The sequence below is a fragment of the Cygnus atratus genome, chromosome 3 (genome assembly GCF_013377495.2).
Source record: "Cygnus atratus isolate AKBS03 ecotype Queensland, Australia chromosome 3, CAtr_DNAZoo_HiC_assembly, whole genome shotgun sequence".
NCBI classification, from domain to species: Eukaryota; Metazoa; Chordata; class Aves; order Anseriformes; family Anatidae; genus Cygnus; species Cygnus atratus.
Window position 1 is genome coordinate 34,191,979 of NC_066364.1, and position 121,896 is coordinate 34,313,874.

Here is a 121,896-nt window from a genome sequence, read left to right on the forward strand (position 1 = left end):
CACAACTCTAAATGCAAAAGACAGTTTGAAGCAGATAGTGAAAGCCCATGGTACGATACACATGTATGTTTGTATAGAAAACATATACACTGCAAAACTTGCCTTTGGTTTATTCCACACAATCTGGTCAAAAGCAAAACGAACAAACAAACAAACAACAACAGCAACAATAAAACAACAACCAATTGGAAGTATAAATAAAGGTCTATGTTAGCAGACATTTTCTAGAATATAAAATTACACTTATAGCCAGATATCCTGGTGATGTGTTCAAGATAAGAACAGATGTCATTGTCTACTTACAACCTTTACACAAGCACCAGCAAAGCATGCTGCAAAAGTTAGATAAAATGGGCAACCTTACACAGGATCATAGGAAAAATCAGATTGGAAGAAACCTCAGGTGTCCAGTCCAACCTCCCCCTCAAAGCAGGGGCAGGTCTGAGAGCAGACCAGGTTGCTTGTTGCTTTATCCAGTTAAGTCTTGAAAACATCCCAGGATGGAAACTGCACATTCTTTCTGTGTGATTTGTTCCAGTGCAGGGACCTACAAGGAAGAAAAAATCAAAAGTGTTGCTGAATTTTGAATAGCAAATAGGAAAAATCTATATTGGTAACTCTGTGCTAAGCTCAGCCCAGGGTGCTATAGCTACATGCTGTGTTTTTTAGAAATAGGTGCTTACACTGAGATTATTGTAATTTATAAAATGTCAAGTGCTCCAGGCAAGATCAACAGATACATTCACCCACTAAATCGTACCCACCTTATAAGAAACTCCACTTTCTCTAGAAAACTTATGAAGGGCTAAAATCCTAGAATCATAGAATATCCCGATTTGGAAGGGACCCACAAGGATCATCGAGTCCAACTCCTGGCTCTGCACAGGTCTACCCAAAAATTCAGACCATATGACTGAGAAAACAGTCCAAATGCTTCTTAAACTCTGACAGGCTTAGTGCCCTGATTATGTCCCTGGGGAGCCTGTTCCAGTGCGCGACAACCCTCTCAGTGAAGAATCTCTTCCTGATATCCAGCCTGAACCTGCCCTGTTGCAGCTTGACACCATTCCCACGGGTCTTATCACTGGTCACTAAAGAGAATAGATCGGCACCTGCCCCTCCACTCCCACTCGTGAGGAAGCTGTTGACCATGATGAGGTCTCGCGTCAGCCTCCTCTTCTCCAGGCTGAACAGGCCAAGTGATCTCAGCCACTCCTCATACGTCTTCCCCTCTAGGCCCTTCACCATCTTTGTAGCCCTTCTCTGGACACTCTCCAACACTTTAATGTCCTTTTTGTACTGTGGTGCCCAGAACTGCACACAGTACTCGAGGTGAGGCCGCACCAGCGCAGAGTAGGGTGGGACAATCCCTTCCCTTGACCGACTAGCAATGCCGTGCTTGATGCACCCCAGGATACAGTTTGCCCTCCTGGCTTGCAGGCACACTGCTGGCTCATATTCAGCCTGCTATCAACCATAACCCCCAGATCCCTCTCTGCGGGGCTGCTCTCCAGTGTCTCGTCACCCAGTCTGTAAGTACAGCCAGGGTGCAGGACCCAGCACTTGCTTTTGTTAAACTTCATGTGGTTGGTGATCGCCCAGCTCTCCAATCTGTCCAGATCTCTCTGCAAGGTCTTTCCACCCTCAACAGAGTCAACAACTCCTCCAAGTTTAGTATCATCAACAAATTTGCTCAAAACACCTTCTAGTCCTACATCCAAATTTTAAGTAAGAAATATAAGATTTAAAAGCAGGAAGTAAAATCACCAAGAATATAATCCTGTCATGCAGGACATTTCTCTTGGAGGGAAGTAAGTGTAATTCCAACCACTGTTTCCAATACTGTTTTTTTTTGTTTGTTTTTTGTTTTTCAGATTTTTTTCAATATTGTTCAGTTAAATTGCTTAGCAGCAAGGGATGAGACTAGAACCTGTTGTGTCTCTATGAAACTGAGAGAAAATACATCCTTTTTTGTCCCCTAACTTTTGAGGTTAAATGATGTTCAGCCTCAACTGTAATGATGGCAAGTAGTCCCCATGGAAATAGCAGAACTGTGCAGTAAAGTTGCAGTACTCTTCTGATCTACAAAGTAGTGATTTTCACCCAACAAATAAATAAATCGCCATTTTCCCTGAAAGTAGGTTAGGGTTTAGTGTAGGTTTATGAGTTGTATTTCTGGAGTCAGGCCTAAATATTAGGCATAATGTTGAAGAACATCCCCTTACCTATAAAGCCTACAGAATGCAGAAGAGGTTAGAAGTGACCTCTGGAGGTCATCTGGACCAACCCTTCTGCTGAAGGCTCAAGCACAGCTACCTAGAGCAGGTTGTCCAGGGCTACTTTCAGAAGTCTTTTGAATATCTCCAAGGAGGGAGACCCCATAAGCTCTCTGGGAAACCTATGCCAGTGGTTGGTTACCCTCACAGTGAAGAAGTGTTTCTTGATGTTCAGAGGGAACCTCCTGTGTCTGAGATAGTGCCTGCTGTCTCTTGTCCTGTCACTGGGCACCACTGAAAACACCCTGCTTCTGTCATCCTTGTTGCACCTTCCCTTCACATAATTTAAGACATTGATATGACCCCCCCCTCCCCCCGCCTCTTGTTTTCTAGGCTAAACAGTTCCAGCTCTCTCAGCCTTTCCTTGCAGGAGAGGTGCTCCAGTCCCTTCCTCATCTTGGTAGCCCTTTGTTGGGCTTTCTCCAGTCTGTCCATGTCTCTTATGTATGAGGGAGCCCAGAACCAGACACAGCACTCCAGATGTGTCTCACCAGTTCTGAGAGGAAGGATCACCACCCCAAAACTGCTGCTGGCGCCACTCCTCTTAATATGGCCCAGACAAGTGATTCACGTTCTTCAATGGTCAATCTTTGTTCTGTTGTTTTTCAAATTTGGTTGATCTTACATTAGAAGGTTAAGATCGTGATGTGGAAGCAGATGTTTCTAGCATGTTTTTTAACGCAATAAATTCTCCAAATATTTTATTGGGAGGGGACTTGTTGGGGAAAATACAAATCCAAAATAATCTGCTCCTCTGTCCTGTTTGGAATTTGCTTTAGTGATATTTAGTGCAGTTGGATTCAAAGAGCATATTTCACAGTGACTGCCTTGCTGTTTGAATACTTCTGTGGTGTCTCTTCAAGTGCAAATGAAATTCGAAAAATATTAGTGTGACTAATGTTCCTTGAATTACTTCAGAGATAGATGTTTTAGATCCCAGTACTGCAAATATTTAATCATGACTGTAACCTGATGTTTCCAAGGACTGACCATTTCAATGGCTGTTCTGTACAAAGGCTTTTCTTTGTAGGTAATTTGGCCCACGCATGAAGCAGTCTCTGATTTAAGTTTCTGTTTTTTCTTTTTTGAAGATTTACATAAGGATATAGACCAGCTCCGTCTTTTATTATTCCTATGGTTGTCTTTTTAATCTTTTGTAGAAAAGCTATAATAATTAATTTTAAGACAGTTTTCTGCATCTATCTAATGGTTCCAGTCCTTTAGTCCTCCTGGGACTAAAGTGGGAGTCTTAAGTGCTTGATGATATAACAAATGTTAAAAATGGAGAAGAGGAGGAAAACTCATATAAGTCGCTCTTTGATTTTCCATGACTTTGAATCTAGGTCAAATTCTCAGATTACAACTGAACAACAAGAAGATGGGGAAAAACCATTTGCATTAGTTGTGAATCTAATTGTCAGTTCTCTGTTTTCATTCAAGTTAATTGAATTAGTTAATTAAATTGGAAATTGATTGAGAGAACATGATTTGATTAGGACACTAAGAAACTGGGAGGATAGCACTTTATTGCAAAAGTCTTACTCTTGCTAGTTTTGTTGTTGTTTGCTGTTTTGTGTGTGTGGGGGGGGTTGGTTGTTTTGGTTTTGGTTTTGGTTTTAGTTTGGTTCACTTTCCATCTAGCTGAACTTGTTCCAGAAGTTCTTGGTTGACAGCTGTTTGCAAGGCTCAGGATGGAGTGGTTTATCTGTAAATATAAAATGGGCAGGGTTCTGATGCTGAAGAATAACTGGAAAGTAGTATTTCACTTTGTATTAAGGTATTTGTGAAAACATACTTGCAGAGAAAAATGTTCTGGAGAAATGCAACTTAGATTTCCAGAGTCCTCATGATTTCCTTTTCCTTAACAAAATGACACTTCTTCAAATCAACTTCCTTATGAAATCAGATTGTAACAACAGACCATATTTCTGTGCATAGTTTATGGACAATCCAATTCAAAAAAAAAAAAGCAAACAGGCTCAGCTTCCTCTCAGTGCTCCTACAGTACAATGATTTGTAGGCTCTGACTTTCCGTAGAACCCTCTGAGTAGTGGCTGCCAAAATACTGTCAGTTTAAGAATGTGCAGCAATTTATGTGGTAGTACTTAAACCCCCTGGGATTCAGCTAATTGTACTCATTCCTTGCCTACACAGTAGAATGGATTTATAATCATTGTAACCTGAGAAAACACTAATTTATTGGTGTTGAGCATGGGTTGTTTCACATTATGTTAAAGTAACTAAAACTAAAGTCAGCGAGAGACTTTTCTCTAAAGGCCCAGTGAATTGAGAACCCCTTGATAAATGTATGTATTACAGGCACTTTGAACTATCTTTAAATGCTGTAAATTCTCTTGTGATTTGTTTAGGAACACATACCGCTCCTGTAGAACTCCACCTATTTAATTCCCTCTCTATTAGGACTTTTATCTGAAAAGAGGGAGTATGATTTTTGTGATTTATTTATCTATTGGAACTTTCCATGAGTTTGAATATATATGCATTATTGAATCTGTTTTTAAATTTGGGTCTGGCTCTACTGATCAGGTAATTGTTAGCTGAAAACAGGTAGTTGCTGTCTTAGTAGAGAAGCTCCAAACACATCCTTCACACCCACACAGAAGCGACTCACAGGATGTGCACAAATGTTCTGTTCTATTCTTACAGATATTTTTGTTTTCTAGACCACACTAGAATAATATCTCCCCTTCCCTCGGGGCTTTCCTCTGTTAAGAAACAAAAGGCACACAATCTCAGCTTGTAGCAGTTTTTTAGCCCGTGTCAGCAATTAGCTCAAGCAAGCTGTGCTATTTGTTCAATAACTCCTTCATGTACCTTGTGATGTAGACCTTCCTTTACTTTATAGCCAGGTTACAATTTACAGAGTTTAAAATTCTAATACCAAGTTAAGTGCAGGGGCACTTTCATCCATCAACAGTTAGGTGACATTTTAGAGCTACTGCGGTTTGCAAATGACCTTTGGGGTGGTAAAAATATCTGTGCAGACACCAATATGCTGTCAGCTCTGCTGCAGCCCCAAAATCCCATTGCCTTAAAAATATATCCCAAAAGACATTACCCTTTCCAGGAAATAAATTGCTTGAGTTTTGTATTCATTTTCTTTCTGTTTTCCTTGCAGTTCTCCATTGAAAATGGCTACGTTGGTGAAACTTTCAAAAGAGAAAAGTTTGACCCTGAATTACACTTCTGCCCAAATGAAATAACTTAGCAATGAATGTCAGTAAAAGTAAAATAAATATCTGGATATCCTTTTAGAAAAGTTTAGTGCTTAAGGCATTTGTAATGCATTTCCACAGCTAAAGTGTCCCAGGTACTTCTCAGAAAGCACAACAAATTTTAAGAGTCTGGTCTCAACCAAGCAACTTTCCTGCAACAGAAAAAAGAGTACTGTTCCTAAAGCATCAAACCCACCAGACGATTACTGCATAGAAAGTATACAGAAAATTTTTTTCACATGATGTGATAAAAAGGCAAAAAGTTGAATCTGCCTACAAAGACAAAACATCTACTGGGTGGTGAGCGTGTCTTTCTTTCTCTCTCTTTTTTTTTTTTTTCCCTTCTCCTTTTGATAGTTTAATGATTGATAGAAAACATAACTTTATTAGAATTTCATGAACAATCTAGAGAGACTGAGCACCCATGTCAGCTTTACTAAATAGGGGTGGTGGTGTCTTCTCTTTTCCTCTTCTTTTCTCAGAGACACTAGTAGGAAAGAGTGCTACACGGGAGGTAGGAAGGACATCTTCAAGTCTCAACTCTAAAGCCATATCTTCTCTAACACAGACTGGGAAAGTTCTTAGATAAGCCTTATTTTTAGGCTTTCCCAATGAAGCGGAACTGCCCAGTTTCCTTTAATACACAATGCATGTATGCATAAGTATAATAAAATGTAAAAATGCTTAGCATTTTATTGTGATTCAGAGTATTTGCAGAGTTTTCCCGTCAGGACAGAATTGTGAATTGAAAATTTAAGTGGAATGAAACTCTAATGTGGAAGTATTTTACAGTAAAACAAACTGCCAACAGTAAGGTTAAGATGGTGCCTTAGTACTCCAAGAGGCTGGGGGCTCTCCTGTAGGACCCCACCCTAATGATTCAGGAACATTAGTTTCATGTCTAGTTGGAGAAAGGAGAAAAAGTGCAAGTCTTTCCCCACACTCTCTTCTGTATGTCTTGTTGCCAGCTTGCCACACTTCTATACTTTAGTCTTCACAGCCCTGTTCCCAACTTTAATCTCACAGGTCTGACATCCTGATTCTCTCAGGATGTGGCTGAGAGACACAGGCAAACAAGCACAGGACAGTGTGACCACATAGTCTTGGTGATTTTAGGCAAGGTTAAAATCAGAGCAATCACTTTATTTTGGATGGTGAAAAATATTGCAGCTACTAAGAGCAACTAGTGAGTAGAACTACGGAAATGATGTATTTTTGTAATTTGTCTTTTCCTTCTTTCAGCAGCTCATGAAATTTACAGAAATGTACTTAAGCTGTTTTATTATTATTATTACTATTATTTATAAATGTCATGCATGGTTGTGCTGGCATGCGGGTAGGCACTATAAGTACTCTCATCTATCTGTCTAGCAATTGGCTAAACTGCTCTCATTTTTAATTGCTTGAAAGCATCCTTAATTGCTGCTTGATTAGTTTTAGAGAAATGCCAAAAATCACTTCTGGGGTTGAATCTCTATCTGGCCAAAGAACTCAAAAGCTAGTCTTTAACAATACCTCAGATTTATGCAAATTTTGAAAAATAAAGATACATTATTCTCTTCTGGAAATACAGCTGTCCTATAATTTCCCTATAATTTTTAAATTTGAGATCTTTTTTTTAACAAAAGCAAATTTTGAGAGATGAAATCAATCCATGACAGAGGATTTCATGTTAAGATACATATTTCAGTAGCTGCAATCTAAGTATGTCTCTATGAAGAAAAATTTAGAAATTAAAAGTATACTTTTTCCAAAATTAGTAGGTAGAAATTAACCATTATATAGCTGCAATAATAAACTGCATTGAATTGGCATATTTATGGAGTTTTAGGGCAGATACTTTGGCATTCACTTTTTATGTATACTCTATCCATTGTAAAATAATGAATATGTATCGTAAACGTAATATTTTGTGGCAACAGAAGGCTGATTTTGTTACATTTATTGTATTTAAACCATTTAACTTGTTTAAAAAAGATTAAGTGTTGATATGCAAAGGACATATTTAAGATGCTCTGGGGACTTGCAGACCTTGAGACTGTGACTTATTTGCAAGGCCTGCCTGAGGTTTTACAAAGTTTTTTGGGTAAGATTGTGTAAGAACACATATTATCATTTTGTTATTTGAAGGCATTTAAGTATTTTTTTTTCCTGATAGAAATACTGTTAAGTAATGATATGCAAAAGCTTGTATTCATATGGTTTCATGATTTTTTTTTTTTCAGAGCAAATCACCAGAATCTACAAGTTGAAAAGGGAAGATTGTAACCGTAACACTGATTCAGCTTCACTGCTTGGATGTAATATTTTTATTTTGTTTAGCTATGGTATGCAAATCAGGTAACCCGATGCCAAAATATTAGTTTTCTATTTGATTCATGTTAAGGTTGCAGCCTTGATAATGCGATATGGGGTTTTATTTGAATACAGTGCATGTTCTGTAAATGACTTTAATGGTTTTACAAGGTCAGAGTGATTCAATTAGCTACATGGTCATATTTGTAATCACATTATTATACCTCAGATAATATGAGGCACAGATGAATAAAAGGTCATATAATCTAATATGCTCTTACACCAGTTGAAAACATCCTCTCTAAACTATGCTACCCTAGGTCTCTTATTCTGGCTTTATTTTAGTAATACCTGTAATGTGATGTACTGAAAGAAGAAATCATATTTTTTTCCTCTTGTAGTGGATAGCTGGTTAGTGATAGCTAAACTGAATTTACATTGAAGAATAGTATGCTTGCTTTGATTTATAATCTCCTATCTATGTAAAATAGATTTTGTCATTGGTGCTAAATGTCACTTATGTACATAGTAGCAAATCTCTGCTGCAGCAAGGTGGGAGTGTAAAGTAGTCCTTGATTCATGTGCAAAAGAAAGAATGTTATAGGTACACAGTGAGACCTAAAATGTACATTTATGCTGAAATGTACAAATTGCCTCTTTGAATACAACTAAAACTATCTAATGTATGACACAAGAAGGTCTAGATTTCTTACAGCAGTTTCCACTGCAGTGTCCAAAAACATCTTTTGTATTTTTTTTAAAGTATGAAAACTTAAATAAAAAATAAATAAACTTGCATGAGTTACTCACAGAAATACTAGGTGTACGTCAGTACCTTACCACCTGTATTCGTTTTCCACTTCAGCAATGACAAATCAATTGCAATTTAACTTAAATATATGACATTGTTCACGGATGTTTTCTCTTTATGCTGTTCACTGTTTGGTACACATCTGTCACGTTAAGCTGTATACAAATTTGTTTGATTGAAAAAATCTAAGTGGATCTTTAGCAGAATATTAAGGAGGTTAATGTAATAAAACTCATTGTAAGACATTATGGAAAGGGAGATGAAAATTAATTAACACTGATTTCTGTCATTCATGCTCATTTCCTCATGGGTTTCATTCCATATTGCATACATTATTCTCACAGACACGAGGATGTGTATGTCCAAGTAGTCCATCCAGGACAACTTATGAGATGCAGAAATATCAGGAGTGTCTGCTTGCTTGAGATCTCTCACATGATAACAAGGAACAAACGTTTTTTGGAAAGCCTTTTATACCCTTTAGGAGTCAAAAGATACAATGATCAAAGGATCGTGATCAGTAGTACGAAGTCCAGCTGGAGGTCAGTCTTGAGTGGTGTATGCCAGGGTTCAGTCCTGGCACCAATACTATTCAATATCTTAACATGATGGGACAAAGTGGTCTTTCAGCAAAACTGTAGATGATGAAACTAAGAGGACGAGGACCAGCAAATACACTAGATGTTTGCACTGCTATTCAGAAGGATCTCAACAGGCTGAAGAAGTGGGCTGACATGAATCTCATGAAGTTCAACAATGGGAAGTGTAGAGTCCTGACCCTGGGGAGGAGCAACCCCATGCACCAGTATATACTGGAGGGAAACTTTTTGGGCTGCGTAAAGGGCGTGTTGCCAGCAGATTGAGGGAGGTGATCCCTTCCCTCTACATGGCACTGGTGAGACCATACTTGGAATACTCTGTCCAGTTCTGGGTTCCCCAATACAAGAGAGAAATGGACATACTGGAACGAGTCTAGGGAAGGGCCATTAAGACTATTATAGGAATGGAGTATCTTAATATTAGGAAAGGCTGAGACATCTGGGGCTGTTCAGAAGGGACAGTGTGGAGGGTGATCACATCAACGTTTATAAATTACTGATGGGGGGGAGTAAAGAAAACAGAACCAGATTCTTCTTAGTAGAATCCATAGAATTTTAGAATCACAGAATGTTTTGGGTTGAATGGGACCTTAAAGGTCATCTAGTTCCAACTCCCCAGTCCTGGGCAGAGATAACTTTCAGTAGACCAGGTTGCCCAAAGCTGCATCCAACATGGCTTTAGGCCATCTAGCTACAGGACAAGAGGCATCAGGCACAAACTGAATTTCAGGAAATTCCATTTAAACATAGACCAATCACTGGCACAGGTTGCCCAAAGATGTAGTGGAGTCTCCATCCCTGGAGACATACAAAAGTCAAATGGACATAATTCTGGGCACCCTGCTCTAGCTCACCCTGCTTTGAGCAGGACAGGTGAACTAAATGAGCTCTTGATATGCCATCCAACCAAAATGATTCTGTCCAATGATGTGATCTTGTGCTCAAAATCTTGCTTACTCAGCCTCATAAATCTGAAACAATGTTGCTCCTCAGAATTTTATTTTATTTTTTCCTCTTCTTTTGGTTATCTTTCCAGGTAGTCTGTCTTTATGGCAGATAGCAGGAGGAGAAATGGCACATGCAACATGCTGCAACTAATTTGTCTTCCTCTTGTTACCAGAGCACAAGATGTAAAGAACTAACTACTCAGTGTGAACTAGTTTTATTTCAGTCACATCCCTTGTTATCTGTACTGGCTGTTCTTCTAACCTCATGTTTCTACATATAGACTATTCCTTTCAGACTTTATCTATACCAAACTTAATGTTTCTGTCTGTACATATTTAGCCCTGAGGAGGTACAGTTCATATGTCTCTGCTCCTAAAACTGTCTCATTTTACCAAGACACCAACATGTACTTGAACGGCCCATGCTACCAGTCTCGCCTTTAATGGTCTTGTTGTCATTTACCTTCCTTGTATGGAAAGGACTTGGGTCCTTGGGTCTCTCTCTTCTGATGGGGAACTCTGTGTGCACTGGTGTAAAGCACTTGTCCATGCATTTCCAGTGCCTGCTCTTTCTTTCTTCCTTTTTCTGCAGACTTACGTATAAGGAATTTTTTTTTTTTTTTTTTTTTTAAGTAGGAAGAAGTGAAGGGAAACCAACCAGCTATCACTCTTCTAATTCCCAAACCCTGCAAACAGGACCTTGTCCTTTGTTGTCCCTCTCCTGTTTTATGAGAGAAAGCACTACTACATGACAAGGAGTCTATCTTCCTCTATTCCAAGCACTCCTGTATATACCTGGAATTTGATGGGTTATCTTACCTGTTTGCTTGATCAGAGTAACAGGATGAAAGGGAGATTTCAGGTTAACATCATGAAACCTAAAAGCAGTTATTTCCACTGCAGCTGATGTACAAAATGTTCTGTTCATCCATTTGCAGCTTTCTGGACCATCCTACATAATCTTCCATTTCTGTGTAAGTGCCCAAAATATAAGTTCAGCAAGTTTATGCTGTTTTCCCCCAGATGATGAATGAAGTTAAAATAGAAGTTGAAATACAAGTACGCAGGCTGTCAAAAAGCAAACCTTAAAAATGTGACTTTAGAAAGGAGAAAATGATACGTGCAGAAACAACTTTTTCCTGGCATTGGTACTATTCTGCTTCTACCACTTCTTGCAACTGTATTCACTGTGATGTTGGGGAAGACCCCTTGATACAGATTTGAGAAGAAATTGTGGTATTATCTGCAGCTGATACTGTCTGCAAGATCATTAGTGATAGAAGTTTAGACTGCTGAGAGGAAAATGGCAAGACCCTAAAGAAATGCAAAATGATGCTACCACTGGTTGCACAGTGACTTAACCTTTGTAATGCTAGGGGCTTGCCGCTCACAAATGTGCAGCCTTTCAGTGGCATCACCGCAGTTTGCTTGTCACTTGGTACCCTTCCTGCTCATGTCCCAAGGCATGAAGCAGTATTGCTGAAGCAGTATTTCTTTCTTCATGTGTTTGGAACTGCTCACAGCTTTGTGTTGGCAGACTATTAAAATGTGTTATGTTATCTTGGGTTCTGCTGGAAGCAATTGCCACAGACAGTGTAGATTGTCCTTCTTTCCTCCTTTTCCACAACTTCATAACTTTTAGTTTCTAACCTCATGCTAGGGAACAAATACAGTTTATCAGATAACAGTAGATAGCACTCTTCAGGTCAACTGTAAGCATTTTCCAATAATGCACATACATCAGGATGATCAGCCAAGTAATCAAAGCATGTCCCAATCACTACTGAAAGCATAATGTGCAAAAGCAACCAATAGAGAAATTGGGTAGGTCTTGGATCTCTATAGTTACAGTTGAAAATGTATTGGAGGAAAACAACTGCTGCAGTGGAGAATATACCCAGAAGAGGATGCTTACCTGTGGAAACTTTTCCCAGCTACCTACTGGGGAAAGTTTTCCTTCTTTTCTCTTCCCTCCCCACTCTCCAGTCCCCAAAACAACCTGAAAACTTTTGTTTTAGTAGTGCTCTTTGCAACTGTCTTTATTAGCAGGCGGAATTCCATCTGCCTGTTCTGATAGAAACCTAACTTTGCAGAACTGCCTCATCAATCACAATGTGAGTTTTGCGCTTATAATTTTTTGCTTAATTTCAAAAGGTTTCCTAAATGATATTAAAAAAACAGTGTTCAAAGCCAAATGGTGATCACAACTATAGCGTTTTTCCCAAACATACAATATAGAATTATACCTCGCCCAGTTCTTCAAGAAGTACTTTAGGATTTGTAGAGAATTTTTGATGCCATAACAGATATACCATTATTGGCAAGTTATTCTCAATATTCACTTGACTGTCTAAAGTTTAAAATCTTCCCACACTGTGACAAGGTCTGAAGATGAAATAAGAAGGAGTAAGCAGAAAATTCCTAAGACCAAATTCCTTCAGCACATGCTGATATAGGGATGTAGAAAAAGGAAAATACTAATACAAGGTATTCTTATTCTTACTAGGTATAAAAAGGTCTAGGTTAGACCTTTAGGTTTCCAAATTTAAAAAAAAATCCTGAGTGAGGGAGAGTAACAGACAAAAGTGTAATCAAGCAGGCTGATTGCAGTAGAACAAAGTCATTAAAGAATGAACTTTAGTACTTAGACTAGAATGTTTAGTGAATGTCTTCCAAACTATGTCATTAATATAGATGTAGATCTTACCTTTGAAACTGAAATGTTGTGAAGTCCTGAAACAGAAGATGGCCAAAACCTCTCAAAAAATAGTATTTTCATGAACTGGATGGAAAAGAATAAAATATTTGTATTTTACTTGTAAAAAAATAAACTTATGAGGGGTGTGTCTATGTGGGTTTAGCCTGTGCATTATCATAGAATCATAGAATAGTTTGTGTCGGAAGGCATCTTAACAACCATCTAGCCCAACACCTGGCCATAGGCAGGGACATATTTCAGTAGATCAGGTTGCCCAAAGTCCTATCCGGCCTGGCCTTGAATACTTCCAGGGAGGGGCTATCCACAATTTCTCTGGGCAACCTGTTCCACCACCCCCATCATGAAGAATTTTTTCATTATATCTAACCTAAATCTACACTCTTTCAGTTGAAAACCACTACCCCTTGCCCTGTCTCTTTGAAAGATTTTGACTGAAAGATATTAGAAGAGATTGTGTTGCCCTTCTATTACATGGTAGCTCCTGTGTCATAGAGTCTGTGGGGCACAGAGTCTGTTGCAGAGGCAGTTTCCCAGGAGAAAGGCTTTATATGCCCCTGCCATGCTCTGTTATCATTTTGTAACAAATGAAGTAGGTGTTGAGCATGTGAGACTTCTTTAGGACATAAATGTCACTTGTTTCCATAATATGAATCCTGTGGGACAGTGAGTGAGGCAGTATCTTTTAAAAAATAGTATGTGGCTGCAGTGTTGGAAGAGGCTGAATGAAAACACTATATATATATAAATGGCTGGTGGGTTCTCATCCATGAGTATTTATTTCTGCAGTCTTTTAAAAATACATAATTTACTACTGCAAAAGCTATGCCAGGCTTTTGAAAGACAAGTTGTAGAAAAGTTGAATAGAATTAAAACCAGTTGGAAGCCAGACATAAGTGGTGTCCCACATGGCTCAGTATTGCAGACAGTTCTCTTCAACATCTTTATCAATGATCTGGATGTGGGGATTGAGTGCACCCTCTGTAAGACGACAACAAGTTAGGTAGGAGTGTTGATCTGCTTGAAGGTAGGAAGGATCTACAGAAGGATTTGGATAGGCTGGGCTGACGGACCAAGGCCAACTGTATGAGGTTCAACAAGGCTAAGTACTGGGTCCTGCACTTGGAGCACAACAACACTATGCAATGCTACAAGCTGAGGGAAGAGTGGCTGTAAAGCTTTGCAGCAGAAAAGAGCCTGGGGGTATTGGTCAACAGCCAGGTGTGCATGAGCCAGCATTGTGCTCAGGAGGCCAAGCAGGCCAACAGCATCCTGGCCTGTATCAGAAATAGTGTGGCCAGCAAGACTAGGGAAGTGATTGTCCCTCTGTACACGGCTCTGGTGAGGCTTCACCTCGAATACTGTGTTCAGTTTGGGGCCCCTCACTACAAGAAAGTTGTTGAGGTGCTTCAGTGTGTCCAAAGAAAAGCACTGAAGCTGATGAAGAGTCTAGAGAACAAGTCTTATGAGGAACAGATGTAGGAACTGGGGTTATTTAGCCTAGAGAAAAGGAGGCTCAGGGGAGACCTTATTGCTCTCTACAACTACAAGTCTCTATTGGGGTGGGTGTCAGTCTCTTCTCCCAAATAGCAAACAATAGGACAAGAGTAAATGGCCTCAAGTAGCACCAGGGGAGGTTTAGGTAGGATATTAGGAGAAAAGTCTTCACTGAAATGATTGTGAAGCACTGGAACAGGCTGCCCGGAAAGTTGAGTCACCATCCTTGGAGGTATTTAAAAGATACGTAGATGTGGTCCTTAGGGACATGGTTTAGTGGTTGATTTGGTAGTGCCATGTTAACGGTTGGATTTGATGATCTTAGAGGTCTTTTCAAACATAAATGATTCTATGATTCTGTAAACAACTACTCAGCTAATTAGAACATATGGCTTTGTTTTGACACCTTCTGGGTTCACTAGTAGAGCTGGACACTTCACATTTGAAGATACTTTTCCCACTTGAATCAACAGAGTTGCTAATGGAATATAACAAACTGTCATCACCTTGCAGACCTGCTCTAGGGGGCAGGATGCTGTGTTCCTGGATGGTATTGTATTGTATTACAAAGTCTTTAGGCATTGTTTCCTCATGGGCTTACTTGCCAGGGTCTTTGCTTTTTCCATAACCCATCTTTCTTTCTCATTTCCCAGTGTCTCATCTCTGTTCCCAGTCTTTTTCTTAAGTTATTTCTGTTCTTATTTCTCCAGGCTTGGAAGCCCCATTTTTTTTTCTCCAGACATTCCTAGATTCCCACTTGCCTTTTATTCTTCTGTGATAGACTTTTTCCCCAGTCCTGATTTCTCCCTTTCACTGTCTCAGTCTTACCAAGAGGTCTTGTTCCCTCTCTCACCTCATCAGCTTAGGTTTCACTACATCCTCTCCACATTCAGCACAAATGTCTTTTCCTTCTTGGTTCCACCTTCATCTTGGTTTTCAGGCTTCCTCCTTCTTCCTAAGCCTGCTGCAAAAGTTTCCTTTCCTTCTGTGGTGGTTTTACTCGGGTGGACGGCTGAGCTCCACCAAAACCGCTCTCTCACTCCCCCTCCTCAAAGAGGAACAGGGAGAAAATATGATGAAAAGGGGTCAAGGGTTGAGATAAGGATGAGGAGATCGCACAGGAATTATCGTGACAGGCAAAACAGACTCAGCGTAGGGAGACAGTAAGATTTATTGCCTATTACTAACAAGCTAGAGAAGTGAGAAACAAAGGAAAGAAACCAAAAGCACCTTCCCCCCCATCCACCCTCTTCCACCTCCTCCCCCCGAGTGGCACAGGGGAACAGCGTAATGGGGGTTATGGTCAGTCTATAGCGCTTCTTTGCCGCCGCTCCTTCTCAGTCACTCTCATCCCCTGTGCTGTGGGGTCCCTCCCACGGGATGCAGTCCTTGGTGAACTGATCCAGCGTGGGCTACCCACAGGCAGCAGCTCTTCAAGAACTGCTCCAGATATGGGTCTGTACCATCGGGTCCATCCCTCAGGAGTGAACTGCTCCAACCTGGATCCCCCACTGGCAGCAGCTCCTGCCAGGTCACCTCTTCCTGCGTGGTCTCCTCTCCATGGGCTACAGGTCTGGCCCGGAATCTGCTCCGGCAGGGGTCTTCCACAGGCCGCAGCCTCCGTCGGTGCAGGTCCACCTGCTCCACCGTGGTCTCCTCCACAGGCTGCAGCGTGGAACCCTGCTCCACCGTGGTACTCCATGGGCTGCAGGGGGACAGCCTGCTTCACCACGGTCCTCACCACAGGCTGCAGGGGACTTCTGCTCCGGCGCCTGGAGCACCTCTCCCCCTCCTTCTTCACTGACCTTGGCGCCTGCAAGGCTGTTTCTCACTCCTCTCACTCTCCCAGCTGCTGTGTGGCGCAGCGTTTTTTTTCCCCTGTCTTAAATATGCTCTCACAGAGGTGCAAAACAACATTGCTTATTGGCTCAGCTCTGGTCAGCAGTGAGGCCCTTACCAAACATGGGGCAGCTTCTAGATCCTTCTCACAGAAGCCACCCCCTATGGCCCCCTGCTACCAAAACCTTGCCACGTAAACCCACTACACCTCCTTTCAGTTTTTCTCTCTCTTGTATTTCCAATTTGTTTGCATCATCTGAAATGCCAGTTTAAGAGAGAGGGTGCAGTAAGTTGGGGTTAGACTGGAGATATGAGGAAATGAACAACTTCTGTTCAAACAAATATTCATGTGCTCAAAGTTCTGATCTAGCAAATCTTGCATAAAAACAGAGTTGCAGTGAGAGAAGGTCTCAAGACATCATAGTTTGCAGAATGCCAAATTTACCTAGTGCCTTCACTGACAGCTGACACTTATAAGGAGGAAAATGAAGATATGAACTGTGAATTTATAACTTGTGTGATCTACTGAAGCATTAAAAAATCATCTTAAGCTGTCTAGAAATGGCAGGTGAAATTTTGTCCCAGTTGAAGTCTGGCTCAGTTTTAAGCAGCTAAAAATAAGGTCTTGGAAACAGGGGTCAAAATGAATACCACTGCTTTAAAATCTTACCACCTTATAGTTTGAATTTGTCAGAAAAAATGCTGTGTATTAAGCTTATACAGTTTTGAGAGAGATGGGGCTCTAATTCAAGGGCTTGTAAGCAATAGCAAAATACAGACAATCAGAAGGAGAATAGGAATTGACACACATTAAGTGATTACAATTCTTAGTAAAATAAGTTTATTCAAGCTGTAAAAAAAATACCAAAGCTATTAACCTGGAGGGAGATGAACAATTGATCCTGACTTGCAGAACTGTACATCTATGGAATTTTCTTCAGTCTTTATGAAGACATATCCTATACTTTTAGACAACATATAAAACATATAGGGGTAAGCTAAAGTAGATGAAGAGAAAACACAGGTGAAATAAATGCATGCAAATTGAGCTATAAGAGCAAGCATTGAAAGTGGAATGGAGAACAGGAGGTTAGTTCATTATTGAACAGAGAACATGGAGTGCATGTGTGTGGAGTATTTTTATAATATATACCATTTCTACTCTATTCAAAAAAATGAAATCTTTTCAAATATCTATAATTTTCTCAAAGGCAATAAAATAAAACAAAAATTAAAATACACACATTTCCTGTTTAATTTGTTTACTTAAAGCATGAAAAAAAAACAACAACAACAACAACAAAAATACTTTCACTGACTTTTCAAGGCTAGATTCATTAAACATTCTTTTCTTTCCATATATGCATACATGTGTCCCTGTGGATATTTTGAAGTAACACAGCCAGTTAATGATGCACTTTCTTGTAGGCACACCATCTTTTCAAGTTGTTTTATTTTGTATTCATTGAGGTCATCCTCTGTCTCATTTTTGCAAGCAGCTCTCACTCATGTCATAGGCAGTTTAGCATGCTTAAGCTCCATAGCATCTTTTGGTCCCAAATGTCTCCTCAGAGAGCACAGTAACCACAAAGCTACTGAGCTCTGCTGCATATGAAATTAGTAATACATAACACAGTAGATAGCTCTATAGAAAGAGATAATAAATACAGACGTACAGTCACAGAAGAAACGTGACAAAGGAATTTAGAGTTTGTACTCATGCAGTACTATTTCCTTTATATCTCCTTAAAGGTTCTGTTTCTCTTATGGGCAGTCTTGCTTTTCTCAAAACACCAGGGTGAAAGCAACTGAATCACAGATGCTCTTGCATGTTTCTTTGCAGGCAGAAGATATCACCCATTGGGATTATTGTGTATTTGTTACATGTGGTGTTTCCTCCACTGCCAAGTACACAAGAAAGGAAACAATAATCGTTCTGTGAAGCTCCTTTCCTGTACATTCTACATGATCAATGCATCCATTAACTTTAATTATAGTCTTTAGTATGTAATCATAGAGTCATGGAATAGTTTGGGTTGTAATGGACCTTAACCTTAAAAATTATCTAGTCCACCCACCCTGCCAAGGGAAGGGACACCTTCCACTAGATCAGGTTGCCCAAAGCCCATCCAATCTGGCCTGGAATACATGCAGTATCCCCATCTTTCTGGGCAACCTGTTCCAGTGCCTCACCACCCTCATAGTGAAGAATTTCTTCCTTATACCTAATTTAATTCTATCATTTTTCAGTTTAAAACCATTGCTCTTTGTCCTATCACTACATGCCCTTGTAAAAAGTACCTCCTTGTCTTTTCTGTAAGTCCTCTTTAGGTACTGGCAGACTACAATAAGTTCTCCCTGGAGCCTTCTCTTCCCTGGACTAAAAACCCAAGCTTTCTCAGCCTCTCTTCACAGTAGAGGTGCTCCTCTCCTTGTGGTCATCTTCACAGTCCTCCGCTGGTCTTGCTCCAATAAGTCCATGATCTTCTTATGTTGGGGGACCCAGATCTGAACACAGTACTCCAGGTGGAGTCTTACAAGAGCAGAGTAGAGGGGGAGAATCTTGCCCTACTAGCCAAAGGTCAGGTAAAGGTTTGATTCCAGGGTGAAGAATATTACAGATTCTGATGATTTTTAGTTAGAGATGGATGGAAAGATCCTGCAGAGAAGACTGCCAGTTGAATATTTTGAAGTTTTGGGATATGGCATTTTTCAAGATTTTTTTCAAATTGCTAAAATTTTCTAAACGTGCTTGCTGTCCATGCGTCCCAAACCATTTATATGAAAAACTATGGTTAGCTGCAAAATGAAGTGCCTGTGAATGAGGAGGTGCCTGGATGTTTTTTTGCACAACCTAAATGTTTTTCACCCTTGCTCCTACCTGGCCTCACTTCTGGAAATCTCATTTCTTTCTGGATCTCATTTCAGCTCCTATGGGAGCTGTCCTGGACCTCTGCTTTGGAGTCAGTACTTTCAGTCACTTCTTTCAACTGTAGAAGTAGCCTGGGGGATGCAGGCAGGTAAGTCAGTCTGTGGGGACAGGAGATTCTCACAGATTAGATCAGCTGGAATGAAAAATGGAAGGTTAGTGAGAGATGTTAAGGAAGCTCACCTAAACCTCTCCCCAGTCTTTCCTTTTCATGTATTTTTTTTTCTTTACTTCACTGATATATCACTCTCATGATATATTCTAGCCCTTTGTTTTCACACAGACCTCCTTATTACTCAAAAAAAGAAAAAAGGAAAAAAAAGGCAAACATCCAAATCTCACTAATACTTTTTGGCTTCCCTATAATATCCCTGGAATTGCTTTGTCCCTTGGCCTCCCCCTCTCCTCCCTTCCACTCATGCCAATTCACAGACACTCCTGTGACAAGTGTTGTGGAAGTCGACAGAATTTGCTTTTGTTTTAGGGCAATAAGGGTCTAACTTTATATTTCTGAAAAGCCCTGAGCTGACTACAGAGACTGTATTTAACCTTGTAATTATAAGCTACTTTATTTATTTATTTATTTATTTATATTCTGCTTGGGATCATGTTAACTGTCTACAAGATAAACCATGCTTTAAAAATGAATCAGGTTTGTGTACTGCATGATGTTCCTATCTACTTCTTTTTAAAAGCATAGCAAATTCAAACAGAACCAAAAAACAAAAACAAAACAAAACAAAAAAAAAACACAAAGAAACAAACAAAACAAAATAAAAAGCCCAGCTTTTTCACAGTTAGGCACTAACTGAGTTAGTTTTTTATTCTGTGTGCTCAGCATGATATTTCCAAGAGCAGATCTGTGGAAGCACACACCTGCAGGTGATATCACCTAAAATTGTGCTTTGAAAATGCAAAGTCCTATGAAATGCTAAGTGTTCAGAAGGATCATGAATGCGTGCTCTTAAATAGTGCTCTTAAATAGCTCGTGCTCTTAAATTAGGTGCCTCACATTAGTGGTTACTTTTGACAGTTTTAGCTTCTACATCTTCCTTATTTTCTTATTTTCTAGGGGGTAAAACAAAGATCAGACCAAGTAATTATCAATGCTGTCAAACTCAAATAATTAAGGTCTTTGAAACACTAGGTTTATATTGGAGAAGACTAAGAAAACCCATGCCGAGGGCAACATTTTAGTGTTCAAACACTAACTGGATTTTTTATTTTTTTTTTTCTTCAGAAGGGTTAACTATTATTTCTCAGTTCTAAGGCTCATCCTTTTTAAGAAATGCATGATGTTTTCCTCCCTGAGATCTGTGAATGCTTTCTAAACCTTCTTTGTTGAGATCTTCTTGGTGCAAACACCTGATATAGGAAATCAAAGCTCAGTCCATTTAAGTTTGGAAAAAATGATAAGAAATGGGAAACAAGGTTGGACAGGCAACTGTCAGCTGTTCTTGTGCCAGATGCTGCTGCTCTATCTTTTCTACCTGTGTACTAATGGTATTATTAAGGATTATAAAATGTGTGCCTGTGAGCCTATAAACACACTATCCCTATTCCTTCTTTATACTTTGGCTGGAATCTTAGCAGAGGTGGAATATAGACTCTCACAAATGGCTTCATATGGGTGAAATCTACTCTAATGCAGAAGCATGGACTTTGAATCTTTGCTTCTGCCAAACTGCTCAGCTGACTCCAGTGACCTTGTGTTAGATTAAGTCCCAGGTTACATGCAGTACAAGTTCTCAACAGATGGAGAGATGAACTCTTCATCCTCTAATTAGCACAACACATTTACTTGCTATGGTCTACTGACACCCCCAGCCCTGATATTCTCATATTAAGACAATCAACTTCCAGTCATTTGATCACAATCAGTATATATGAAAGTGGCTCTGGAATTTTTATTTATCTAATTTTCAAACTCACTTAATTGTGAGTTTTGTTTCTCAGAAACCGGCCATTTGATAACCAAGGTACGATATATAAGATTTACCTGATAGTAGAGAGACTTTAAAAGGGAGGATCGACACTGCTATGTTCTATTTCTGGAAGAGATTTCTTTTCATGGATTAGAGTTGCCAGAAGTACATTAGGGACCACTAAAATTTTATGGTTTCGAAATTAAGTGTTACTCAGCAGTTTTTCTAATCTTAACATCCATTCACAACCAGATAATAAAACACAATGTACTCAGAAAAACTATGAAAAAACATGCCAACTCAAGGAACAAATTTTGGGTAAATCTTAGCACCTGAACTTCAACATTTTCAAGTAGAATATATTGCTCATTTTCTGTTGATATGTGGAAGCTTGCAGAATTATTCCCAGTATTGTGAAATTGTTCCTGTCAACACTTAATTCTCAGTAAATCCATTGATACTGACAAAAGGGATGACATGTATGGCTGTGATAAAATAAAAAACTTGCTAGCTGTACGTGAAAAACATTGCTGATGTTTAGCACTATAAAGCTGTAAATGTAGCTAGAGTTAATTAACAAAATGGTCAGTTACAGTCATATCACTTAGATCTTTCATTTGAAACAGCAACATTTTCAGTTGTTGTGTTCTTCAATCAAAATATGTATACATACATATATATTCATCCAAATCTGGTTCTGAATGTTGAACAAACTGTCTAACTAATTATTTCATAAAACAACATCTGACCATCTACTTATTTTAAAAAGCATGTGATACTAGATGAATTGCAATAAATCAGAAATTATTTTGAAAAGTGCACAATTAGGCCAGAAATCCTATAACTCACATAATGCTAATTGCACATGCTCCCCTGAGTAGCAACTGCTAGCACTTAAACAGTTGTCTGAAATAAAGAACAGCAGCTGATGGAAAACTACTTTTCTCATGCACTCTTCTTTAATTTTATCCATTGTTCCATGTGGCTTAGATTGTAAACAGGATTTTAAATAAAGGAAGGGTTCTATGACTATAGCCTGATAATCTTTTTTTTTTTTTTTTGTTACTCACAGGCAACTCCACCATGGTTTAATGCACTGCAGCTTTGTAAAAGAGCTTCTGAATTAATTTATAAACCCTTAGGGTAGCTGTGCTGTACTACTTTAAAAATATTTTTAAAGGGTAGTGTGGCTGCACTGTGGGTAGGAGTAAAGTATTATGGGAAAATTCCATTGGACTTTAGTGGAAATTACTAGGTTTCCTACACGTACCTTTGTCACCCAGGAAAATGAGTAGCTCAGATACTCCAGGTAAAGGAAGAGAAATAAGGCAGTGCTATCCTTTTTGCTTAGATTTAACCTCTCTTGTGCACCATTCCCTCTGAGCTCAAGACAAATCTGTAAACAAAATAATCACATTCATGGGGCATTGTGTTCGAACTAAGTGAGTTTAAACCAGAATTCCTTGTTGACCTGTACTCACCTGACTTAAACACATGTAGTTTATCCACATGCCATAGATACTGCCTTTACATGATATGAACCTGATCATGTTTTTGGAGTTCTATCTCCCTTTATTTTAGAAATAAAACAATGCTGTTTTCATCTTGGGGAAATTGTAAAGATTGCTTTCTAGTGCTTCTATTATGCTTCTATTGCATATGTTTATAGCAAACAATGTTGGCAGACAGTTGGAACCTAAGATTTCAAGGCAGCCTCATCACTGTCTGTCTTAGTAAGTAGAAATTCTTTGTCTTGTTCCAAAGATAAATATGTCCCCCAGCTGTTGCTGCTCTTCCATCTTGGTAAAAACTGATTTTTTTTTCCAGAAATTACCAAATTTGAAGAAAAAAAAGCTTACCTCAAAGAGGACTTTGAGCTGTCCTGTGAAGCTGAATATTCTGAAGCATCTCTTTTAAAAGCAGTTTGAATGTTTTATAATAAAAGCTTTATTTGAGATCACTTCCAGTTTGAAATATTAGCTAAAGAGCATGTGTGACTGACCCCCTTTTTAAAAATCTTTCAACATAAATATATTATGCTAACAGAACAAGGACAATATGTAGGAAATCTGAGAAAATTGAGTCTGTCTTTTATGATCAAAAAAGCGCAGTTTCAATATAAGGAAAAAAAAAAAGACAGTTCTGTAAAAACTGGGTTCTCTAATACTTTTCTGTATTTTTGTAATTTTTCCAAACAGTGTACAGAACTTTCTCTTCAAGAAAAATTCTAAAAGCCTCTTTGCAACCTGGTGAAATGTTAAATATTAGTCTTGTTAAAACTGCATTTTATTGTCTTTTTAGTGTCAATATATTAGCAATTTTAGTTTGTAGACATTGATGATTGGATAGGAATTTATACCTGTGCTTTGATGGCAGTTTAGTATGGGTGGAAGGGTACATGACTCTCTTACTGATTTCTAGAGTTGTTGTAAAATGTGACCTTTCCTTTGGCTGAGAAAATGCCCTCCAGCAAATTAAATATTTAAAACTGAACTTATCTTGAAATTCAGTACAGTTTACGTGAAATGTTTTGGCATAGTTATACAGAAAAATTAGTTACATTTGCATTTGAACATTTTTTTTCTTATTGTGAAAAAAAATACCATTTTTTTCCTCTTCATTCTCCCTCTCTCTTATATTGTTATAATTTCTATTTTCCTTGTTCTTTTCTTGTTTCAGAATTCCATGATTCATTAAAAAACAAAAAAACAAAACAAAACAAAACAAAAAAAAACACAAAAGCTGTTTGTTTTGACTGACAGTGGCCTTTTGTTTTACAGTTGTGTATATTTTTGGACAGAGATGAATATGGCAGATGTATTGTTTTACAATATGTTTGTTTTCACTTTTTATAAAGATCTGCTGTGGGCTCAGAATATGCTACCACAATCAGCATGAGCCTTTTTTTTTTCTTTTAACAGAAACATAAGTAACGTGTTAATAATGTCAAAAGATCTTTTTTTTTTTCTCATCATATCCAGTCATCCTATCCTATGTCCTCCAGTGCAGGAAAAAAAAAAAAAAAAGTGAGCCACCGTTCCAGGAAGCAGATATCAACTGGATTCTGCATGATCGCATTGCCAGTGATTGCTCCAAGCAACTGACAGATTAGTGATAGGCTTTGTAAGAGCCATAGTGACTCTTCTCCAACACATGCATCATTTCCTCATTATAATCTTTAACTTTCCTTCCTTCCTTCCTTCCTTCCTTCCTTCCTTCCTTCCTTCCTTCCTTCCTTCCTTCCTTCCTTCTCTCCCTCACTTCCCCTTCCCTTTCCTTTTCCTTCTCTCTCTGTCTTTTGTCTCTGGAACAGTGATAAGAAGTTAACAGACTTCAAGAACTCATTCGTGCACAGTGCTTACCATGGGGGCGACTGGATGCATCAGGAAGTAAAGCTCATGTTAATGTGGTGTTATCCTTGAATTTTTTGTTCAAACTTGTTAAAATGGGGATTACTTTTAGTCAAATATGTATATATGAGAGATAAATATGAAGCAGAATCTTAGACTGGGAGAAGTAATTGGTGTCTTTCTACAACTCTTATTTACTGATTTATGATCTTTACACAGAAAACTGTGCTAATTATTTTTGCTGATGATGCATGGTTATGAAATATTGTCTGTTCTGAGAAGCCTAGGATTTTATGCAAGAAGCATCAAATAACTGAAGAATGAAGCAAGGGAAGTAGGCTGAAACGTAATAGCATTAATTGTTAGCTTACACGCTTACAAATAAGAAGCCTCTGTTTTATAGCAGGAGGTGTTATTAATTGAAAATGAGAAAGAAGCTGTGAGTGTACTAGTCAGAATGATGACAACTCACTGATGTTATGTGGGCATGGAAGAAGGCAAATTTTAAGATGTATCAGAAGCACTAAAACATGTTGAGGGCGAATACTGTTTGTGTCTGTATATTGCCCAAACTGCAAAGATCAAAATTTACTCAATTCTTATAGGCATTAAAACAGTGAATCTACTTTCTTGTTTTCTATCACATCACTACATATGACTTATTTGGAAAGCCTGTGCAAATTTGCAACACCACATTCAAGGAAGATGACTCGGTTTAGGACAAATTCAAAAAAGAGCTTGTAAATTGACCATATCACCAATTGATCATCCTCCGTTAAAAATATGATATGGTATATGCTTTTTAGCAAACAATCAAGTCACTGTGGTATATAAGTTTAAATACATCATATGATCTATTGAGTAGATTATGAGAGTGCATCCTAAGAAAAAGCTGAATGCTCAGCAGAGAAAAATAAAGCTTTTCTTGAGTTTTATAACTGAAATGATGTTGAATACAAGAGGAAGGATGAATTCAGATTTTGGTTTCCATTATATTATGAAAAAGTATCAAGATTTTAGATCTAAGTGGCTTTTGTCTTCATAGGAATAAGTTCTTAAGATTAATTTTAGTTAAATTTGTCAATGAAACAGCATTTAATATGGAAAAATATACCTATTGCTTCAGGATTCAAATTATATATGCATTATATAATGATGAGAAGAGCAGCAAAGCTGGTGAAGGGACTAGGAAACAAGACATATGAGGAGCTTCTGAGGGTACTGGGGATGTTTGGTCTGGAGAAAAGGAGGCTCAGGGAAGACCTCATTGCTCTCTATGTCTACGTGAAAGGAGGTTGCAGCAAAAAGGATGACGGTCTTTTTTCTCAGGTGACAGCTGATAGAACGTGAAGCAATGGCCTCAAGTTGCACCGGGGGAAGTTTAGATTGGATGTCAGGAAGAATTTTGTCATGGAAAAGGTGATCACGCATTGGAACAGGCTGTCCAGGGAAGTGGTGGAGTCCCCATCCCTGGAGGTTTTTAAGAGACTTGTGGAAGTGGTGCTTAGGGACATGGTTTAGCAGCAGACTTGTAATGTTAAGTGAATGGTTGAACTTGATGATCTTGATGGTCTTTTCCAACCCAAATGATTCTATGATTCTACAACTCTTTGTATATAATTTCATATGCCTATATGCATATAGATTTATATGTACATATATATGTATATGCAGATATGTATATCTGTATAATATAAACATATATATAATTTAAATCCTGAAGCAATACATATTTTGTACATATTATAGATATATACAGGCTAAATTATTTGTGATTGGCACTTGCTTTTCTTTGGCTCAAATGAAGGCACAATTTTTCAGACAGTTTGGGGATGTGTCTCCTCTTAAATGGAATGACAGTTTTTGCAATATTGTATTAGTATTTCAGCAGCACGTTAGTAGCTGATTTTTTATTTTTTATTTTTAAATTCACTTATGAGTCTCATTGTCTTACAACAGCTGCAGGAACACCGGCTAAAGATGCAGTCTCTGGAAAGCACCATTCATTTCACTGCCATGGATGAAAAACTGAAGCAGCAGGAATAAGGGATGAAGCAACATTGTCTGTACTATACATCATATTATAGTTAGCCATAGTTTCCTCTGGTGAACTCATGGTTTCTAACACCAGTTGTGGGATTTTGATTAAAACAGTTTTTTCCTTTTTTTTACACTTAAAGAAGCTTGTGTGGCTGTAGAATAAAATAAAATAAAATAAAATAAAATAAAATAAAATAGACACAGACAGACACAGACACAGATTTCTAGGTTGGAAGAGACCTCAAGATCATCGAGTCCAACCTCCGACCTAACACTAAGTACTCCACTAAACCATATCACTAAGCTCTACATCTAAACGTCTTTTAAAGACCTCCAGGGATGGCGACTCCACCACCTCCCTGGGCAGCCCGTTCCAATGCTTAATAACCCTTTCGGTAAAGAAGTACTTCCTAACATCCAACCTAAAACTCCCCTGTCGCAACTTTCGCCCATTCCCCCTCGTCCTGTCACCAGGCACGTGGGAGAACAGACCAACCCCCACCTCACTACAGCTTCCTTTAAGGTAACTGTAGAGAGCGATAAGGTCGCCCCTGAGCCTCCTCTTCTCCAGGCTGAACAAGCCCAGCTCCCTCAGCCGCTCCTCGTAAGACTTGTTCTCCAGACCCCTCACCTGGTCGCCCTTCTCTGGACTCGCTCGAGCACGTCCATGTCCTTCCTGTAGCGAGGGGCCCAAAACTGAACACAGTACTCAAGGTGCGGCCTCACCAGAGCCGAGTACAGGGGGACAATCACCTCCCTAGACCTGCTGGCCACACTGCTTCTTAAATAAAATAAAATAAAATAAAGTAAAGTAAAATAAAATATTATTACTGATGGGAAATATTCAGGATTTTGAGAACTATTCAGGATCTGATTTTCATCATGCTGCTTTTATGATAATTGCAACTCAATTACATTAATCACTACCGAAGGCACAGTTCTTATCAAAGACTGAGATTTCTAGTTGTTATGTTTGTCCTCGCACTCTGGATATGATGTGATCAGTTGCTTTGATTCATAATATATTTGAATATATTTTCAGTATTTTTGAAAGAAACAAATTCAGAGGAAACATCCAAGATATCTCCCCCCCCCCCCCCCGTTAAAATCTATATGAAAACCTGTAATAAAAACCTTCATTTTACTACAATAATTGTCATTGATTTACTGACAGACTCAGCATTTTCTCATCTCTTAGTCAATATTTAAGGTCTTAAATAAATAGGCCTATTGATCTTAAGAACTGACAAAGCTCTGAAAATGATAGAGGTTTCTGTTGAGAATCACAAGAGGCCTGGATAGCTGTTGCTGGAAACTGCATTTTGAGAACTGTGGCTAGTGCTTTTACAAATGGGGCTTCAGTCAAAATCAGTTTCATTTACCTGAACAAGCGTGAGAACAAGCTTGAACATTTACTTGAACAAGCCTTAGACTTTCTTTCTGACCTTTAATATTTGGGATGTGACATACAGATGCAAAGTTGACAATAGATGGGTGAGGGCTAATGCTAGTTTTATCCCTCAGTCTTGTGCTGCAGTCACTCACTGCCTACCTTGTTGTCTCAGTTCTCCAGCTGCAGAAGCGTCAGTAGTACATCCTTTTCTGATTTTTGGCATTTTTTTTTTCTGTGTATCACCTGTAAGGCACAGATATCAGCTGAGAATTGTAAGCATGACTGGAGAAAAAACATTAGTACAGTTTTTATGGCAAATTCAGGGCTCGGTTCTCAAACATCTCTTGCTTGAATCTGAGAAGACAGGATATTTGAGGGAACTGAAAAGCCATCCACCAAAGGTAGTCATGTAAATAACATTCATGTGATGGTCATGTGATAGCCAAAGGCAGAATCTAGTTTAAGAGGTGGTTTACTCCACTCCTACAAAGTCTACACATGGATCTTGCATTCAGATCTGCCAGCAGCCTGCAGCAGGCAAGCTCTTCCATTTAAAATATGAATTCTTTTAAAGTCCAAAATAGCTCTTTAAGGTTCTGTTTTGGTTTTTGTTTTTAAATGGGATGAAGAGCAGTGCTTGATGATTCAGTAGTCAGTTTTTCCTTGTCTTATGCCTCTGTTTTGAATAAGTGTTGGAAAGAAAGGGGGCAACATGTAGGTGGGGACTGGGAATGCAGGTTTAGGGGCGCTGGTGTACATCAAAGGAAAGCAGGAGTGGATAACTTTCACTTGTTCTATGATCCCCTCCCTGCTTAAGCGCAAACTCAGTAGCAGATTTTGGGGATAGGGTCAGTGGGCAGCTGTCATGTCTTAACAGGGGAAGAAACCGATGTAGAGGGCAGGTTAGAGGTTGGGGAAAGAAGAGAGCACCGCATGCAGACTGCCTTAAGAGAGGCTGCTGGCTTTGGGGCCAGCTGCGAGGGCATGGGGCAACCCCAGAATGCCTGCACCCCATAGCTGCAGGAAGGAGGCCAGTCAGGCATGGAGCACATGGGCTGGAGACGACGTATCTGTAGATTATATCCTATGTTGGCTCAGCAGCAAACTGGGGGCATTTTTTTAATCACTTAATGACTGTGCTTTATCCAGGAGGTGCAGTGAAAGTAAGGGGAAAAGTGGGGTGGGACAGCATTTTTAGCAAGGGCAAGCAACTGAGAGAGATGCAGACAGTTGCTCCTCAACACCTGAGTGATTAGCATGAGCACAGAAGAGTTAATGATTCCTTTGTGAAAACTTTAATTTTTAGCATAGCATCTTCTGAAGCAGAGATAATACCATATGAACAAACCCCATAGGAAATCTTCATTAATAATCTATCAAACTTGTAAGATTTTCCTCTGTGTATGTGCATGCCTCTGTGTGTATTTTCAGAGCTTACTGCCTCTGGAAATTATCAGTGAGTGTAATTAAACATCACAGTACTATCATTGGAACCCACAGACTCCCTGGTACCATTTTTTTCATGACTCTTCTTCTTCCCCCCAGCCTTTTGTTCATTTAGAACACATTGACAGGGTAGTGGAGGAAAAATATCTGTGTCTCCTGGCTATCTCTGGAATTTATGACATCCCCCCACAGCAGTTCTGAAGGAGCTTTGTGTCAAGTGCTTGACTTTTGAATATCATGCAGTGTAATGCTGTGTGTAGCATTAGGAAGGCAAAGACTGTGCCGTGACACTGGACCTTCTCAGGAAATGCCAGCATTGAGGGTTAGCATCCTAAGTGCTCCAGATGTATAACAACTAGAATAAGTCCATCATTGAGAAAGGTGATTATAAAAGTAACGCTGACTCACTCACATTTTCTGTAGAAAATTTTGGCTTGTATTGTGAACAAGCCTGACCATCATTAACCTCCTTCAGAGAGTGAGTACTAAAGCCAGAGGCTGCATTTCTTAGAAACATGAGGTGGATTGTTTGCATGCTTTTTTTTTTTTTATTTTATTTGTTTCTTAGGTTACTTTAAAATTCAACTATTAACATTTATTGATGAATATCACCTAGTAACAGTTACAGAAGAAAAACTAGGACATCACTCAGGTATTGCATAGCATATTAATAATCTTAAATACTTCAAAGAGGAGCATTGCCAAATAATCTTTCTGTTGCCATGTGTGAGAAAGGGCATTTTCTGATTGGGAAAGCACTTCACTGCAGATCTGAACCCTTCCCTGCAAACTCCAGCTGCAAAATGTAGTATCTGTCTTTCTCTGGGGCACAGCCAGTTCTGCTAATGGTGGATGAGAAAGAAGGTACCCCTGCGGGTAGCTTATGCTATTATAGTAGTCCACTTCAGAGTCCATTACAACAGATACTTCAGAGAATGTTGCTAATTGTATTCAGAGACAGGACAGAGAAAAGAAAGCCTGAGTGTGACCTGTACCTATTGTGGCAATTCCAGTTAGTGGGTCACTACTCTGCACTGTAAGTAAAGGGACTGTGTAGTCTCTCTACAGAACATGAGGTGAAGCAAGCAGTATTGTTTCTAGGATATTGTATTTGGCAGATGACATGGATGTAAAACAGAGATGATAGAAGACCTGAGTACAGGCATAGATATAAAGCTCAGTGTGATTCATTCTGGTTATTTTTGGGGGGTTATGAAACATACTATGGCTGTCTACAACACTGAATACTGAGCTGAGGGTAAGCAGGTCATCTGTTACTCTGAGGGAACATTTTTATCTCTTCAAACTCCCATCTTTTTACTGTGGCATTTCCTGCACACTGTTTTTGTTGCATTCCTCCTTTATTGTCCCCACTTTCCATGCTCCTTAGGGACACGTTGTGTGTGGAACTAGTTATGATGGTTGTAATCTCTAAAGTCTTTGAGTTTTGCAATAGACTCTGGTATCATTAAAGACATCCTTTCACTGGCCTCCTGCCATGCCTTGCAAGGAAGCACAAAGGTGAGAAAGGTTAGTACTTCAGTATGGATAATAGCTAAATGTGTCTGAAAGGAATTGAAGGTTTTGTGCCTCAGCACAATGGTTATGTCCTTACTGTGCTAGAGTGGCAGTGTTTGTGCATTCTAATGTCCCAAGAGCCTGCAGCAGGCTAGCTTCTCTATTTTATTTATAAATCCTTTCTGAATCCAAGATAGCTGAAATCACAGGATTTGCTTCCTGGAGTTTGAATAATTTGAGGTTGCCCCACAATCACATTTGTCAGTGTCCTCATTTGCTTGCTGCTTTATCTTTACAGCACAATCTATTTCTTTATCTGTTTGAAGAATGAGATATTATCCCTGACATTACCTAGCTTTATTCAGGAGTTCTAATTATGCTGGTTTCTTCAGTCGAGTCAGCCAAAAAGCTGAGACCTTGCCAGAATGCATATGGGCAGACCGCCTTTTTCATAATGTGCATTTCCTGAGGTATCCTTGGATTCCTTGAGTCAAGATAATTAGTGCTTTTTATCAACCGAATCCCCATTCTGTTTTGTGGTTCAGAAAAAGAACTAAAAATACTCTGTTTGTTTTACTGTTTACAAAGCTGATATTTAACTGTTTCTATTTGGCTGCATTTTATTGTCACATTTGTGACATGCAGTTAGTTGTGCCTTTAATAGAACTTTGAATATGGGAATGTTATTGAAGCGTTCATTAAAACGTTTGTTTCTAGGGACAGAAGCTGCCAATTCTACACGACTATGAATCTCTGTAATTCTTCTTTCTTTGGCAATCCCAATCCTACTCTCTTAAAGTAAGCAGAGGTAATATCTCAGAATGAGGCCAAAAGTTGCTAAAAATGATCAGTGATAAGCTCTTGACCTTTTCTTTCAGCTTCTGGGATAATCTTTGCCATCCACAACCATGAAACCTTGATTTTTGAGTCCCTTCACATGCCAGTCTTTAACTTTGTTGTTTCCTTTTCCTTTTCTTTTCTTTTTTTTTTTTTTTTCTTCACTAGGAAGAATCCATATGAAGGAAAGAGTTTTGAATTAATAAAATACTTCAGTTAAGCGTACCTCCATTGAGAGCTAAATTCTCTACACCAAAGATAAAAGGTCAGGTCTTTGTACAGCAAGGGTTGGGTGAGCCTATATCCTCTACCCACATCATATTACAGGTATTAATACTTTCTTGAATGTTCATGCTCTCTGTAGGTGTCCTCAATTTACAGTGGTCAGTTGACTCACTTGAAGACTAATTCCAATGCCTTTGTCAGATTTCTTACATTGCTGAAATTCAAGGGGAAAGCATCTCCCATCTGAAATTCAAAGGGTGAAAAAATTCTCCAGTTTTCCGTTTTGGAAGAAAACCTTCTTGAAAACTGTTTTTCCGAGGGCCTTTATTGCAGTGATTCCTGATCTAAGAGAGGAAAGGGAAGAATCAAAGAAGTTGAATGTTATCTCAAGACTTAGAGAAGTGGAAACTACTGCACAGTGGCAGACTCCTTGTCCTATCTCTACTGAGGTCTGTAATTCTTTCTCTCAGCCAACACTCCTCTCTTGAAGGAGCTCTGCCTGATTAGCCCAAGATCTTGTGGTTCTTAGAGGAATTGTTTTCATATTTCCTTCCTATGTTGGATGTTTTCCAGGAAGTGTTAGCCCTTCTGTATCCTGACCATGTTGTCATCTCTCCAGTTTCTTTTTCCAATTTATTTCCAAGTTAGCATGGAATGGTTGTATCAGTATCTGTCTGTGGTGGCTGACCTGTATTTCTGACAGAATTCATTACAAGTGTGACGCCACCTACAGTGTCATGTTTTAACAGTGGTACTGATTGCTTGTGCACTCTAGCAGGCAGTTTGCCTCAAAAGCCGAAGGTTTTCAAGGAAACGTTTTGTTGTTGTTGTGTTTTTGTTTGTTTGTTTGTTTGTTTTTTTCTTGTATCATGTTTGGATAAAGTGTTGTAGTTGTGGGAGAACACCTAAAGGAAATCCCTTCATGGCATGTATGTTTGCTTAGTGGAAATATAAAGTGAGATGACTTCAGCTTTACAGTTTTTCATCTTACAAAAGATGCCATCCAAAAATCATGTTTATTTAGCATTGTGTTACTTACATTGTTACATATGGATCACTGTTACGTCTAATAATGATTCTTAAATTCCTGTACCCTCACAGCAGAACTATTATTGAAAAAAGAAAACACAAATTCTTCCTGTAATCATCTCTCTGTTCTGCTCTTAAAAGTAGATCTTATCTTCTCTAATTTACTTTGTACTCCTAAAAACAACTAACAAAAAGAATTTTAGCTTCGGTTGAGCTTCCAAAGTTCCATCTTTTTACATGTTAAGTCCAATATTTCCCATGCAGATAATGAAATGACAGGAGTATTTTCACTTAGATTTTTAGTGTCATTAAAATGACTTTTTCTTTGTCTGTACCTTCTGGAATTTGAGGAAAGACAATAAGTCTTTTTATAAAGACCTTCTTTGAAGGTTCAGAACCTGAGAAAGTACAGCCTTATTTTTTAAGGTTATTGTCAGTGTCTGTTTAGGAAGGCAAGACGGAGGACTTGTTCGACTATATGCTTAAGCTGTGAAAGACTTTTTTTCCCATTCTACTAGGTTACCCTCTCCTTCTGCCTATATACAATGCATATCTTATCAAACCTTTTTATTTATTTATTATTTATTTATTTATTTAGTAAACTTAAAGTCTCCTAAAAATTTGGAATTGGAAGACTGATTCAGTCAACCTTTTAACATATTACTTCCAGAGGTGCCAGGCAGTAGGCCTTTCCCAGGGTTGTGACACATTAGCCTTCTCTGCTGTTATCCATTCTTTCTGTTTCCATCAACAATTCTGCATCAATTCCTTGTGTCTACTGTTGTCCAGCTTTGTTCTTCTTTTGCACTTTCTGTGGCAGCAGTGACAGGTCAGCTATTGCTGGTAGGAAGCCCTCTTTGAGTTTCAGGGCCAGATATAGATAATCAGTCAGCTATCTGAAAAGGACTGTCATGGCTTTTCACATGTTGTGAGTCCTTACACTCTCTTCCCAACATATATGCTCTAGTCTCACAGCTGAGGGTGATGATGCATCCACTCATGGAGTGTATGTCATCTACCTTCACCAGATACTCTACTGCAGATCTCACCATGGACCTGCAGTGCTCAGGACCTGCAGTGCTCATGGACCTGCAGCACTCCAGTATGGTCTTCCATTTCAGTGGAAAGGAGAAACCCATGGAGCACCTTTCTTTAATGAAAGGTTGAGAAAAATCGTCAGTCAGTCCAACATGGTTGCTATCCTGTTCACAGAGTATCTGGAAGATTGTTCCAAGGTGCTATGTGGTGTCTTTGAAAAACTTTCTTCGCTAGCTGCTATCCTGCTGATTTACCAGCCTCCTGTCCTGAAAGTACAATGGCTAAACCATGTAATTAATAATCCAGCGTTGTCGTTCTCATAAGAATGATATTTAAAAATAATTATTTGCCCTTTGGAGATTCTTTATTTTCTACATTTTTGTTGTTCTATGTTAATGAAATCAAGCAGTTCCATCTCCATGAAAAAAAAAATCATCTTTGGCTCAGACTATTTGTTACTTGAAAAGTTGATTCTCCACACATCCGGTTGCCATGCAGTTATTTTCTTACTGCTAAACTCTTTTTGGCAAATGGTTAAAGATTTAACTAAAAATAGTGAAGAAATACAGGGATTCTATATTGACCAAGATAACTTTGTGTTTTTTCCTTGAAGAGGTCACACAAAAGTAGAAAACTGACACTGAAACTCAGGAGAATCTCATATTTTATGTGAATATGAATTATAGAATCATAGAATCATAGAATATCCCGAGTTGGAAGGGACCCATAAGGATCATCAAGTCCAACTCCTGGCACCGCACAGGTCTGCCCAAAAGTTTAGACCATGTGACTAAGTGCACAGTCCAATCTCTTCTAAAATTCAGACAGGCTTGGTGCAGTGACTACTTCACTGGGGAGCCTGTTCCAGTGTGCAACCACCCTCTCGGTGAAGAACCTCTTCCTGATGTCTAGCCTAAACTTCCCCTGCCTCAGCTTAACACCATTCCCACGGGTCCTGTCACTGGTGATAACGGAGAATAGGTCACCTGCCTCTCCACTCCCCCTCGCAAGGAAATTGTAGACTGCGATGAGGTCCCCCCTCAGCCTCCTCTTCTCCAGGCTGAACAGGCCAAGTGACCTCAGCCGCTCCTCATATGTCTTCCCTTCTAGGCCCTTCACCATCTTCGTCGCCCTCCTCTGGACACTCTCCAACAATTTAATGTCCTTTTTGTACTGTGGTGCCCGGAACTGCACACAGTATTCGAGGTGAGGCCACACCAGCGCAGAGTAGGGTGGGACAATCCCTTCCCTCGACCAACTAGCAATGCCGTGCTTGATGCACCCCAGGATATAGTTTGCCCTCCTGGCTTGCAGGCACACTGCTGGCTCATATTCAACTTGCTGTCAACCACAACCCCCAGATCCCTCTCTGCGGGGCTGCTCTCCAGCATCTCGTTGCCCAGTCTGTACGTACAGCCAGGGTTGCCCCAGCAAGTGCAGGACCCAGCACTTGCTTTTGTTAAACTTCATGTGGTTGGTGATCGCCCAGCTCTCCAATCTGTCCAGATCTCTCTGCAAGGCCTTTCCACCCTCATCCGAGTCCACAACTCCTCCAAGTTTGGTGTCGTTGGCAAATTTGCTCAAAACACCTTCTAGTCCTACATCCAAATCATTTATGAAAACATTGAAGAGGACTGGCCCTAAAATGGAGCCTTGAGGGACCCCACTAGTGACCATCCGCCAGCCAGATGTGGCCCCATTTACCACAACCCTTTGAGCCCTGCCCGTCAGCCAATTGCTCACCCACCGTATGATGTTTTTGTTTAGCTGTATGCTGGACATTTTGTCCAGTAGGATCCTATGGGAAACCGTGTCAAAAGCTTTGCTGAAGTCCAAAAAGATCACATCAGCTGGTGATCTTATCATAAAAAGAAATCAAATTTGTTAGGCAGGACCTACCCCTCATGAACCCATGTTGGCTGGGACCAATGACTGCATTGTCCCCCGGATGCGCTTCAATAACTTCAAGGATCATCCTCTCCATAATTTTACCAGGCACTGACATGAGACTGACAGGCCTGTAATTGCTGGGGTCTTCTTTCTTACCCTTCCTGAAAACTGGCACAACATTTGCCAGCTTCCAGTCTACTGGGACCTCTCCAGATTCCCAAGATCGTTGAAAAATAATTGAGAGAGGTACCACGATGACGTCAGCCAGTTCTTTAAGCACCCTGGGATGAATCCCATCTGGACCCATGGACTTGTATGGATCCAGGTGGAGCAGCAATTCCCGCACACGTTCAGGGTCGGTTGGGAGTTTGTCATTCCCACCGTCATGGTCCTCCAGCTCAGGGTACCCTGGGTCCCAAAGCCCATCATCAGTGTTGAAGACAGAGGCGAAGAAGGCATTAAACATCTCTGCTTTGCCTATGTCATTGTCTGTGAGGAGACCCTCCCCATCTAGTAGTGGACCTATGTTTTCTTTGGTTCTCCTTTTTCTGTTTACATATCCAAAAAAACCTTTTTTATTGTCTCCCACAGACATGGCCAGCTTCAACTCTAGTTGGGCTTTGGCCACACAAATTTTCTCGCTACAAACACAAACAGCATCCCTGTATTCCTTCCTTGTTGCCTGACCCTCCTTCCAGCAGCCGTACACTTTCTTTTTTCGCCTAAGCTCCAGTAGAAGATCCCTGGTCAGCCAAGCCGGCCTTCTGCCCCGCTTGCCTGACTTCCGATATTTTGGAATCGCCTGATCTTGTGCTTTTAGGAGGCAGTGCTTAAAGATTGACCAGAACTGATGGATGCCAATGCCTTCAAAAGCAGTTTCCCAGGGGACCTTGCTGACTAGTTCCCTGAGCAGCCTGAAGTCTGCTTTCCCCATATCCAGGGCTGAAGTTTTGGTGACAGTTTTCCTTCTGTCACCATAAATTCTAAACTCAACCACTTCACGGTCACTATGACCGAGACAGCTGCCAATTGCCACGTCTCCCACAAGACCCTCTCTGTTCTCCAGCAACAGATCTAGGAGAGCACCTTTCCTAGTTGGCTCTCTTAGCACCTGCACCAAGAAGGTGCAGGCCATGCTTCAGCCCATGCTTCACATCCAGCCCCTGCTTCACGTACATTGCCACTCCGCCACCTCGCCTACCCTGCCTGTCCCTCTTGAAGAGCCTGTAACCATCTATTGCAACACACCAGCCACAGGACTCATCCCACCAGGTTTTGCTTATGCCGATGATGTCGTAGCTGTGGGACTGGGCCAAGACTTCTAGCTCATCCATTCTGTTCCTCATACTGTGTGCGTTTGTGTAGAAGCACTTCAAATGTGCCTCCCTACACATAGCACCTTGTGTAGCCGGCCAAAGGGCCTCACTAGCACACAGTCTGTCTGATTCCAACGCACTATCCCTTAGCTCATCACCGGCGTGCCTGGTTTTATCCCCTTCTCCCTTCGACTCTAGTTTAAAGCCCTATCTATCAGCCCTGCCAACTCCTGAGCGAAAATCCTCACCCCTCTCTGAGAGAGGCGCATCCCATCTGGTGCCAGCAGGCCTGGTGTCGCGTAGACCTTCCCGTGATTGAAAAACCCGAAATTCTGCTGGTTGCACCAGTCCCAAAGCCACGTGTTAATGTGATGAGTCTGTTTGTCAGCATCGATCCCCCCCTATTGGAAGGACAGAGGCAAACACAACCTGTGCCCCTGATCCTTTAAGTAGTTGCCCCAAAGCCCTAAAGTCCCTTTTGATCGCTCTCGGACTTCTCGTTGCTACCTCATCATTACCAGCCTGAAAGACCAGTAGCGGGTAGTAGTTGGTGGGCCGTACCAGGAGCTTGACTTTCTTAACGAAGTCTCTCACCCGAGCCCTAGGGAGGCAACAAACTTCCCTATGGGTTGGGTCCGGTCGGCATATTGGGCCCTCTGTCCCTTTCAAAAGGGAGTCCCCCATGACAATAACCCTTCTTTCTTTTTTGACAGTTGACGTAGCAATGCGGGGGATAGGTTGCCTTGCCGTAGGCATCCTCTCCAACTGGGACGGGCTTTCGTCTACTTCGTTGTTCTGACTGTCGTGTTCTAGACCCTCATACCTGTTATATAAGGGTAGATGGGAAGGTGAGGTGGGCAGGGACAGGGCTCACCTACCACCCTGAACAGGAACCTGCCTCCATTCTCCCCCTTGGCCTAGGTCTCCTCCTACTGCCTGGAGGGATGAGGGAACTTTTGTCTTCTGCATAGCAGGAGACATTTATGCTATGGCAGGCTCGTGAGTCTGTCTCAGAGAGGGTAGAGTACACCTCCACCAGTCAATTTCCCTCTCTGAATCCCTGATGCTCCTGAGCCTGCCCACCTCCTCCCAAAGCTCTGCTACCTGGCTGAGCAGCTCTTCAATCTCGGCACACCTCCCACAGGCATACCCCTCGCTGCTGCTGTCGGATACCGACAGAAGATTCGGGCACACCCTTCAACCCAAGACCTGGATGGCGGTGTGTTTCCACGAGCCCTCCGTCTGAGTGGCCACATCGGTGACTGAGGCTGGAGAGGCCACAAGAGATGCAGAGGCCATGTTTTTCTGCCTGGTTGATACCATGGCCAGGTTCCTCGCAGGCAGGTTACAAGTACTGAAGGGAAAGACCACTGCAAAAGAGCGGCGAGGGGCCCTGCCTGCTTGCCCTGCCCGTGCAAACTGCCGCGCCCCGCCTTTCTGACGTGCCACGCCCTGTTTACCCGCCCTGGTTGCCTCGCTCCTGGTTGCTTGCGCTCCCTAGGAGCTGCTTTTGAACGGCGGGGGAGGGGGCGCTGCTGGCTTCGCCTAGGCCTTGTCAGCCTCCCTTGCGAGGGCTGCTGGGTCTTGGCGGCTCCCTTGGGTGCTTTGAGTGGCCTCGATGCCGAAAAAAAAGCCCTGCCTGTCTTGATCCCCCACTCCGCTGCGGAATGCGCCTGCCCTGGAGCCAATCACCTCGGCAAGAATTATGTCAGTGAAGAACTAATTAGAACTGAGAGAACACGGGGCAGTGAGTAAAGCAAAGATAAATTTGTACATCGTTTATTGTTAGATGAGTTCTTTCTCTTTAAGGTTGTTCTTAACTTCCAAGGGTTTCCCACATGCAGCAAAATGCACAGATGCTTGTGAATGTTTTGTATGAGTCCTTATTTTCATCATTTCTAGCTGTGGGTTTTCTCTGCCAGCAGCCTCTGGCTCTCTGTTTCCTTGGCTCTCTTTTGGCTGCCTGTCTGTCCCTGGGAAGTTGTTTGCTCTTGGCATGCTCTGTTTCAGGATAGGCAAACTCTTATACTTTGTCCATGAGAATTGACCTGTTTCAAAGCACAGCTGCCAGCACAGGCTTCCTCCTTGCTGTGCACAGCTGCCAGCACAGGCTTCCTCCTTGCTGTACAGTTTGAGCCTTGAAGAAGACAGAATACAGGACAAAGCAAATGATGAACAAATTAACTAAATGCCATCCATGACAAATCCTGAAGACTCAATCAACTTGATTTACATGGGTTAAAAAAAAATAAAAAAATAAAAAAAATTATGAGTTGCATTATGTGGCAGATGGAGACATACCTTATTTTGAAGTCTGGAGAAATGTAACATGCATTCCTACCTGCACTGAATGATTGTAGAGAAAAAAGAACAAAACAACCCCCCTGCAAAAAGTAAAATAACAAGCAATTTTCCGCTGTGTTGTTACAGCAACTTAAAAACACGTGTTTTTATCTATTTGTTTTTATCTATTTGTTTTTATCTATGTGTTACTTATTAAGTAGATAATTTGCTTCTTGAGCTATCAAATATGAATTAATTTTAAGGATTTTTAAAGCTGCAGTCCTCAAGCCATTTAGGTTATACTGCACTGTTCTCGGGCTAACCTTGTTCTGAAAAAAAAAAAAAAAAAAAAGTAGAAGATTCTTCTGCTGCTCACCCATTCAGAGTAATTGGCATCTAAGACGTTGCTGATAAATCTGAAAGCATGTGTTCGTTATAAGATCTTTCTAGCTGACACCATCCAACATAAAACGGGTTTCTATTCTAAAGCGAAATGCAGGGTAGATTGAGTGATGTTATTTTTCTCTGTTTTTCAATGTTTGTTATTGATTTGAATGTGAAAAGAAGCTGTGAATATTTTGAAAATAGTAAATCCTCATCAAAATAGCTATTGACAAAATTCTTGAGAAAGCAAACAACTAAAATTCAGAAGATTCAGGCTAGTGTGGTGTCAAAGGTTTAGAGCAAACTAGCTAATGATTTTTCCAAGCCATTGAATATTTATTAGATTTTTATTTTTATTATTTATTTATTTATTTTTATTAAGTTATAGCTTGTTAGAGATGCACTAAAGCACTGAAACTTTGGGCAACTGATCATACTGACTGCTGAGTTGTATGTGCTTGACAACTACCATTCAGTAAATACAGCTTGAAGTTAAATTATATGTTTTGAAAAAGAGTGTTTCCTTTCAGGATTTTTTAATCCATGAAACCCTCTGTCAGAAAATATCACTCATGCTAAGAATTTACTAGATATCAAAAATGATGAAGCATTTATGTAGATAGAGAGAACATCCATATTCTCCTTACTCTGGACTAAGATGATGATGATGATGATGATGATGATTATTATTATTATTATTATTATTATTAGGGACTTGATATTTGATCTTCTAGTTAAATCACTGAGAATGATAAATTCTCAGGATTATATATGTTCATGTTTAAGAGAATAAACTAGCCACCAAATTTATGGACCAGAGGACAAAAAATCTAGCTATTCTGCAGATGTTTACTGTAGGATTTCTTGTGACTTCCTGAAAATCATCTACCACTAGTCAAGTTTAAGAGGGAGGCAATGAATTACTACCAAGTCCTGCCAGTGAGTATAAAGCTGTAAGTATTGTACCTTGACTTTCATCCCTCTCTTGACATATTCTATTATTAAGATTTGTAACATTATTTTCCTCTTCTGTTTCCATCCCCCACTTTTCCGTCATTAATTTCTCTTAGCATTATCTATGAAGTTACTTTGAATATATTCAGGTTTTTCTTACTTGTAGTATGTGAACTTCCTTTTATTTTTTTTTCATTATTATTTGCTCAAATATTGTGTTTTCGTAATTCCAAGTATTCCTGCTGGTATTGCTTAATTTTACATTTTACGTAGACATTTACAAAATGTCTGAAACATTTGCTAATTATATCTCTTCTGATTTTAGACTCATTCTCCCTTTTACTCAGACAATTCATGGTTTTTGTTTTGTTTTGTTCTGTTTTTCTTTCACTGCTGTAGGCAAACATTCAGTCATTAGATTTGAAAGGATTGAAATCATTTAACAGAAGAGGAGAAATGAAACTGAACATCCTTATTTTTTCCCCCAAAATAATAATATATCTTCTTCTTTTCTCATTGTTGTTCTCATGCAGCATCCTTGCATTGACAATGGTAACAACACTTGTTAGTACACCATGTTCCTGTAAGCTTATTATGGTTAATAAGCTGCAGTTTTATGTTTAACACAGAGTGTTTGTATATCTCCTATGGATTATTTGAGCCTCTTCTTTCACATGCAGAAAGAATGGAGGACATCTGCCTATTTCTCTGATAGATAAAATTTATTTTGCACTTATCTCTCACAGAATCTCTTCAAAACTGCTGTTTATAAGGCTAGATTTTTTTATACAGTAGAAAAATGGAAACTTGGAAACTGCAGTGATTCTAGTCCAATTTCCCCAAAACAGTGAGTTTGAATACTGGGCTTTGGTGCTGAAAATGGAGAGGAGAAGAATCCAAAGCAAAACAGATCTCTTGTATTGGCTTTTTAGCTTGTCTTTTCAAACTGAGTCATTTTGCCTTGTCTTCTGTGTTTAAGGTTCACTTTGTAGAACATAAGTGAGGCTTTTCTGCCATGGATACCATGGAGAAGAGGTTATTAATGCTTTTCTCCCACTACAAGAATGAGGAGGTGCCTAATGGCATTCTGGAAACAAGCTTATAAACTTTTAAAAAAGAATGTGTTTAGACACACACGTAATTGCAGTATCACAGGATGCTGCAGATGGAAAAAAAAAAAAAAAAGAATTGTCAGTATTAGACATGTTTTTAATAATACAGTTACTGATGAACATTTAAAGGTGTGCCTGAATAGACCTTTTGGTTCAGGAAGTCCCTAAGCTACTGAAGTATTTATCATTATGAGGATAGCTGTATACTTATGTCTGTTTTTTGGTTCATCTCTGTCTGCTACCAGCTACACTCAAAAGCAGGAGACTTGATGTATGGGCCTTTGGATTAACAGTTGTTAGACCATGTTTTGAAACTTTCATGTTGACCTCTTTTTGGCCTTCTTTATCAATACTTATCCTCTGTTCCTGGTTATTCTTTCTCTAAATGCAGACAAAATGACTATCATTGTAAGTGGAGAATAGTACCTTTCAAAGAGATGTATTTTCACAGAACAGAAATTTTGTGTTTGGTATCAGTAATCAGGTGTTTCTAAATTGGAAAACCCCACATACTTAGGTGGGAGTATATCATCACTATTTGCCTTCATTAAAGGACTTTGTGTTGCTTTCATGTACCTACAAATCTATATTGCATCAGACTGTTCAAGCAGCTTCTGAATCTGCTAGTGAAAAAATGCTGTCTATTAAAAATGAATGTATTCTCCCTTTTGCAAAAATTGTGCTCCTTCCATTTTTATGCCTTTGTAATATTACTACTGCTGATCTTCCATATTTAGAGTATTTTGAGGTATGTGGAATTATTTATTTCCATTTATTACCATGTATCAAATAATCATAAAGAATTTTTTTTTTCAGAAGGCTAAGTATCCCCTACGTTGACTACAGGTTACTCTCTTATTAAAATAGTAAAATAATGATACTGACACATAAAATGCTGATCAAGGCCTAGGGTGAGACTAAGATCTTCTGAGTGAGAATAAGATCTTCAAATATGGAATGCAGCCACTGAATGTATATTCAATACCTACAGTGCATAATACCATGGTTTTTTTATTAATATTTTTTAAAAGGAATCAAATTTTAAAATAATGCAAGGAATGTACCAGAGTGATATTGTTATTTAAACTGCATAACTGCATGTTCCATAAAGAAGCTGTGATGGAAAGACTAGGAAAACAGAATGGTTCTGGAAAGTAGTTGAAAAATATAGTTTGGCCAACTAATCATATACCTATACCATATGCTTCCCAGGGTAGTGGTCATGGAACCAAGACTGCTGGAGTTCAAGAAGCATTTTGAAAAATGCCTTAGACATGTGGTTTAACTTTTAAGTAATCCTGTTTGGAGCCAAGAGTTAGACCCAATGATCCTTGCAGGTCCCTTCCAACTTGAGATATTCTCTTCTGTTCTAGTCTGTTCTGCGGTGTCATGACTATTCCACATGAAGTAGAAATCTAAAGCAGTAATTTGTGTGCTTCGTAATGTGCTGATGGACAATGTTGACCCACATTTCAAGCAGCATTTAATCATTGTGGACTTATAAGATGAATAGTTGAACAATTGAAGTGAGGCTCTGAAAAGCCACCAAATAAATCTGTTGTAAGCCCCCATGAAAATTAGGTTTCTTTACTAAAGCTACCACAGAAATAAAGTGATTGCACAACAGGATCAACATGGATTTGATGGTCTGACTTAAAATTAGGTATTTAAATTCAGATTCTTTTTCCAATTGAGTGAAATCACTACATAATCAGTCTGTAGTGAAACATTTGTCCTAATTGTACTTCTTGAGAGGTTTCCCACCAAATATCCTTTCTACCTTGATCTCAACAGGTCCATAAATTTGCTGACACATGCAGAGCACCCTGCAAAAAATGCATGTCCCAGGTAGTTATCACACAAGGAATTTTTTCCACACAGTTTGATTACAGCTTGACCTAGCAACAGCTCTGAGACAATGTGGTATATGCGGACCCATTCCATTATACTTGGTCTTGAAATGGCTGAAGTGCTGCCCCGAGGAAAAGCTCTAATGCTTTGTATGAAGGGAGTTCACTCAGAGGGGGTGGCCAATGGGATATGGGATGGTGGAGGCCTCCACTTCCCTGTCTGCTGCCCATCTTTCAGAGACCACTTGTATTACTGGGCTGACCTGCACAAACAAAGCTGCTGAACAGGAAACACTTGACATGCGTCCTTGGCCTACCTTCCCTAGCTGTGTGAACTGGGATCCTGCAAAGTAAGGTGCCCCAAAAGAGCCTGCTGTACCTCTCAGATGGAGACTGGAGGGTGAGTTCTCTCTTTTTGTCATAGGAAGAAAGCATCTCTAGCACAACCTGGCACTGTGTTTTGCTCTACAAAGATTGAAAGAGGCATAAATATGGGCACTTCCTCATCAGCTCACAACAGGGCATGGCCAAAGTCAGTGCTCAATGGAAGCTAATTTCATGCCAGATGGAGAGGTGAAGGTGTTGGATTTAGCTTCCCAGGCAAGCTCTTGACTTCATTATCACAGCTGCTTAGCAAAGCATCCTACCAGACAAGATATATGAATCTAGCATCATTCCTTGGCCTCTCTTGAGCCATATGGCAACACCTGTGTATAAAAGGAATATCAACGTAGGAGGAAAAGACATAGTCTGATTTTAATAATATCTCCAACTTTTAGTTGAAATGCAAATCAAAGGGAGTCAGAAATATGGGATCTGAATGAGCAGAAAGCGATCAGTGATGCATGTAAATGTCAGCTTGTCTTTGTCTGAAGCTGCATGAAGTTGCGTTTGTGCAGTGTGAGAACGAAAAAAGGATCTACATAGGGCTGGAGGAAGAATGAATTTCCACATACAGTAGAGTTGTAAACCAGATTTTTCTTAAATATCCCTAGGTGATTTTCATAGGGTTCAAGAAGATGAATTGAGCCAAGAGCAGAGTCTCTCACCTGTTATGTATACATCTGGTATTCAGTAAATTGGCAATATCTGCTTAAGAGAGATGAAGGAAAAAATTGAAGAAACTTTGTCTTCCTCACTTTTCATATGCACTGCACTGCTGAGATCAGGATATACATTGGAAAAGGCCCAGTCAAAACCATGCTTGCAGGATCTCCTGCAGTAAGTGACTTAAAAATGAGTCAGTCCTGCAGCTGCAGGAGATGTGGTTTCTAAATGACTTGAGTGTATGCTCTTGTTTTGTATTAAAAAAGTGTTGTCTCCTCATTATTGAGATAACCTGCTTTTTAGGCCTGTTGGTATCTTTCCTAAGATAAAACTGTTTTTAAAATGTCACTTAAGATTGACCTCTCATTAAACTCACAGTTTACTTGGAGATGTAGTGCAATACAGGCAGATTACTGCCTCTGCAGTAGTAAATACTGCAGAACATTTGTATGCATCTCAAATCTTTATTTCCTAGGTTCCACTCCTCTGTACAACAATTTGATTCATTTCTGCAATGCATCAGATTAAATTCTGACAGGAATTATCTGAAGATATTCCCAATACTGTCTTTCCCTCAATGCTCAATGGAAGACTGTATTTTTCTTCTGAAAATTCTCAGCTCTGTAGTCCCTGAAACAGTCCCCCTACAGATACAGTTTTAAGTATGATTTGATAATCTGACTAATGAAAAAAAAAAAAAAGATACCAAAAGTTAGCTCCAACAACAAATGAAAGCTTTCTCTATGAGTGTTTGTAAGTGAACTTCCATTCAAGGTTACGTTCAGTGTAAGGTCACCATTGTCTGATTTTTTTTCCTGAGCACTGGGGAAAAGGAAAAAATGTATTTTTTCTTCAAATTTGTTTTGAAGTTGACCTAAAGAGTGAAAGGGCAGTCTCAAGGGACCTGTGGCAGCAGCTTCTCGAAGTACTCAGATGAAAGATAATATCAGTGCTGAACTTGGAACCGGAAAGGTAAAGTTTGAAGTTGAAATCTTGTATAAGAGGAAGCCAAAGTTAAACTCGCATGAGTTTAACTTTGGAGGAGGACTGTTCTGAGCCCTAGCAAGTGTATGAACAATGTTTGTTAATATTTGAGGGTAAGCACAGAAGACTGAAAACATAATGACTTTAGGGATTTTTAATCCAGCTTTATGAGTTTTTTTTCATGAAAGAAATTTAAAAATAGCACCCACTAGCCTTTCTAAATACAAAATTTACTGAGATCTATTCTGTGTGAAGAAAAAAATCCTAATGTTCACTTTGTATTTATGTCTGTCTGTCTATGCATGCATAGCTCTCATTTGAAAAATGAGAAAATATTAATACATCTAGAGTGCAATTTGTCAGTCAAAGCATTAGGTACAATTTTAATTATATAATCACTTACTGGATATTTATGGAATGAAAAGATCAGAGGTGGAAAACCTAGAGCAGAAAAAAGTATTTTACATTAGTAACAACACCTTTTGTTACTAGTGTTACATCTTGTGTTCTCATCTTCCATTTTACTTCATATATTACCTGTCTCATTTCTGCTGTAATGTTTTTCTACTTGCCATTTTTACTGTGTTTTTGTGCAGTTGCTTTCACTGATGACATAAAAGCTATAAGGAATTTGAAGTGTTAGATGCTTTGTGTGCATAACATGAATACCACCATAATCAAAATCTATGAAGAAACCAGAGACTGACATGATCATACTAGTCCTATCATATTGACATTTAAATCTTCCTATTGATGTGGAGCATTTTTTGCCTAGAATTGATTTACATATGAAAACAAGACTATTTCTTATTGAGTGGAAGTAAATGTGTTTTGGAAGTTGAGTTACCAAGACTGATTCCAGTACAGATTCAAAGGTTCAAGGCAGCTCTAAGTGAACTGGTGAATCCACACATTTGGTCACCTCTAGTGAATTTCTTGAGAGGTTATTATAAATAGAGTAGGTAAATTGGAAGTTTGGGACCCATCTTCATAGCCCTTGACATTATTTATTTAATTTCAAGAAATAAAGCCAGATTTTTCTCCTTGAAGAAACCTGGAAGAATGCCCATGTAGGAAGGTTAGTGGTAGGAGGAAGACCATTGTCACAGGGGAACCTCTGGAAGAAAGGCAGTTAGAAAAAGCCACTTGCTACCATGGCATTGATAAACCTTTTCTGTTGGTAAGGAAATCTCCCCTTCCTTGTGTGAAGTTATTGAATGTACATTAGTAGCATGCTATATAGACAAATTATTAACAGTTGTTAAGCATCTTATGAGTATAATTTTGATGAACTTCAGTTTTATAAACATTGATTAGCCACTTACCAAAACCCTTCCTTGAATTTATTTGTACAAATATGTCAATCTGAATAAAATTTTATCCTTGTCTGAGAAAAGCACAAATTAATCCATCGCTCACCTCTGTCTTCTTTAATTTCATATGCCTGGAAAATATGTGGGAAATGTTATTAAGATTTTATTTAAAATCAACTTCAGTTTTCATCTACTGTAGGAACCCTTTCTCAGGGGCCATACTAACCCTAAACTATAAGTTTTTCAAAAACAGTCTCTAATTGACAATCCACCATTATTCTCAAACAGGACATGTCATGGAACTGTTTCTTATTTCTCTTTTTTATGGAACTTTTCTCACCATATGATTTTCATTGCTTGATTGACTAAATGTATTCATTTTCTTCAAATATATGTATATATATTCAGCAAAAAATAAATTCTGAAAGTCAGAGATTAGTTGCAATTTTGCCACAAATTCATTAGATATTTTTTGTTGTGTGGATTTTTTTAATTACAAAATAAAGACTGAAGTATCCTGTATTCCCTCAATTCTGGCTGTTCACAAACTCCAACTTTTTATTTCAGCTTCACTTCATCAGTTCATACATTTGAAGGCCAACAGGGATCATTAGATCACTTAGTCTGAGCTAAAAATAACACAAGCAGTACAATTTCACTTAGTTAAGCTCTGTAGTAAGCCAAATAACTTGTAATGGGCTCAAGCTTATGTCCCAGCACAGCCGTCATTCTTGATTTGAGGATTTGAGGAACTGGAAAAGTATCATCACTTTCCTTGATAGTTCTGATAGTTAATCACCACTGCAGTTAAAAAAATTGCCTCATTACTATTTTGAATATGTCTAGCTGTAAGGTCCAGCCATTGATTCTTGTTATACCTTTCTCTGCTAGTTGAAAAAGCCCACTGGTGTCCAAGAGTTCTCTCAGTTCTGCACCTTTATGGCAATCTATGCTGCAATAATACAGTAAGCCTCAAAAGATGTCACATTTGAGAACAGTTAGGCATTGACATTTGGATGCTCTCTTTACCATCTATATTCTGCAAAGACTGCTGAAAACAGACTACTTGGAAGTAGTAACATCTAGTTAACTGTCTAGTTAACTAATTTAACTACTTGGCATCTAGTTAGAAACATCATTGCTGGGAACATAAGAATTGATTACATTATCCTTGTTTTGCGAGGAAATGAGGCTTTTTAATCATACTGTTTTTCTGTCTCTCTCATCTTCTCTCACCTCCCAGGGAACTTGGGAACATACTTAATATTTTTGTTTGATAGGTCAGTAGAAATCATAAAGCGTTTGTTTTCCTTTATCTTCTTATAGAAGACAGGGGAGCATAGAGGCCTCTGTTCAGTTCAGTTTCCTCTCTGCCCATTCCTCACCCACTGAAAGAATAGCTGTTCTTGCCTATTTAATTTGTGCCAGTACCAACAAGCTGATCAGTATTTGAATGGTTCAGAACCAAACACATTAAATGCATCTTCACCATCCAGCAAGAAGGAGCTGTGGGAGCAGTTTAAAGGGTGGTTACGAGAAGAGAAAGGGTGGTTATGGGACGGTGGGTGGGATTCCCGCAAGAAGCAGGAATCAGAAGGGTAAATGAAAGAATGCAGAACCGGGGTAGGCTAGAAGAACTTATAGGGTAATATGATATTCCCTGGAGAAAACTGCATTTCTTTAGTTTAGTTACTGACTCAAATCGTGTCAACAAGTTTTTTTTTCTGCAAGCACTCAATATTCTAGCTCTGAATATAACAACAATCCCTGCAATATATGTATCAGAATCACAGTAAACAGTCTTTACATTATATTCTGCAGCTTCTTGTTCTAAAAGGAGTATCAGAAAATTTATATGCATAGCTTATAGCCAGAAGACAAGTTTCAGTGTCCACTTGATATGCAATAAGGTTGTAATACATTGTTTAAAAACAATTCTCTCAGCTTTAATCCTGGTTTTGTGGCAGAAGAAAATATCATTTGTCTTGTGCTGTCATCTTCAGAAACTACCTTTTAGGACCAAAATATAACTTCATAAAGCCAAAAATCAGGTTTCTTGCTACTTTTCACCTTTTCTTTAAAAGTCTTTTATCTACTGTCAGACTTATTTTACAGGCGATAATTCCCTTTCACATCTAAAACATGTGAAAGGAAAAATAACCTTTCAGAACTAATTAATGAAGATTATAACTCAGTAGGTTAAAATATGTTTAAAATAATTAACCTTGCCATTTACTGGTTGGAATTCTCAAAGCTTTTTATTAAGGGTTTTCAGTAAAGGGTTAGCCCACAAGATATGCTAGAGTATAAATAAGTGTCTGCTGTGTTTCTGACAGAAACCTATAATGACCTTATTTTACTTCCAATTCAAAGCAAAGTTTTCTTTCTAAAAGTCTGTCTCATGCTGGAACTCTGACTGGAAAAATGAATGAAAACTTTAAACGTATAAAAAGTTTCTTTACTGAGGGAGTCCTCTTTTGTGGGAAGAGGATGCTACACAGCATTATCTGGTGTGTGCAAGGAAAAAAAAAAAGACAAGTATGGGAACAGAGAACTGGATTTCTGGCAGAATTGCTACATGGACTTTGAGAGCAAATCTCTTAACTTCAGAGTAGTGTTCTGGGGGAACCTGAAGAGAGATAATTTCTCAAGAAGATTTTTTTTTTTCTTTAGGAGTCTCATCATTCATATCAAAGATTTTTCTTCAGCCTGATCCCTCAGAAAACGGTGAACCTTTTAAAACATTTTTTTTTCAAGAGATTTCAAAATAAACTTGAAAGGAAAATTCATATTTGAACTCTACTGCTGAAATTATACATTTCTCAATGGTCAAAACCTGTAGAGGATGACTAAATTTTAAGGAAACTAAGGGGAAAGGCAAACCTCTATCCTTAATATTGTGCATAACTCTATTGAGACATGCATGTGCATAAAAACACTAAACTGAACCGATTAGCTGAGATGTGCTTTATTTTCCCTTTATTCCCCTTTCTCAGTATTCATAGCAAAAGTAAATTCACTGACAGCTATATCAAACTCTAGAGTCTGGCTACTATGGACCAAAATAATTTTTTTTTGGAAATCAATAGAATCTTTTTTGTTTACTTTATTGGTGATTGGCCCAGTCCTTAATTCAAGTACCTCCTAAATACAGAATACCATTGGCTCAGATAATATGGAATAATGTGTCCCATGTTAAGCCTCATTATGCAGCTTTCTCACCCTGTGCAATAAAGAATAAATAAACAAAACTTTAGTATTCTATTTGTGAAACAGTCTCTTTCTATCTTGAGAAAAGTCAATTTCACAATTTTAAATAGTTGCTAAAATTCACCCTTCACTTTTCTAAGCCACTCTGTCATCTTTTTGCAGTGTGTTTAGCTTAACATTGGTTAAGCTTTGTATTTCAAATTTGTATTTCAAGAACTCTTTTTTTCAAGTTTCTTATTTCAAGTTTCTATTTATATTTACTTCTCTGCATCAGTTGTTTCTGATTGCAGCCATAGGACTACTGGAGCCAGACTAAACGATGGCTGATCATGGAGCTTAGTTTAAAAGGGACATAAAACCACCACCAAAACAAAGAGTAATTTAAATGTGACACTGGATAAAGTTATGTCATTAAACAGAAAATAAGAGATCAATGAGGAAGACAGAACTATCACTTAAAAATGACTGGGCTGCAATGCAATTAGTGCCTAATCAAAGATAGGCACTATCTGACAGGCAGTGGTCAGTTGAACACACCAGTGTATAAAGTATTTGTAAAGTAATGGCAAGACTACAGGCAACAGAATGGAAAAAGTAATAGGAGGGGCACACAAGGTGAAATTCAATACAGGGTGGGCTAAAAGAAATGCAACTGGACAAAAATGACTGAAACAACTATAAAATGTATGTTGCTCATGAAGAATGAAATGGTGAGCTACATATTCTCTTTTGCTGATTTTAATTGGCGGTACAAAACTGGACATTTCCATTGTTAAATTGAACCTCTATAAAGTAGAATAACAAGAAAAATAAAGAAAATTCTCTTGCAGTAGCCATAGGAGCCTGCTACTGAACAAAACAGGTATGGCTATAGTACAGGCAAATTTTTCAGCAGAGAGAAATGCTATTAGAAATTTACTAGAAAAGTCGCTAGCCTCGTATGGCCATCTGATTATTATCCATTATTATGGATTATTATCCATTATTGTTTTTTCACATTGCCAGAGATGAAGTAACAAAGAGTGTCACTAGGGCTCTTACAAAAGCTGTCACTAATCTGTCAGTTGTTTGGAGCGATCAACGTGAAAAAGCAGAATTCAGTTGATATCTCCTTCTCTGAGTAGTGACTCAAAAAGATGCTTAAAGAAAATGGATATGATAGAGAATGTCACTGCATAGATAAATAACTGAGAACTGGAATTGATGGTCAGCTTTTTCAATAAAGCACAATGTACAGATGCCTGAAGTTATTCAGAGAATGAAAAATGAAAACCTGTTGCAGAGTTGTAGAAGGGCTTTGCAATGCTGACTGACTGAAAGAAATAGAATGGCTGGTGGAACTCAGCAAAGATACAGGCAAGATATGGAGGGAAAAAAAATCTTACCTTTTACATAGATAATGCTGGGATCTGATCTGTCTGTTACCATTCGGGAAAGAGACATTGAAATTAAAATAAACTGTTCTTAAGGATCTCACCCAGTTTCAGCTGGGATAGAGTTAGTTTTCTTTCTAGTAGCTGGTGTGATATTGTGTTTTGGATTTAGGATGAGAATAATGTTGATAACAGACCAATATCTTTATTGTTGCAGAGCTGTGTTTACACTAAGTCAAGGACTTTTCAGCTTCTCATGCTACCTTGCCAGTGAGGAGGTTGGGGGTCCACAAGGAGCTGGGAGGGGACAGAACCAGGACAGCTGACCCAAACTAACCAAAGGGATATTCCACACCATGTGACATCATGCTGAATAATAAAAATGGGGGGAGTTGGCCAGGGAGGTGGTCACTGCCTGGGGACAGCCTGAGTATCAGTTGGCAGGTGGTGAGCAATTGCATTGTTCATCACTCATTTTGTATATACATTTCTTCATTATTATTATTATGTATAAATATCTGAGGGGAGGGCATCAAGAGTGTGGAGACAGTTTCTTTTCAGTTTTGCCCAGTGACAGGACGAGAGGCAACAGGCACAAACTGAAGCACAGGAGGTTCTGTCTGAATATGAGAGGGCACTTCTTTACTGTGAGGGTGGCAGAGCACTGGGACAGCTTTCCCAGAGAGGTTGTGGAGTCTCCTTCTCTGAAAATATTCAAAACCCGCCCGGATGCCATCCTGCGCACCGTGCTCTAGGTGATCCTGCTTGGAAGGGGTTTGGACTAGATAATCTTCAGAGGCCCCTTCCAACCTCGGCCGTTCTGTGATTCTTGATTATTACTATTATTATTATTTCACCTTCCTTTTCTGCCCTATTAAACTGTCTTTTTCTCAACCCATGTGTTTTACTTTTTTTTCCCCAGTTATTTCCCCCGTCCCACTGTAGGGGAGTTAGCGAAAGGCTGTGTAGTGCTTAGCTGCCTGTTGGGTTAAACTACAAGAGGATCTTGTGTAACTATTGAATGCAGTGGAATCTGGGACCCAAACATCCTCTTTCTCAGCCAGTGAAGCCCCTGACTGCACTCCAGACCCAGGAGGCTTCTCAGTCCCCACAGCAAATTTTACATAATCCCACAAGTTCCCTATGGAAGTCCATTAGAAATTTCACACAAGTCCCTTGAAAAATTCTGTAGTGTTCATGATAATCGTGTCTCTCTCCTTATCAGTTACACAGTTCAGGGTGATTAACCTCAAGGCTGTGCCTGAGCAGTTCCCTTAACGGCCATCAACCACTGGCCAAACAACTTTGTTCTTTGCTATTGCTCACCTTTTTCTATATATATATTTGTCTGTTTAATTTATTACTTTCCTTGTTATGTGTTATTTTATACTGAACAGATAATAAAACAGATGTGAACTCACAAACTACCCATGCACTGAACAATGTTTCTGGTTGTTGAAAGGATAAAGATACATAGAAAATCTATATGGATGAGATGAGTCTGTGGAGTGGTATGAGAAGAAAGCCAGGACTCAGTATCCTGTAAAAGAGCTGATGATGAAGTTCTACAAAATCACAGAGAAATTGAACAGGGAGATTGTTCATACTTAATGTGGGGCTGAAGTGAATTACTGGGTGAAAGTTTTTAATGAGCAGATGGAGGTACTATTTCAAACCACACATTCTTAAAGTCTTTGCTTCAACATACTATGAATGCAAAGACTTTGCATAGATCCAAAATGCAATTAGAGAAAGTAGTAGAATAAAAAGCTGAGAGGAACAGCCTTCCATCTTGCTACATTGTACAAGGAAAATTATCACGATATGCTTACATTAATCTTATACCTTCTCTCTACATCTGATGATGTTTATTTGGGGAGTCACCATACCGGGTTAGGGTAACAGCTTGTTGAACCTATTACAGCTATTTTATGTAATTCTGTGAAAAATTATGGCTTACTTCGCTAAACTGACACTGGAAAAGATCTCTTATTAGCAACCTCCAAACCAAACCATGAATCAGTTTAGTGTCTTAGTTATCAAGCCACTAGGTCTCCGTAGGTTGCTCTAAGTCTCTTCCAGAGTCATCCAAATATTTTAATATTCAAGACTACCCCAGTGGAATAATTTTTTATTTATTACTCATCTGGAAAGTACCCATAACTCAGGCCTGGATAAAGTAGAAGAAAATAAAAATACTCATTTCCAAAATCCAAAATAGGAAATGAAGTTAAAAAGTCATGCAAAGACCACCTGAAAAAGAGAGGAAAGAATCGTGATGAATTTTCTGATTAAGTAACCAAGATGAAATCCAGAATAACTCCCTCTTATAAATCCCTCTTGCTACCCCTCCTGCTATGTATTCAGTTATTCTGTTGTTTGGCATGCCATATAGTCAAGAACCGCATCTTTGCACACTCCATAACTCTCTGGCTTCCCTCACAGAGATGAATATAGAATATGGGGACTACACTTGTTTCTTATTTTCCGGTGGTTAATTTAATGGTAAAAGAGTTGTTAACCCAGTGTAAAGAAAATGTTATTTGTCTTCTAAGTTATGCATTTTCATACCCTAGACTTTAAACTTCATTTGAAACTTTTATCTTGCTGCTGAAATATATTTGGAAAACTTCAATAATATTTAATAGCCTGTCTTTTCCATGTAAATTGTTTCAGCAGTTCAGTTCTGAACTGGATTTGCTTTCATTCAATTGTTCTCTAAAATTCAACAAAATAATGTACATTAGTAGAATCTGGGGATGCTGACCTACAGTTTAGAAGGAAAAACAGATAATTTGCCATATGTAATGAAGAATGCCTCATTTGTGATAATATAAAATGTCTGTTTTATGGAAACTGTTGACAATCATTCTGAATTGCTTGTGAACTGGCCCTTATTACAATTATGCTTCAGAAAATCTGCCGCCGTAAATGAATAATGGCATCCAAACTTTGACATTGCCCTGGAAGTGCCTTCAAGCTTACACTTAAATCAGTAGCAAATTGGACCTCTTCCTGAAACAAATTTTTTTTTTTCCTATCAAGCTTGGTCAATATGAACAAAACAGAAGCAGCAATAACATGATCAGTATAATGATGTGAGGCATAATTCACTGAAAGCAACAAATGCTGATTGCATGCTTTAGGAACTAGTAATTATACGGTGAACAAAAAAAAAAAAAAAAAAGCAATAAGGGGAACTCAAAAGGATTTCAAATCAAGCTTTTCCATTGTACCTCAGGAGGTTTATAGTAATTTGCAGATGTTATTTTTCATCATGAAATATTTCATGTTTAGAAGATATCTACCCCTTTTTTTTTTTTTTTTTACTGATTTTGTGTTTTAAAAGATATATATCAGAATCAAAGTGGAATGCAGACAATGAATATAAAGGGAGAGAACTGCATGTGGATGTTTGTGCCTACTTTAGTATCTACTGCTCACTAAGATCTTTTCATTCAGAGGCACCTCAGATATCTGTACTTAGTCAGCATAAGACTTGTATGTTGCACAGTACTGTGAGGACCTGTGTCTGTGTTCTTGGGTGCTGTCTGCCTGCATGGAATAGGGAAAATCAACTAATTGCACATATGAAGCTTGTAGAAAAGCACCCAGACAACAAATTAAGATATAAAAACATTAAATAAATAATATTAATCCTCTCTTGTAGTTGAAGGATTAACTTTCTGGACATGTCATTAGAACTCTAGGTGGAGTTTGCTTAAAACATGGTAATATTCTGAAATAACATACTACAGCCAGAGTGCAGAGCATCTTTCAGAAATATGGTATGGTTTTTATGCATTACTCAGTTTTTGCCTGTTTTAGAACCATGGTATGCTCTCCTAGAAGCTAAAGGCACTTATGAGAGAAAGGATTTTCCTAATATGTGGAATATCTTGTAATGAATTGGTGCCTCTCAAAAATTAACTGTGTAGACCATGTTCTGGCCCTGAACAATGTGATCTAACTTCAAAGTTGGATCTAACTTTGAAGATAATCCTGCTTTGAGTGGTATGGTAGAGCAGATGATCTACAACCAATTAGGTTTCCAGCTTGATTATTTTGTGGTCTTATGTTTTAATTGTTAATATAAATACTCATTATTGTGGCTTACTGCATTATGACTTGGGACAAAGTAAAATTTTCAGTACAAAGATTTCTGTTTTCAATGTTAACTGTCTCACAGTAGGCACAGGAATATGTTTTCAGGGTCAGCCATTCTCTTCTCATTATATTAAACCAGTTGAAAGTTATCTGTATACTTAAGAACTTTGTTATATTTTATATATTTTGCTAGCTAAAAGGAGAAGATTCCCAAGATCTGTTACAATAAGGTTGTTCCAGACTCAGTTAGGGACTCTGTCTCTTGCACTTTGGTTCTTAGAATTTTTTTCTTGCAAGGAAAAAAAGATAGTTAAATCACAGATTCAGCCTAGGACTTTCAGACAAAAGTTATTATTTATATTCATTTACTCTTGAATCTCAGCATGATCAGGACTTCTCAGAAAAATACTTCTAAATCATTCCCTTGAAGGCAGATGGGGGTATCTTTGTCTAGACTTTCCTAGATTTCTCTGAGACAAAGGTCAGAGTGGGAAGTGGCTCCTTTTGTGAACTCTAACATGTTTTCATGGGCTTACCTAAGCTATTTATTTATGTCAAGAGCTAAACTGGAAGGAGAGACCACTGTTCATTTCACACAACACGTTTATAGTCTTAAAAAGCTCTGTGAGGTAAAGCAATTCTATACTTTATTTCATTAATTTCTGTTTAAAAATAATTGCTGTAAGAGAGTAAGAAGATTTTTTGAATGATGAAAGGATCTTGGAAGAAAGAACAGACAATATTACCATCTGAATCACAACTAAAAAGGCTATTGGTAGCGGGGTTTATGATTATTAGGAGAGATTTTAATGTGTATTGATGCCAGTTACGAAACTAATCACAAAGTTGGGTTGCACAGAAAAAAATGAGACTTAGACCTCCATGTAATTTGAGCTTTTGTTTTATGTCACAGCAGATCATACTCTTCTCCCACTGTTCCAGTTATAGCACTTTTCCCCATGCTGGTATACTTTTCTCATATTGAATGAGTTTTTTCTTCCTATATTCACAATAACCATTTGTATAAAACCCACTATGCATTCTTTCTTTTTTCTTTACACCACAATAATAGCCTTTTCTCTCTGTTTTAGTTTACAACTTAGCGTGTTGGTATTATCCATTACGTTTAAGAATGAGTTCATTATTAATGATTCCAGTGAAAAGCCTTTAATGGACTTGTGAAGCTTCCTCCAAACCCTCCCAGAAGTTTTGCTCATGTGTTGTTGTGCTGTTACTTTGTTATATTCTGGGAAGAAAAGAAGAGAGTTTGGCGCATACAATACATTTGTGATTGGTCTTATTACAAAAACATAAAAATAAAAAATCTCTTAAAGAGAGAGAATTACATTAACAGCAGTAGTTATAATGACTGATCATTAACAATAGAATATTTACAGTTATGCCATTATTTATCTCCTCACTTTAGAACACATTCAATTTAATAGTTTGATTAATGTTGTTATAAATAAAATCCGAATTTTAGCCAAATATCATTATTTTCCCCAAATCTGACATACAGATATACAGCAATCACATCAATCACATCTCAATAAACTGCTGCTTAATAATCTGCTCAAAAGTAATAACTTCAAAGTTAATTGGTTGCCTTGATGTGATAGGTTTATTCTTTTAGACATTACTCAGCTAAAAATCCTAAAATTAACATATTGTTCACCTATGTTTTCCTATTTATTTTATGATTGGCAAAGCTAACAAGAATGTTAACTGCACAATGACTGAATACTTGGAACAGAAGTGCTACATCTTAGAAGCAGAAATACTTAATCCAGCAATTAATATGTATTCTCTGCACAAATGTCTTCCTGTCATCCTGTTCTATTAAACTCAAAGGACTGAAGAAAACAAATTATTAGGGCTAGCTCATGATAATCACCTTATATTGTACTTCCCACTGGAGTTCCTTAGGACACCAGAAATTGAACTCAATGGGGTTTTTGGAGGTGTAAGGAACTACTCAGAAGAAACAGATTTCCAAGGTTAGACATCAGGTTCTCTGAAATTGCTCCCTTTCCTGGTAGTCCATCTGAATCATTAATTTTCTTAAAGACTTTCTGCTTCTGAAAATGTGAAGTCTGTCTTGTATTCTCTCTCGATGTTCTCAGTTACTGTCTTTCAAATTACTATTAATCTTCTAGCTTGGATCTGTTCCTGTCACACTCCTTAATGTCATCTTTTTTGTTTTATAAAAGTTGGTGTCTATTTTCTGAAGTTTCCTGTCTGACTCTCTAACAACTTGAAAATCACCCTTTATTGTGATTTTTATTTTCCATTGAATTTTCACCTTCCCATTTCATTTCTTTCTGTTTCTCTCTTATGTGTTATGTTTTGGTGGGATTCTTCAAGACAACTGTTGTATTCAGTGTTCATTGTTATAGCAGTCCTTGAACCAATTGCGGTGTTCTATTAGGCCTAATATAAATAAAGAAACTGCTTCATGAAATACTTGAGTTGAACTTTTTCACCTTGCAAAGGGGAAGTATGTTTTTCATGCAAAGGACTGGCCTTTTATTTTTTTTTTTTTTACTTTGAAATATCAATACCTGTTGCAGCAGCTGTTGCACTGAATTTCTGCTCATTTTAAATTTATACTTAGTTCTTCCACCACACATATGGTTCTCATGTGAATAATATGTAAGGAAAGAGAATTGGTTACATAGCTTAAGTATCACAAAGAGCACAAAGGGTATGATACATGAGTATTCATGAAACACAACATTTAGAGTTGGAACCTGAGTCTGAAGGCTGGGAACTCCAGGAAACTCAGATCTGAATATTTACCCTTGTCCCATCTCACATCAGGATCTGGGTGGGGGAAGTAACAGCTAGTCATGGAAGGGTCTCAGGTTCTCTGAAGAAGCTGGGAGGAGAGCTGTAAATAAGACTGCAAAACTAAAGAAGTAATCCCACAACCACAGAAAACCACATGGATAATAAAGCTAGAACCTTGCAAAAAGGTACAAGCAGCATGAAATGGCATGTGCATCCCTAAGGCCATATTTTTCCTCTGGGAGAGGATGAGCAACTTGTGCCCTGAGAGACACTTGTGCCCTGTGATAGAGAACAGTGTCCCAAGAGCCCTAATTTGACTTAAGCTGTGAAGATGAATAGATACCTGATGAAAGGGATGATTCAGTATGGTTTTTATTAACATGCTAATTTTGGCAGAAATCATCTGCCAATTTTTGTATAGCTGTCACAGGCTGCAGAAATGTCTCTAGTTTTAGTATCTTGACATTGAAAATGTTTTTCTTGCTGCACTCTTCTGATGATTTCCTTAAACCACCTGGGCTTTGTCGACAGTTAACAATTTTAGTTTTCCATATATAATCATTCAATGACTAGTTCTATCCCTCTTTTCAAGACACTATAAAAATAAAATAAAAATTAACAAAGTCTTTCATACAGAAAATGGGTGCAGAAAGAGCACTCTCTGATCACTCTGCCAAGACATAGCTGTTTCATAACTCAAAGTGTTGTACAGCCCATACTCTGCTCGGTACCAGAGATGTAGGTAATCTCATGGTAACAGCTGCTTTGTCGTCTCTCACCGTTTAATTAAGATTTTTTTCCCCATCCTGTTTATTTTTCATCATATTGTTCATTGTTTCCATGGTTGGTCCATTTTTTTTCTTGTCCTTGGTGCCTAATTTTTTCATGTATTTATTTTTTTTCTAAAGGGTTTCATTAAACTTCTTCTTTAAAGAAAACGTTTATTCAGGTGATGCCTCTGCCTTCTTTGGACTGTGAACTGTCAGCACCAGCAAGCTCACTAGAAGTTCACCTGATTATTGAAGAACACTTGGTTTTATTGTGATAATGCCTCTCTAATTGCCCTTATCAGGACAGGGCATAGAGAATTCCCAATCCACTTGTAACTCACAGATCTTATTATCCTCTGCTCATTCAAATGTAATTTTGTTTTCACTGCCTTTCTCAGGTCACATAAATGAGACAGCAGGTTCTTCTTTTCATTACATTTGATGTTTTGACCTCTGTTGCTTGAGGCAGATCATATGCTAAAACCAATTAAAGCCTCATTAGGCTTGTGAGGGAGCTTCAGCAGAGGATACAGGGACCTTTTTTTTTTTTCTTTTTTTTTTTTTTGTGGCAGGTAGACACAGACACAGATTTCTAGGTTGGAAGAGACCTCAAGATCACCTAGTCCAACCTCCGACCTAACACTAAGTACTCCACTAAACCATATCGCTAAGCTCTACATCTAAACGTCTTTTAAAGACCTCCAGGGATGGTGACTCCACCACCTCCCTGGGCAGCCCGTTCCAATGCTTAATAACCCTTTCGGTAAAGAAGTACTTCCTAACATCCAACCTAAAACTCCCCTGTCGCAACTTTCGCCCATTCCCCCTCGTCCTGTCACCAGGCACGTGGGAGAACAGACCAACCCCCACCTCACTACAGCCTCCTTTAAGGTAACTGTAGAGAGCGATAAGGTCGCCCCTGAGCCTCCTCTTCTCCAGGCTGAACAAGCCCAGCTCCCTCAGCCGCTCCTCGTAAGACTTGTTCTCCAGACCCCTCACCAGCTTGGTCGCCCTTCTCTGGACTCGCTCGAGCACGTCCATGTCCTTCCTGTAGCGAGGGGCCCAAAACTGAACACAGTACTCAAGGTGCGGCCTCACCAGAGCCGAGTACAGGGGGACAATCACTTCCCTAGACCTGCTGGCCACACTGCTTCTTATACAGGCCAGGATGCTGTTGGCCTTCTTGGCCACCTGAGCACACTGCTGGCTCATATTCAGCCGACTATCAACCAATACTCCCAGGTCCTTCTCGGCCAGGCAGCTTTCCAGCCACTCATCTCCCAGCCTGTAGCTCTGCTTGGGGTTGTTGCGCCCCAGGTGCGGGACCCGGCACTTGGCCTTGTTGAACTTCATACAGTTGACCTCAGCCCATCGGTCCAGCCTATCCAGATCCTCCTGCAGAGCCTTCCTGCCCTCGAGCAGATCAACACACGCACTTAGCTTGGTGTCATCTGCAAACTTACTGAGGGTGCACTGGACGCCCTCATCCAGATCATCGATAAAGATATTAAAGAGGACTGGCCCAGCACTGAGCCCTGGGGGACACCACTAGTGACCAGCCTCCAACCAGATTTGACTCCATTCACCACAACTCTCTGGGCCTGGCTATCCAGCCAGTTTCTAACCCAGCGAAGCGTACGCCAGTCCAAGCCCCGAGCAGCCAGTTTCTTGAGGAGAATGTTGTGGGGAACGGTGTCAAAAGCCTTACTGAGGTCAAGGTAAACCACATCCACAGCCCTTCCCTCATCCACCAAGCGCGTCACTTTGTCATAGAAGGAGATCAGGTTCGTCAAGCAGGACCTGCCTTTCATAAACCCATGCTGACTGGGCCTGATCGCCTGCTTGCCCTGCAAGTGCCGCGTGATGACCCTCAAGATAATCTGCTCCATGAGCTTTCCTGGCACTGAGGTCAAACTGACAGGCCTATAGTTCCCCGGGTCTGCCCTCCGGCCCTTCTTATAGATGGGCGTCACATTGGCTAGCCGCCAGTCAACTGGGACCTCCCCCGATAGCCAGGACTGCCGATAAATGATGGAAAGCGGCTCGGCCAGCTCCTCCGCCAGTTCTTTCAGTACCCTCGGGTGCATCCCATCCGGCCCCATCGACTTGTGCACATCCAAGCTCCTTAGCAGGTCGCCAACCATTTCCTCATGAATAGCGAAGGCCACATCCTGCTCCCCATCCCCTTCCACCAGCTCAGGGCACTGGGTATCCAGAGAACAACCGGTATTGCCGCTAAAGACTGAGGCAAAGGCGGCATTAAGCACCTCAGCCTTTTCCTCATCCTTAGTAACTAGGTTTCCCCTCGCATCCAGTAAAGGATGGAGATTCTCCTTAGTCCTCCGTTTCGCGTTGATATATTTGTAAAAGGATTTTTTGTTGTCTTTAACTGCAGTAGCCAGGTTGAGCTCCAGACGAGCTTTGGCCTTTCTAATTTTCTCCCTGCACAGCCTCGCTACATCCTTGTAGTCCTCCTCAGTGGCCCGCCCTTTTTTCCAAAGATTATAAACCCTCTTTTTTCTGCTAAGCACAAGCCGCAACTCTCTGTTGAGCCAGGCCGGTCTTCTTCCACGCCGGCTCGTCTTTGGGCACGTGGGGACGGACCGCTCCTGTGCCGTTAAGATTTCCTTCTTGAGGAGCGCCCAGCCTTCCTGGACTCCTCTGCCCTTCAGAACCGCCTCCCAAGGGACTCGGGCCAACCAGCGTCCTGAGCAGCTCAAAGTCAGCCCTCCAGAAGTCCAATACAGCAGTTTTACTGGTCCCCTTCCTGGCCTCGCCAAGAATAGAGAACTCTACCATTTCGTGGTCACTCTGTCCAAGACAGCTTCCGACCACCACATCTCCCACCAGTCCTTCTCTGTTTGTGAAGAGAAGGTCTAGCGGGGCACCACCCCTGGTAGGTTCACTGACCAGCTGCGTCAGGAAGCTATCTCCCACGCTCTCCAGAAACCTCCTAGACTGCTTTCTCTGTGCCGTGTTGTGTTTCCAGGATATATCCGGGAAGTTGAAGTCCCCCACGAGGACAAGCACCGACGATTTTGCAACTTCTGTCAGTTGCCTATAAAACTCCTCATCCGTCTCCTCATCCTGGTTCAGCGGTCTATAACAGACCCCGACCAGGACGCTAGCCTTGCCGGCCTTCCCGCGGATCCTAACCCACAGGGATTCAACCTTATCATTCCCAGCCTGGAGTTCCACAACATCAAAAGATTCTCTAAAGTAGAGAGCCACGCCACCACCCCCTCTGTGCTGCCTGTCCCTCCTGAAGAGCCGATAGCCAGGCATTGCAGCACTCCAGTCGTGGGAGCGGTCCCACCACGTCTCCGTGATGGCAACCAAGTCGTAGCCTGCCTGCTGCACGATGGCTTCCAGCTCCTCCTGTTTGTTACCCATGCTGCGTGCATTAGTGTAGATGCACTTCAGCTGGGCCATCACCTTCTTCCCCAGCCTAGCCATTGTTTCCCCCGGCACAGCTCCAACAAGCCTTGTTTGAGCCCCGTCCCCCTTCTTGCCTAGTTTAAAGCTCTCTCTATGAGCCCCGCCAGCTCCTGGCCTAGGATCCGTTTTCCCCTTGGAGACAGGGACCCGTCTGGGGCCATCAGGCCGGGTGCCGAGTAAAGCTCCCCATGGCGAAAAAACCCAAAATTTCTGTGCTGGCACCAGCCTCTGAGCCACCTATTAACCACGTGAGCTTTCCATGTCCTCTCCGTGCCTCTCCCTTCCCCCGTAGGGATAGACGAAAACACCACCTGCACTCCCGCTCCCTCCACCAATCGTCCCAGCCCCCTATAGTCCTGTTTGATAGCCTTGAGGCTTCTCTTTTCAAGATCATCACTGCCAGCCTGGACTATCAAAAGCGGGTAATAGTCAGAGGGGCGAACCAGGTTTGGAAGCTTCCTGGTAACGTCTCTGACCCTGGCCCCAGGGAGGCAGCAGACTTCCCTATGTGTGGGGTCAGGCCGACAAATAGGGCCCTCCGTTCCCCTGAGGAGGGAGTCGCCCACAACAATCACCCTTCTTTCTTTCTTGGTGGAGGCAGTCCTGAGGCGTGGAGTCAACTTCCTCACCTCAGGCATCCTCCTGGGCAGGCTTCCTACCTCGTCCTCACCCACCGGTCTCTCAAGCTCCAAGGCCTCAAACCTATTGTTCAAGGGCACCTGGGAAGGCAGCGCCGGAAGGGGAGGGCATCTCCTGCGAGGTCGAGAAGGGACCTGTCTCCATTCCTCCTCAACTCGCAGGTCCCCTCCCTCTGCCCGATGGCAACAGGGCAGGGGGTCCACCCCCCTTTGGGGCGTCTCACCCTGGTCCCTCTCCCTCCGGTCCTGCAGGGAGTCGCTCCACCAGTCTATCTCCCGCTCGCACTCCCTGATATCCCTCAACCTCTGCACCTCCTCCTTGAGTTCCGCCACCATGCGGACCAGGTCGTCCACCTGCTCGCACCTCACGCAAGCAGTCCCTCTGCCTCCCGCCGATGGCAGCAAGAGGCTCAGACACTCCCCGCATCCGGAGACCTGAACTGCCGCATGTTTAGACGGGCAGTCGGTCTGGGTGTGTACTGACTTCCTAGAGAAAGCACCGTGCCTGGTGGAGACCGTTGCAGCCCAGCTGACGGGAGAGTGCCGTTAGAGGAGGTGTCCCTATGGGCGGGTGTGAGCGCTCCGCCCTTCCTGCCCGCCCTTCCTGCCCGCCCTGCCTGCGCTAACTGCCTCGCTAACTGCCGCGTCACTCCCTGTTTGCCTCGCTAACTGCCGCGTCACTCCCTGTTTGCCTCGCTAACTGCCGCGTCACTCCCTGTTTGCCGGCCCTGTTAGCCGCGCTCCTGGTCGCTCGCGCTCCCTAAGGGCTGCCTTTGAACGGCCGGGGGGAGGAGCTGTCGCTGACGCTGCTGGCTCCGCCTACGCCTCGTCAGCCTCCCTCACGAGGGCTGCCGGTGCCTGGCGGCTCCCTCACGTAGGCTCGATGCTCGAAAAATAGCCCTGCCTGTCCCGATCCCGCGCTCCGCTGCAGCACCCGTCTGCCCCGGAGCCGGTCTCCTCGGCAAGTGGAGAGGTTGCTCTGTTCCCTGCTTTGGCTAGCTGGAGCCCAGAGAGCTGCCACGAATGCCTCCTCCTTAAAAGTGCTCATGCCAGTTTCTCTTGCAGCAAGGCAGCAAGCCCACAAGGCTGGCTGCTGTAGAGCAGAGATGGGACATCCTGCTGCTAAGGTGGCTGGAAAAGGGCAGGCTCCCAGCTGCTCACCTTCCTCTAAGAATCGGGATCAGGGCTGATGGGAGGGTGTCTTTTGGCTAATAGCATTTCATGCCTGTTGCTGGAGGTGGCACTGATTATTCACAAACAGCACTTTAGCCTTTTAAGTCGGTGCTGACAACACGTTCCAGCATGAAGCTAGAGTGCATGGGGAGGTCCTTTGAAAGAGAAAGAAAGCTGAAGCCTAACTCAGTGGGAGCATTAAATACCTTTTGATAGACTTTATTATAGCATCGTCAAAAAGAAAGATTGTTTTCCACAGCAGTTTTGAACGGACTGGGGAAGGAAGTTCCTGCAGAAAACAAAAACAAAATAACTTTTCTGTTTAATTTTCAAATGTTATATATTTTAGCTAGTTTCATGTATTCAAAGCCACTTTAAAACTTTGTGATGTTTTAAAAAGATATAGAAGGTTCTTTAGAGCAAAAGGAAATAATATGAGATTAATGTGGAGAAAACTAATTTGCATCTTTTACTGTTCTGCTTTTCATGAGGTGGAAAATTGTGAGGAAATTTTTTTTTTCTTCTGCCTCCTGAGACATAGCTTTATCCTACTATATCAAACTTCCTCACGTGTGAGCTGAAAATTGGATTGAAGAATAGTAATTGAAAACTATTATGTGAATTTTGGAAATATTCTGGAATGTTATTCTGAAACTTTTAAATACTAGCAATTTAGGAGTCATCAAGTGCTGTTCCTTTGGCTTTATGCTTTCTGTGATTGCACCTCTAACATTTTAAAAGAAAGGTTCACCCAGCGTGATTGAACTTGGAAGTATATGAAAAATAATGTGGCACCAGATTTCTAAATGTCAGCGGAATGAGGAGAGTAAATTTCTTTTCACTATAATTGGAAACTATGTTAGAGAGAACAAAACAGACTAAGGAATGGTGACCCACTGCTATGTGTTCTGTGTTTCTACAGATTGAGGAAGTTCAGCACTTGAGAGGAGCACTGTGTTGTACCATAATCTAGAAACAGGAAAGAAACCTGTATGGTGTGGCAGTAAATGCAATTTGTAAAAGTGAACATCAGAGGTGGAATGTGCCTTTAATCCACTGTGTTAGTTCATACAGCATTTTATCAAGCATGTTTTAAAAACCTGCTGACTGAAAAATTTGATTCCAAAATTAAATAAGATCTAATGGATCAGCTCATATAGCTATGTGGGCTTTTGTCTTTATGTGGGAAAAGATCTGCACCTTATAGGTGTATGCAGTATTGTGAAAACATCATTCAAGAGGATAAGACCACTTTGGCATGTCAAAAATAAGCTGACTGTTTTCAGATCTCTTTTGATACTTTCTCCCTAGTGAAGTTACTGCAGGCAGTACCTCCATCTCCTCCTCTCCACCCTTTTCTCCCCAAGGCACCTGTCAGTCATCCCCCAAATTCCAGAAAACACAAGGATTTCTTCCAACGTCCTTATTAATACATACATGGGGCATGGAAAAGTTCCACTCTAGAAGATTCTTCAGTTTAGCAGACAGACAGAAGACACCAGTGGCTACAAACTGAAGCTGAAAAAATTTGGACTAGAAACAGGAAACATGGTTTTAGCAGTTGTGACAGTAACTTCTTGGAAACACTATGTGTGCAAAACTTTTTGTTATAATGAATGCCTTTTTTTTTTCTTCCCCTGAAAGTCAAGTACATCATTGATCAAACAACAGTTAAATCAAGGATGTCTTTTTTGTGTGGAGATTAAGTTTCAGTATGCCAATGATTTTATAATATATGGAATCCTGACTGTGGTATTGGAACTTATTTTCTGCTTCTCTGCAAATAATTTTTTATTTATTTATTTTTTATTTTATTTATTTTTTTAACCAGCAACTATGTAAATTATGATGACAGGTGTTAACACACTACTCCCTTGTCAGACTTTGTACACTTCAATTTCTGTTTGCTGAACCAAAGTGATTTTGAAACTTACCTTGGGCTCCCTTGGGCTCCTGAGTTGTCTCCTTCTTTGATCTTTCTGTTGGGACTTCTCATCTCAGACCCCATGTTGTAGTTTTCCACAAGCGGGTCGTCTTTGTCTTGTGGCAGGGATATTTGTTTATCTTCCAAAATAATCCAGTTGCTTAAATACATCCTTTCCCAGAGCTCTGTCTCACAGTTTAATTACTGAAATATATAACAGAAAATGTACAGAGAGATTCCCCAAAATTAGGCTTTACTTTAGCTACCTTTCCAAACCGATTTGTTTCTTCTCTCCTCTTTGTGTTTGGAGGCAGACTTTCTGTCTTTCAAAAATTAAAGAAAGGAAGGTCTTTTATGATACAATCTCTTCTGTCATCTAACCATGTAAAATCTCCATTGTGTCAGCCAACCTTTTATCTGTTACTTAGTTGGCAGTGCCTTCAAGTAGGTTAATTTCCTTCATCTGTCCACCTTCTTTGTACTTAGAAAACTAAAGACCTTCTAAAATCAGCCCTGTGTCACTGCCATTCCACAGCAGAGCAATACAAGCAAAATTACATTTGTCTTGTGATGATGTATGTGAAAGAGCACAGAATCTTACACTGGGATTCTGTTAACTGTACATAGGCTCTTCAAATAGTCATGTCTTTGTAACAGTCATCTTAATTATTTTGAATTAATTATTTCAAGTGAATTAGAATTGAACATTTGGGAAGGGCTGAAATATGTACAACATCAAACTTTTCTATAGGGGGTATTTTTTCAAAGTAGTGTTTATTATTCAGAAAAAATCAAAGATATAGGATCAAAGTAGCTGTACTTCAGAATGACACAGAAGGAGAGCACTAGGAAGAGAATCAAGTATTCTGACCTACTTGAAGGCTCCTGGGCTCTCTTTAAGTTTTGGTTGAATGCATCAGCAATGCAATATTACATCTCTAAAAACCAACATCTTTGGGGGGAGCTTATATCAATGTTAATGTTCTTTAAGGTTGTAATTTCCAGAAAACATGTTTTTATGTAGAGCAGTTAGAATCATAGAACCACAGAATAATTTAGGATGTCAGAAGGTCATCTTGCTGGCATCCTGCTCAAAGCAAGGCTTTGATGTTTTCTTGGGTTGTTGTTAGGTTAGGGATCTGTAAGGGAGGATCTTAACTCCAAAAGACAAAATTTTGTCCTGTTAAGGCAGAAATCTCATCAACATTAATTTATGTCTATTTCAAATAACTATGTGTATTCTAAATTGCTATGAAAATATTTTCTTTTGCACTCTTTATTACAAGCATTATTCTTGATGAATTAATTACTGTCAATATCAGCCAATATTTAAGATCCAGTAAATAAAAGAAAAATTCATGCTGTGATCTCTTGTAGATAAGACTGCTATTACAATTTGCTAACTGATATTTTCATTTTTTGGCCCTATTATATCTGTATTACGTGTAAGAATAATGTTATTTTTCATTTATATGTGTAACTAAAAAAACCAAACCAAACCAAAACAAAAAAACCTCACAACAAGCAAAGCAGGAATTAATATGATTTTTCAGAAAAAAAAAAAAAATCATATGGAAAATACTCCAAAACCTGCAGAACTAAGAGACAAAAATCACTTTTTTTATATATTTCAGTCTCCCCAGTATTTTATAGCAAAGATTCAATTCAGCATTCATTTCAGAGTTGTTCTTAAGAGTTATAAAGAAAGCTGTCCTTTCGTTCTTTAATTTTGCTGTATGATGTAAGTATAAGTCATTCATTGTTCTGTTTGGGCCCTGTTGATCCTACATAAATTAGTTTTTGTTTTCAGTGTTGGCTAGAGGTTTTTTGATAGCTGAAGAAAAGATGATGAGGTTGTTTAGGGTGAGAAGAGGACAAAAGCAAGTAAATATTTTATAATGGTTGTATTTGATCAGATTGTGTCTTCTCTATGCTAATGCACATATAATTCCCCTTCCCAGCTATTCAAAATGCAGCTATCGATATTTTCTTGATCTGGCCATAATATTTTTACACTCTGAATCCTCACATTGATCCCCTTGTTTTGTTGCTGACTGCAGGATCTTATTAAGTTCTAGTGAATGTCTTATTGACAATCTGAATTTTTCACATCCATCTTGAGTCCCCAGTCTTTGGTGCTTTTTCTGCAGATGGAAAATTCTCCTTTACATAAAGTACTGGCCTGGCAGAACTGTCTGCTCTCCTTTTCCCTGAAAATGTACTTCTCATAGGGTGTTACAGCAGGAAAACTAGCTATAAAGAAGAGGAGATAAGAGATTCAACATTTACTTTGCTTTTACTATTTCTTTGTATGAAGTGGAAGCTCTCTTCTCAGAGATTTAGGTCTGTAATTTGTCACATTTTAAGAACTGTTCAGATTTTAATACAATAAACTTAAAGTAGTTATTTGCTGTTGGATTCAAACTAGGCAAAAGTTGCTTCAGTATTATTTGATTTAGAATATGTTTTGTGTTAAACAGTTTCCTTCTCAGAGCAGAATATAAAGGTTTAGACAACTCCATTGAGCTATTACGGCAGCAGCAGATTTTGATTATTTCCCAGTTAAGATCCCATCTCAGCATCCAAATCGGGGAAATTCAACCTCTTGCTATCAAGTCACACATTTGCCACTTTGACTTCTACAAACAAGTGACACCAAAGCTGGAAATACTCCACATTGTTTTTATGGATATTTTTATTTTGCTTTCCAACAATAAACCACTTTATTTTTTAGGCAAGCCATTGGACATTGCAAACAGTAATTATGTATTTTTCTCCTGTCCCCTTTCCTTTTTCTTAACTCTGACTGCAGACTTAAAAGACAACGTACCAAGGAATCTGCCTGATCTAAGTTTTCCTAGAATACAAGTCACTGCTTTTCAACGAGTTGGCCATGCTTCAGATTAATGAAAATTTCCTGGGAAGAAAAAGATATTCTTGATCATATGAATTTGATCAGGCCATTTACAAAACAGCATAGCAGTGTGACATTCACCACTGCACCAAAGAAAACTAGGGAATGAACTAAATGAATCTATTTTCAGCTGTAGAAATTACCACTTTTTCTTTTACTGGCAATCTTCCCAGTTCAATAATGATTAACAAATTAGTGTGTAGCAAACAGTTGTGATACATAAACTTTCTCCAGCTGTTGCCAAGTCAAAAATGAATAAAATCACCAAGAGGCTTACAACTCTTTTATGAGTTTCACTAGAAGCTAAACTTAATTGGCTAACTTAATTTCTGCATTTACAGTCTTGACTGTCCAATATGAAACAGTGAAAGTCACTGAATACTTGACCAAATGACCACCAAAGCCTTCTCCCACAGCTAGAGCTGCCAAATCAGCGAAATGGCTGTATTGATGCATCACAACCAAAGAGGGTTTATCTGGCCTGTATGTATATATAGGGAACACAACAGTGGGTTTGAAGGATGCTGTAATATACAAGGACATGGAGGTTCTATTTGCTAAAGATTTCTGTTTATTACAGATCACCACAAATCACCACTAGCAAGTACACTAAGATTAATAAAGCAAATATATAGTGATAGATAATAAACGATTAGAAATATTATTAGGAAAAATATAGTAGTAGATATTAAAGATATAGAAAAAATTAATAGTAGCAACAGTTAGAAACAGTAAAATCCCTAATATAGCAGCAAATATGAATTGGTATGACAGGTTCAACAAATTTATCAATAATACTATAGTTGTGAATATATTTGTAAATAACAAAGTTAGCAATATTTTGAAAATATACTTATCAAGACCATACCTATCAAAAACATATTTGTCACTTCTATACTTATTAAGACTATACTAATATACTTACAGACGTATATGTTCATAAAATCACTGGTACCGATCACATTTAACCAATCCCAGAAGGGGGCAAGTCAAGGTCATGGTGACCTCAGATAGTCTAATAAAACTGATCTCAGAGACCAGTCTTCCCCCTAGAAGTTAGCCCAGAAGGGAGACCAAAGTAATGGAGAGAGTCTCACTTTGAAGCTGATCCACATCTATGGGATGTGTAGTGCTGCAAAATTTATGGGTCAGTCTGATGTCAGTGTCACGGAGTTAACCTGATATTCAAGTGAAAGTTCAACCTGTTCAAAAATAATATAGAGATATAATATAATATAATATAATAGAGATAGAGATAGATGTAATGTAATGTAATATAATATAGAGAAGCACATGCAGTACAAGAAGTGAGAGGAGCTCCATTTTGGGTAAAAAATCAGGCCCTTTTTTTCCCATTGAGACATAAAGGGGGATTAGGATACCACCACATGCTGTTAATTTCTATCTTCCTTCTGAAATAACTAATAGATGTTGTTGCATCTTATTTTCTCTTACTTTCTTTAAACAAATTTTTATTTCTTACACCAATTCCCACTTTCTCAGGCTTATTTTCCCGTATTTCAGGCTATTCTTTTTCCTTCTCAGGTGATAAGTTATTCCTCAGTTTCTTGTTTCATGTTTGTTGATTAGTCTTCAAGATGTCTCTGCTTCTCAGAATGCCAACTGCACCTCTCAAGGATGCTCCCTGGTTCCTACATCCTGTTCCTAGGTAGCAAAGACCAAGTTCCCAGGCAGAGTTCCCAGGCTGGCAGACATTTTCTCCTGTCAGAGTTTAGCAGCCATTTTATGTCAGTAGTATCTCATCATAGTCAGGTTACCTCTGTAACTGCTCCCATCATGGTACTACTGCTAATAGCATTTTAGCACTGGTTGCATCTCATATTTCATAGCTGCTGGAGATTGAAAGAATTGATAAGTATCAGGAACTCCATCTCACTGCTCTATCTGTGCTCCTTTTCTGATTGCTTTATTTTGAAAACTTCCCACAAAGGTCACATAACCCAGCTCTCAATATGATACTTTCCTTCTCACATCAGTAGCTCTGTGTGTCCTTCACTGCCTTTTCTGTTTTTACTGTCTCCAAGGATACTTCCATAACAGACTTTTTTTTTTTTTGTCCTATCCAATGCCTGTTTGTAACACTGGGAAAATAAATAAATAAATAAATAAATAAATAAGAGCTGTCTTTGGAGAATCTAGAAAATCTAGAGATGTTCTTTGGAGAATCTGGAGATATAACCAGATCTGTTTCTTCACTTGAAATTGTGAACATAGAAAATTCTGAACTCAAAGGCTGAGTTGGAATTTTCTGTCCAGTAAAATTCATATGCAGTCTATGTCCCAGTTCCCTTCTTCAGTTGGTCCAATATATAAACATTCCCTCTAATTTTGAAATTTATTGGATGGGACATGCAAACAGACCATTAATACTGTTTAGTGCCAGTTTCTTGACCAACCTAATAATGTGTTTTCTTCTGACATTGTGCAATATAATTTTCCAGGATAGAGCATAGAAGCAAATACGAAGGTTAAGCCACTTTACTTCATAAGTAGATCTGAGCTAAGAAATGATAACAATGCATTTCTTATAATCCAATTTTAGGGAGATGCCAAAACCAGAATTCTGGTGCTACAGACTTTTTACTTCACACTGAACAGCTAAGAGTGATATCTTGCATCTCTGACTAGTTCAGAAGTCCTGTAAGCAGGTGTGGTGCTTTGACAACATCCATAATGCTTGCTTAAATATTCTGTAGACATCCTTTTGCTTGCAGGCCTTGGAGAGGAGCAAAAGCTGACATATTTGTCTTGTATAAGCTTCATTACATTTTGTTCTGTATCTTTGTATGTGAAATTAAACACAAAATGCATTACTGGTGTGAATACAGACTGGTGTAGGAGTTACTCATTTGACATACTTCTGTACTGAGCATTATGCATTTCTGTATAACATACAACAAAATCTAATGCAATTTGCAAGTTAAAAATATTACATTAAGCTATGAGGTATATGGAGGGACACTAAATTACCTTGTTACATGTGGATATTGTAGATACATGTAGAAGTGAAACTGAAAAGACCATATATTTTGTATAGTGTGACCCATAAGGTCTATATAAGTATTATTATTTGGATATGTCCCTACTGTGTCTTTTTTTCCGTGACCTGTGAGGAATTTTATATAATTTAAGGAGTACGGATATAACTCATTGCCAAGTGCTGTCTTTTTTTTTTTTTTAATACTTATGTTGATATTTTTTGTTGTCATTGTTGAGAACTTTCATTAAATTAGAACAATATATTTACCGGTAATAGCAGTAAAGCTTTGTGGATCAAGGACATTTTATTCAGTATTACAATCATGACATTCACAATTTCTTTGTCCCTCACAATCCAATTTTAAAAATAAAAGTCATGGGTATTTCTTACTAGGTTCTTTTTATTTATCATCTGGGACATTTTTCAAGCTTCAAGAAACTTATTTTCTATTAAATAAATTCTTATGGATTCCTGTGACTTCAGAGCAGGGACTTCACATTAAATATCTACTTTTTTCTAGACTCACTGTAAATTCAAAAGAACCAGAAAAAATATTTTCCCTGTAAAAGCCTTTCTGTTATAGAAAAAGACAGAAAATTGATTGAAATTAAAATTTCTTAATCTCTGTTATGATTCTGGTGTAAACAAATGATTGTTATAGCTTATACTGAGATCAGTGATATCAAAATACATATGATTGAACACCCCAATAGTGATTTGTTATCTTCAAAGCAATTAATATGTATAACATAAAAATTCATGATGTCTTTTCTAGGAAAATACCAAACAGGTACAATCACCAGTTTGCTGTATGACTGTGTAAAGAAATCAAGGGTCTTACTGAGGCCCCTGACATATTTCAGTGGGTGTACTGATCAAATACAGGAGGACTTGACAGAATAATGGCTTTATTGAATGAGGCAGAAATCTAATTCAGTCTTTTTTTTTTTTTTTTTTTTTTTGTTTCTAGTTATCTGAAGCCCAAAGTATTTCTGAACTTGATGCATCATGTAACATTTTTATCTTTAAGACACTTTTCTTCCATGAATACTTTAAAGTCTCTGCGAATCCAAGTTAACTGTCAGCATCTCCAGGAGACATAACTCTGCACTATGAATAAGTGTCAGAAATATGTCCTCTTGTTCCTTTTTAACTTGCTGTATATTAACTATATTTCAAACTCGTTAGTCCTGGTTGTGGAGAAGACATTAATCAACCGTTCCTTGTTTTCTGTCTCTGTGTCACTCATGATTTTGTTTCATCCTCCTTCAGTTGTCTCTCCATGCTGAAGTCACTGTGTATTTCACTTTTCCTCATACACAAACCTCATTATATTTTACTTGCTGCCCTTATTAGTATCATTTTTGGTAGAACTGTACACATTTTGAAATGCATAGACCAGGGCTGCACAGGGTGTTCAAGATGTTTTCCACTTTTCATAATGTTAAGGGTTTCCTTTTCCTTTTCCTTTTCCTTTTCCTTTTCCTTTTCCTTTTCCTTTTCCTTCTCCTTCTCCTTCTCCTTCTCCTTCTCCTTCTCCTTCTCCTTCTCCTTCTCCTTCTCCTTCTCCTTCTCCTTCTGTTCTCCCCCTGTTCCTTTATTCCCAACTACTACATCGCACTTGAACTGCTTTGTGCTGATAAGCACCGAGTTTCCCTTTTCATCAAACTGCTTTAGTCTCAAGACTCCGTTCTTGAGTAGTAGCAGCTAGTGCAAAGCCTGTCTTTATGTATGCAAAATCAATTTTTTCTTCCCCATGCAAATGATTTCCCTATACAGACTACAGTACTACTGAAGCAGACTTTTTTCACTCCTCAATTTATTTTTATTAAAGAATATATCAATCTCATATAACGTACCTATGTATGCTGTTGTACTCATCAAGATGTTGTTTAAGGAAAAAGCAGCACTTTGTGAAACTCTGCATGTGACAGGTAGAGTAGCATTATCCTCAGCTATAGCATTGTCTGTAGCAGAGCTACCAAAATCCTGCATATGGGTGTAACACACATGCCATAACATTATGAACTCCAGCAAGCTATTGAATTCTCTTCTGGAAAGTGTGAGAAAATTCACATGATTGTCATCCACCAATATTAACTCGTGCAAGAAACTGATTAAGCATACCAAAAGGTAGTTGTTTTCTGTTTGTTTGTTTGTTTTTAATGATGAAACAATCACTCCACTTCCTGATCCTCAGGGGACAGCTAGAAAACACCTCCAGAAAAGCAAGCATAGGAAAGCTTTAACTGTGCAAGATACGAAAAATCCCAGGCTGGAGAGGTGTATTAGTCTTAAAGCACATTATAATCTTCCTCTCTTCTCTTGACAGCCCCTCCATTTACCGCTGGTGATAAATAACCTGCCTCACTCTTTTATCCATAGGAGATAATCTCTTTCTCACCTTTCCCTGCTATTATTCTTCCCCCAAAACCAACCTCCGCATTTTACATCTACCTTTTCCCTTTGGTGACTGAACTAACATTATCTAGTTAAATTCAAAGCAGTTTTTCTCAGCTCATATTTGGCTTTAAAATTTGCTGTTTCTAAGCATTTCTAACCCAAAGTTTGCCTCTTATTTTCTAAATAAACCAGTAGGTTTGGACTTTTCCCAATAACCTTCACCACACCAGTCTTGAGGTCAGCCTGTTAAATAGACTCCTTCCAAATGAGCGATTGTTTCATTCACACTAAAAATTCCTGAGCCACCAGGTGCTCCTGTTAAGATTCTAGGTAAGAAGAACTGATCACTAAAAAGACCAAGATCATTTAACAAGTCAGTTACTAGCACTACGTAATTGCACTGTAGAGTTTCAAGGGGGGATATACATTATTCCTCATGTAAATTTATGAAAAGTAATTTTAAAGGAAACATCCATTCATTTTGTTATTTTTTTGTTTTGTTTTGTTTTAATATAGTGTGGCTAATTCTTCAGTTTTCTGAAAGTTTCCTCTTAGCTATGGCTGAGTTTTGCTTGCATATAGGAGCATTTATTTCTATATGAAGGGAATTTGGCTACATGGCTGCTCCCTGAAGGCTGCGAGAGTGGGAGAAAAGTTCGTTTTCTTCAGGGATGATTATTTCTATTTCTTCCTTCACTTGACATATTTACATCTTAATGAAACACAGTGTTCAAAACAAATTAACCTTATCACCAGCACACCTCTCCCTGCTACTATTACTATAGCCTAATTTTAGCACACACTATTAAAAGATATGCACATAGTACTTGTACTCCTTAGGATCAGAGCCAGAAGGCAGAAACTGTGCCTTGAGACATGTTTAGCTTCATGGACTTTTCAATTTCATCAGCTATGACAGCCTTTTGTTTACATAATTTCACAGAGAAATCCAGCTTTGAGTGACATTTTCTGTCTGGGAATATTGAAAAGTTTTACGTTTTGGAAGTAGAAGAATGGCTCGTAACTACTGGAAGAAATCAGACAGCATAGCAGGCTTAGGGAGGGACTTTCCAATACAATCTGGTGGTAAACCACATTTCATTTTTAGCCCACACATCAAACTTCAGGTCAGTGCTAGTGAACCATGACAAAGACAGTCTTCTGCTACCTTTTCAATGTTAAGGCTGACAGTGCAAAACAAAACCAAACATGGCTAGGAGCATAGCAGAAGGAATGGAAAGCAAAATTCTGCGCTTCCAAAAGTATTCAGATTCAAGCAAGAACACTGAGGTGATGAAAATAAAAGCTGAATGTTAAGACATTGTGTTGTGAGTTATCCAATGTTTCTGAGTGATTCTGCGAGATTATTACCAAAATCATTCAAAATGGCTGCTCCACAACATACCCTTTTAAGGATTATTTTAATCTTGGTTCTTAAACTGAAGTAAATCCCTATGAGGGAAATATCTCAAAGAGGTTAGGGCTGATTAAGGTACAGATTCTCAAAGGGCTTTCCATTGCTATAGACTAACAGAGTGTGTATAGGAAACATATCTGGGCTTAATGTGGATGTGTTACTGCTTAAGAGTCTATTGAGGGGAAGGTATGTGTGACTTTTAAGGGTTACTGAGTCCTTGTATAGCATGACATTTTGCAGATCATTTCAGCTGAACAGACCTGTTAGCTGGTAGCCTTTGCTCAAGACTGTCAACCTGAATTGTTGACTAAAAAGAGCAATAAATAACATTTCTGCCTTTAAAATCATAAAATCATAGAATTTTAGAATGGCTTGTGATGGAAGAGACCTTAAATATCATCTAGTTCCAACTCCCCTGCCATGGGCAGGGATGCCACCCACTAGATCAGGTTGGACAGGGCCCTGGACAACCTGGTCTTGAACACCTCCAGGGATGGGCCAACCTGTTCCAGTGTCTCACCACCCTCTGCATGAAGAAATTCCTCCTAATATCTAATATTAATCTCCCCTCTTTTAGTTTAAAACCATTTCCCCTTGTTCTATCATTATCTGCTTAAGTAAAAAAAAAAAAAATATTATCTATATTTTTTATGAGCACCCTTTAAGTATTGAAAGGTTGCAACAAGGTGTCCCTGAAGCTTTCTCTTCTTCAGGCTGAACATTCACAGCTCTCTTAACCTTTCTTCACAGGAGAGGTGCTCCAGCCCCTTTAATATCTTTGTGACCCTCCTCTGGACCTAATCTAACAGATCCATATCCTTCTTGAGCTGGGGGCCCCAGACCTGGATGCAGTGCTCCAGGTGCTCCAATACTCCAATGCTCCAATGCCTCACAAGGGCAGGGTAGAGGGGGACAAAATATTGCTAGGTTCACCTATGCAAAGTCAAATTTTTCAGGTGGGGGTTTGTCTGTTTGCTTTATTCCTTTCCTGTGTATGCCATGGCAGAAAGTCTCTGTGGAGTCATTCTTTGGCAGGTACACTACTTAAAATGTTGTGACCAGTCTTACACATACAAATAGGACCTAAATTCTCAAACATGGTTGAAAGGAACAGTAGTGGTTTGAGGTAGAAACTGGGAAGAAATGAACAGTAGAAATGAACAGTAACTTGTCTAGTAAGAATCTGATGAGTAATGGGGTCCCTTTAAATATTTAGCAGGAAGAATATTGTCAAATATTTGCTCAGTTATATGAAAGAAATAGAAGAGCAAAGCATTGAAGAAACATCTGTTGTGAAAAGTGGCTGTTTTCCCTGCTTCTTCTCTCCCTCCTTTCTTCCTGCTTTCTGTTTATGATTTGATGATTTATTGGCCCAAATTATTTATTTCCAGGTAGTTTCTCCTTTGTTTGTTCAGTTTGTTTATTTATTCATTTTGTAGCAATAGATGTAAAATCATAAAGAGGTACACAGTTATTTCACTTCTAACTACACAAAATTGAAGCTCCTTTCTATTTCTGTCATTACTGGCATTAATAAGCTTCTGTACTGTTTGCAAGTATTTTAACCTACACTCTGGTTTGTCTCAAAGGTGAAGACCTTGAAATACCATGCAGCTGGTTGCAACACTGTAAGATTCTTGGTGATTTCTTGTTATCTTGCTATCAAAGTGACTGCCAGGAACTTAATTTTATTAAGCAGCTGGAAGTTTTAACAACACAGCTGTTAGGAATGGTAATTGCCAGAAACTGGAAGGGAAACAAAACAAAATAAAACAACAACAAAATAAAAACAAGCAAACAAAAACTGCTGTCTATTTCAATATAAAATTAAACTTGTGTTGAAATGTACCTGATGACTCCAAAACCTTACTCCCATTTGATGTCAGTCAGTCCTTGAACCTTTTAAGACTTTGTACGTCACTAAAAGATATTGGAGAATTGGACAAAAAGATATTGGAGAATCTTAGAACAATTTAGATTGGAAAAGACTTTTAAGATCATCAAGTCCAACCATCCAGCTAACATTAAAAGTTCACTGCTAAACCATTCCACACATCTCTTAAATACTTCCAGCAATAGAGACTCCACCACTTCCCTGGACAGCCTGTTCCAATGCTTGACCACCTTTTCTGTGAAGAAGTTCTTCCTGATATCCAATCTAAACCTCCCCTGGTGCAACTTGAGGCCATTGTTTCATGTCCTATCAGTTGTCACCTGAGAAAAGAGACCTGCACCCTCCTCGCTGCAACCTCCTTTAAGGTAGATGTAAAGGGCAATGAGGTCTTCCCTGAGCCTCCTTTTCTCCAGACTAAACAGCTCCAGTTCCCTCAGAAGCTCCTCGTATGTCTTGTTTCCTAGTCCCTTCACCAGCTTTGCTAGTCTTCTCTGTACATGCTCGAGCAACTCAGTATCCTTCTTGTACTGAGGGGGAGAAAAACTGAACACAGTACTCAAGATGTGGTCTCATCAGAGTGAAGTACAGAGGGGCAATCATTTCCCTAGTCCTACTAGCCACCCTATTTCTGATGCAGTCCAGGATGACATTGGCCTTTTTGGCCACCTTGGCACACTTTTGGCTCATGTTCACTTGGGTAGCATCCAATATCCCCAGGTCCTTTTCTGCTGGGCAGCTTTCTAACCACTCTTCCCCAAGCTTGTATTACTGCATAGGGTTGTTATGACCCAAGTGCAGCACCTGCCATGTAGCCTTGATGAATGTCATGTGTTTGGACATGGCCCATTCACCTAGCCTAACCAGATCCCTTTGAAGATCCTTCCTACCTTCAAGCAGATCAACAGTCCCACCTAACTTGGTGTTGTCAGCAGACTTAATGAGGGTGCACTCGATCCCCTCATCAGTATCATTGAAAAAGATATTAAAAAAAAAAACTGATCCCAATACTGAACCCTGGGGAACAGCAGTTGTGAACAGCCACAAGAAAACTGAACTTGCTCAAATCCTCTAGGTGTTCAGATTCCAATAGCTTGTGTCAGATTACATTTTCTCTTGAAACAGCTGTCTTTGGTGACAAGAGCTGTTTAGTTTCTGTGGTGTTTAGATGAGAGTCACTGTCCACGTGACAGCACTTACGAATGCAAACCATGTATTTCAAGTCCACATGACATTTCCAGAACTTAGGAATGCAGTGTCTCAGTTTTCATTTTTCTTATCAGGACAACAACATCAGCAAAAAATTTGAATTCTCCCCTAAGGACACATGTGTCTTTCTCTTCAGTAAAAAAAAAGAAGAGTTAGCAACAAATCTGAAGCAAATTGTGCATTATTTTTTGTCTTCTTTTCATGAAGATCTGCTTATTGATTGTATATTTCTCAGCACACATTTGACTTGAGATCCACTCTGGCAAAGAAAAATTATTCTTTTTTTTTTTTTCCTAATGTTGTCCTGTATATTTTAGTTTCAAAAAATACATTTTCTCCTCCAAATCTTGCATAACCAAACCTCCTACAAAGCCATGCATGCAGTCATTTCATGAGTCCTGTAAACCAGTAATTCCATACATTGCGTTGATATGTCTAAAAGTATGGTGGTGTTTAATACTTCATTCACAGGGCTTGATTAGTATTTCCCAACTTACATTAAACCTCTTTTGTCTATTTCATATTCAGAAGTGATTACATTACTGACTCAAGACTTATCTGTAGGCGTTAGCTATTCCAATGGAAACATTATATTCTGAGAAGAGCCCATTAAAATAGCAGTATGTTATACATTCCAAGTGGCACCAGATTGGCAAAAGAAAGGGTGGCAAGGTATATCAAAAAGGCAGGAAGGTTAAATTATATGAATTTAGTTGGTAAGAGACCTTGATGTTTTTTCCAAAATATTTTTCTAGTATTGTAATCAAAGTATTAAACTTTTCATTTATAATGTAAATAAAAGTACTAGTACACTTGACAAATGTCTCTACTAAATTTATTTTTTTGATTGAAAACTTGAACTTTTTGGTATTTTATTTATTATGTGTCATTTTTTTTCACTAATTATATCTTTTTTTTTTTTTTTATGGGAAATAATTTTTCATCTCTCAGATCGAAAGATGTGAGGTAACCTGTCAAATCAAAGTGCTGCATACATCTCACTTTACCACGTGTCTGAGCTGCTCAATTTGACTTTTTTTTTTTTCCTGTAGATTTGCCTGGACTAGTGAGGTGCAATCAATAAGGCAGGTAACAGCAGGCCATCAAGAATGTGGTCTACTGAGAGAGACCAATTTTAAGGAAACTAGAAAGCATGAGTAATCTGAATTTTTATTGAGCACTGCAGCAGAAAAAAAAAATCTAATGCAAGTTAACTTTAAACTTCCCTAATGCAAAGCGTTTTTGTTGTGTGACCAAATGAACTGTTTAGATCTGTTTGGGCCAGCCCTGGAGCAACCTTGAAGTCATATTCTCTGATGGACATATTTGGGTTTACAGAAGATGTTTTTTCCTTCTAAGTGTTTCAGTGAGAAATGCAAGTTCTCCTAACTTGATGGAGTGAATTTTAGCATTTTACTGATTCACTGAATCACCTTTACTGATTCTTTCATGCTACACTTTTGGTCATTTGATACTCTGATTACCAAGATGCTTTATAGAGATTATTTGATTTATTCCCTTCACATGTATTGAAGGGAATTCTGGAAATCGGGGTGAGTACCGAATGACTGGAGAAAAGTAAATGTACTACTTGCTTTAAAAACAGGCCAACAGGTCAGCCTGGGAAACTAACGGTTGATCAGCCTGGTGTTTGTTCTTGGGAAAACCAAAGAGTGAATTGTCTTGGAACACATTCATTGGGTGCATGTAGAAGGGAAAAATGACTGGAAACAGACAGCATGATTTTACAAAGAGTATATCATGCCTGACAAGCCTGATTACCTTCTATGTGTGATAAAATAACTGTACAGATAAACGAGGGAAGGGCATTAGTTTTCATTTACCTCAACAAGACTTTTACGCTCTCCAGAATAATCTTGTATCTGAATTAGTGAATTACAGTCTGGATGGATGGACAGCTAGATGGATTGAATAGTTGGATAGTTGGGCTCACAGCATAATGGTTAATGGACCACATTCTACCTGGAGGTTGATAACAGGTGGACTATCATGATAGGCTATCGACAGACATGACTTTGCTCCGTGAGGAGAGGTTAAGAGAGCTGACCTTGGTCAGAGTGGGGAGGAGATGGCTTTGAAGGGCACCTAGTGCCTACAAGGAGAATATTAAGAGGATAGAGTCAGGCTCTTCACAGTGGTGCATGATAGGAGGATCAAAGAACACGTGCATATGTTGAAGAGACATTCAGACTGAAAATAAGAGAAACTTTTGAATGAGGCCAGACAAGTAGCGAAGCAGTTTGTATTAATCCGCACACCCAATCTCGGGTTGTGCAGTCTCAAGACCTGAAAGCATAAAGCATAAAGCCTGGCTTGAGCTGAGAGATGGTTTTTCTGTGAGCAGGACACTGATGACCTCCAAAGGTCCCTTCCACCTTGTATTATCTTATTATTATATGTTTACGTGAAAAAGCAATATATGGTAAATGTTTTCTGGCCAAGACATCATTTCAGAGCTGCATTTCTTGAAAGTTAGAAGACAGATGTGTTTAGTCAATTTACTGGACAACTCAATAGATCCCTTCTAGATTATTTCCAAAAGAATGGAAATGAATATTAGTCAGCTTTGTGAGATACTTCTGTACCAGTAGTGCCTCAGTGGTTTTCATAGCAGATATTGAAATACGCACATTTTGGTTCTGCTGACTCTCTTTCAAGTCCTCTGTGCAAAGGGTATTTATGATTGGCTGAATGAAAAAGGAATATTTTAGACCATGTTTTTCTCAACTTCCCCATCCACAAAGTACATATTAAAATCTTTGCATGGTCAAGAGTCATTGGTATCATAACTGATATTTCTGAGAGCTGAGTTGATGGGAAGCACTCTAAGTAAATCATAGACTGGAGATGCCTGTTCTTTAAAGGTTTCCAGATTCTATGGGATGGAAATGGATGAAGTTGAATCCCCAAGGATTTACATCACTAGTCCTTAACAGCTCGTAGTCTAGTGTCTGGACTGTACAGTAGTCGCATCCTGTCCCAGGCCTCATGCTGCTCCTGTGAGGTATAGTAAGCCCTCTTGAGCTGTTTTAGAATTACAGTTTTGTCACTACTGTCTCAGGCAATAGAAATTTTACTATTTGAGTTAAATGTGAAGTAAAACATTAAGGGGGGGTTGCATGAGGAAGTGTCAATACTGTTAAGAGAAAACCAGATGATTTAATGGTTTACTTACCTATTTACTTATTTATTTATTTATTTATTCCAGATTGATTGGTTTTACATGCTGTAGGCTTAAAGGTGCTGTGAAAGATTATGCCATTCTCTTTTCATTGATTTCTGAAACTTACTGGTAGTTATCATGTCTTTACAGTGTTGTTCTCCCCTTCCTTTCCTCTCAAAAAAAAAAAAAAAAAAAAGCTAAAAATATTTCCATTCCATGTACTAAATGCTACATAAATAGTAAATATGTGAAGTCTGTAAATCCCCTCCTTATAATCTGACAGTTCTCTATATTCATTTACTTTTACATTAATAGAAGTCTATTGCTCTAGTTTAGTTTCTAGGAAAAAAACAGGGCTCAGAGTTTAAAAGTGCTCTTAGCATCAATGTCAGAGGAGAGTTCTTGCTTTCCAGATAGCTTAAGCTTGGCAAAGGTTCCAGATATATTGAACGCAATATGCTACTTGCTGTGATAATCCTGTTTATATGTTTCCATACCTTTTTGATATTTATTACAGTGAAAATATGAATATTTCTATATAAAGACACTTTTACATAATTTATACATTTGAAATTATGCAAGTGTCTGTAAGACAACTAAATTACTTCCTGTAATTAAGAACTAATGGAATTTTCTTCAAAGCTACAATGGGTGGTGAGAAGGAAGTCCGAGGCTGTGGTGTGGTTTTGTTGTTGTTAGGTTGTTTTTTGTGGTGCTTTTCTAACATTTGAGTTCTGGGAACCTTGGAGAGGGTATAAGCTCCTCTTGTAGAGCTGGAAATAGAGAGGACCAGACTTATATACCTGGGGGAAGGGCCACCCCAAATATCAGAAATGGAAGTGGTGTAATGATCTGTTTGGACACAGAAGATTGTTTTCTTAATTGGATATGAAGTAGTAAAGCCTTATTTCATATTTGTTGGGGAATATAGAAAAGTGATAAAGCATATCCCTTCAAAACCTTTACCAGGTTTGGTTCTTAAGGCAGGTATTTTGATGATTTATAAATTCCCTGTGATCTTAATGGTGCCATAAATATAAAAGTGATAAAATATGCAAATTAATGAATGTTTAACCAATTGAATAAAGTACCCCACATGTAAAAATAATTTATGACCCAGCTGAGCTGTAAGTGAATATGTAAATTAAATGGTTTGGGTTATGAAAAGACATGCATAAGAAGTGATTACTTCTTGCTTTCCATAAGCTGACACTTTTAAAATCCCTTGCCTCTCAAAGATTTTTCAAGCCAATATTATGAGAATGAAAGGGATAGCAAACTGCTAGCAAGTTTTTGCTCTGTTAGAGCTCTTCTTTGGATCACTTAATAAGCAAAGGTAATATTCCTGTTTGAGTTCTGCTCAAAAAGTTAAAAAAAATAAAAAAAATAGTGTGACAGATAAGGAAGAATCACAGAATCACAGACTTGAAGGGGTTGGAAGGGACCTCGAAAGATCATCGGGTCCAACCCCCTGCCAAAGCATGTTCCTTAGAGCAGGCTGCCCAGGTAGGCGTCCAGACGGGCCTTGAATATCTCCAGAGAAGGAGACTCCACAACCTCCCAGGGCAGCCTGTTCCAGTGCTCCGTCACCCTCACTGTGAAGAAGTTCTTTCGCATGTTGGTGCAGAACTTCCTGTGCTCTATCTTGTGGCCATTACCCCTTGTCCTGTCCCCACAAACCACTGAAAAGAGGTTGGCCAAATCCCTCTGTCTCCCACACCTCAGGTATTTATACACATTGATGAGATCCCCTCTCAGTCTTCTTTTCTCCAGGCTGAACAGACCCAGGTCTCTCAGCCTTTCTTCATAGGGAAGATGCTCCAGGTCCTGTATCATCTTTGTGGCCCTCCGCTGGACTCTTTCCAGGAGATCCCTGTCTTTTTTGTACTGGGGAGCACAGAACTGGACACAGTACTCCAGGTGAGGCCTGACCAGGGCAGAGTAGAGGGGGAGGATCACTCCGCTTGACCTGCTGGCCACACTCCTTTTAATGCACGCCAGGATCCCATTGGCCCTCGGCCACGAGGGCACACTGCTGGCTTATGGTCAACCTGTCATCCACCAGGACCCCCAGGTCCTTCTCCTCAGAGCTTCTCTCCAGCAGGTTGTCCCCCAGCCTGTACTGATACGTCCGGTTGTTCCTTCCCAGGTGCAGGACTCTACACTTGCTCTTATTAAACCTCATTTGGTTTCTTCCTGCCCATCTCTCCAGCCGGTCCAGGTCTCACTGAATGGCAGCACAGCCTTCTGGCGTGTCAGCCACTCCTCCCAGCTTTGTGTCATCGGCGTACTTGCTGAGGGCAGACACCATTCTCTCATCAAGATCATTGATGAAGATGTTGAACAAGACCAGACCCAGCACCGACCCCTGGGGAACACCGCTAGTCACAGGTCTCCAGCCGGACTCTGTGTCGCTGGGAAGGAAGGAACCTAACAGAAATGATAAAGGCAAATCGGTCTCAACTTGAACTCAATTTAAAATGACGGTCAGTGTAATAAGTGCTTCCCACAATGCATGTAAATTGTAAATCTTCTGTTGTCAAAGTAAACAATGCCTGGCTTACAAACCCTCTCAACTGGCAAGAGAAGACCCAAGAGGAAATACTATGGACAGTAGTCTAAAAGGGCTTCTCACAAGAGAAGTGGCACATGGACCCCTTGGGGAATTCAAAGTCAAGATTGTGTCCCTCCTACATCAGTCCCCACAAAGGGTAGAAGAGCTGTATTGTGCTACCACGATTCAGTCCTTAATTTAATATTTGTCTTGCTTCTTTACTTCTCTTTCATATTTCTCTTTTCTTCTCTTTCTTGGAACTGTGAACTTCCTGAAATCAATCAACAGACACCAAACTAAGCTACCAAGGAAACAACCTGCAAATTTAGCCAGTGTTCTTTGTGAAAAAGAGCTGAAAATTTCTGAAGTGGATATAAGCAGATTTGTGACAACTCTGAACTATGCTCATATATGCTGATTAAGTATTTTTTCAGGCTTCAAACAATGTGTATAAAAATAATCTCTCAGCTTGCTTTGATGGGTTCTCAATAGCACACCCAATCTCAGTGCATAGCCTCGTTCCCTCAGCTATTCCCACCACGCAAGTTTCCTTTACACCTCTGACTAATTCAGCTTTCTGCAGGAAGGATTGGCTGAGAAGTCCTGTACACCTACTCTCATGGTCCCATCCAGACTTAGACCTGGCAGGAAATTTGAAGTTCTCCAGGAACCATACGGAGATACTGAAACTTGCCTGAAAATGAGATTGCTGCCTTATGGCTTGAGTCAGAACATTTTTTGAGGGGGTGTGGATTGCAAGAGGGGTTGTGAACAATGCCAAAACTAGACATAGCAATGAAACGAGAGATAAAAGTCACACTGTACTAATCAGCAATCCATTCAGATACTTCAAAAATTAAGAAGCTAAGTAGAGCATACTGATTGAGAGAGACAGAGGTAGTTAATAAAGGAAGCTTCCACAGCAGCAAGTTTTTGTGTCTGATTCAGAATTTGTGAGGCCACAGATTTCCTATTTCCCTCACCAGCCCTAGCAATCCCAAAGGCTTCTTAAAACTAAAGAACTGTAAAAGAAACTAGTCTGCTTGCTTAATAGACCCTATTCATGTTGGATTGTGATTTACCTCCCCAGCAAAGAAAATTACATTCTTTTTGGAGTGTTTGGGTCATTGCTCACTGTGGACTAGAACAGCAGAACACAGAACTGGTTAGTGAGTGCCAACTGTAATTATGTTTTGCATAAAACGCGTTTTATATCTGGAGCATATGAGCTCTTCCAGTGCAGAATGTATTCTCCCACAAAGCAGAAAGGAATAAATGTATTTAAATATGGAGATAGCAAAAATGTGGAGGGAAAAAATAGATTTATTTCACTTGCAATATAGCAGAATTTCATTTTTTACTATAGGTGTAGAGTGCTGTGAGGTTTTACTGTATGTCTTATTTGACTGCCTTTAGCAGAAAAGCCCTGTGAAGAACTCTAATCTCACCCATACATCTTAATAACTTTAAATCAAGCAATGGCTTTCATTGTACTTCAAAATAGATACATGCAACATATTCCTGAGTTGTCAATAATACTAATCTTTTTAACAAATGGGAAATTTTAGTGAGTCCTAAAACAATTACATGATCAAACCTTCACTTTTCCTTATGAGTATTTGGCTAATTATGAGGCTCTGATCCAAAAAGCAAAATCAGAAGAAATTTTTTTCCATCGTGGATTTCAACCACAAAGAGAAAGAGAACAAAAGTAATGAAATTCAGGTCCTGAAACCTGTAATTTTGGTCGCTGGGTGAGGGGATGGGAATGATCCTATTTGTTACTTAAGTATTTATTTGCATGTGTGCCTCATGTCCCTAAAAAGGATTATGCCGTGGTGCTCACAGCACCATCCAAGACTGAAATCTGTAAATCTGGGATTTAGCTTTAGATGCATACATTTTAGACATTCAGTGATATTTTGTAGCAGAAATATTTGAGAACAGGGATTAAGATATTTATATTCTCACCTTTAATCTGTTACTTTACATTTTGGTGTTGCAGTGAATATAAACTGCCTCCCTTTCAGATATGAGAATTCAATCTCTAGTCCTTTTGGTTATTGATACATATACTGAATACATTCTAAAACTGTTGTTAAAATATCTAAGCAAGGCTCCAGCTGAGGAAGGCATAACATTTGCATGATTCTTTCAAAGCTCATATATTTAATATTCACAAGGACTCAGCTCTCTAAGACTCATCAGCCAATTCAACTCAACAAAATTTTAGTTTAACTTCAGGCCAAAATCTGACATTGGCACTTAGGTCAAGCTTCACTGGATTCAAGAGGAAATCTGGCAATTGGAGCTTGACTTCTAAACTTCTCTTTCCTTTTGTCCTCACCAACAACAGTAGGCACAATTTTGTTCTGTGTAATTGCAGACATAAATAATGTCAATTAGTTCTCTGACTACTTGATCATACTGCCCAATCAGGATAATGTCTGTTTGATAATATCATTGTCTATACCTCATAATGTGTGAAAAATTGCAGCTAAGTTTATTTGGCCACAAAATAAATAAATAATAAAAATTGCCTTTAGTGACTTGTCTCAGTCACTAAGATGGTATCCGATATCACTCTTTTCTCCTTCCAGCTCTTCACACTATTTATTTTACTTTTCTCTTTGAATTTCATCAGGAATCTCCTCTCATCATTCACCTCTGGAATCTCTTTCCACTTATTCAGATGCTAGTTAATACAGAGAGAATGCAAAATTTAATTTTGAAAATACCCTAATACCTTCCCTATTTTGTTCTTTGTGTTTCTGCAGATAAGTTCAGGCTTATGTTGGTCTTTTTCTTGCTAAAATACAGTTTCCAGGTGAAAATAAATAAATAAATAAATAAATAAATAAATAAAAGCACTCATATTAAATTCCCTACTTGTACTAAGCTATTAGCTTTCAGGAGAAAAATGTGTTTTGATGAATTACAGTAATACAAGAATAGTAGAATAATTAAATGAGAATAATACATTAATACTTCTACATTTATCTTACAGACTGTGCAGAACAATTATGTTTCTTAAATCTCAGGGGATCAGGGACATACAATTAAAGGAATAATTCTTCTCTATTTGCTCCACCATCTATTTACAGGTATAATAATTTGTACACAGTACACAGAGGTCTTTATTACACCTACAGGGCTATTTTCATTCAGTGCCACTTAAATAGTAACATTACTAATGCAAAAACTTACTTTGCATTGTTTGATAAACATTTGTGATCTTTAGAGGCACTTAATAACACTTCTGTTTTCCATCTTCAAGATTAAAAGCATATGGATATTACCACTTCAGCATGCATAGGATAATCTAAGAGAAAGTAAGTCTTTTTTTTTGGTCAGCACTTAGCAATTACCTGAAATGCTTCTTATATAAAAATAAACAAATAAAGATTGTACGTATGTATAATGGCTTGTCACAGTACCCTACCTTATAACCTCATATGCTTTATGAGTATTCTTTTCACTATTGTTTCTGAGGTCGCACTGTACTGTTTCATCTGTAAAAGAAGTAACATGTTGCCTGTTCATTTGTCCTGCTGTTAACGGATACTGAATACTGTGAGGTACTTAGCTGGGCAATATGCTTGTAATAATGTCTTCATTTTTATCTATTAAGTTAATCAGGACTTGAAACTTGGATATCAGATATTATGAAAATGATAGTAATAAAAGTAGCATCAGGGATCTGGATTCCTGCTTGTGTTGCAGAGACCCACCTCCCTGCCTGTAGTAAGAAGAGAGCTAGAGTTTCTTTCCTATGTTAATATATTACTGTGGTCCTCAAAGCAGCCTAGGCAGAGGACACTGTTGCAATACTAGTTTAAGAGTTACAGAGAGAGATTTTAAATCAATTCTCTTAGCTTTAATCATCTTCTGCCTGACAACAATGGAGTTGGGCCTTACTGACTTAACACTGCCTAAATGAGGCTATTTGTAACACCTCAGATCAGGTGAGAAAGGCAGCTTCTGACAGGAAAGATCTTGTGGATTCCTGAGACTCAACTAGTTTCAGGATTTAAATTTAAACCACAACCAGTCTCAAAGCTGAGCAGGTCATCAGCTTGGTATCCTTCCAGGCTATCTGCATATTGGCATGTAGGAAAGTGCAGTCAAGTTTTGATAATACCTTGTTAAGATAAGATCTAAGTTGCTGTGATCATCGAGTGTGATTGCTCTTAATCTGCCTCATTAATGGGTAAAATATATTAATACGTGCCTCAGCTAAACAGTTTTAGGAGGTCCCGTTTTCACCTGGGGCATGCATGGGTTAAGTTGATGAACTCCAGTAACTCAAAAATGTTGTCACTGTAACGGAGAAATGTTTAATACTGTGTTTGCGCCCTTTCTACACCAAAGCATTATTCAGATTGATTCTTTCAGCTTATCTCCACTTCTAGTTTTCTCTTAATCGTTCTCAGAAAGAGAAAAAGAAAAAAATAAAGATACAACAAGAAGAAATACATTTTCTTGGAGGGAGGCACATGGAATAAAAAAGACGTCAATAACTACCATTTTGCCTTCTTTAGCTGGGAGTTATTGCTCCACTTGTGCACATTTATAGAGGTGAATGTTGCTGTGGGTGGTGCAGAATGTGAGCCCTGATTCTGGTGCTCCACCCAAAGACCATACAGCAGCACACCAACAGAAAGCCCCTCACCTTATTCTTCACTATGCTTATGCTACGGCAGCCTGTCACCTCCTTTGTACATCAAGAAAGAAATCATGGAAGGAGAACAAAGCAGAGTCTTGAAAGAATGTCTTCTTGCTTTCTTGCTTTTCAAAGGCTACACAATTTGTCTTGGAAATAAAGAAATGTAAGTGTTGCTACTCCCTGTTAGCACTTCTCCCCTGTCTCCCTGAAGAGGGAAAGAAGTAGAAACTAAAGCTGTATTATTTTGACTGCATTTTAAAATAGCTAGTGCAATTAGTCCAAACTACTATTGCAAGAAAACACATACATTAGTCAAATAACATCTGCCATTCAGTGCCTAAACCTAAACATGGGCTGTGTATCCAAAAGCTCTTCTAGCAATTTCAGTGTAGTTTAATATCACCAGCACTGAAGTATGCAAACAAAAGCAGACTATAGCATTCCAAAACAATAGCAGTGCTGATATTTCTGCTGTTTTTATTTAGGATCTGTGGATCATCTGCAACATTTTTGAGAATAAGGTCTCTTGTAGACCCAACATTTTAGGACTCATACTATGGATTAATTTCACACATCCTGGACATAATTTACACCAATTCAATTTCATGTATTTTAAGGACATCATATGAAGATTGAAGTTTTTGCTGTGTATTTACACTGATTTTCATATTCACTGAGTGCTGTCACTCACTGAAGTATTAATCATCAGTGAATGGAAGCAAATATCAGTTAGCTATATGAAATTTCCAGTAACTTAAATATATATTTTTTTCAAAACAGGAAATTATTGGGATGGAGTTACACTTTTTTTTTTTTTTTAAATCACATTGCATTATTTTGTAAATTCTTTTAAAGCATTTTAATCCAAGACTCACTGATGAGTGCTTCCATGTCGGTAGGCTTATAGGAGATATATTGTGTGAAGTAGCCTTGTGTGACAGTTCCATGTTCTAGGTAACGGGTCTCCATTTTCTGAGACAGGGCCCTTAAAAAGCATTTCAGCTTTAGCATCTGAAAACTGAGATATCATATAAACATGTCATATGATGATACCCTGAAGTGCAGTGTATGATTGATCCCCTATGAATTCCAACCTCATTTCACAGGGCTAAGGTGTACGGAGCAGGGACTGTCCTTTGCTTTATGCCTGCATGGTGCCATAGTGGGACCCTGAGGTGCTAGAGAAGCACAAACTGTCAGGCAGACTGTGGCAAGTGCATTATTTCAGTGCTCAACAAATACTCCGTACTGATACCCTTGAGATCATTAGAGAATGGAAGAAGGAAGAATATATAACTTCTTCATGCTTCTAGTCCCTTCCTGGGATGTTCTTGAGTAGCTGTAGGGTATTACAAATTGTGGATCACAATTTTGTAACACAAGGAAAAGAGAAATATCTCTCCCACTTGTCTTTTCTTCCTGGGGGGAGATGGGGGAAGAGGTAGGGATCAGAGTACTGACTTTTTTTTTTTTTTTTTTTTCAATTCTATGCTGAAACATTGCATTGTTTCTGAAATGAAATGAAGAGCCTATGGAGACTATTCTTATCACATTGCAAATTAATAGCCTACCTTCCTGGTTTCTTTTTACACTGTGGATTTAAAGACTTTTTCTGATTCTCGTAAGGTATGCTGGTGTAAGATATGTGCTAAATGTACTGTTTCAGAGTCTTTTTTTTTTTTTTTCCCTGCTTTACTTATCTGTATAAACAGAGCCTTTGAGACCTGACACAGCCAGGATATGAGAGTCATGTGTATAGTGATCTCTCTTTGATATCTATCACAACATGAGGAAGAGAACCAAGCTGGCCTTGCTGCTGAGGTGGTCTGGAAAGTGGGAGCTCTCTGCTGTCTGAGAACTCCTCCCCAAAAAGATGTATTACTTTCTTCCAAATTCTGCCAAAGTTCTTTTTATTAATGATTGTTTGCTTAACTCACTACTCAAGAGTGGAAGACTTGTTTGCTATTGAGACTTACTCAATTTTGTCTGATTGCTGACTTTGTTACTGCTGTATTTCTGGTAGATGTTTTGCAGAAATCATCAGCTGACCCTTAGAAAAGCGGTAACAAGAAACCATTATTTTGAAGGACACAGTTATTTTATATTGGATTATAGGATTTATCATTGATAGTAGATAAAATGTGAACAGAAAGTTATACAGAGAAGGTATGGGAAAACAATGATCAAATAAGAACTCCTAGTAAACGATGCTGAGGAAGCAGTGGTTTAATGCTATTGCCTGTCATTTCTGGCTATCAAATCTTCTGCATGCTTGGCGTTATTAACAATCTTTGCTCAGTAGCCACCAAAGACTGAAATAATAGAGAATATTATGGGTTATGCTGGAAATATTAGCAGAGTCATGCAATCAAATTTATTATACTGTGGTGAGTTCACTCTCCCAGTAAAGTCACTCCCACATTTTATGTGAAATAAAAATGGTATCATATGTTAAGTATTTCAGTTTCCTAGTCAGAGAACACCAAAAATGAAAAACATAAACATGAAGCGGATATTTACAGAAAGTGCCTTTGGAGGGGAGGAGGGGAAGTGGGCAGAGGTAACAGGGGACAGGTGGGTGTGTAACTCAGGTAATTTCATTTCATATTACATTACTCCATTCTGGCAGAAGAAATGTGCACTCATTGGACAATATACACCGGACATTCTACCCTGTCATAACTGTATAGATATATTCATACTTCACTAAAACAGTAGTTCTGTCTAAAAGTACAGTAAATACGCTCATATTGGTGGCTCTTTATTGTCCCTGTATGTCATTCCTGTGGTCAAAATACACAAATGTTACTTGTATGTAAGTGTATTCATGTATTTATTTTCAGTTCAAAGCTTCTGAAATAATGCTGTAGCCATGTGAAGCCCATCAAACTGGTTTTGGAGGCCTTTTTTCAATAGTTTTAAACTGAAGGATTGCACTGGAGATATGTGGGAGGACCCAAATCCATCTCATCTATACCATATTTGTAATGGTACTTGGCACGTAATGGCCCCTGAACTGGGCCCAAGGATTCCATCAGAGGGTGCTTGTTGCATCATCTAAATTATGCCCACTGTGCTCAGTTTTCCCTCCACTCCCTGTTTATTTAGCTATGTAAATGTAGTCATAGGAGTCTAGCTGCTGTGTTGCTGCCCCCGTAGTGTAGTCTGCTTCCAGAACTACACAACCTATCTTAGCATTTCCAGAACCATTTTTTTTTTTCCTGTAGAGAGGTCACACACAACCTGTCTTAGCATCTCCATGACCATTTTTTTCTGCAGAGAGTTTACATGGATTCGTACACAAAGGCGATTATGCCTGTGGTGCACCAGTGTCTGATGAGTCTGTGTTCCACTGTATTTGCCACTGGCTTGCTGCTAGTCTGCAGCTGCTTTGGGTAGTTCTTAATTTTTAATACAGTTTGGTGATATAAACAGTCCACACAAAATCCCCATCACATAAGTAAGATATATTTGACATCATTTCTTTCTTCTCAAAAAGCCTGTTTTGCAGAAGCTGTCATATTAATGAGGCAGATTCAAGTTTTTCTTTAATGCATAAGCTTCCTCCTGATGTTTGTCTTAATGCAGATGTAATTTTATCTTTAAACATAGTTTTCAATAGAAATGCATCAGAGTGTTACAAGACCTGAATACTCGTTGTGTATACCCTGGCACAAACTCTTAACTTGAGTTGGCTCCATGCTCTCCAGCAGATACCTTTACATGCCCTCAGTCTTCTCCTTCTGTCTTCCAAGAAGAGCTTCTTTTCCTATCCTTCTTCCTCTCTTGTCTGCACACTGCCCAGTTTGTATGTCATACCACCAATTCCTTAAAAAAAGAGCGTACCTCATGTTTTCTGTCAACACCAATTTTCTCTGAGCGTAATACAGTTTAGAGCAAGACATTCAATTTAACTGGAACACAGACTAGAAATTCCTGTGGCCTTTCAAAGCTCCAATCAAGTTAAACAAAAATATTTTAAACACTTCATGGTTATGAAGAGGTGAAACATTTCTGATTCATACATTTTCAACTATTTGCTCTGTTGGGATGGGGCCTACTAGCTCCTGTCCACAGCACTGGTCAATGAGGATTACTTGGAAATCTCACCAAGTTCTGCCAATGAGCTTTGTTTTATGGCATCTGACTTCTATAGGCTTGTAAAATCTGCATTGCTCAAACATAAGTATTTGCAAAATCTCCAGATTCTGTTATTCACATTTTGGTTTTCAATAAGGAATGGAGATTTTTATACCTGAATCTCAATTTTAATAAGTCAGAAAACAAAGAGAAAAGAGAAGGAATTCCCTTCTGAGTACACATGAAATTCTAAATAACAATACAGGCTTGGTATTTTTTGCACTGTTCCTTGAACAGGCTTTCTTTAAAACTTTGAATGGCTCCATGCATTGGAAACATTACACCCCAGCCTTGCTTTTATGTTTCAAATTTGAATTAAAACCATTTATATGAGGCTCAAGCAGCCCTATCATCAAAGCTGAAAAGGCAAACTCTTCATCTCACACTATTTAAAAGAATATTAGAATTTAATTTTGATTGATTTATAACTCCTTTTTAAATTACTGGTTTATGTTAAAGAACAGGTTTTCCATTGAATCTGGGTTTGAACAAAATTAAGATCAGAAAATTTGATAAAATGCTTTAGAATTTCATATAATTTATGAACATTTTAGCATGGTCTTTACTGTATAGTTACTCCCTATTATACTGTATTCTAGGCCTTATATTCATTCATTCACTACTAAAGGAACAATTTATTGTGAATTGTTCATTCTCTAAGTATTATACCTTTGCCTACATTCTTGCTAGTTATTTCACATTCTTTTGTTGTTGTCTTTTGTTGGGGCTTCTATTTTATGCTGGGTTTTATTTCTGTTCATTTCTTTTTCAAGGTGATCTTATAGAAGATGTCTGTTGTATTACCGTTGATAGTTGTGATAATTAGGCAAATATATATAGTTACCACTTGATAGATAAATTAGTGAGAATTGTTCTTGTTTTAAACAATTGAAAATATTAGTAAATCACACGTATTTTAAAGGATAAAGGAGGTCTGCTAGGTGGTTTAATTTCAGAAAACAAAAGTTTATCTACATAAATTGTTTTTCATTTTTAGTGGGCATCTTTCTTTTTATTTTCATTTTAAAGGATAAAGGAGGCTAGTAAAGATCTGAGAATTGATCAAGCTAGGAAAATGTTCTTTTGGTATTTTTGAGTCAGAGGTTTGAGAATAACCAAAACCAGATGCAGATGTTATTAGACAGATTATACTTAGGCTTGCATGAGCGCACAAAGAGAGATGCCTGTTTGATCCCATGCCTTCTCTCTACGCCTGTAGATGGCTACTGTCTCTGTCCCAGTGCTCCTGGAGTGAAAGTGGGAATGAGACCATAGCCAGCAGTGCTGCCTGCTTGAATAGTTGAAGGGTGGGCTATAACTCTGTCCTAATTAGAATCAGTTGCCAGATTCAAATTGTCATAAGCTCCTATTGTCAAAAGTGTGAGGCAGTTGCCAGTTCAACTCTCCCAGTGTCTCAGAGCATATGTGGCATACCCCATAGAGGGCTTAAGATTAAGTTAGAGCAGATTGCATGTTAAATTCCTGATAAATATATGTTTTTCACCAGCCAAAGTGCCATAGCTTACTGAACAAGCTTTTAGTAAGAGATTTTATTTTCAGACTTGTATTAATGCACACTGAACAAGGTCAAAGGAAATCATTGCATCTCTAGAAAGAGCACTGCTCGTTACAATCATATCATAAAAGTGAATCATCTGCAAGCTGCCTGCACTTACAGCTGTCTTGCTTAACTTATTGGATGGCACATCATGTGTTGTTTAGATGCAGTATAGGGAATAGGTGTCAGAAAAGATGATTTTACCAGGATAATTTAAATAGAACAACAACTGTTAGCTTGTTAGCAATAATTTCCCTTTTGGTGACTGAACAAGAAAGCATTATTCCCCCATGAAGCTTTCCAACCTGCTGGCACCTGCTCCTGCTTCAGTATCACAAAGCTTTAGTCAGTTGGTCTTCTGGACTGCTTGTCTCTGAGCCCAGGGCTATTCTTGCCAGGTATACCAGAACATCAAGAACATGTTTTCATCTTACTCAAAGTGTAATTCTTGCTTTGATGTCAAAGACTAAGAAAGTACAGAAGAGGAAATGTTACCTAGCCAGTGTTGTTTTTTTTTTTTTTTCCTCCTTCCTCTGTCTTTTGCTGGATCTAATTCTCCCCAAAGTGCTTCATCTTTCCAGCTAGACAAACTGTTCTGAACTTTTCTTATTAAACCTCTTGGATCTTCCGAAAAAAAAAAAGAAAAAGAAAGAAGATGTATGAGAAAAGGCTAAACAAACCCATGGCCTCTGTTTTTAAGCACTCTGAATTCTTATGAGGGAGACACCAATTGCATCCTCCCAGGTGGGTCAAATAATTGCAGGAATTTGAGTTTAATTAGCTTCCCTGCCTGTTTAACTTTTTTTTTCTTTTCTTTTTCAACAAAGTCAGAATTGTAGACGTGAAAATAAACAATTCTTACTCAGTTTCTCATCATAGTGCAACAAAGTCCAAAACACTTCTCAACTCCCACTCAAATTTCAGAAAACAGAGCATCTCACACGGAGCACCTGCCATCTTGCAGGATAGTGCCATATGTGATTATCTAGCAGATTTATGTAGAAATATAACAGCAAACTTAAGACAGAGAAGAATGTTTTCTCTTGTTGCAGGCTCTGCTTTGCCACTGAATTAGCCACTGCAAGTGTCTCTTTGTAACTTTTGTTGTTGTGATCTTTTTTAATAATCAAAAACACATAAGCAAGATATGTCAGAAAAAGTAAGACTGCAATAGGGATAAAAATACTTGAACTTGCAACATGTTACTGATGCCATTTGGTTTTGCCTTCAAACTCCAATCATATATCTTGAAAATGTCATTTATTTAAGGATGTTAAGCACAGTCTGGCTTCAAAATCAAAATGTGGATTTTTAATTTCTGTATCTCACGAAGTATATTAAAATATTTTAGCAAATTATTTTCCATTTTAATGGGCTAATTTATCCATAAAATATTCGTACATTGAAGTTTATGGTCAAATTTCAACCAAGTTGTACAAATTATAAAAGAAGATCTGGAGGAAGGGCAGTGTGTATTTCTTTCATAAACAGCAGGAGTAAATGTTATAAAAGATGTGTATTTTAAGAGCCAACTGTGTTCTAGTCAGCTGACAGATCTAGAATCTGTAGAGAGTGTCTATGAAATGCAGGAAAACTCATGACTTTTTTTTCCTATGAATCATTCGATTCCCTGTCTTTATGTTGGAGAAAAAAAAGCCTGCTACATATTTTGAACAGCAGCTGCCACCAAAACTGGCTTCTAGGAGAATTCATTAAAGTTTTTCCTCTTATTTATTATAAAGAAAATTCAGGAAATAATGATGCTATACTTAGTGGGTATAATAAGAATGAATAGCACTATTCATAATAATCTTCATATCTATCATGCATTAGCATATGAACAATAGACATCTAATATTTTCAGCTGCTTTCTTTATTCCTTCTCCTTTTTGTGTATATGACATGTCACTCTTCTGTGTTTACTTCTCAGCTGACTACAAGGACTAGAGTATAATAAATCTGAATTATTTTAGTAGCTCTGGAAACCAGGTGTGCCATCCAACTGCCCAAATGAAGCGTTGCAAAATTCTTTGGAGTGCAGTTGTATAACCTGTAGAAGACTAATTAATTCAAATCATTTAAAAATAAAAGATAGGTTCAGCCTTTGCTATAGTCCCAAAGCTGCAGTAATTTATCAATTGGAACTAGTGTTAACAGGGACCTGAGTTAACTGATTGAAATGAACGAGACTCCATGTGCATCTTGAAATTTTAGAATAATTCTCCAGTGATATTCATCTCAGTGACAGAGAAGAACTTTCCTTAGTGTATGGTGGCTAATCACTAATATTTAATTCAACTAAATAAAGTTGTTAGAATAGGTGGAGTGTTCCATTTCCAAATTTAAACAGATTAAGTAGATGTCCCAAACACAAATGAAGACCTGTTTAAATAATCTGTGAGAAGTCTCAGACATGCAGCTATGTACATTCCATAGTTTAAAAAGAAAATAATAATAAAGCAAGGGGGTTTTGGGAGGATAGAAAAGCAGTGTGGCTCCTAATTGGCCAAGAAAACAATACTTTTGATTTTGATGACATTTTAATGATATTTGTGTTAACAATGCTTTCATTATGCTTGAGACTTGTCAAAATTCACCTTCCACAAGGAGGCATGAACAGAGGGTTCATAAAATGAATAGAGAATTAACAAAATGGAAATCTATAAACTACATCAGAGCCAAATTGTGCTGGTAGGTGGCAATGTAAATCCAGTCTTGCATATTACAGAGGAGGTGAGAAAGGCAGCACTCTTTCTTCAATCTCACGCTTTCTTTTCCTGCTAGCAGGAAGCTCCCAAGTGGTTTTCTCACAATGCATCCAACTCTCCAACTGGTTTCTATTTTCTCTAGTGAATGGGGGAAGTAGGAGGAAAGAATCTATCATTGACCTGCATGCATCATAATTTTTTCAGCAAAACTCTTTTACTTCATAAAATGGTGCTTCTTCAGGTCTAAAACATCTTGTGAAAATGCACAGGTTTACAGCGAGAGATCTCATAGGATCCCTAGGAAGGAAGTTAATCTTCACAAGAGGTGAATTTCAGAGGAGGTGAATGGTTTATATGTTGAAACACTTGGTGCAGCACTTCGTACCAGCTGCAGGTGACTTGGTGCCAGACCTAGGTGTAGAGTAGCTTCAAGACTGGCATTTGAACCACTGGCTTAGGCACCTACATTTTCCATGTGCTAAACAAAGAGAGCTGGGGATGCTGAAGAGGTAGGAGAGTGCATACCTTAAGTCACTGAATATGCTGGGGGAAACAAGTTTATGAAAGTATGCATTTTATCTTGCTGAAGTGTCTCACCTTTCTTTCCCCCGATGTTAAAATGTTCAAAATTCTGTTTTCCTTAACCAATTGCACCTCCATGAGGATTCAAGAAGAGTAAAAATACCCACCTTGCTTGCATTAGACTTTACCTAACACAAAGTCATTTACAAACAGATGTCTAGCCAGATCTTCAGCAATGCAAAATTACATCTACCATACCAGAACTAAAGGATGAAAGAGTGGGGTAGGTAAAAACAAGCAAGCAAAAAAAACCCAAACAAACAAATGAGAAAAAAAAAACACAACACAAAACAAGATGCATCAGATCTGAGGAGTATAAGGACTATTCATTTAAATGTCTGCTCCAGCTGTTGGAAAGCTAGGGTCCTGCAGAAGGCAGGCAGTTGAAGATTCTGCATGCTTGCAAAAGTTCTCCTGTGTTCCTTCAACCCACTCTACCACGCTGCTGTATTCCCCTCATCGCTGAGGCATGGAAAGGAGGACATGACATGCACAGAACAGATTTAGTGAACCACAGCTGTGCCTATGCCACAGGGTAAATGCACTCCCCAGTGCTCCCCACAGTCCTATATCTTATCTGCCCACAGCATGGGACTTACCAGTGCACACTACAACTCTCCTCATCATCTTCCTTCCCCAGCCTTCCTTCCTTAGCCAGCTAGGGAAATGGCCCATATCTTACATTAGGTTGGAGTTAGGTGATGGCTGAGGGCACTTTTCAAGGGACCAAAAAGGCATTATACTGGGCACCTGCCCAGACAGACAGACACAGGCACTGGTGATATTTGCTGATGACACAAAGCTGGGAGGAGTGGTGTGGAATAATTGCCTGAGGTAAATTGGAAATTAAACTGATATTCACATTTTAAAGAAAAGGTACAGCATTGAAAAAGCTTCCAGGGTGGAGTTTAGCTGCACTATGTAGAAGTTCCCTAGGCGTCCAACCTTAGGTGTTAATCACACTGTGGGAACTTGGTGTGCTGACTCTGAGAGGAAAAGCATGGAGTGGAGACACCGTGGCTAGGTTCTGTGACAAGATGGGAACTTGATTGTTCTTGTGCACACCGAAACTGATATAATAAGCTGCACATTGGCTACCCTGAGCCAACAGCCTCTCACGTTTTTGAAAAAATGCTGTACTTTAGTAAACTTTGCTCATTATAATATCATTATAATACCAAAACACACCTCCATCCCAAAAGCTACCGACCTCCAAGGTGCAACCACCCCTCGCTGAGCATGCGCTCTGAATTTCTCTGAGTCTATACCTTTAAACAAAAGCAAGGAAAACTTGCACCAATTGTAACCAAGATATGCATGACTAGAGTCACTCAAGCTTCACTTAAAAGCTAGAAAATGATATAAATTGGCCTAAGAGGGAGGTTGTTAGTGAAGATACCATCATGAAGGATGCCTTCTGACTTCTGGGATCAGTTGATGGGCCCAAATTTTGTGTAAGATTTGAATACTTGGTTATGCCGAGTGCCTCCCTAGGAAATTTAGAAATCTCTATAGAGTTGCTTTGTATCTTTTAATGCATTTATAGCTAGGCTGAGTTACTCATACTTCTGGTATTTGCATGTGCTTTGAAGACAGTGAATTTATCACTGTCAATCCAAAGAACTTGTGTACCTGTTGCTTTAATAAATTGCACTACTCATTGAATCTAGCTGTGCTAGTTCTCATTGAACATGACCAAACTCTAAGTGCAGCCATGGTAGTTCATGGAACATGACTAGATTGAGGACGTATTAAGTTATTTGTGAATCCATAATCGTGATAGTTCAGTACTCTGAACGCAACCAGACTTATAACTGCTAATTGGGCATCATTCACAATTACTTTAACCTTTAACACAACAAGTGACTGATACCCCAGAGGGCTGTGCTGCCATTCAGGGGGACCTTGACAGTCTGGAGCAGTGAACTGAGAGGAACCTCATGAAGTTCAACAAGGGCAAGTGTAGAGTCCTGCACCTAGGGAGGAATAACCCTAACCACCAGTAAAGGCTGGGAGGTGACCTGCTGGAGAGCAGCTCTGCAGAGAGGGACCTGGGGGTCCTGGCAGGCAGCAGGTTGACCATGAGTCAGCAGTTTGCCATTGTGGCCAAGAAGGTCAACGGTATCCTGGGGTGCATTTGGAAGAGTGTTGCCAGCAGGTCGAGCGAGGGGATCCTGCCCCTTTACTCAGCCCCGGTGAGAACACACCTGGAGTATTGTGTCCAGTTCTGGGTTCCCCAGTACAAGAGCGGCATAGAACTGCTGGAGTGAGTTGAGGAGAGCTAAGAAGTTGATAAGAGGACTGGAGCACCTGTGGTATGAGGACAGGCTGAGAAAGCTGGCCTGTTTAGCCTGGAATAGAGAAGACTGAGGGGAGACCTCATCAATGTGTATAAATATCTGAGGGGAGCATGTCAAGAGAATGGAGACAGTCTCTTTTCAGTTTTGCCCAATGACAGTACAAGAGGCAACGGACACAAACTGAAGCACAGGGGGTTCCAGCTGAATATGAGAGGACACTTCTTTACTGTGAGGGTGACAGAGCACTGGGACAGGTTGCCCAGAGAGGCTGTGGAGTCTCCTTCTCTGGAGATATTCAAAACCCGCCTGGATGTCATCCTGTGCAATGTGCTCCAGGTGATCCTGCTCAGTAGGGGGGTTGGACTAGGTGATCTTCAGAGGTCCCTTCTAACCTCAGCCATTCTGTGTTTTGTCCAAATGTGAATAGGTACTTCTCATTCTGAAGTTGGCTTTACCAATTGGGCCCTGTGCTCTGAAGAGAGGGGACAGGTGAATGTTTGTTAGGAATTTGTGGTCACCTGTGTCTGTAAGTTCTATCTCAGCAGCTTGGCATTAAAAATACAGTGGCTTAATTGGTGAAAAGCCCATCAGTCACGTCTACTAAATGCACAAGAGGTACTCTTAAATTCTTGCATTCTTGAAACACTTCTGATCTTTTTCGTGTATATTTTAGCCTGTCTCTCTCTTCTTACTTGAATAAAAGAAGTGGGAGGATGAAAAAGAGAACAGCAAAGGCTGGAGAATCTCATTATAAATATACAGAGTATCATCTGTAGGTGGTGATATAAAAAATAAATGTTCCTATCTGTTACTGTATATAGATATGCCTGTTTGGTCAAAGTCTGCTACTACAAACACCAGGAATATAACCACATAAGACGTTGATGAACGTCATTATCCTACTTGCTCCAGTAATCTCATTAGAAGCTCTGCCTTTGAACTCCTTCAGTTTTTGTGAATTGCTCTTGTCGTCTCTAGAACTAATTTGTCAGTTGCTGGTTTTTGCAATCACTTGCTCATCCCAGCAAATGTTACTCTGGAAAGGTGTTGCTTAAATGACTTTAGCTCTTCTCTCTGTGTGTCAGTCATATGTTACTCTGATTTATGAGCTGTTGTTCATTTTAGATGAAGCCACGTAAATGGTTTGGTCCTTGTTTTTTCCCCTTTCCAGACCACTGTGAAATTTCCACATTCTGATTTTAATTTTCAGGAATTATAGTCTTGTTTCTGTCTCTTTTGCCTCACTAGGTAGGAAAACCTTCAGCAACATCCGATTTTCCCATAAGCTAATCAGAAGTACATACTCAGCCCTCCAAGCAGTGTTTCACTAGTAACTCAGGTAAGTACCAGAATAACTCTATTAAAACATTACCAATGTATGAAATATTCACCTATCAGTTCAAATAAACAAAACTTTTAACTAGTTTCCATTACTTTAAAAATATCCAGAAGAATATAGGACTGTCTGAAAATATATTTTTGCAATGAGATATTGATTTTGAGGAAGTTTTTGCAATATAAAGGTTTATGAGATCCAGGGTGCTCCAGTCACTTCTGATGGCAGTTAGGAATAGAGATCTGAAATGAAAACCTTGTATTATTGATCTAAAAAATATGGTTTTGACAGAGTGCCATTTTTGAAACCAAGAAGATATGGGGTTTGTTCCAATGTGAAATACAAACCAATTTCAAAACCTTTAGAGCTCACAAAATTGCCAGATAGTTTGGTGCTAATGAGTAACGTGCCAGCAGGGACTCATGTGGTTACAAAGATTAGACTGGTGTTTGCTCATTTTTCATAACAGAATATGCTCTCTGAATAGGGACATCCCTGACTAGCAAGAAGTGTTGGTGTCATCTCAGTTACAGTGTTTGCAGAAGTGACTTCTTGCTCTGAAGACAATAGTATTCTGAAGGAAGTAGAAGATTACTCCCTGTTTTGTCAAAACAAAATTACTGAAAGAATCCTGAGGTTTGTGGCTGTCTCTGAGCCCAGGCAAAACATGGTGCTCCCCAGAAGAATGGACTGGAGGGGCATAGCAGAGGGTCTGCTGCCTACATCTTCCATTTCTGAACTGTTTCTAGAAAGCTGGTCTGGCTACTGCTTCTACCCCTGCAAAGGTGTGAGTGAAGGTGTATACAAGACAGGTTATTTTTCGAAGATGGTCAAGATGAGAACAGCAGCAGGAAAATTGCTGTGCCCACTTCCCTGCAGGTATTCAGAAAAAAAAATAAAAAAGAAAAAAAAAAGTACTGAGCTGAATTTCTCAGGGTTCTCCTGATTCCTCAGGCTGCCCCAGCTTTTCCTGTCGAGTAAGTTCAACCTTATGTGCTCTGCTGAGAAGACATAGGCAGTTCTCATAAAGACCTAACATGACACCAGTCCTTCATCACTAGAGATACAGTGTGGGTTGTTAGGTTGACTCTGGTGAGCAGCTAAGCTCCCACCCAGTCACTCACTCACCACCTCCCAGCAGAATGGGGGACACAATCACAAGGGCCAAAGTGAGAAAAAAATTCATGTGTTGAGATAAAAATGTTTTCATAAATGAAGAAAATATGAAAAGAAAAAAACCCTCCTGATTCAAAAGCAATCACTCACCACCTCCCACCAGCAAACCAATGCCCATCCAGTCTCTGAGCAACAGCTACTTCTGAAAAAAATTGCTTGGGCTGAATGACTGAGCATAACACTATATGGTAAAGAACATCCCTTTGTGCAGTTGGGATCAGCTGTCTCTGCTGTGTTCTTATGCAACCTCCTGTGCATCCCTACCCTTGTGCAGGGCTATCTCTTGCATGGGCAGAGTGAGAAACTGAGAAGGTCTTGATGCTGTGCAAGCACTGGTCAGCAGTAGCTAAAAGATCACTGTGCTGTTAACACTACTTTGGTCACATATCTAGCACGTAACACCATACAGGCTGCTATAAGCAAATTAACAACCCAATACAGAAAGGGACAGCACTGGGAATTTTCAGGGAGGTGTATTTCAAGGCCAGTAGACACAAAACAGTATTTTAAGGCAAAATCTTGAAATGGGGTTAAAATAAATTTGGAACGTGATTTTACATATTGTCTTAGATTCATGCTGCAATGTGTTGTTTATTACATATGGCAATGCTGAAAGTTTTATTTTGTTTGGAATATCAGTAAACATTTTCTTAAAGCTATTTTTCATTATAATGTTTGAGTGAACAGAAATATACTTTTGTTGACAGTTGGGAGCTGGACTAGCAAGGACTAAAATTTATGAGCTTAGTTTTTTGTTCATATTATTTATGTTTTTGTGTTTATAGCTATTAATATTTGTTTACTGAAGTGAAAACTTTTATAATCTTTACTTCCTGATTATTTTTAAAATGAAAATAATCTTACTAATCAAACTTCACTTGTTTTTTATTTTTTTTCACATGGTCATTTCCAATTTTTTTCTTTATACAGTTGAGATTTGTGTATTCAAATGATTGGAGAATATTTGTCTCACTTCTGGGACTTTTTGTTCTGTGCTTTTCTTCAGGTATATACATGGAAAGACATGCAGTATGGGAAACAAACAGGAGAAGTTGGAAAATACAGTGCAACTAGAAAACTGTGACCTAATCGCTATCACCAAAATGCGGTGGGACAAATTGCATGACTGGGACACTGCAATCAATGGCTACAAACTGTTCAGAAGAGACAGGCAAGGAACAAGGGGCAAAGAATGTTTTCTCTTTACATAGATAATGAATTCTCTATGTAAAGAAACAGATTGATTGTGAAGAGCTCTCTCTGAAAAATAGCCATGAACAGGTCAAGAGTTTATGGGTAAAAAATAGGGACCAAAACAATCCTTGTGGTTGTTTTTACTACAGACTACCCTATCAAAGGGAGTATGCTGATGAATACTTCTTGCTCCAGCTACAAGAAGCATCACAATTTCAGGCTCTTATCCTGCAGGAGCCTCATCCTCTTCAACCACTTGGATATTTTTGGGAAAAACAACATGACAAGCTGTAAGCAACCCAGGAGACTCCTGGAGTGCATTGAGGATAACTTCTTGGTCCATGTAATAGCTTAATGAGAGGAGAAATGTCACTGGACCTGGTGTTCACCATAACAGATGAATTAGTTGGAGGCAGTCTGGGTTGCAATGATCATGCGCTGGTAGAGTTCATGATCTTGAGAATATGGACCTGACAAAGAATAAAGTCAGGACCCTGAATTTTAGTAGAGCTTATTTCCAGTTTAAAGAATTAGTGGATGAAATCCCCTGGGAAGTTTTCCTAAGGGATAAAGGAACTGATCAGGTTTGGCAGATCTTTAAGAACACTTCATAGAGTACAAGATCTCTACATTCCCATCTGTGAAAGATCAAGCAGGGAAAGCAGGAAACCAGCATGGCTAAGTAAGGGCCTGCTGGTCAAACTGAAGAGTGAGAAGGAAATGCACAGGCAGTGGAAGCAGGTACATGTGGCCTGGAAAGAGTATAGACATTCAACCCACATGTGTAGGGATGGGATCAGGAAAGCCAAGGCACAGCTGCAGCTAAACTTGGCAAGGGATGCAAAGAATAATAATAAGATATTCTACAGGTACATTAGCTGGAAAAGGAATACTAAAGAGAATATACCAACTCTGATAAACAAGATGAGAGAACTGGTGACAACAGACACGGAGAAGGCGGAGGAATTCAACAATTTTTTTTTTTTGGCTCCATCTTCACTGGCAATCACTCCTAACACATCTCTCAAGTCTCTCAAGTCCCTGAGCCACAAGGCAGAAACTAGGGATGGAAATCTCTCCCACTGTGAGAGAAGAGCAGTTCCAAGACTGCCTGATGAACCTGAACATACATAAGTCTATGGGACTTGGTGAGATGCATCCAAGGGTCCTGAGAGAAGTGGCTGATGTAGTTACCAGATCATTCTGCATAACATTTGAAAAGTTATGGCAGTCAGGTGAAGTCCCTCATGACTGAAAAAAAAAAAAAAGAAAAAAAAAAAAGAAATACCCTGGGAACTACAGACCAGTCACACTCACCTCTGTGTCTGGGAAGATCATGGAACAGATCCTTCTGGAAGCTATGTTAAGCCATACGGAAAACAGGGAAGTTATCTGAGATATGTCTTCACAAAGGTCAAATCATGCCTGACCAATCTGATGGCCTTTTATGATGGAGTGACTGCATCAGTTGACAAAGGAAGACTGACCAATGTCATCTACCTGGACTTCCATAAGGCTTTTGACAGGGTCCCACATGACATCCTGATCTCCAAATGGGAGAGGTATGGATTTGAAGGGTGGACCATTCATTGAATATGGAAGTAGCTTGAAGGTCACACCCAGAGAGTGGTGGTCAATGGCTCTATGCCCAGGTGGAGACCAGTGATGAGTGGTGTCCCTCAGGGGCCTGTCCTGGGACTGGTACTGTTTAATATCTTTATTAATGACAGAGACAGTGAAATTGTGTGCACCCTCAGCAAGTTCGCAGATGACACTAAGCTGAGTGCTGCAGCTGACATAATAGAAGGAAGGGATGCCATCCAGAGGGACTTTGACAAGCTCAAGGGTTGGGCCCATGGGACCCTCATGAAGTTCAAGAACACCAACTGCAAGGTGCTGCACCAGGGTCAGAGCAATCTCAAACATCACTACAGTTGAGGTATGAATGGATTGAGAGCAGCCCTGAGGAGGACTTGGGGTGCTGGTTGATGAAAAATTGTACGTGAGCTAGCAAAGTGTGCTTGCAGCCCAGAAAACCAACTGTATCCTGGGTTGCATCAAAAGAAGTATGGACACCAGGTCGAGGAAGGTGATTCTCCCTCTCTGTTCCACCCTTGTGAGACCCCACCTGGAGTACTGCATTCAGCTTTAGGACCCCCAACACCAAAAAGATGTGGACCTGTTAGAACAGGTCTAGAGAATGGTCATGAGGATGGTTAGAGGGCTGGAGAACTTTTCCTACGAAAAAATGCTGAGAGAGCTGGGGTTGTTCAGCCTGGAGAAGAGAAGGCTCTAGGGAGATGTTATTGCAGTCTTCCAATACTTAAAGGGGGCTTATAAAAGATAGAAGGGGATGCCTTTTCACTAGGGCCTGTAGCAATAAGACAAGGGGTAGTGTTTTTAAACAGAAGACATGAGGCACTGGAATAGGTTGCCCAGAGAAACTGTGGATGTCCCTTCCCTGGAAGTGTTTGAGGCCAGGTTAGATGGGGCTTTGAGCAACTAGATCTAGTGGAAGATGTCCCTACTATGGCATGGGGGTTGGAATTAGGTGATCACAGAATCATCTGTGATTCTAGAAGGTCCCTTCCACCCCAAAACATTCTATGGATTTATGATTCTGTGCTTCTATGATTCTATGGTTCTGTGATAATACATTGCATGAAATAAATGAACAACCCCTTTTTCTTTTGCTTTCTTCATATTTCCTTTCTTTCTTTTGCTTTCTTGATGTTCTTCTTCCTCTTCTCTAATATTTCTTGTTCCACAAAAGGCATTTTTTACTTTTTTTTCATTTCTGTTTCACTATTTTTAATTTTACACAAAAATAAACTTTTTTTTTCCAGCTTATTATCTTTCTCTAGTCTCTTTTTCAGCCCTTTCTTCTGCATCTGTTCTAGCAGTAAGAATTTTCATTTACTCTCAGATCCAATAAATGTTTTCTGTTGTTTCCCCATTGTAGTAAATCTTCTTTCATCAGATATTTTTCCTTCACTCTATACCTAGCTATCCCTGAAGCAGTAGCCAGTAGTCATGTTAGATATTGGATTTTCCCAGGAGTGAATGAAGGTGAGAGATATTTTTCTCTTTTCCCCTGCTTCTTTGGAGTATAGCATGAATTAAAATTCATTCTAAGATGTTTATATCTCCTATTAGCTAATAACTTCATGTTTGTGTCTCTATTGTAGTATTTTCCATATAATTTTTTCTTACTCTTCTTCTGACTATATTTGGCTGTTCAATTTGACTTTAAAAAACTTGAAAAAGCACAACAATAAGCTTTCCTTTTTACCTTAAACAGCTATAGCAAATTAACTAGAGAATGCAAACATGATTAAGAATAATGCATAAATGAAGCAGATTGTTCTCCCATTTGAGACTTTTTTTTTTTTTTTTAATGTCAAGAGAAGGTTATTGGCAAGCCACTGAGTGAAATCATTATGTACTGCCATTATTTGACTCTGATATTTGGTAGCAAACCATGTGTTGGCACTGCTCAACTTTTTATATTTGTAATTAGAATAGTTCTCTTTATATTAATCTCTACCTGTACATATGGAGAGAGAGACAGTGTTGTGCCAATTAAATATTCTAAATAGTTTTGTAGCCTAAGAAACTGAATACAGTGGTGTTAATTACCTTTATGAACAAAGAGCTAGCACAAAGACCTTAGGTAATGGTTTTATAATTTCTATTTTAGGCTACACATAGATAGTTGAGGTAAAACTTTCTTTAAACCTATCTGTTTGTGGTGTTGAAGTCTGAATCCATATTTCTTTGATGTACCTTCGAAGGTCATTATGATTGATTGTTTATGCTACTGAGGCTATAGAAAATCCAGCCTGAAAAAAAAAAAGTCAGATACTCTTTGTATCAGACATAGCACAACAACCAATTCACTTCTGTCTTGAAATTCACTAATAGCATCAGTGACATTGTTATTTAATGTTTCCTTTTCACAGTAAATGTTTAAGAAGAGTGCTGAAAAAAAAATATTACTTTTCTTACATGAAGGAAAAGTGTTAAAAAATTCCCAAGCTCTTAAGAGCCATTAGACAGCTTTATTTCAAGCTTGTGTAGGTGTCACTGCTCTCAAAGTAAGGCTTTCATTCTTCAGAATTGTTTTAACAGGAGCTGTCTTTGGGGACCACTTTATAGTCAATGAGACCAAGTTAAGATTTGACAGCTTCTTTGCTAAGTATGGATGGGCACATCTCAGGGACTAGGGCAATTCTTTCTAAGGGAAAGGATGTTCAGCCTGTCCTTTGAGGTTCTCTCTTCTCTTCTGGCAATATTCTAACTCTCTCATTTGAGCAAATCATGCAAGGAATATTTCCCATAACAGAAATAAAACCTCATGTTCCTTAGGAATGGAGAAATGGTTTGCTGGTAGGCTGGTAGCAGAAGGAAACATTTCCCTGGTCGTGCTGCACAGGTTTGAAGGATGCTGCTTTCTCAGGGGCTGTCTGTACGACATCTCCTATGAGCCTTATATTGTTTAAGATCTCTTAAAATGTAATTGCAGAGACTATTCATCTTCTGTTTGAATGTGCAAGCTGAAATAAAACACAGCCTCTGCTGAAGACAGAGTTAAGCTCTTTCTTAACTTCAAATCCTAACCATTTTGCATGACAGAGCTACATAGAAATACTACTCAAGAGAATTTGTAAAATTATACCCGTTTGAGAAATCTGGATCCTTCCAAAGACTTAAATGCAGCATAAAACTTTGACTGAGTAACTCTCTGCTTAATCCAGGCCCTGAAATCTCATCCCCTATTACTCCATATCTTACCAGGACATAGCTCTGTAGAAATCCCTCGGGGAAATTCCAATGTCTTGCCAAGTCTATAAGGGCCCGTGGAAAATTTTCCTATTAATTCCATTTTTGCCATTGACTTTAGCAGAATATTACCTCTCTTCTTATATTCAATAAATAACTATTTTGAGGACAATTAATATACTTTTCAAATTAAGTTTCAACTGTCTGAGTATTAATAACATATATTTATATCTATATTTGTATCTTATTATATCTATATATATATATAATTTATATAAAAATATATATAATATATATAATTTGTATCTTATAAATATAATTTATGATAATAATCTATATCTAATAATCTATAATCTATAATCTATAATATAATATATAATATATATAATATATATAATATAATCTATAATAATAATCTATAAAATTTGTATGTTATATGTATAACAATTTGTATCATTATTTGATCTGAGAATCAAAGAAAAAAATTGTTATTCATCATACAATCCAATGACGTTATTTTTGGTCATCAGAAAGAACAGATTTAACTGTGAAAAGAATACATACTTTTAAAAATCTGATGCTGTGTTAGCATAGAAACAGTCTTTAACACTTTGAAACACACTGAGGACATTGTATTGTGAGAGGTTTTATGCTTTAAAGCAAAGCCAAGATACTACTCATAGAATATGCATTATGGAACAAAGAGCATATTTATTCATTATGCAAATTCTTCAAATTTAAGGTACTTCATCAAAATGGCTGTTACGAGCAAGGCACTATAGAAAGAAGATATGCAAAAGGATTTTTTTTTTATTTTTTTATTTTTTTGTCATACTACTGGAAGAATTTACGAAGAGGTCAAAGGCTGGTGTTTGTTTTTTTTGGAGATGTGCCTAAGAAGTAGGAGTGGTGAAGGAAATGGTGAACAAATTTGTGCAGACACCAATGCTGTCTTTGTTCTAATTATGTCTGTGAATACTGGAATATATAAACACCAACATACTGGGTAAAGCACTCCAGTAAATGCTTTTCTTAACTTTCCTAATAGGAGAACCTGAGAATTTCAGATGTCTCTCTGAGCCCAAATATCTCTGTATTCTCTAACACTTTTTTTTTTTCCATTTTTATTCTGATGCTTGTGTGACCACCCCTGCTCTTGCACTGTGTGATGTTATCCAGTGAAATGTGCAATGTCAATGAAATAGGATGAAGAAAAAAAATATGTTCTTATTGACAAGAACTTTTATCTGCAAAACATCCGACCTGAAGACTGTATGTGAAATAGTCTGGAGTGGTGTTTTTGCATATCACACCAGCTATTCACATGTCATTTATTATTACTAGGACTCACTACTTAGCTCATGGCAGTAAACAGTACACAAAGACATTCTGCAAACACAGGGCAGAGTAAAACAGTAAAAGATTTAAAAGAAATTGAGGGAAAAATAGGCATATCTTATAAAAAGTGAATGACACATAGACAATGTAAGTCTGGAACAATATTCATTTAGTTAGTAATATAGCAACACTCTACTTCAGACATGTGCATTTTACCCCAACTATTCCAGTTTTCACTTGGTATGACCTGAGCGCAACTTGCTGTCCACAGGAATGCTTTATCATGCTCTTTTCCATGCACCTATAGAACTTGCATATCTCATTTAAAATGTCACTTGCTGTGTCTTTTACAGGACTGTGATCAGCTTTGTCAACTTACTTGCACAGCAGTGCTGTCTGTGCTTTAAGAATAGCTGTGCCTTCCACTGCTCCTGCAAAGTGGACTTGCAGCCTGGGACATACCCTAGGTTTTAAGCCATATCTAGCTAATAGCTTGATCAGCCTCCAGTTTGAAGGTACATGGGTGCTGCACTGCTACCACCATGCTTAAAAGTCAAAATCTTCTTTAACTTACTGAAATGATCACCCTAATTTTATTGAGTGTGGTGGTTTTACCTGGCTAGGCAGCTAAACTCGACCACAACTGCTCTCTCAGAAGAGGAGGGGAATAAGAAAAAACAAAAAAATAAAACAAAAAAAAAATCATGTGTTGAGATAAGGAAAATTTAATGAAAGGAATAATAATTATTAAGGTAAAGTTATTATTAGGGGTAAATTAAGTAATTTAGCTAAAGGAAAAAGGGGAAAAAACCAAAATACAACAAAAACAAACAAGCAAAGTCCATGTAGAAGCACGGAGAGAGAGGAAAGAAATTACTTTCTACTTCCTAACAATGAGTGATGCTTAACCACATCCCTGCCTCAATACACTTAGCCGTTGTTCGGGAAGACAGACGTTCACAATGAGAGCCCACCCCTCCCCTCTCCTACTCTTTTTCCACCTTTTATTGTTGAGTGTGACACCACATAGTATGGAATATCCCTTTGGTTGGCATTAGATGTTAGGTTATTAAAGGCTCATGAAGTGACATGCAAAACAACAGAAAACCTTTACAATACATCAAAACTTTAGTGGTTTACAAAGAATTATCAAACCTATAATTTGATTTACATTTATTGCAATCACTGATAGACTAGGAGAAAAAAAAATATTTCTCCATTAATGTGTAGAAAAGTTGTGTGCTTTTTTTGAATAATTTTATTATGGAACAGGAGAATATTTTTTCAAGATCCCCATATTTATGTGGAGAATTATGTAAGTTTAATATTTATCAGACATTGAGAAATTACTAATTTCTTTAAGTTACAACCACATCTTTTCTACTTAATTTGTAGGTTTTCTATCTATTATCATTGATGTTATTCATGCAATAGGACTATTATTCATGAAGTATTACTATTGGAAATATTATTAATGGAATAGGAACAACTGATATGCAATTGATTTTGCACATTCAAGGAAGACTGCCTTTCTGATTAGATCCCAAACTATGCCAACTTCATTGCATAATAGTGCATTACAGGACCACATTAGAGACTTGTTGAAAGTAGTCAGAAGATAGATGGTCTTGTTTGCTCTAACATTTGGTTCAATAGCAGGTTTAAAATTTTAAGGCTAAGCTGGAAAGATACATGCAATTATTCCATGATTCTTAACTCAATTCCCTATTTTTTTTCTCATCTTGCTCCAAGTCTGGTAAGGTTTTGCATAAAAAACTAGAGGTCCTTCTTTGCAACAAGTTGACCATGAACCGACAATGTACCCTTGCAGCAAAGAAGGCCAGCAGCATCCTGGGCTGCATGAGAGGGAGTGTTACCAGCAGATGGAGGGCAGAGAATGGTGATCCCTCCCCTCTACTCAGCACTGGCAAGACACATCTGGCATACTGGGTCCAGTTCTGAGCTTCCCAGTAAATGAGAGACACAGACATACCGAAGGGAACCCAGCAAAGGGCTACTGAAATGATGCAGGGTTTGAGGCAGGAGAAAGCTGAAAGCTCTGGGACAGTTCAACGTTTATGATACTGTGATATATTCTCAGTATACAGAGAGTGGCTCTATCTGGACGCAATACAGGAATGTGCCCTTGCACTGATGCTTCTTTCTACACCTCTCCCTCCTTTCTTTTCATCCTTCTGTTCTCTCCACAAGTAAGATCATATTCACTGAAGCTATGGACACCGATGAGTGTGGAGGATATTTTACCAGGGATGTTCCACATTCTTTCTTGAGTATTGAATCTAAATAACAGATGACCTCTGGTTCATTTCCATGGGACTAGAAGCTGCCTTCTTTCAGAATGAAAATGTTTGTTTATGTAGAAAATCTTTGTCATCGTGTCCACACCCACAGAAATTCCCTGGTATTCCTTCCGGTTTCCAGAGAGTTATCCATGGAACTCCTTTTAACGTCAACTGAAAGAATGCATCATCAGTGTTCTCTGGCCCTAATACCAGATTATATAGGCTGGATGTGTCACATTTGTCTCCAGGTCTCTCTTTGGGTCCTTCCAACCCTATGATGTAATTATGACTTTCTCAGATGAAGTTTTGTTTTGTTTTAACTTTAAAGTCACTGAAAGAATAGGATTCTGTTGCTGCCCTTTGGAGTAAAGTTGGGAGCAGTATTCCCTCAGCCCATGTCTGAAGTATGCATTAAGTTTGGTGGTGCTAAGCCTCACGGGACAGTGCTGTGTAGGGAAGACTGTGTAGGGTGGAGGAAGCCAAATCTAGTGGAGTTTCTGGTGCCTACTGGAAATAATTCTTGATCCCCCATGCCCCCAGCCAATGACTAGTATTGCCCTGAACTAAACCTGACATGTGGTAGTACAGAACATGGCAGTTCTGGATAAGTCTTCCAGAGAATCAGTAATCTGGTATAGAAACTGGCCTTGTTTTAACTGGCAGCACAGAAGTGATATCAACAAATGAAGTTTGTATCCCAGTATCAGGAAAGGGACTTCTTTTAAACTAGTTCTTTTAATGTTCCTGTATACTAAATGGAACTAGACTTTTCCTTCTGCTTCATAAAGACTCCTCAGATCTGTCACTTTTAAGTGCTTCAGATTCATTTCCTGTTCAGCCTGTAAAGTGAAACACTCTCAGGTTGGCTTTTAGCGGTAGTCCAGTAGCCCAGATACAGCACAGTTATCAGCTGCTCTTACAATATATATATATATTTTCCTCATCATTTATCAACAGAGTCATTATAATAGAATATGCATAGGAATGCAGAGAAATAATTCATGGAAAATTAGGTAGGTCTGAATCAAAGTATCAAGAAACAAAGAAAGAAAACATAGATCTAAGCCTGAAATTAGCAAGTCAAGCTATTTCTAATTTAAAGAGTACTGACAGTACTCAGTATTTATTTCTGCTGAATTTGATTTTCTTCTTTAAATTGCTCCACTGAGTTTATAGATTAACTTTCAACCAAAACCTGAAACCATGTCCACACATTTTATTTTATAGATTTTCTTTTCAAATTGTTGTTTCTGGACAAATTTAGTTGTTGATTGTTTGAAGGACAAGCTCTGCTTCTGAGTTTTTAAAGTAATTTTCATTTCCTTTAGAACATCTTGAGATGTCATCTGATGTATTTACTCTGATAAAAGGTGAAATTAGTTGTCAGCCAAGACTGATTTAAATGCAGAGGAAGAGGCAAATAAACATTTAACTAGTATACCTAGCTGAACTAAATTGCTTTATCATGTTGATTAGCTTCTTTGGAATTCACAGGGGAAAGAAATTTAGAAATTCCATGGGTTATATTTGCAATGAAAGCTTAATTTTAAAACATGAAAGACCAAAAATAATGTTCTCTTTTACTCATGCCTTCAAAATGAGTGGACTTTTTTTTTTTTTTTTTTGGTGAGAAAATTTTGTTTATATTTTGATACTCCTGGGAATGAAGCTCTGCTCTTGGAACAGTATTTCAGACTGTCCCTTTCTATCAATATTTCCTGTACTGGAAATTGGGTAGTTATAAGTGTGATCACCTCATTACTATTTGTAAATATTAGCTTTTCTTCTTGCAAAGAGATGTATCTGCACACTCTACAGTTTCAGGAAGGCTGGAGAAAAAAGCTTGGACTTCTGAGTTTCGGAAGTGATGACCAGATACTGAAATCGGAAGACGTTCCTCTTCTGCTTATAGCTCTGGTAAACAGTCAAAACACCTATGGTAAAATCACATCCCAGACTTCTGTTGTTGCATAGGGGGGATGAGTTCAAATCAGTAAGGGAATAACAGGTAAGAAAAAAGGATAAGACTTTTACAGGTTTTAATTTCCTTTTAACTTTATTTTTTTCTTGTCCAAACTGTTGCTAAATTTAATATTCATTAAAATCCAACATTGAGCAAACAACTGGTAGATTTTCCCACATAGTATTTCTTCAGTCTTTAAAAACTGATCTGGCCCAAGCACTCTAGTAGTGAAGTGTAATTTATATTGTTGTGGGGGAAGACTAAGAATGTTTGTACTGATAACAGTTAAGTCCTTATAAGTTCCCATGGAGGAGGGAGGGAATGGTTGATAGACTTATGGGATTCTTTCAAAAGATTCAGAGTAGGGATATTTGCTTTAGGAGCATATGGGGGAAAGTAGGGAAGAAATTTCAGGGTCTGTTCTGTTTCTTGCTCTCCCACGGAGAATGGATTTGTGATCATGCTTAAGTTTCTGGGTTATAGGCTGACTGGCGCATAATGTCTTGTCAGAATCCTAACTATGCCTGCTTCTTCAAGTTCTGTACATATCTAGTTGCCAGTGTTCAGAAAAGATCAATTCACACCAAGGCAGATACATAGATTATTATGATGCTTGGGTAAATAGAGAGGCTAATAGAGAAGAGGAAAAGAGTTAGGCTTATTCCACCAAGGAAAAGAAAAACACTGAAAGGATATAATTTCTGTCCATAAACAAACTGAGAAGGGCAGGTAGACACCAGGGAAGTAAAAGAGCTACTTAAAAGATCTTTTTGGCACAAGTACATATACATATAAATGAACCATGAATATATTTAGGTGGGGAGTTCTATTGGCATTCCTAATTATCAGAGTATTGAGATTCAGGAACAATCTTTCAATTGGAAAAACTGGGCAAAAAGCCTAATCATTTTTAGAGAGGAGTTTGATCAGTGTATGAAAGGGATTATGCCTGTAGAGCTGTCTTTAGGCACTGGCAACAGTAAGTGGTTACTTAGTTTATCAGAATTATTGATGGGGATAGGGAGAAGAAAATTTGGCTCCAGACCTTATGGGGTACTAAAGCTTCCTGTCTTTTCTTTTCATGGCCTTAAATACTAAAAGCTCCCTGACTACCTGGAGAAATAATAAACTAGTGCTTTAAATACCTGACACCAATATTGCTCTCCATTGTCTCTGACAAGGTCTCCAGGGTGGAGCAGTCTCATGTCACTGCTTCACCCACACACCCTCATCATTCCTCACTGCCATGATTTCAGCATGCATCTCAGAAGTGCATGCACCACTAGTCTTGCCTTTGCAGACCTCAGAGGGGACTACTGAGATAGAAGATCATTTGAGTCTGCTTAAAACAAGCTCTGTGCATATGTGTGTGCATCTGTCTTTGGGCCTCTCTGTATGATCTAAAGTTAAAGGGTATTGCATCTGAGGAGTGACATCTGTTCACTTCCTCAGCAAAATAAGGCTATCAGCATGAGTGCTACAGTTATGGGATCCAGTGAAGACCAGATTGAGTTTAGTGTGGAGGCCCACATGGAGATAGATAGTCTCATTGTAGAGTAAAATCAGATAATCTGGCAAATTAGAGGACTGCTGAACAATATTGAGGATATCCCTGATCCCAACCCAGAGCATACATATCTTCCACAACTTATGCTCAACAGCTCAAATGTCACCACAAGGATTTTGCTGCCATTGTGACTTGATGACATAAAACATATTTGCAGTCCTTGATTCCTACATCCTTATAGAAAAAGCTTTATTCCTTTTGAGTTTCTCTTCTCCTACACAATAAAGGGTGTGAAATGGAGACCTGTCTCACATGATTTTTGTTAAGGAAAATTCCACGAAGAATTCCAATATGAAATGTGAGTGAAGAATGAGTAGGTGGAGGGTGCATTTTGTTGGACATTTTCTTTGGTAGGAGAGACAGCCTTTAGAAAACCTTGGTTGCTAGTTCTTATTCACATACTACTTTGGTTTATGTTAGCCCAGCTACTAAGAGGCTGCATAGTAAGTCAAGCCAAGGGGCTGAGCAGAGTTAAAAAAAAATGTGGAAAAATGTGAATATATTTTCTGAAGCACTTCACTGTCTGGTTGCACACACACACAAAAAAATGGAGTGGGATTAAGTGAAGGAAAGATGTGGAGCAGAAGCTGTTAAATAGACTGCTGCTTGAAGAAATACTTTTTAAGCCACTGTTTGAGGTATAAATGAACTTTGGAAAGAAAATTATCTGGCAACTGAGGGAACAGTGGATCAGGACAAACTGCAGAAAAAATTTTATTTATGGGGAAAAGGGTGTGATAGAGGTCCATTAAGATCTCCTTTGGAAGCAAATGAAGCAAAATAGTGCTCTAAAGAGTGAGCGTATTAGATGCTAATGAAATATTAAATCTTTGACAGAAAAATAGAATATATTAGTGTACACAATATTTAGGACAGATAAATTATATATCCTCCTAGAAAATAGAACAAAAAAGTAGCAATTGAAAGAGATGCCTGGAGGATTCCAGATAGACATGGTGTCAGTAGAAATTGGATAGTATCTTGTGAATGGATAAGCAACATCTGTGCACTTCACAGAAATGTACATTTCCTTCTAATCATTTAATGAAAATTTCTGGTACTTGATTTTAGCTATTTCTTCATCTGCCTTGGATTTATTTGTGAAGTACAAGCTGGTGTTTCATGCAGGGACTGAAGATGACAGGAGTTTCAGGACTGGGCTTGATATGAGCAAGACATGAGGTCTCGTTAAAACACTTATTTAAGAAGCCAGCAGTTATCAGATTTGCTGCCTTTTTAAAAGAAGAATTGTTTGAATAATACTTAAAATCATTCTTTATAAAATAGCCACTTCTATGGGGTAAACAGTTCTGTGAGCCAAATTGTATGTAATTTACCAGTAAATACATTATAACTGTACCTTATATTTTATTATATTTTAATTAATAAATATATTAATTAAATAGATACTATTTTATATCGTATTAATATTTGTATATATTTTAATCAAATTTATATGATTAAATACATTCATAATATATTAAATTATAGCTGTACATCCCACAGAGATTTTCTGTGTTGTAAATGTAATGCAGGGAAAAAAAAAAAAAAAAGAAAAACAAGAAATGGAATTATTAGAAATAAAGTGTAACTATAATATCTTAAAATTGCTTTCTGAAATTATGTCTTCTCAGTCTGTACATTGCAGGAGTATGACACTCTGGGTTATAACTTTTTGAAAAATTATTTCTAAGTCTCTGTTTTATGTAAATTGTATCCTCCTCTGGTCTCAGTAGCTCCAGCACATTTTATCACCCTGAGTAGGTTGGAGTTTGTCAGCTTTTTTTGCCTGAACTAGGGGCTGGAAGTTTTCATGAGTACTGTAGTAGTACATTAAGCCTTTTTTCATCTTCTCATTTTAAAACGACTTTACATAATGCACACTGGACTGTGAGATAGGCCTACAGTAACTGTGCAAGAACTCCTCGGGACTAGTAAATCTTATGAAATAGCTTCTGACAATCTGGTACATTTTCAATAATAAGCAGCAGCCACCGGCACCCTATTTATGTGCCTTAAGGTTTAGAGTATTTAGAGCTGTTAGCTACTTTGGTGCACTTAAGTTCAACTCTTTCCATCAGTTCTGGCTATGTGTAGCAGTGTAGAATACCTTATATATCTTAAGGCAGTCAATGCTTCAGAAAGTGGAAACCAGACACCAGATAATCAGGTCCCAAAGGGCAGTCCTGTTAAAAACAGTACTAAGCTTGTAGGGTGCATTTTTGGAAGTGATTTGTATTCCAGTGACAATAGAGAAAGCCTTCAAAAGCAAAAATTAGGAGTTAACATAAAAGAGTAAACCCTATATGAGGGTTGTGCCATTATTTTCCAATGCCTTCTTCCCCAGCCTTTCCAGCAAAAGGTTGGTTTTGAGCTCTATTGCAGTAGAAATTGCAGAGACCCTTATTAAAGATTTAGACCCGCAAGACCCGTATTAAAAATTTAATAGGGTGAGGAATGTGCTCTGCCTAGGAAAGACGATAGTTTATATATCCCTCCACGTTCCTGGAAGCAGTAAATTTTGATTGATGGAAGGCTAAGACTGTCTGAAGCTGTGCTGACATCTTGAGTAGTACATAAAGCCTGCTGAGGCTCTCTGTCCCTGAGGTCACCTGGCACAGCATGTCCACAGGACTGAGTGGTCTTCCATCCCAGAACAAAGCATCAGAACCCATATCGCCTATAGGATATGATCACTGGCCCACGTCGAACCTAAAATATTGCCTGGGAGGAAAGCTAGTTGTCCTAGGTCAAAACCATGGAGCATACTAACAGTTTTACAGTGTCGATAATTACTTGCCAATGCCCAGACAGATCCCCTGGTCCTGTTTGCTTATTAATACAGACTTAAACAAAGACTACAGTGGAACAGATGCCTAGAAACCACAGAATTACAGACAGAAAAAGGGGCAACTAAGGCAGTGGATGTATTCAGGTTTGGGCTTCCACACTGAGGTTCAGTGGATTAGGTGTAGGTTTAAGATTTGAAAAATAGTGTTCAAACCAGAGATGGCTGCTCAAGACACTTTAGAAAAGTACCTAAACTACAAACATTTAGGCATATTCTCCTTTTTAGTAGGAATGAAGGATTTACTGTAGCATTAATGACATTAAAACTGTCAGATGGTTTCTGCATTTTCTTTCTCAGCTTCTGCTGCATATCTACTGGTATATATGAAGATAGTCAGCAAATACCTTTTAAAAGGGAGGTAATATACAGATATATGTGAATCAACAACCCACATACAATCTTTCAATAAGACAATGTTGTGTTGGATCATTGTTCAAAAATTGCTGTATTTAACTGATATAAAATGTTCATGACATCTTAAGGTAAAAAAAATGGTTTGGTCAAGGTTGTGGCCAGTTTCAAATGTTACTTTTGCTCCAAAGGTTGTCTTTTCAAGGTTTAGTTTAGGTAATTTCTTTAATATTACTGTACATTACTGAACATTACTACAAAGTCTATGGAAAGACCACTCTATAAATGAAATCTTGAACTCTTCACTCTGGCAAACACTTATGGGGTTTAGTGGAAGTTAGTCATGAAATATTACATTACAATGACCACCTCTTATGATGTTACTGAAAAATTTTACCAGTCTTTTTAATAAATAATGGATATTCTGCACAGGAAACTTGACAAAAAAAAAAAAAAAGAAAAAAAAGAAATTGGATCACTTGAAAAGTTTGGCTGCTGGCAGGAACTAAATCAGTAGCACATACCTAGAATCATAGAATCATAGAATGCTTTGATTGGAAGGGACCTTAAAGATCATCTAATTCCAGTTCCCCTGGGCAGGGACACCTCCCACTAGACCAGGGCCCCATCCAATCTGGCCTTGAGCATCTCCAGGGATGGGGCATCCACAGCTTCTCTGGGCAACCTGTGCCAGTGCCTCACCACCCTCTGAGTGAAGAATTTCTTCTTCTACCTGTCTAAGGATGGTATGTTTGCTCTGCTCTCTAGCTGTCCAACACAGGTGAGAGAGCGTAAGGAAGGTGATGTACTGTAGCTTATACATTGCAATGAGCTGCTAAAGCACACACTGAAATTTTGCCTCACAGAAACCTTTTAAAACTAATCCAATACTGCAACTATTTTGAGTGTTGAAAGATATGCTTTCCTTCTGAGATATTTTGATTGTTTTGTGCTTACTATTTTTAATGTATTTGCTCATATCTAGTGAACAAAATGTGCCCTGAATCTTCTGAGGCCATTTGCGCAATATTTATATTTCAATTTTATTTCTAAAATAAATAAATAAATCCAACATGCTGGGTTTTGGGTTGCTTCCGGGAGATAGTTTGGAAGGATACACTAGAATTCATGATCATCTATGATTAAGCTATGAAAAAATCACAGATTTAGAAAAGACTATAATTACATTTTGCCAGCTGTAGTATTGAATTATTATCACCATTACATTTTTTTAATGTATTTTAAAATCAGTATTTTCAAATAATGCAGAACACTTACCTGCTTTCCAAACCACTGAAGAATTTGAAAAACTGTCACTGGAAGTGACAAGTTTTTCTGTTTACACATCTCTATTTTCTTTTTAAGAATGAAAAAAAAAATAATCTAATTTACCTTTACATGAAAGGGATCAGTAGCACTTTCTCATACTCAATATTCAAAATCGTTATTTATGAGAAAGTATGCAAAATATGACAAATATCTAAGCAAAACTCAATATCTGGAAACAGATACAGCATATATTTCTTTCAGTACATGAATTGATGATATTCTACTATTCAAGAATGGAAGGTGACTCCCTCCTCAATTGTTAGAGTCTATGCTGTACAGAAGGCTTCCTCACCAAAAATCCTTGAAAGGAAATGAAATTTCTCGGTCTCCCTGAGTCACTGTCTGTGATTCAGTAACCTCCCTTCCCCTCAATGCTAAGGATCATCATGTGACATTAATGCTCTAACTGTGACACAGATCTGCAAGTCTGGTTTGCAGTTTGGATCAGATTTCAGTCTCATTGTAGTTTTGTGCAGTTGGATTTCTTCGATCTCTTAATGCCACTGGAAAGACTCCCCAAATTATATCAGAGTATTCCAGGAAGTGAAATCAAATTGTTGGTCAGCTTCTGCTCACGGTGATCATTTTGTGAATCTAGGATTGGTCTTGTACGCCTTTGTTTGGTTTACAAGACTGTTCCTGTCATTAATATATCTTTTTCATACATGTACGTATGA

General features: G+C 38.9%; 1 long non-coding RNA gene across 2 annotated transcripts; it reads right to left on the reverse strand.

Annotated features, from left to right (window-relative positions):
* Window positions 1-47,098: 47,098 nt before the first annotated feature.
* On the reverse strand, window positions 47,099-121,488 carry LOC118246253 (uncharacterized). 2 transcript variants are annotated; one of them, XR_004778127.2, is made up of 6 exons: window positions 121,169-121,488; window positions 70,514-70,618; window positions 66,513-66,706; window positions 66,016-66,111; window positions 64,785-64,867; window positions 47,099-47,210 (listed from the first exon to the last, which is right to left on the reverse strand). It is a non-coding gene; the product is annotated as an uncharacterized LOC118246253 (long non-coding RNA). The 2 variants fall into 2 exon arrangements; XR_004778128.2 differs by lacking the exon at window positions 66,016-66,111.
* Window positions 121,489-121,896: the final 408 nt, after the last annotated feature.